Genomic DNA, 144,179 nt, shown 5'->3' with positions numbered 1-144,179 from the left:
TACCCAGGAACACAGACACACACTTACACCAAGTAACAAAGACAGACACTGATACCCAGTAACACAGACACACACTTACACCAAGTAACAAAGACAGACACTGATACCCAGTAACACAGACACACACTTACACCAAGTCACAAAGACATACACTGACCCCCAGTAACAAAGACATACACAGACACCCAGCAATAAAGACACACACTGACACGAAGTAACAAAGACATACACTGACACCAAGTAACTAAGACATACACTGATACCCAGTAACACAGACACACACTTACACCAAGTAACAAAGACATACACTGACACCAAGTAACAAAGACATACACTGATTCCCAGTAACACAGACACACACTTACACCAAGTAGCAAAGACATACACTTACACCAAGTAACACAGACATACAATGATGCCCAGTAACAAAGACATACACTTACACCAAGTAACACAGACATGCACTGACACCAAGTAACAAAGACATCCACTTACACCAAGTACAAATACATACACTGACACCAAGTTACAAATAAATACACTTACACCAAGTAACAAAGACATACACTGATACCCAGTAACACAGACACGCTCTGACACCCAGCAACAAAGTCATACACTGATACCCAGTAACAGACACACACTGACACCCAGTAACACAAACAAACACACACTGACACCCAGTAACACAGAAAACCACTGATACACAGTAACAAAGACATACACTGACACGAAGTAACACAGACGCACACTGACACCCAGTAATAAAGACATACACTGACACCAAGTCACAAAGACATACACTGATACCAAGTCGCAAAGACAGACACTGATACCCAGTAACACAGACACACACTTGCACCAAGTAACAAGGACATACACTGATACCCATTAACAAAGACATACACTTACACCAATTATCAAAGACACACAATTACACCATGTAACAAAGACTTACACTGACACCAAGTAACAAAGACTTACACTTACACCAAGTAACAAAGACATACACTGATACCCATTAACACAGCCACACTCTTACACCAAGTAACACAGACAGACACTGACATCAAGTAACGAAGACATACACTGACACCAAGTAACAAAGACATACACTGACACCAAGTAACAAAGACATACACTTACACCATGAAACAAAGACATACACTGACACCATGTAAGAAAGTCATACACTGATACCCATTAACACAGCCACACACTTACACCAAGTAACAAAGACAGATACTGATACCAAGTAACACAGACAGACACTGACATCAAGGAACGAAGACATACACTGACACCAAGTAACAAAGACATACACTGACACCAAGTAACAAAGACATACACTGACACCAAGTAACAAAGACATACACTTACACCATGAAACAAAGACATACACTGACACCAAGTAAGAAAGTCATACACTGATACCCAGTAACACAGACACACACTGACACCCAGTAAAAAAGACATACACTGACACCAAGTCACAAAGACATACAACTGAAACCAAGTAACAAAGACATCCACTTACACCAAGTAACAAAGACATACATTGATACCCAGTAACAAAGACATATAATTGATACCCAGTAACACAGACACGCACTGACACTCAGTAACAATGACATACACTGATACCCAGTAACACAGAGACGCACTGACACCCAGTAACAAAGACATACACTTACACCAAGTCACAAAGACATACACTGACACCAAGCAACAAAGACATACACTGATACCCAGTAACACAGCCACGCACTGACACCCAGTAACAAAGACATACACTGACAGCAAGTCACAAAGACATACACTGACACCAAGTAACAAAGACAGACACTGATACCCAGTAACACAGACACACACTTACACCAAGTAAAAAAGACATACACTGATACCCAGTAACACAGACACGCACTGACACCCAGTAACAAAGACATACACTTACACCAAGTCACAAAGTCATACACTGACACCAAGTAACAAAGACAGACACTGATACCCATTAACACAGACACACACTTACACCAAGTAACAAAGACATACACTGATAGTCAGTAACACAGACACACACTTCCACCAAGTAACAAAGACATACACTGATACCCAGGAACACAGACACACACTTACACCAAGTAACAAAGACAGACACTGATACCCAGTAACACAGACACACACTTACACCAAGTCACAAAGACATACACTGACACCCAGTAACAAAGACATACACTGACACCCAGTAATAAAGACACACACTGACACGAAGTAACAAAGACATACACTGACACCAAGTAACACAGACATACAATGATACCCAGTAACAAAGACATACACTTACACCAAGTAACACAGACATGCACTGACACCAAGTAACAAAGACATCCACTTACACCAAGTACAAAGACATACACTGACACCAAGTTACAAATAAATACACTTACACCAAGTAACAAAGACATACACTGATACCCAGTAACACAGACACGCTCTGACACCCAGCAACAAAGTCATACACTGATACCCAGTAACACAGACACGCACTGACACCCAGTAACACAAACAAACACACACTGACACCCAGTAACACAGAAAACCACTGATACACAGTAACAAGGACATGCACTGACACGAAGTAACACAGACACACACTGACACCCAGTAATAAAGACATACACTGACACCAAATCACAAAGACATACACTGATACCAAGTCGCAAAGACAGTCACTGATACCCAGTAACACAGACACACACTTGCACCAAGTAACAAGGACATACACTGATACCCATTAACAAAGACATACACTTACACCAATTAACAAAGACACAGAATTACAACAAGTAACAAAGACTTACACTTACACCAAGTAACAAAGACATACACTGATACCCATTAACACAGACACACTCTTACACCAAGTAACAAAGACAGATACTGATACCAAGTAACACAGACATACACTGACATCAAGTAACAAAGACATACACTGACACCAAGTAAGAAAGTCATACACTGATACCCAGTAACACAGACACGCACTTACACCAAGTAACACAGACACACACTGACACACAGTAACAAAGACATACACTGACACGAAGTCACAAAGACATACAACTGAAACCAAGTAACAAAGACATCCACTTACACCAAGTAACAAAGACATACATTGATACCCTGTAACAAAGACATACATTGATACCCAGTAACACAGCCTCGCACTGACACCCAGTAACAATGACATACATTGATACCCAGTCACACAGAGACGCACTGACACCCAGTAACAAAGCCATACACTGACACCAAGTCACAAAGACATACACTGACACCAAGCAACAAAGACATGCACTGATACCCAGTAACGCAAACACACTCTTGCACGAAGTAACAAAGACATACACTGATACCCAGTAACACAGACACGCACTGACACCCAGTAACAAAGACATACACTGACACCAAGGCACAAAGACATACACTGACAACAAGTAACAAAGACAGACACTGATACCCAGTAACACAGACACACATTTCCACCAAGTAACAAAGACAGACACTGATACCCAGAAACACAGACACACACTTACACCAAGTCACAAAGACATACACTGACACCCAGTAACAAAGACATACACTGACACCCAGTAATAAAGACACACACTGACACGAAGTAACAAAGACATACACTGACACCAAGTAACTAAGACATACACTGATACCCAGTAATACAGACACACACTTACACCAAGTAACAAAGACAGACACTGATACCCAGTAACAAAGACACACACCGACACCCAGTAACAAAGACATACACTGACACCAAGTAACACAGACATACACTGATACCAAGTAACAAAGACATACACTGATACCGAGTAACACCGACAAAAACTGACACCCAGTAACAAAGACATACACTAACACCAAGTAACAAAGACATACACTGATACCCAGTAACACAGACTCACACTTACAAAAATTAACAATGACATAGACTGATACCCAGTAACACAGACATACACTGACACCAAGTAACAAAGACATACTCTTACACCAAGTGACAAAGACACACACTTACACGAAGTAACACTGACAGACACTGACACCAAGTAAAAAGACATAGACTGATACGCAGCAACACAGACACACACTTACAAAAGTAACAAAGACAGACACTGATACCCAGTAACACAGACACACACTTACACCAAGTAACACAGACACACACTTACACCAAGTAACAAAGACTTACACTTACACCAAGTAACAAAGACATACACTTACACCAAGTAACAAAGACATACACTGATACCCAGTAACACAGACATACACTGACACCAAGTAACAAAGACATACACTGTAACCAGGTAACACTGACACACACTTACACCAAGTAAGACAGACACACACTTACACCCAGTAACAAAGACATACACTGACACCAAGTAACAAAGAGATACACTTACACCAAGTAACACACACAAACACTGACACCATTTAACAAAGACATACAATTAGACCAAGTAACAAAGACACACATTTACACCAAGTGACACAGACATACACTGACACCATGTAACAAAGACATATACTGAAACACAGTAACACAGACATACACTGACACCAAGTAACAAAGACATACACTGACACCAACAAACAAAGACATACACTGATACCCAGTAACACAGACACACACTTACACCAAGTCACAAAGACATACACTGATACCCAGTAACACAGACACACACTTACACCAAGTAACAAAGACAAACACTTACACCAAGTAACAAAGACATGCACTGACACCAAGAAGCAAAGACATACTCTTACACCAAGTAACACAGACACACACTGACACCCAGTAACACAAACAAACACACACTGACCTCCAGGAACATAGAGAAACACAGACACACAGTAACAAAGACATACACAGACACACACTGACACCAAGTCACAAAGACATACACTGATACCCAAAAACACAGACACACACTTCCACCAAGTAACAAAGCAAACACTGACACCAAGTAACAAAGACATACACTTACACCAAGTAACACAGACATACACTGACACCAAGTAACAAAGACATACACTGATACCCAGTAACACAGATACACACTTACACCAAGTAACAAAGACATACACTGACACCCAATAACAAAGACACACACTTAGACCAAGTAACAAAGACATACACTGACACCAAGTAACAAAGACATACACTGATACCCAGTAACACAGACACACACTTACACCAAGTAACAAAGACACACACTTGCACCAGGTAACACAGACATACACTGACACCAAGAAACAAAGACACAAACTGACACACAGTAGCAAAGACATACACTGACACCAAGTCACAAAGACATGCACTGACACCCAGTAACAAAGACATACACTGATACCCAGTAACACAGACACACACTTACACCAAGTAACAAAGAAATACACTGATACCCAGGAACACAGATACACACTTACACCAAGTAACAAAGACAGACACTGATACCCAGTAACACAGACACACCCTTACACCAAGTCACAGAGACATACTCTGACACCCAGTAACAAAGACATACACTGATACCCAGTAACACAGACACGCACTGACACCCAGTAACAAAGACATACACTGACACCAAGTCACAAAGACATACACTGACACCAAATAACAAAGACATACACTGATACCCATTAACACAGACACACACTTACACCAAGTAACAAAGACGTACACTGATACCCATTAACAAAGACATACACTTACACCAAGTAACAAAGACATACACTGACACCATGTAACAAAGACATACACTGATACCCAGTAACACAGACACACACTTACACCAAGTAACACAGACATACACTGACACCAAGTAACAAAGACAGACAATTGCACCAAGTAACAAAGACATACACTGACACCAAGTCACAAAGACACACACTGACAACCAGTAACAAAGACATAGAACATAGAACATAGAAAAATACAGCACAGAACAGGCCCTTCGGCCCAAGATGTTGTGCCGATCCTTTGTCCTCTGTCAAGGACAATTTAATCTATACCCCATCATTCTCCTTTATCCATATACCTATCTATAGAACATAGAAAACATACTCTGACACCATGTCACAAAGACATACACTGATACCAAGTAACACAGACACACACTTACACCAGGTAACACAAACACACGCTTTCACCAAGTAACAAAGACATACACTGACACCAAGTAACAAAGACATACAATTACAACAAGTAACAAAGACGCACACTTACACCAAGTAACACAGACATACACTGACTCCAAGTAACAAAGAAATACACTGTAACCAGGTAACACTGACACACACTTACACCAAGTAAGACAGACACACACTTACACCCAGTAACAAAGACGTACACTGACACCAAGTAACAAAGAGATACACTTACACCAAGTAACACACACAAACACTGACACCAAGTAACAAAGACATACAATTAGACCAAGTAACAAAGACACACATTTACACCAAGTGACACAGACATACACTGACACCATGTAACAAAGACATACACTGAAACACAGTAACACAGACATACACTGACACCAAGTAACAAAGACATACACTGACACCAGCAAACAAAGACATACACTGATACCCAGTAACACAGGCACACACTTACACCAAGTCACAAAGACATACACTGATACCCAGTAACACAGACACACACTTACACCAAGTAACAAAGACAAACACTTACACCAAGTAACAAAGACATACACTGACACCAAGAAGCAAAGACATACACTTACACCAAGTAACACAGACACACACTGACACCAAGTAACAAAGACATACACTGACACCAAGAAACAAAGACACAAACTGACACACAGTAGCAAAGACATACACTGACACCAAGTCACAAAGACATACACTGACACCCAGTAACAAAGACACACACTGACACCAAGTAACAAAGAAATACACTGATACCCAGGAACACAGACACACACTTACACCAAGTAACAAAGACAGACACTGATACCCAGTAACACAGACACACCCTTACACCAAGTCACAGAGACATACTCTGACACCCAGTAACAAAGACATACAGTGACACCAAGTCACAAAGACATACACTGACACCAAATAACAAAGACATACACTGATATCCATTAACACAGACACACACTTACATTAAGTAATAAAGACATACACTGACACAAAGTAACAAAGACATACACTCACACCAAGTAACAAAGATATACACTGCCACCAAGTAACAAAGACATACACTGATACCCAGTAACACAGACACACACTTACACCAAGTAACAAAGACATACACTGATACCCAGTAACACAGACACACGCTGACAGCCAGTAACAAAGACATACACTGACACCAAGTCACAAAGACATACACTGACACCAAGTAACACAGAAATACACTGACACCAAGTAACAAATACGTCCACTTACACCAAGTAACAAAGACATACTTTGATACCCATTTACAAAGACATACATTGATACCCAGTAACACAGACACGCACTGACACCCAGAAACAATGACATACACTGACACCCAGTAACTCAGACACGCGCTGACACCCTGTAACAAAGACATACACTGACACCAAGTCACAAAGACATACACTGATACCCAGTAACACAGACATACACTGACACCAAGTAACAAAGACAGACACTGATACCCAGTAACACAGACACACACTGGGCTGCACATTGGCGCAGTGGTTAGCACCGCAACCTCGCAGCTCCAGGGACACGGGTTCGATTCTGGGTACTGCCTGTGCGGAGTTTGCAAGTTCTGCCTGTGTCTGCGTGGGTTTCCTCCAGGTGCTCCGGTTTCCTCCCAAATGCCAAAGACTTGCAGGTTGATAGGTTAATTGACCATTATAAATTGCCCCTATTATAGGTAGGTGGTAGGAAAAATATAGGGACAGGTGGGGATGTGATAGGATTATGGGATTGGTGTCGGATTAGTATAAATGGGTGGTTGATGGTCGGCACACAATCGGTGGGCCGAAGGGCCTGTTTCAGTGCTGTATCTCTAAACTAAACTAAATACTGACACCTAGTGTCACAGACACACACTGACATCCAGGAATACAGATACACACTGACACCCAGGAACAGATTGAAACACTGACACCAAGTAGCAAAGACATAAACTGATACCCAGTAACCAAGACATATACTTACACCAAGTAACACAGACATACACTGACACCAAGTAACAAAGACATTCATTGATACCCAGTAACACAGCCACGCACTGACACCCAGTAACAAAGACATACACTGACGCAAAGTCTCAAAGACATACACTGACACCCAGTAACAAAGACATACACTGATACCCAGTAACACAGACACACACTTACACCAAGTAACAAAGACATACACTGATCACCAGTAACATAGACACACACTTACACTAAGTAATAAAGACATACACTGACACCAAGTCACAAAGACAAACACTGACACCAAGGAGCAAAGACATACGCTGATACCCAGTAACCAAGAAATACACTTACACCAACTAACACAGACATACACTGACACCAAGTAACAAAGACATACACTGACACCAAGTAACAAAGACATACGCTGACACCAAGTAACAAAGACATACACTTACACCAAGTAACAAAGACACACACTTATACCAAGTAACACAGACATACACTGACACCAAGTAACAAAGACAGGCAATTACACCAAGTAACAAGGACATACACTTACACCAAGTATTTTGACATACACTGACTCCAAGTAACAAAGACAGACACTGATACCCAGGAACACAGACACACACTTACACCAAGTAACAAAGATTACACTGACACCAAGTCACAAAGACACACACTGACACCCAGTAACAAAGACATACACTGACACCATGTCACAAAGACATACACTGATACCCAGTAACACAGACACACACTTACACCAAGTAACACAGACATACAATGATACCCAGTAACAAAGACATACACTTACACCAAGTAACACAGACATCCACTTACACCAAGTACAAAGCCATACAACACTGACACCAAGTAACAAAGACATACACTGATACCCAGTAACACAGACACACACTCACACCAAGTAACAAAGACATGCACTGATACCCAGTAACACAGACACACACTTACACCAAGTAACAAAGAAATACACTGATACCCAGGAACACAGACACACACTTACACCAAGTAACAAAGACAGACACTGATACCCAGTAACACAGACACACCCTTACACCAAGTCACAGAGACATACTCTGACACCCAGTAACAAAGACACACACTGACACCCAGTAACAAAGACATACTCTGACACCATGTCACAAAGACATACACTGATACCAAGTAACACAGACACACACTTACACCAAGTATCACAAACACACGCTTTCACCAAGTAACAAAGACATACACTGACACCAAGTAACAAAGACATACAATTACACCAAGTAACAAAGACACACACTTACACCAAATAACAAAGACAACACTGATACCCATTAACACAGACACACACTTACACCAAGTAACAAAGACATACACTGATACCCATTAACAAAGACATACACTTACACCAATTAACAAAGACACACAATTACACCAAGTAACAAAGACATACACTGACACCAAGTAACAAAGACTGACACTTACACCAAGTAACAAAGACTTACACTGATTCCCAGTAACACAGACACACTCTTACACCAAGTAACAAAGACAGATACTGATACCACGTAACACAGACATACACTGACATCAAGTAACGAAGACATACACTGACACCAAGTAACAAAGACATACACTGATACCCAGAAACACAGACAGACACTCACAACAAATAACAAAGACATACACTGATACCCAGTAACACAGACACACACTTACACCAAGTAACACAGACATACTCTGACACCAAGTAACAAAGACATACACGGATACCCAGTAACAAAGACACACACTTACACCAAGTAACACAGACATACACTGACACCAAGTAACAAAGACATACACTGTAACCAGGTAACACTGACACACACTTACACCAAGTAACAAAGACATACACTGACACCAACAAACAAAGACATACACTGATACCCAGTAACACAGACACACACTTACACCAAGTCACAAAGACATACACTGATACCCAGTAACACAGACACACACTTACACCAAGTAACAAAGACATACACTGACACCAAGTCACAAAGACACACACTGACACCCAGTAACAAAGACATACTCTGACACCATGTCACAAAGACATACACTGATACCAAGTAACACAGACACACACTTACACCAAGTATCACAAACACACGCTTTCACCAAGTAACAAAGACATACACTGACACCAAGTAACAAAGACATACACTGACACCAAGTAACAAAGACATACAATTACACCAAGTAACAAAGACACACACTTACACCAAGTAACACAGACATACACTGACACCAAGTAACAAAGACATACACTGTAACCAGGTAACACTGACACACACTTACACCAAGTAAGACAGACACACACTTACACCCAGTAACAAAGACATACACTGACACCAACAAACAAAGAAATACACTGATACCCAGTAACACAGACACACACTTACACCAAGTCACAAAGACATACACGGATACCCAGTAACACAGACACACACTTACACCAAGTAACAAAGACAAACACTTACACCAAGAAACACAGACACACACTGACACCAAGTAACAAAGACATACACTGACACCAAGAAACAAAGACACAAACTGACACACAGTAGCAAAGACATACACTGACACCAAGTCACAAAGACATACACTGACACCAAGTAACAAAGACATACACTGATACCCAGTAACACAGACACACACTTACACCAAGTAACAAAGAAATACACTGATACCCAGGAACACAGACACACACATACACCAAGTAACAAAGACAGACACTGATACCCAGTAACACAGACACACCCTTACACCAAGTCACAGAGACATACTCTGACACCCAGTAACAAAGACATACACTGACACCAAATAACAAAGACATACACTGAAACCCAGTAACACAGACACACTCTTACACCAAGTAACAAAGACAGATACAGATACCACGTAACACAGACATACACTGACATCAAGTAACGAAGACATACACTGACACCAAGTAACAAAGACATACACTTACACCAAGTAACAAAGACATACACTGACACCATGTAACAAAGACATACACTGATACCCAGTAACACAGACACACACTCACAACAAATAACAAAGACATACACTGATACCCAGTAACACAGACACACACTTCCACCAAGTAACACAGACATACACTGACACCAAGTAACAAAGACATACACTGATACCCAGTAACAAAGACACACACTTACACCAAGTAACACAGACATACACTGACACCAAGTAACAAAGACATACACTGTAACCAGGTAACACTGACACACACTTACACCAAGTAAGACAGACACACACTTACACCCAGTAACAAAGACATACACTGACACCAACAAACAAAGACATACACTGATACCCAGTAACACAGACACACACTTACACCAAGTCACAAAGACATACACTGATACCCAGTAACACAGACACACACTTTCACCAAGTAACAAAGACATACACTGACACCAGGTCACAAAGACACACACTGACTCCCAGAAACAAAGACATACTCTGACACCATGTCACAAAGACATACACTGATACCAAGTAACACAGACACACACTTACACCAAGTAACACAAACACACGCTTTCACCAAGTAACTAAGACATACACTGACACCAAGTAACAAAGACATACAATTACACCAAGTAACAAAGACACACACTTACACCAAGTAACACAGACATACACTGACACCAAGTAACAAAGACATACACTGTAACCAGGTAACACTGACACACACTTACACCAAGTAAGACAGACACACACTTACACCCAGTAACAAAGACATACACTGGCACCAACAAACAAAGACATACACTGATACCCAGTACACAGACACACACTTACACCAAGTAACAAAGACAAACACTTACACCAAGTAACACAGACACACACTGACACCAAGTAACAAAGACATACACTGACACCAAGAAACAAAGACACAAACTGACACACAGTAGCAAAGACATACACTGACTCCAAGTCACAAAGACATACACTGACACCCAGTAACAAAGACACACACTGACACCAAGTAACAAAGACAATCACTGATACCCAGTAACGCAGACACACACTTACACCAAGTAACAAAGAAATACACTGTACCCAGGAACACAGGCACACACTTACACCAAGTAACAAAGACAGACACTGATACCCAGTAACACAGACACACCCTTACACCAAGTCACAGAGACATACTCTGACACCCAGTCACAGAGACATACTCTGACACCCAGTCACAAAGACATACACTGACACCAAGTCACAAAGACATACACTGACACCAAATAACAAAGACATACACTGATACCCATTAACACAGACACACACTTACACCAAGTAACAAAGACATACACTGATACCCAGTATCACAGACGCACACTTACATTAAGTAATAAAGACTTACACTGACACCAAGTAACACAGACTTACACTGACACCAAGTAACAAAGACATACACTGACACCAAGTAACAAAGACATACACGTACACCAAGTAACAAAGACATACACGTACACCAAGTAACAAAGACATACACTGTTACCCAGTAACACAGACACACACTTACACCAAGTAACAAAGACACACAATTACACCAAGTAAAAAAGACATACAATGACACCAAGTAACAAAGACATACAATTACACCAAGTAACACAGACATTCACTGACACCACGTAACAAAGACATACAATTACACCAAGTAACAAAGACACACACTTACACCAAGTAACACAGACATACACTGACACCAAGTAACAAAGACATACACTGTTACCCAGTAACACAGACACACACTTACACCAAGTAACAAAGTCATACACTGTTACCAATTAACACAGACACACAATTACAACAAGTAACACAAACACACACTTACACCAAGTAACAAAGACATCCACTGATACCCAGTAACACAGACATACACTGACACCAAGTAACAAAGACAGACACTGATACCCAGTAACACAGACACACACTGGGCTGCACATTGGCGCAGTGGTTAGCACCGCAGCCTCGCAGCTCCAGGGACCCGGGTTCGATTCTGGGTACTGCCTGTGCGGAGTTTGCAAGTTCTGCCTGTGTCTGCGTGGGTTTCCTCCGGGTGCTCCGGTTTCCTCCCACATGCCAAAGACTTGCAGGTTGATAGGTTAATTGGCCATTATAAATTGCCCCTATTATAGGTAGGTGGTAGGAAAAATATAGGGACAGGTGGGGATGTGATAGGATTATGGGATTGGTGTCGGATTAGTATAAATGGGTGGTTGATGGTCGGCACACAATCGGTGGGCCTAAGGGCCTGTTTCAGTTCTGTATCTCTAAACTAAACTAAATACTGAGACCTAGTGTCACAGACACACACTGACATCCAGGAATACAGATACACACTGACACCCAGGAACAGAGAGAAACACTGACACCAAGTAGCAAAGACATACACTGATACCCAGTAACCAAGACATATACTTACACCAAGTAACACAGACATACACTGACACCAAGTAACAAAGACATACATTGATACCCAGTAACACAGACACGCACTGATACCCAGTAACACAGACACGCACTGACACCCAGTAACAAAGACATACACTGACGCAAAGTCTCAAAGACATACACTGACACCAAGTAACAAAGACATACACTGATACCCAGTAACACAGACACACACTTACACCAAGTAACAAAGACATACACTGATACCCAGTAACACAGACACACACTGACACCCAGTAACAAAGACATGCACTGACACCAAGTCACAAAGACATACACTGACACCAAGTAACAAATATATACACTGATACCCAGTAACACAGACACACACTTACACCTAGTAACAAAGACATACACTTACACCAAGTAACACAGACATACAATGATACCCAGTAACAAAGACATACACTTACACCAAGTAACACAGACATCCACTTACACCAAGTACAAAGACATACACAGAAACCAAGTAACAACTAAATACACTTACACCAAGTACCAAAGACATACACTGATACCCAGTAACACAGACGCACTGACACCCAGCAACAAAGTCATACACTGATACCCAGTAACACAGACACACACTGACACCCAGTAACACAAAAAAACACACACGGACACCCAGTAACACAGAGAACCACTGATACACAGTCACAAAGACATACACTGATACCAATTCGCAAAGACATACACTGATACCCTGTAACACAGACACACACTCACACCAAGTAACAAAGTGATACACTGATACCAAGTAACAAAAGCATACGCTTACACCAAGTAACAAAGACAGATACAGATACCACGTAACACAGACATACACTGACATCAAGTAACGAAGACATACACTGACACCAAGTAACAAAGACATACACTTACACCAAGTAACAAAGACATACACTGACACCATGTAACAAAGACATACACTGATACCCAGTAACACAGACACACACTTACACCAAGTAACAAAGAAATACACTGTACCCAGGAACACAGGCACACACTTACACCAAGTAACAAAGACAGACACTGATACCCAGTAACACAGACACACCCTTACACCAAGTCACAGAGACATACTCTGACACCCAGTCACAAAGACATACACTGACACCAAGTCACAAAGACATACACTGACACCAAATAACAAAGACATACACTGATACCCATTAACACAGACACACACTTACACCAAGTAACAAAGACATACACTGATACCCAGTATCACAGACGCACACTTACATTAAGTAATAAAGACATACACTGACACAAAGTAACAAAGACATACACTCACACCAATTAACAAAGATATACACTGCCACCAAGTAACAAAGACATACACTGATACCCAGTAACACAGACACACACTTACACCAAGTAAAAAAGACACACAATTACACCAAGTAACACAGACTTACACTGACACCAAGTAACAAAGACATACACTGACACCAAGTAACAAAGACATACACGTACACCAAGTAACAAAGACATACACTGTTACCCAGTAACACAGACACACACTTACACCAAGTAACAAAGACACACAATTACACCAAGTAAAAAAGACATACAATGACACCAAGTAACAAAGACATACAATTACACCAAGTAACACAGACATTCACTGACACCACGTAACAAAGACATACAATTACACCAAGTAACAAAGACACACACTTACACCAAGTAACACAGACATACACTGACACCAAGTAACAAAGACATACACTGTTACCCAGTAACACAGACACACACTTACACCAAGTAACAAAGTCATACACTGTTACCAATTAACACAGACACACAATTACAACAAGTAACACAAACACACACTTACACCAAGTAACAAAGACATCCACTGATACCCAGTAACACAGACATACACTGACACCAAGTAACAAAGACAGACACTGATACCCAGTAACACAGACACACACTGGGCTGCACATTGGCGCAGTGGTTAGCACCGCAGCCTCGCAGCTCCAGGGACCCGGGTTCGATTCTGGGTACTGCCTGTGCGGAGTTTGCAAGTTCTGCCTGTGTCTGCGTGGGTTTCCTCCGGGTGCTCCGGTTTCCTCCCACATGCCAAAGACTTGCAGGTTGATAGGTTAATTGGCCATTATAAATTGCCCCTATTATAGGTAGGTGGTAGGAAAAATATAGGGACAGGTGGGGATGTGATAGGATTATGGGATTGGTGTCGGATTAGTATAAATGGGTGGTTGATGGTCGGCACACAATCGGTGGGCCTAAGGGCCTGTTTCAGTTCTGTATCTCTAAACTAAACTAAATACTGAGACCTAGTGTCACAGACACACACTGACATCCAGGAATACAGATACACACTGACACCCAGGAACAGAGAGAAACACTGACACCAAGTAGCAAAGACATACACTGATACCCAGTAACCAAGACATATACTTACACCAAGTAACACAGACATACACTGACACCAAGTAACAAAGACATACATTGATACCCAGTAACACAGACACGCACTGATACCCAGTAACACAGACACGCACTGACACCCAGTAACAAAGACATACACTGACGCAAAGTCTCAAAGACATACACTGACACCAAGTAACAAAGACATACACTGATACCCAGTAACACAGACACACACTTACACCAAGTAACAAAGACATACACTGATACCCAGTAACACAGACACACACTGACACCCAGTAACAAAGACATGCACTGACACCAAGTCACAAAGACATACACTGACACCAAGTAACAAATATATACACTGATACCCAGTAACACAGACACACACTTACACCTAGTAACAAAGACATACACTTACACCAAGTAACACAGACATACAATGATACCCAGTAACAACTAAATACACTTACACCAAGTACCAAAGACATACACTGATACCCAGTAACACAGACGCACTGACACCCAGCAACAAAGTCATACACTGATACCCAGTAACACAGACACACACTGACACCCAGTAACACAAAAAAACACACACGGACACCCAGTAACACAGAGAACCACTGATACACAGTCACAAAGACATACACTGATACCAATTCGCAAAGACATACACTGATACCCTGTAACACAGACACACACTCACACCAAGTAACAAAGTGATACACTGATACCAAGTAACAAAAGCATACGCTTACACCAAGTAACAAAGACATACACTTACACCAAGTATTTTGACATACACTGACTCCAAATAACAAAGACATACACTGATACCCAGTAACACAGACATACACTGACACCAAGTAACAAAGACATACACTGACACCAAGTAACAAAGACATACACTGATACCCAGTAACACAGACACACTCTCACACCAAGTAACAAAGACATACACTGATACCCAGTAACACAGACACACAGTTACACAAAGTAACACAGACATAGACTGACACCAAGTAACAAAGACATACACTGATACCCAGTTACACACGCACACACTCACACCAAGTAACAAAGACATACGCTGACACCAAGTCACAAAGACATACACTTACACCAAGTAACAAAGACACACACTTATACCAAGTAACACAGACATACACTGACACCAAGTAACAAAGACAGACAATTACACCAAGTAACAAGGACATACACTTACACCAAGTATTTTGACATACACTGACTCCAAGTAACAAAGACAGATACTGATACCCAGGAACACAGACACACACTTACACCAAGTAACAAAGATTACACTGACACCAAGTCACAAAGACACACACTGACACCCAGTAACAAAGACATACACTGACACCATGTCACAAAGACATACACTGATACCAAGTAACAAAGACATACACTGATACCCAGTAACACAGACACACACTTACACCAAGTAACACAGACATACAATGATACCCAGTAACAAAGACATACACTTACACCAAGTAACACAGACATCCACTTACACCAAGTACAAAGACATACACAGACACCAAGTAACAACTAAATACACTTACACCAAGTAACAAAGACATACACTGATTCCCAGTAACACAGACACGCACTGACACCCAGCAACGAAGTCATACACTGATACCCAGTAACACAGACACACACTGACACCCAGTAACACAAAAAAACACACACGGACACCCAGTAACACAGAGAACCACTGATACACAGTAACAAAGACATACACTGACACCAAGTAACACAGACACACACTGACACCCAGTAATAAAGACATACACTGACACCAAGTCACAAAGACATATACTGATACCAATTCGCAAAGACATACACTGATACCCTGTAACACAGACACACACTCACACCAAGTAACAAAGAGATACACTGACACCAAGTAACAAAAGCATACGCTTACACCAAGTAACAATGACACACACTTACACCAAGTTAGACAGACATACACTGACACCAAGTAACAAAGACATACACTGACACCAAGTAACAAAGACATACACTGATACCCAGTAACACAGACACACACTCACACCAAGTAACAAAGACATACACTGATACCCAGTAACACAGACACACACTTACACCAAGTAACACAGACATACACTGACACCAAGTAACAAAGGCATACACTGACACCCAGTAACACACGCACACACTGACACCAAGTAACAAAGACATACGCTGACACCAAGTAACAACGACATACACTTACACCAAGTAACAAAGACACACACTTCCACCAAGTAAAACAGACATACACTGACACCAAGTAACAAAGACAGACAATTACACCAAGTAACAAAGACATACACTTACACCAAGTATTTTGACATACACTGACACCAAGTCACAAAGACACACACTGACACCCAGTAACGAAGACATACTCTGACACCATGTCACAAAGACATACACTGATACCAAGTAACACAGACACACACTTACACCAAGTAACACAAACACACGCTTTCACCAAGTAACAAAGACATACACTGACACCAAGTAACAAAGACATACAATTACACCAAGTAACAAAGACACACACTTACATCAAGTAACACAGACATACACTGACACCAAGTAACAAAGACATACACTGTAACCAGTTAACACAGACACACACTTACAACGAGTAACAAAGACATACACTGAAACAAAGTAACACTGACACACACTTACATCAAGTAAGACAGACACACACTTACACCAAGTAACAAAGACATACACTGACACCAAGTAACAAAGACATACACTTACACCAAGTAACACAGACAAACACTGACACAAAGTAACAAAGACAGACAATTACACCAAGTAACAAAGACACACATTTGCACCAAGTGACACAGACATACACTGACACCACGTAACAAAGACATGCACTGAAACACAGTAACACAGACATACACTGACACCAAGTAACAAAGACATAAACTGACACCAAGTAACAAAGACATAAACTGACACCCAGTAACAAAGACATATACTGACACCAAGTCACAAAGACATACACTGATACCCAGTAACACAGACACACTCTTACACCAAGTAACAAAGACAAACACTTACACCAAGTAACATAGACATACACTGACACAAAGAAACAAAGACATACACTTACACCAAGTAACACAGACACACACTTCCACCAAGTAACAAAGACTAACACAGACACCAAGTAACAATGACATACACTTACACCAAGTAACACAGACATACACTGAAACCAAGTAACAAAGACATACACTTACACCAAGTAACAAAGACACACACTTACACGAAGTAACACAGACATACACTGACACCAAGTAACAAAGACATACACTGATACCCAGTAACACAGACACACACTTACACCAAGTAACAAAGACATACACTGACACCCAGTAACAAAGACATACACTGATACCCAGTAACACAGACACACACTTACACCAAGTAACAAAGACATACACTGACACCCAGTAACAAAGACACACACTGACACCATGTAACACAGACATACACTGACACCAAGTAACAAAGACATACACTGACACCCAGTAACAAAGACAAACACTTACACCAAGTAACACAGACATGCACTGACACCAAGTAACAATGACTTACACTGACACAAAGTAACAAAGACATAAACTGACACACAGTAGCAAAGACATACACTGACACCAAGTCACAAAGAAATGCACTGACACCCAGTAAAACAGACATACACTGACACCAATCCACAAAGACATACACTGACACCAAGTAACAAAGACATACTCTGACACCAAGTAACACAGACATACAATTACACCACGTAACACAGACATACACTGACACCAAGTAAAAGAGACATACAATTACACCAAGTAACAAAGACACACACATACACCAAGTAACAAAGACATACACTGTTACCCAGTAACACAGACACACACTTACACCAAGTAACAAAGACATACACTGATACCAAGTAACACAGACACACAATTACAACAAGTAACACAAACACACACTTACACCAAGTAACAAAGACATATACTGACACCAAGTAACAAAGACATACAATTACACCAAGTAACAAAGACACACACTTACATCAAGTAACACAGACATACACTGACACCAAGTAACAAAGACATACACTGTTATCCAGTAACACAGACACACACTTACACCAAGTAACAAAGACATACACTGATACCAAATAACACAGACACACACTTGCACCAAGTGACACAGACGCAAACTTACACCATGTAACACAGACATACACTGACACCAAGTAACAAAGACATACAATTACACCAAGTAACAAAGACACACACTTACACCAAGTAACACAGACATACACTGACACCAAGTAACAAAGACATACACTGTTACCCAGTAACACAGACACACGCTTACACCAAGTAACAAAGACATACACTGATACCAAGTAACACAGAGACACACTTACACCAAGTAACACAGACGCAAACTTACACCAAGTAACACAGACATACACTGACACCAAGTAACAAAGACATACACTGATACCAAGTAACACAGACACACACTTACACCAAGTAACAAAGACAGACACTGACTCCCAGTAACAAAGACACTCACTGACACCATGTAACACAGACATACACTGACACCAAGTAACAAAGACATACACTGATACCCAGTAACACAGACACACACTTACACCAAGTAAAAAAGACACACAATTACACCAAGTAACACAGACTTACACTGACACCAAGTAACAAAGACATACACTGACACCAAGTAACAAAGACATAAACTGACACACAGTAGCAAAGACATACACTGACACCAAGTCACAAAGACATACACGTACACCAAGTAACAAAGACATACACTGATACCCGGTAGCACTGACACACACTTACATCAAGTAACAAAGACATACAATGACACCAAGTAACAAAGACATACAATTACACCAAGTAACACAGACATTCACTGACACCACGTAACAAAGACATACAATTACACCAAGTAACAAAGACACACACTTACACCAAGTAACACAGACATACACTGACACCAAGTAACAAAGACATACACTGTTACCCAGTAACACAGACACACACTTACACCAAGTAACAAAGTCATACACTGTTACCAATTAACACAGACACACAATTACAACAAGTAACACAAACACACACTTACACCAAGTAACAAAGACATACACTGACACCAAGTAACAAAGACACACACTTACACCAAGTAACACAGACATACACTGACACCAAGTAACAAAGACATACACTGTTACCCAGTAACACAGACACACAGTTACACCAAGTAACAAAGACATACACTGATACCCAGTAACACAGACACACACTTACACCAAGTAACACAGACATACACTGACACCAAGTAACAAAGGCATACACTGACACCCAGTAACACACGCACACACTGACACCAAGTAACAAAGACATACGCTGACACCAAGTAACAACGACATACACTTACACCAAGTAACAAAGACACACACTTCCACCAAGTAAAACAGACATACACTGACACCAAGTAACAAAGACAGACAATTACACCAAGTAACAAAGACATACACTTACACCAAGTATTTTGACATACACTGACTCCAAGTAACAAAGACATACACTGATACCCAGTAACACAGACACACACTTACACCAAGTAACAAAGACTTACACTGACACCAAGTCACAAAGACACACACTGACACCCAGTAACGAAGACATACTCTGACACCATGTCACAAAGACATACACTGATACCAAGTAACACAGACACACACTTACACCAAGTAACACAAACACACGCTTTCACCAAGTAACAAAGACATACACTGACACCAAGTAACAAAGACATACAATTACACCAAGTAACAAAGACACACACTTACATCAAGTAACACAGACATACACTGACACCAAGTAACAAAGACATACACTGTAACCAGTTAACACAGACACACACTTACAACGAGTAACAAAGACATACACTGAAACAAAGTAACACTGACACACACTTACATCAAGTAAGACAGACACACACTTACACCAAGTAACAAAGACATACACTGACACCAAGTAACAAAGACATACACTTACACCAAGTAACACAGACAAACACTGACACAAAGTAACAAAGACAGACAATTACACCAAGTAACAAAGACACACATTTGCACCAAGTGACACAGACATACACTGACACCACGTAACAAAGACATGCACTGAAACACAGTAACACAGACATACACTGACACCAAGTAACAAAGACATAAACTGACACCCAGTAACAAAGACATATACTGACACCAAGTCACAAAGACATACACTGATACCCAGTAACACAGACACACTCTTACACCAAGTAACAAAGACAAACACTTACACCAAGTAACATAGACATACACTGACACAAAGAAACAAAGACATACACTTACACCAAGTAACACAGACACACACTTCCACCAAGTAACAAAGACTAACACAGACACGCACTGTCACCAAGTAACAAAGAAATAACACTGACACCCAGTAACAAAGACATACACTGACACCAATTCACAAAGATATACACTGATACTCAGTAACACAGACACACACTTCCACCAAGTAACAAAGCAAACACTGACACCAAGTAACAATGACATACACTTACACCAAGTAACACAGACATACACTGAAACCAAGTAACAAAGACATACACTTACACCAAGTAACAAAGACACACACTTACACGAAGTAACACAGACATACACTGACACCAAGTAACAAAGACATACACTGATACCCAGTAACACAGGCACACACTTACACCAAGTAACAAAGACATACACTGACACCCAGTAACAAAGACACACACTGACACCATGTAACACAGACATACACTTACACCAAGTAACACAGACATGCACTGACACCAAGTAACAATGACTTACACTGACACAAAGTAACAAAGACATAAACTGACACACAGTAGCAAAGACATACACTGACACCAAGTCACAAAGAAATGCACTGACACCCAGTAAAACAGACATACACTGACACCAATCCACAAAGACATACACTGACACCAAGTAACAAAGACATACACTGATACCCAGTAGCACAGACACACGCCTACACCAAGTAACAAAGACATACTCTGACACCAAGTAACACAGACATACAATTACACCACGTAACACAGACATACACTGACACCAAGTAAAAGAGACATACAATTACACCAAGTAACAAAGACACACACATACACCAAGTAACAAAGACATACACTGTTACCCAGTAACACAGACACACACTTACACCAAGTAACAAAGACATACACTGATACCAAGTAACACAGACACACAATTACAACAAGTAACACAAACACACACTTACACCAAGTAACAAAGACATATACTGACACCAAGTAACAAAGACATACAATTACACCAAGTAACAAAGACACACACTTACATCAAGTAACACAGACATACACTGACACCAAGTAACAAAGACATACACTGTTATCCAGTAACACAGACACACACTTACACCAAGTAACAAAGACATACACTGATACCAAATAACACAGACACACACTTGCACCAAGTGACACAGACGCAAACTTACACCATGTAACACAGACATACACTGACACCAAGTAACAAAGACATACAATTACACCAAGTAACAAAGACACACACTTACACCAAGTAACACAGACATACACTGACACCAAGTAACAAAGACATACACTGTTACCCAGTAACACAGACACACGCTTACACCAAGTAACAAAGACATACACTGATACCAAGTAACACAGAGACACACTTACACCAAGTAACACAGACGCAAACTTACACCAAGTAACACAGACATACACTGACACCAAGTAACAAAGACATACACTGATACCAAGTAACACAGACACACACTTACACCAAGTAACAAAGACAGACACTGACTCCCAGTAACAAAGACACTCACTGACACCATGTAACACAGACATACACTGACACCAAGTAACAAAGACATACACTGATACCCAGTAACACAGACACACACTTACACCAAGTAAAAAAGACACACAATTACACCAAGTAACACAGACTTACACTGACACCAAGTAACAAAGACATACACTGACACCAAGTAACAAAGACATAAACTGACACACAGTAGCAAAGACATACACTGACACCAAGTAACAAAGACATACACTGACACCAAGTAACAAAGACATACACTGATACCCGGTAGCACTGACACACACTTACATCAAGTAACAAAGACATACAATGACACCAAGTAACAAAGACATACAATTACACCAAGTAACACAGACATTCACTGACACCACGTAACAAAGACATACAATTACACCAAGTAACAAAGACACACACTTACACCAAGTAACACAGACATACACTGACACCAAGTAACAAAGACATACACTGTTACCCAGTAACACAGACACACACTTACACCAAGTAACAAAGTCATACACTGTTACCAATTAACACAGACACACAATTACAACAAGTAACACAAACACACACTTACACCAAGTAACAAAGACATACACTGACACCAAGTAACAAAGACACACACTTACACCAAGTAACACAGACATACACTGACACCAAGTAACAAAGACATACACTGTTACCCAGTAACACAGACACACACTTACACCAAGTAACAAAGACATACACTGATACCAAGTTACACACACACACTTACACCAAGTAACACAGTCACAAACTTACACCAATGAACAAAGTCATACACTGACACCAAGTAACAAAGTCATACACTTACACCAAGTAACACAGAAATACACTGACACCAAGTAACAAAGACATACAATTACACCAAGTAACAAAGACACACACTTACACCAAGTAACACAGAAATACATTGACACCATGTAACAAAGACATGCACTGATACCCAGTAACACAGACACATACCTACACCAAGTAACAAAGATATACACTGATACCCAGTAAAACAGACACACACTTACACCAAGTAACAGAGACATACACTGACACCAAGTAACAAAGACATACACTGACACCCAGTAACAAAGACAAACACTGACACGAAGTAACAAAGACATACACTGACACCCAGTAACACAGACACACACTTACACCAAGTAACAAAGACATACACTGACACCAAGTAACAAAGACATACACTGATACCCAGTAACACAGACACACAATTACACCAAGTAACAAAGACACACACTTACACCATATAACACAGACATACACTGACACCAAGTAACAAAGACATACACTGACACCAAGTCACAAAGACATACACTGACACCCAGTAAAAAAGACATACACTGACTCCAAGTCACAAAGACATACACTGATACCAAGTAACAAAGACATACAATTACACCAAGTAACAAAGACACACACTTACACCAAGTAACACAGACATACACTGACACCATGTAACAAAGACATGCACTGATACACAGTAAAACAGACACACACTTACACCAAGTAACAAAGACATAAGCTAACACCAAGTAACAAAGACATGCACTGAAACCCAGTAGAAGAGACACACACTTACACCAAGTAACCAAGACATAAGCTAACACCAAGTAACAAAGACATGCACTGAAACCCAGTAGAAGAGACACACACTTACACCAAGTAACCAAGACATAAGCTAACACCAAGTAACAAAGACATACAATTACACCAAGTAACAAAGACATACACTTACACCTAGTGACACAGACATACACTGACACCAAGTAACAAAGACATGCACTGAAACCCAGTAGCACAGACACTCACTTACACCAAGTAACCAAGACATAAGCTAACACCAAGTAACAAAGACATACACTTACACCTAGTGACACAGACATACACTGACACCAAGTAACAAAGACATACAATTGCACCAAGTAACAAAGACACACACTTACACTAAGTAGCACAGTCATACACTGACACCCAGTAACAAAGACATGCACTGACATCCAGTAACAAAGACAAACACTGATACCAAGAAACAAAGACATACACTGATACCCAGTAACAAAGACATACAATTGCACCAAGTAAAAAATACATACACTGACACCAAGTAACAAAGACATACACTGATACCAAGTAACACAGACACACACTTACAACAAGTAACACAAACACACACTTACATCAAGTAACAAAGAAATACACTTACACCAAGAAACAAAGACACACGCTTACACGAAGTAACACAGACATACACTGACACCAAGTAACAAAGACATACACTGATACCCAGTAACACAGACACACACTTACACCAAGTAACAAAGACATACACTGACACCCAGTAACAAAGACACACACTGACACCATGTAACACAGACATACACTGACACCAAGTAACAAAGACATACACTGACACCCAGCAACAAAGACACACACTTACACCAAGTAACACATACATGCACTGACACCAAGTAACAAAGACATACACTGACACCAAGTAACAAAGACATAAACTGACACACAGTAGCAAAGACATACACTGACACCAAGTCACAAAGAAATACACTGACACCCAGTAAAGCAGACATACACTGACACCAATCCACAAAGACATACACTGACACCAAGTAACAAAGACATACACTGATACCCAGTAGCACAGACACACGCCTACACCAAGTAACAAAGACATACTCTGACACCAAGTAACAAAGACATACAATTACACCAAGTAACACAGACATACACTGACACCAAGTAAAAAAGACATACAATTACACCAAGTAACAAAGACACACACATACACCGAGTAACACAGACATACACTGACACCAAGTAACAAAGACATACACTGTTACCCAGTAACACAGACACACACTTACACCAAGTAACAAAGACATACACTGATACCAAGTAACACAGACACACAATTACAACAAGTAACACAAACACACTCTTACACCAAGTAACAAAGACATACACTGACACCAAGTAACAAAGACATACAATTACACCAAGTAACAAAGACATACAATTACACCAAGTAACAAAGACACACACTTACACCAAGTAACACAGACATACACTGACACCAAGTAACAAAGACATACACTGCTATCCAGTAACATAGACACACACTTACACCAAGTAACAAAGACATACACTGATACCAAGTAACACAGACACACACTTACACCAAGTAACACAGACGCAAACTTACACCATGTAACACAGACATACACTGACACCAAGTAACAAAGACATACAATTACACCAAGTAACAAAGACACACACTTACACCAAGTAACACAGACATACACTTACACCAAGTAACAAAGACATACACTGTTACCCAGTAACACAGACACACACTTACACCAAGTAACACAGACACACACTTACACCAAGTAACACAGACGCAAACTTACACCATGTAACACAGACATACACTGACACCAAGTAACAAAGATATACACTGATACCAAGTAACACAGACACACACTTACACCAAGTAACAAAGACATACACTGACTCCCAGTAACACAGACACACACTGACACCATGTAACACAGACATACACTGACACCAAGTAACACAGACATACACTGACACCAAGTAACAAAGACATACACTGATACCCAGTAACACAGACACACACTTACACCAAGTAAAAAAGACACACAATTACACCAAGTAACACAGACTTACACTGACACCAAGTAACAAAGACATACACTGACACCAAGTAACAAAGACATACACTGACACCAAGTCACAAAGACACACACTGACACCCAGTAAAAAAGACATACACTGACACCAAGTCACAAAGACATACACGGACACCAAGTAACAAAGACATACACTGATACCCGGTAGCACTGACACACACTTACATCAAGTAACAAAGACATACACTGACACCAAGTAACAAAGACATACAATTACACCAAGTAACACAGACATTCACTGACACCAAGTAACAAAGACATACAATTACACCAAGTAACAAAGACACACACTTACACCAAGTAACACAGACATACACTGACACCAAGTAACAAAGACATACACTGTTACCCAGTAACACAGACACACACTTACACCAAGTAACAAAGACATACACTGATACCAAGTTACACACACACACACTTACACCAAGTAACACAGAAATACATTGACACCATGTAACAAAGACATACACTGATACCCAGTAATACAGACACACACTTACACCAAGTAACACAGACGCAAACTTACACCAAGTAACACAGACATACACTGACACCAAGTAACAAAGACATACACTGATACCAAGTAACACAGACACACACTTACACCAAGTAACAAAGACATACACTGACTCCCAGTAACAAAGACACACACTGACACCATGTAACACAGACATACACTGACACCATGTAACAAAGACATACACTGACACCAAGTAACGAAGAATCACACTTGCACCAAGTAAAAAAGACACACAATTACACCAAGTAACAGACATACACTGACACCAAGTAACAAAGACATACACTGACACCAAGTAACAAAGACATAAACTGACACTCAGTAGCAAAGACATACACTGACACCAAGTCACAAAGACACACACTGACACCCAGTAAAAAAGACATACACTGACACCAAGTCACAAAGACATACACGGACACCAAGTAACAAAGACATACACTGATACCAGGTAGCACTGACACACACTTACATCAAGTAACAAAGACATACACTGACACCAAGTAACAAAGACATACAATTACACCAAGTAACACAGACATTCACTGACACCAAGTAACAAAGACATACAATTACACCAAGTAACGAAGAATCACACTTGCACCAAGTAACACAGACATACACTGACACCAAGTAACAAAGACATACACTGTTACCCAGTAACACAGACACACACTTACACCAAGTAACAAAGTCATACACTGTTACCAATTAACACAGACACACAATTACAACAAGTAACAAAGACATACACTGACACCAAGTAACAAAGACATACACTGACACCAAGTAACAAAGACACACACTTACACCAAGTAACACAGACATACACTGACACCAAGTAACAAAGACATACACTGTTACCCAGTAACACAGACACACACTTACACCAAGTAACAAAGACATACACTGATACCAAGTTACACACACACACACTTACACCAAGTAACACAGTCACAAACTTACACCAATGAACAAAGTCATACACTGACACCAAGTAACAAAGACATACAATTACACCAAGTAACAAAGACACACACTTACACCAAGTAACACAGAAATACATTGACACCATGTAACAAAGACATGCACTAATACCCAGTAATACAGACACATACCTACACCAAGTAACAAATATATACACTGATACCCAGTAAAACAGACACACACTTACACCAAGTAACAAAGACATACACTGACACCAAGTCACAAAGACAGACACTGACACCCAGTAACAAAGACAAACACTGACACCAAGTAACAAAGACATACACTGACACCCAGTAACACAGACACACACTTACACCAAGTAACAAAGACATACACTGACGCCCAGTAACAAAGACACACACTGACTCCAAGTAACAAAGACATACACTGATACCAAGTAACACAGACACACACTTACACCAAGTAACAAAGACATACACTGACACCAAGTAACAAAGACATATACTGATACCAAGTAACACAGACACACACTTACACCAAGTAACACAAACACACACTTACATCAAGTAACAAAAACATACACAGACACCAAGTAACAAGGACATACAATTACACCAGGTAACAAAGACACACTGGGCGGCACATTGGCAAAGTCGTTAGCAGCCTCAAGCTCCAGGGACCCGGGCTCGATTCTGGGTAATGCCTGTGCGGGGTTTGCAAGTTCTCCCTGTGTCTGCGTGTGTTTCCTCCGGGTGCTCCGGTTTCCTCCCACATGCCAAAGACTTGCAGATTGATAGGTTAATTGGCCATTATAAATTGCCCCTAGTATAGGTAGGTGGGAGGGAAATATATAGGGACAGGTGGGGATGTGATAGGAATACGGGTTAAGTGTAGGATTGTATAAATGGGTGGCTGATGGTCGGCACAGACCCGGTTGGCCGAAGGGCCTGTTTCAGTGCTGTATCACGAAACTAAATACTGACACCCAGCAACACAAACAAACACACGCTGACACCCAGTAACATAGAGAAAGACTGATACACAGTAACAAAGACATACACTGACACACAGACACACACTGTCACCAAGTTACAAAGACATACACTGACACTCAGTAACAAAGACATACACTTACGCCAAGTCACAAAAACATACACTGATTACCAGTAACATAGACACACACTTACTCCAAGTAACAAAGACGTACACAGACATCAAGTAACAAAGACATACACTCACACCAAGTAACAAAGACATACACTGATACCCAGTAACACAGACACACACTAATACCAAGTAACAAAGACATACACTGATATCCAGTAACACAGACACACACTTACACCAAGTAACACAGAAAAACACTTACACCAAGTAACAAAGACAGACACTGACACCAAATAACAAAGACAGACACTGATACCCAGTAACACAGACACACACTTACACCAAGTAAAAAGAAATACACTTACACCAAGTAACACAAACACACAAGTACACCAAGTTACAAAGACGGAAACTGACACCAAGTAACAAAGACATACAATTACACCAAGTAACAAAGACACACACGTACACCAATTAACACAGCCACACACTGACACCAAGTAACAAAGACACACACTGACACCCAGTAACAAAGACATACACTGACACCAAGTCACAAAGACATACACTGATACCAAGTAACAAAGACATACAATTACACCAAGTAACAAAGACACACTTACACCAAGTAACACAGACATACACTGACACCATGTAACAAAGACATGCACTGATACACAGTTAAACAGACACACACTTACACCTAGTAACAAAGACATACACTGACACCAAGTCACAAAGACACACACTGACACCCAGTAACAAAGACATACACTGACACCAAGTCACAAAGACATACACTGATACCAAGTAACAAAGACATGCAATTACACCAAGTAACAAAGACACACACTTACACCAAGTAACACAGACATACACTGACAACAAGTAACAAAGACATACACTGATACCAAGTAACACAGACACACACTTACACCAAGTAACACAGAAAAATACTTACACCAAGTAACAAAGACAGACACTGACACTAAATAACAAAGACAGACACTGATACCCAGTAACACAGACACACACTTACACCAAGTAAAAGACATACACTTACACCAAGTAACACAAACACACAAGTACACCAAGTTACAAAGACGGAAACTGACACCAAGTAACAAAGACATACAATTACACCAAGTAACAAAGACACACACGTACACCAATTAACACAGCCACACACTGACACCAAGTCACAAAGACACACACTGACACCCAGTAACAAAGACATACACTGACACCAAGTAACAAGGACATGCACTGTTACCCAGTAACGCAGACACACACTTACACCAAGTAACAAAGACATGCACTGATACCAAGTAACACAGACACACACTTACACCAATAATACAGAAAAACACTTACACCAAGTAACAAAGACAGACACTGACACCAAGTAACAAAGACAGACACTGATACCCAGTAACACAGACACACACTTACACCAAGTAAAAAGACATACACTTACACCAAGTAACACAAACACACAAGTACACCAAGTTACAAAGACGGAAACTGACGCCAAGTAACAAAGACATACAATTACACCAAGTAACAAAGACACACACTTACACCAATTAACACAGCAGCACACTGACACCAAGTAACAAAGACATACACTGACACCAAGTCACAAAGACATACACTGACACCCAGTAACAAAGACATGCACTGTTACCCAGTAACACAGACACACACTTACACCAAGTAACAAAGACATACACTGATATCCAGTAACACAGACACACACTTACACCAAGCAACACAGACATACACTGACACCAAGTCACAAAGACACACACTGACACCCAATAACAAAGACATACACTGACACCAAGTCACAAAGACATACACTGATACCCAGTAACAAAGACATACACTGACACCAAGTCACAAAGACACACACTGACACCCAGTAACACAGACGCACACTTACACCAAGTTACACAGACATACACTGACACCAAGTAACAAAGACATACACTGATACCCAGTAACACAGACACACACTTACACCAAGTAACAAAGACATACACTTACACCAAGTAACACAAACACACACTTACACCAAGTTACAAAGACATACACTGGCACCAAGTAACAAAGACATACACTGACACCAAGTAACAAAGACATACACTGACACCAAGTAACAAAGACATACACTTACACCAAGTAACACAGACATACACTGACACCAAGTAACAAAGACACACTTACACCAAGTAACACAGACATACACTGACACCATGTAACAAAGACATGCACTGATACACAGTAAAACAGACACACACTTACACCAAGTAACAAAGACATACACTGACACCAAGTCACAAAGACACACAATGACACCTAGTAACAAAGACATACACTGTTACCAAGTAACAAAGACATGCAATTACACCAAGTAACAAAGACACACACTTACACCAAGTAACACAGACATACACTGACACCAAGTAACACAGACATACACTGACACCAAGTAACAAAGACATACACTGATACCAAGTAACACAGACACACACTTACACCAAGTAACACAGAAAAACACTTACACCAAGTAACAAAGACAGACACTGACACCAAATAACAAAGACAGACACTGATACCCAGTAACACAGACACACACTTACACCAAGTAAAAAGACATACACTTAGACCAAGTAACACAAACACACAAGTACACCAAGTTACAAAGACGGAAACTGACACCAAGTAACAAAGACATACAATTACACCAAGTAACAAAGACACACACGTACACCAATTAACACAGCCACACACTGACACCAAGTAACAAAGACATACACTGACACCAAGTCACAAAGACATACACTGACACCCAGTAACAAAGACATGCACTGTTACCCAGTAACACAGACACACACTTACACCAAGTAACAAAGACTTACACTGATATCCAGTAACACAGACATACACTGACACCAAGTAACAAAGACATACACAGACACCAAGTAACAAAGGCATACACTGACACCAAGTAACAAAGACATACACAGACACCAAGTAACAAAGACACACACTTACACCAAGTAACACAGACAGACAATTACACCAAGTAACAAAGACGTACACTTACACCAAGTATTTTGACATCCACTGACACCAAGTAACAAAGAAATACACTGATACCCAGTAACACAGACACACAATTACACCAAGTAACAAAGACATACACTGACACCAAGTCACAAAGACACACACTGACACCCAATAACAAAGACATACACTGACACCAAGTCACAAAGACATACACTGATACACAGTAACACAGACATACACTCACACCAAGTTACACAGACATACACTGACACCAAGTAACAAAGACATACACTGATACCCAGTAACACAGACACACAATTACACCAAGTAACAAAGACATACACTGACACCAAGTCACAAAGACACACACTGACACCCAATAACAAAGACATACACTGACACCAAGTCACAAAGACATACACTGATACACAGTAACACAGACATACACTCACACCAAGTTACACAGACATACACTGACACCAAGTAACAAAGACATACACTGATACCCAGTAACACAGACACACACTGACACCAAGTAACAAAGACATACATTTACACCAAGTAACAAAGACACACACTTCCACCAAGTAACACAGCCATCCACTGACACCAAGTAACAAAGACATACACTGTTACCCAGTAACACAGACAGACACTTACACCAAGTAACACAGACACACACTTACACCAAGTAACAAAGACATACACTGACACCAAGTAACAAAGACATACACTTACACCAAGTAACACAGACATACACTGACACCAAGTAACAAAGACACACACTGACACCCAGTAACAAAAACATACACTGACACCAAGTCACAAAGACATACACTGATACCAAGTAACAAAGACATACAATTAAACCAAGTAATAAAGACATACACTTACACCAAGTATTTTGACATACACTGACACCAAGTAACAAAGACATACACTGATACCCAGTAACACAGAAACACAATTACACGAAGTAACAAAGACATACACTGACACCAAGTCACAAAGACACACACTGACACCCAATAGCAAAGACATACACTGATACCCAGTAACACAGACGCACACTTACACCAAGTTACACAGACATACACTGACACCAAGTAACAAAGACATCCACTGATACCCAGTAACACAGACACACACTTACACCAAGCAACAAAGACATGCACTTACACCAAGTAACACAAACACACACTTACACCAAGTTACAAAGACGGAAACTGACACCACGTAACAAAGACATACAATTACACCAAGTAACAAAGACACACACTGACACCAAGTCACAAAGACATACACTGACACCCAGTAACAAAGACATACACTGACACCAAGTCTCAAAGACATACACTGACACCAAGTAACAAAGACATACACTGATACCCAGTAGCACAGACACACACTTACACCAAGTAACCAAGACATAAGCGAACACCAAGTAACAAAGACATACACTTACACCTAGTGACACAGACATACACTGACACCAAGTAACAAAGACATACAATTACACCAAGTAACAAAGACACACACTTACACCAAGTAGCACAGACATACACTGACACCCAGTAACAAAGACATGCACTGACATCCAGTAACAAAGACAAACACTGATACCAAGAAACAAAGACATACAATGATACCCAGTAACACAAACACACACTTGCATCAAGTAACAAAGACATACACAGACACCAAGTCACAAAGACACACACTGACACCCAGTAACAAAGACATACACTGACACCAAGTCACAAAGACATACACTGATACCACGTAACAAAGACATGCAATTACTCCAAGTAACAAAGACACACACTTACACCAAGTAACACAGACATACACTGACACCAAGTAACAAGGACATACACTGTTACCCAGTAACGCAGACACACACTTACACCAAGTAACAAAGACATACACTGATACCAAGTAACACAGACACACACTTACACCAAGTAACACAGAAAAACACTTACACCAAGTAACAAAGGCATACACTGACACCAAGTAACAAAGACATACACTGATACCCAGTAACACAGAAACACAATTACACCAAGTCACAAAGACATACACTGACACCACGTCACAAAGACACACACTGACACCCAGTAGCAAAGACATACACTGACACCAAGTAACAAAGACATACACTGATACCCAGTAACACAGACGCACACTTACACCAAGTTACACAGACATACACTGACACCAAGTAACAAAGACATACACTGATACCCAGTAACACAGACACACACTTACACCAAGCAACAAAGACATGCACTTACACCAAGTAACACAAACACACACTTACACCAAGTTACAAAGACGGAAACTGACACCACGAAACAAAGACATACAATTACACCAAGTAACAAAGACACACACTTACACCAATTAACACAGCCATACACTGACACCAAGTCACAAAGACATACACTGACACCAAGTCACAAAGACATACACTGACACCCAGTAACAAAGACATACACTGACACCAAGTCTCAAAGACATACACTGACACCAAGTAACAAAGACATACACTGATACCCAGTAGCACAGACACACACTTACACCAAGTAACCAAGACATAAGCGAACACCAAGTAACAAAGACATACACTTACACCTAGTGACACAGACATACACTGACACCAAGTAACAAAGACATACAATTACACCAAGTAACAAAGACACACACTTACACCAAGTAGCACAGACATACACTGACACCCAGTAACAAAGACATGCACTGACATCCAGTAACAAAGACAAACACTGATACCAAGAAACAAAGACATACAATGATACCCAGTAACACAGACATACAATTGCACCAAGTAAAAAAGACATACACTGACACCAAGTAACAAAGACATACACTGATACCAAGTAACAAAGACATACACTGATACCCAGTAGCACAGACACACACTTACACCAAGTAACCAAGACATAAGCGAACACCAAGTAACAAAGACATACACTTACACCTAGTGACACAGACATACACTGACACCAAGTAACAAAGACACACACTTACACGAAGTAACACAAACACACACTTACATCAAGTAACAAAGACATACACAGACACCAAGTAACAAAGACATACAATTACACCAGCTAACAAAGACACACTGGGCGGCACATTGGCACAGTCGTTTGCAGCCTCAAGCTGCAGGGACCCGGGCTCGATTCTGGGTAATGCCTGTGCGGAGTTTGCAAGTTCTCCCTGTGTCTGCGTGGGTTTCCTACGGGTGCTCCGGTTTCCTCCCACATGCCAAAGACTTGCAGATTGATAGGTTAATTGGCCATTATAAATTGCCCCGAGTATAGGTAGGTGGTAGGGAAATATATAGGGACAGGTGGGGATGTGATAGGAATACGGGATTAGTGTAGGATTGTATAAATGGGTGGTTGATGGTCGGCACAGACCCGGTTGGCCGAAGGGCCTGTTTCAGTGCTGTATCACTAAACTAAATACTGACACACAGCAACACAAACAAACACACGCTGACACCCAGTAACATAGAGAAACACTGATACACAGTAACAAAGGCATACACTGACACACAGACACACACTGTCACCAAGTTACAAAGACATACACTGACACCCAGTAACAAAGACATACACTTACGCCAAGTCACAAAGACATACACTGATAACAGTAACATAGACACGCACTTACTCCAAGTAACAAAGACGTACACAGACATCAAGTAACAAAGACATACACTCACACCAAGTAACAAAGACATACACAGACACCAAGTAACAAAGACATACACTGATACCCAGTAACACAGACACACACTTACACCAAGTAACAAAGACATACACTGATATCCAGTAACACAGACACACACTTACACCAATTAACACAGACATACACTGACACCAAGTAACAAAGACATACACAGACACCAAGTAACAAAGGCATACACTGACACCAAGTAACAAAGACATACACAGACACCAAGTAACAAAGACACACACTTACACCAAGTAACACAGACAGACAATTACACCAAGTAACAAAGACATACACTTACACCAAGTATTTTGAAATCCACTGACACCAAGTAACAAAGACATACACTGATACACAGTAACACAGACACACAATTACACCAAGTAACAAAGACATACACTGACACCAAGTCACAAAGACACACACTGACACCCAATAACAAAGACATACACTGACACCAAGTCACAAAGACATACACTGATACACAGTAACACAGACGCACACTTACACCAAGTTACACAGACATACACTGACACCAAGTAACAAAGACATACACTGATACCCAGTAACACAGACACACACTTACACCAAGTAGCAAAGACATACACTTACATCAAGTAACACAAACACACACTTACACCAAGTAACAAAGACACACACTTCCACCAAGTAACACAGCGATCCACTGACACCAAGTAACAAAGACATACACTGTTACCCAGTAACACAGACAGACACTTACACTAAGTAACAAAGACATACACTGATACCAAGTAACACAGACACACACTTACACCAAGTAACACAGACACACACTTACACCAAGTAACAAAGACATACACTGACACCAAGTAACACAGACATACACTTACACCAAGTAACACAGACATACACTGACACCAAGTAACAAAGACACACACTGACACCCAGTAACAAAAACATACACTGACACCAAGTCACAAAGACATACACTGATACCAAGTAACAAAGACATACAATTACACCAAGTAACAAAGACACACACTTACACCAAGTAACACAGACATACACTGACACCATGTAACAAAGACATGCAGTGATACACAGTGAGACAGACACACACTTACACCAAGTAACAAAGACATACACTGATACCCAGTAACACAGACACACACTTGCACCAAGTAACAAAGACATACACTGACACCAAGTCACAAAGACACACACTGACACCCAGTAACAAAGACATACACTGACACCAAGTCACAAAGACATACACTGACACCAAGTCACAAAGACATACACTGAAACCAAGTAACAAAGACATGCAATTACACCAAGTAACAAAGACACACACTTACACCAAGTAACACAGACATACACTGACACCAAGTAACAAGGACATACACTGTTACCCAGTAACGCAGACACACACTTACACCAAGTAACAAAGACATACACTGATACCAAGTAACACAGACACACACTTACACCAAGTAACACAGAAAAACACTTACACCAAGTAACACAGAAAAACACTTACACCAAGTAACAAAGACAGACACTGACACCAGGTAACAAAGACAGACACTGATACCCAGTAACACAGACACACACTTACACCAAGTAAAAAGACATGCACTTACACCAAGTAACACAAACACACACTTACACCAAGTTACAAAGACGGAAACTGACACCAAGTAACAAAGACATACAATTACACCAAGTAACAAAGACACACACTTACACCAATTAACACAGCCACACACTGACACCAAGTAACAAAGACATACACTGACACCAAGTCACAAAGACATACACTGACACCCAGTAACAAAGACATGCACTGTTACTCAGTAACACAGACACACACTTACACCAAGTAACAAAGACATACACTGACATCCAGTAACACAGACACACATTTACACCAAGTAACACAGACATACACTGACACCAAGTAACAAAGGCATACACTGACACCAAGTAACAAAGACATACACAGACACCAAGTAACAAAGACATACACAGACACCAAGTAACACAGACACACACTTACACCAAGTAACACAGACACACACTTACACCAAGTAACACAGACAGACAATTACAACAAGTAACAAAGACATACACTTACACCAAGTAACAAAGACATACACTGATACCCAGTAACGCAGACACACAATTACACCAAGTAACAAAGACATACACTGACACCAAGTCACAAAGACATACACTGACACCCAATAACACATACGCACACTTACACCAAGTAAGACAGACATACACTGACACCAAGTAACAAAGACATACACAGACACCAAGTAACAAAGGCAAACAGTGACACCAAGTAACAAAGACATACACAGACACCAAGTGACAAAGGCACACACTTACACCACGTAACACAGACGGACAATTACACCATGTGACAAAGACATACACTTACACCAAGTATTTTGACATCCACTGACACCAAGTAGCAAAGCCATACACTGATACCCAGTAACACAGACACACAATTACACCAAGTAACAAAGACATACACTGACACCAAGTCACAAAGACACACACTGACACCCAATAACAAAGACATACACTGACACCAAGTCACAAAGACATACACTGATACACAGTAACACAGACGCACACTTACACCAAGTTACACAGACATACACTGACACCAAGTAACAAAGACATACACTGATACCCAGTAACACAGACACACACCTACACCAAGTAACAAAGACATACACTTACACCAAGTAACACAAACACACACTTACACCAAGTTACAAAGACATACAATTACACCAAGTAACAAAGACACACACTTCCACCAAGTAACACAGCCATCCACTGACACCAACTAACAAAGACATACACTGTTACCCAGTAACACAGACAGACACTTACACCAAGTAACAAAGACATACACTGATACCAAGTAACACAGACACACACTTACACCAAGTAACACAGACACACACTTACAACAAGTAACAAAGACATACACTGACACCAAGTAACAAAGACATACACTTACACCAAGTAACACAGACTAACACTGACACCAAGTAACAAAGACACACACTGACACCCAGTAACAAAGACATACACTGACACCAAGTCACAAAGACATACACTGATACACAGTAACACAGACGCACACTTACACCAAGTTACACAGACATACACTGACACCAAGTAACAAAGACATACACTGATACCCAGTAACACAGACACACACTTACACCAAGTAACAAAGACATACACTTACACCAAGTAACACAAACACACACTTACACCAAGTTACAAAGACATACACTGACACCAAGTAACAAAGACATACAATTACACCAAGTAACAAAGAAACACACATCCACCAAGTAACACAGCCATCCACTGACACCAAGTAACAAAGACATACACTGTTACCCAGTAACACAGACACACACTTACACCAAGTAACAAAGACATACACTGACACCAAGTGACAAAGACATACACTTACACCAAGTAACACAGAAATACAATGACACCAAGTAACAAAGACACACACTGACACCCAGTAACAAAAACATACACTGACACCAATTCACAAAGACATACACTGATACCAAGTAACAAAGACATACAATTACACCAAGTAACAAAGACACACACTTACACCAAGTAACACAGACATACACTGACACCATGTAACAAAGACATACACTGATACACAGTAACACAGACACACAATTACACCAAGTAACAAAGACATACACTTACACCAAGTATTTTGACATCCACTGACACCAAGTAACAAAGACATACACTGATACACAGTAACACAGACACACAATTACACCAAGTAACAAAGACATACACTGACAGCAAGTCACAAAGACACACACTGACACCCAATAACAAAGAAATACACTGACACCAAGTCACAAAGACATACACTGATACACAGTAACACAGACGCACACTTACACCAAGTTACACAGACATACACTGACACCAAGTAACAAAGACATACACTGATACCCAGTAACACAGACACACACTTACACCAAGTAGCAAAGACATACACTTACATCAAGTAACACAAACACACACTTACACCAAGTTACAAAGACATACACTGACACCAAGTAACAAAGACATACAATTACACCAAGTAACAAAGACACACACTTCCACCAAGTAACACAGCCATCCGCTGACACCAAGTAACAAAGACATACAATGTTACCCAGTAACACAGACAGACACTTACACTAAGTAACAAAGACATACACTGATACCAAGTAACACAGACACACACTTACACCAAGTAACACAGACACACACTTACACCAAGTAACAAAGACATACACTGACACCAAGTAACAAAGACATACACTTACACCAAGTAACACAGACATACACTGACACCAAGTAACAAAGACACACACTGACACCCAGTAACAAAAACATACACTGACACCAAGTCACAAAGACATACACTGATACCAAGTAACAAAGACATACAATTACACCAAGTAACAAAGACACACACTTACACCAAGTAACACAGACATACACTGACACCATGTAACAAAGACATGCAGTGATACACACTGAAACAGACACACACTTACACCAATTAACAAAGACATACACTGATACCCAGTAACACAGACACACACTTGCACCAAGTAACAAAGACATACACTGACACCAAGTCACAAAGACACACACTGACACGCAGTAACAAAGACATACACTGACACCAAGTCACAAAGACATACACTGAAACCAAGTAACAAAGACATGCAATTACACCAAGTAACAAAGACACACACTTACACCAAGTAACACAGACATACACTGACACCAAGTAACAAGGACATACACTGTTACCCAGTAACGCAGACACACACTTACACCAAGTAACAAAGACATACACTGATACCAAGTAACACAGACACACACTTACTCCAAGTAACACAGAAAAACACTTACACCAAGTAACAAAGACAGACACTGACACCAAGTAACAAAGACAGACACTGATACCCAGTAACACAGACACACACTTACACCAAGTAAAAAGACATGCACTTACACCAAGTAACACAATCACACACTTACACCAAGTTACAAAGACGGAAACTGACACCAAGTAACAAAGACATACAATTACACCAAGTAACAAAGACACACACTTACACCAATTAACACAGCCACACACTGACACCAAGTAACAAAGACATACACTGACACCAAGTCACAAAGACATACACTGACACCCAGTAACAAAGACATACACTGACACCAAGTAACAAAGACATACACTGATATCCAGTAACACAGACACACACTTACACCAAGTAACACAGACATACACTGACACCAAGTAACAAAGACATAGACAGACACCAAGTAACAAAGGCATACACTGACACCAAGTAACAAAGACATACACTGACACCAAGTAACAAAGACATACACAGACACCAAGTAACACAGACACACACTTACACCAAGTAACACAGACAGACAATTACAACAAGTAACAAAGACATACACTTACACCAAGTATTTTGACATACACTGACACCAAGTAACAAAGACATACACGGATACCCAGTAACGCAGACACACAATTACACCAAGTAACAAAGACATACACTGACACCAAGTCACAAAGACACACACTGACACCCAATAACAAATACATACACTGACCCCAAGTCACAAAGACATACACTGATACCCAGTAACACATACGCACACTTACACCAAGTAACACAGACATACACTGACACCAAGTAACAAAGACATACACAGACACCAAGTAACAAAGGCAAACAGTGACACCAAGTAACAAAGACATACACAGACACCAAGTGACAAAGGCACACACTTACACCACGTAACACAGACAGACAATTACACCAAGTAACAAAGACATACACTTACACCAAGTATTTTGACATCCACTGACACCAAGTAGCAAAGCCATACACTGATACCCAGTAACACAGACACACAATTACACCAAGTAACAAAGACATACACTGACACCAAGTCACAAAGACACACACTGACACCCAATAACAAAGACATACACTGACACCAAGTCACAAAGACATACACTGATACACAGTAACACAGACGCACACTTACACCAAGTTACACAGACATACACTGACACCAAGTAACAAAGACATACACTGATACCCAGTAACACAGACACACACCTACACCAAGTAACAAAGACATACACTTACACCAAGTAACACAAACACACACTTACACCAAGTTACAAAGACATACAATTACACCAAGTAACAAAGACACACACTTCCACCAAGTAACACTGCCATCCACTGACACCAACTAACAAAGACATACACTGTTACCCAGTAACACAGACAGACACTTACACCAAGTAACAAAGACATACACTGATACCAAGTAACACAGACACACACTTACACCAAGTAACACAGACACACACTTACACCAAGTAACAAAGACATACACTGACACCAAGTAACAAAGACATACACTGACACCAAGTAACAAAGACATACACTTACACCAAGTAACACAGACTAACACTGACACCAAGTAACACAGACTAACACTGACACCAAGTAACAAAGACACACACTGACACCCAGTAACAAAGACATACACTGACACCAAGTCACAAAGACATACACTGATACACAGTAACACACACGCACACTTACACCAAGTTACACAGACATACACTGACACCAAGTAACAAAGACATACACTGATACCCAGTAACACAGACACACACTTACACCAAGTAACAAAGACATACACTTACACCAAGTAACACAAACACTCACTTACACCAAGTAACAAAGACATACACTGACACCAAGTAACAAAGACATACAATTACACCAAGTAACAAAGACACACACATCCACCAAGTAACACAGCCATCCACTGACACCAAGTAACACAGACACACACTTACACCAAGTAACAAAGACATACACTGACACCAAGTGACAAAGACATACACTTACACCAAGTAACACAGAAATACACTGACACCAAGTAACAAAGACACACACTGAAACCCAGTAACAAAGACATACACTGACACCAAGTCACAAAGACATACACTGATACCAAGTAACAAAGACATACAATTACACCAAGTAACAAAGACACACACTTACACCAAGTAACACAGACATACACTGACACCATGTAACAAAGACATGCACTGATACACAGTAAAACAGGCACACACTTACACCAAGTAACAAAGACATACACTGACACCAAGTAACACAGACACACACTTACATCAAGTAACAAAGAAAGACACTGATACCAAGTAACACAGACACACACTTACATCAAGTAACAAAGACATACTCTTACACCAAGTAACACCAGCACACACTTACACCAAGTTCCAAAGACGGAAACTGACACCAAGTAACAAAGACATACAATTACACCAAGTAACAAAGACACACAGTTACACCAATTAACACAGTCATACACTGACACCAAGTAACAAAGACATACACTGTTACCCAGTAACACAGACACACACTTACACCAAGTATCAAAGAGATACACTGATACCAAGTAACATAGACACACACTTACACCAAGTAACATAGACACACACTTACACCAAGTAACAATGACATGCACTGACACCAAGTAACAAAGACATACACTTACACCAACTAACACAGACATACACTGACAACAAGTAACAAAGACATACAATTACACCAAGTAACAAAGACACACACTTACACCAAGTAACACAGACATACACTGACACCATGTAACAAAGACATGCACTGATACCCAGTAACACAGACACACACTTACACCAAGTAACAAAGACATACACTGACACCAAGTCACAAAGAAACACACTGACACCATGTAACAAAGACATGCACTGATACCCAGTAACAAAGACATACACTGACACCAAGAAACAAAGACATACACTGATACCCAGTAACACAGACACACACTTACACAAAGTAAAAAAGACATACACTGACACCCAGTAACAAAGACATACACTGACACCAAGTCACAAAGACATACACTGATACCCAGTAACACAGACACATACTTACACCAAGTAACAAAGACAAACACTGACACCAAGTAACAAAGACATCCACTGACACCAAGTAACAAAGACATACAATTAGAAAAAGTAACACAGACACACACTGACACCCAGTAACTCAAACAAACACACACTGACACCCTGTAACATAGAGAAACACTGACACACAGTATCAAAGACATACACAGACAGACACTGACACCAAGTAACAAAGACTAACAGAGACACACACTGACACCAAGTCACAAAGACATACACTGACACCCAAAAACAAAGACATACACTGACACCAAGTCACAAAGACATACACTGATACCCAGTAACACAGACACACACTTACACCAAGTCACAAAGACATACACTGATATCCAGTAGCACAGACACACACTTACACCAAGTAACACAGACATACACTGACACCAAGTAACAAAGACATACACTGATACCCAGTAACACAGACACACACTTACACCAAGTAACAAAGACATACAATTACACCATATAACACAGACATCCACTGACACCAAGTAACAAAGACATACACTGACACCAAGTCACAAAGACATACACTGACACCCAGTAACAAAGACATACACTGACACCAAGTCACAAAGACATACACTGACACCAAGTAACAAAGACATACACTGACACCAAGTAACAAAGACATACACTGATACCAAGTAACACGGACACACACTTACACCAAGTAACCAAGACATAAGCTAACACCAAGTAACAAAGTCATACACTTACACCTAGTGACACAGACATACACTGACACCAAGTAACAAAGACAGACAATTACACCAAGTAGCACAGACATGCACTGACACCCAGTAACACAGACATGCACTGACATCCAGTAACAAAGACAAACACTGATACCAAGAAACAAAGACAGACACTGATACCCAGTAACAAAGACATACAATTGCACCAAGTAAAAAAGACATACACTGACACCAAGTAACAAAGACATACACTGATACCAAGTAACACGGACACACACTTACACCAAGTAACACAAACACACACTGACATCAAGTAACAAAGACATACACAGACACCAAGTAACACAGAAAAACACTTACACCAAGTAACAAAGACAGACACTGACACCAAGTAACAAAGACAGACACTGATACCCAGTATCACAGACACACACTTACACCAAGTAACAAAGACATACACTTACACCAAGTAACACCAGCACACACTTACACCAAGTTCCAAAGACGGAAACTGACACCAAGTAACAAAGACATACAATTACACCAAGTAACAAAGACACACACTTACACCAATTAACACAGCCATACTCTGACACCAAGTAACAAAGACATACACTGTTACCCAGTAACACAGACACACACTTACAACAAGTATCAAAGAGATACACTGATACCAAGTAACACAGACACACACTTACACCAAGTAACATAGACACACACTTACACCAAGAAACAATGACATGCACTGACACCAAGTAACAAAGACATACACTTACACCAAGTAACACAGACATACACTGACAACAAGTAACAAAGACATACAATTACACCAAGTAACAAAGACACACACTTACACCAGGTAACACAGACATACACTGACACCATGTAACAAAGACATGCACTGATACCCAGTAACACAGACACACACTTACACCAAGGAACAAAGACATACACTGATACCTAGTAACACAGACACACACTTACACCAAGTAACAAAGACATACACTGACACCAAGTCACAAAGAAACACACTGACACCATGTAACAAAGACATGCACTGATACCCAGTAACAAAGACATACACTGACACCAAGAAACAAAGACATACACTGATACCCAGTAACACAGACACACACTTACACAAAGTAAAAAAGACATACACTGACACCCAGTAACAAAGACATACACTGACACCAAGTCACAAAGACATACACTGATACACAGTAACACAGACACATACTTACACCAAGTAACAAAGACAAACACTGACACCAAGTAACAAAGACATCCACTGACACCAAGTAACAAAGACATACAATTAGAAAAAGTAACACAGACACACACTGACACCCAGTAACACAAACAAACACACACTGACACCCTGTAACATAGAGAAACACTGACACACAGTAACAAAGACATACACAGACAGACACTGACACCAAGTAACAAAGACTAACAGAGACACACACTGACACCAAGTCACAAAGACATACACTGACACCCAGTAACAAAGACATACACTGACACCAAGTCACAAAGACATACACTGATACCCAGTAACACAGACACACACTTACACCAAGTCACAAAGACATACACTGATATCCAGTAATACAGACACACACTTACACCAAGTAACACAGACATACACTGACACCAAGTAACAAAGACATACACTGATACCCAGTAACACAGACACACACTTACACCAAGTAACAAAGACATACAATTACACCATATAACACAGACATCCACTGACACCAGGTAACAAAGACATACACTGACACCAAGTCACAATGACATACACTGACACCAAGTAACAAAGACATACACTGGCACCAAGTAACAAAGACATACACTGATACCAAGTAACACGGACACACACTTACACCAAGTAACCAAGACATAAGCTAACACCAAGTAACAAAGTCATACACTTACACCTAGTGACACAGACATACACTGACACCAAGTAACAAAGACATACAATTACACCAAGTAGCACAGACATGCACTGACACCCAGTAACAAAGACATGCACTGATACCAAGAAACAAAGACATACACTGACACCCAGTAACACAGACACACACTTACACCAAGTAACAAAGACATACACTGATATCCAGTAACACAGACACACACTTCCACCAAGTAACAAAGACATACACAGACACCAAGTAACAAAGGCATACACTGACACCAAGTAACAAAGACATACACAGACACCAAGTAACAAGGACACACACTTACACCAAGTAAAACAGACAGACAATTACACCAAGTCACAAAGACATACACTGACACCAAGTCACAAAGACACACACTGACACCCAATAACAAAGACATACACTGACACCAAGTCACAAAGACATACACTGATACCCAGTAACACAGACGCACACTTACACCAAGTTACACAGACAAACACTTACACCAAGTAACACAAACACACACTTACACCAAGTTACAAAGACATACACGGACACCAAGTAACACAGACAAACACAGACACCGAGTAACAAAGACATACACTGTTACCCAGTAACACAGACAGACACTTACACCAAGTAACAAAGACATACACTGATACCAAGTAACACAGACACACACTTACACCAAGTAACACAGACACACACTTACACCAAGTAACAAAGACATACACTGACACCTAGTAACAAAGACATACACTTACACCAAGTAACACAGACATACACTGACACCAAGTAACAAAGACACACAATGACACCCAGTAACAAAGACACACACTTACACCAAGTAACACAGACATACACTGACACCAAGTCACAAAGACATACACTGATACCAAGTAACAAAGACATACAATTACACCAAGTAACAAAGCCACACACTTACACCAAGTAACACAGACATACACTTACACCAAGTAACAAAGACATACACTGATACCCAGTAACACAGACACACGCTTACACCAAGTAACAAAGACATACACTGACACCAATTCACAAAGACACACACTGACACCCAGTAACAAAGACATACAGTGACACCAAGTCACAAAGACATACACTGATACCAAGTCACAAAGACATGCAATTACACCAAGTAACAAAGCCACACGCTTACACCAAGTAACACAGACATACACTGACACCAAGTAACAAGGACATACACTGTTACCCAGTAACGCAGACACACACTTACACCAAGTAACAAAGACATACACTGATACCAAGTAACACAGACACACACTTACACCAAGTAACACAGAAAAACACTTACAACAAGTAACAAAGACAGACACTGACACCAAGTAACAAAGACAGACACTGATACCCAGTAACACAGACACACACTTACACCAAGTAACAAAGACGGAAACTGACACCAAGTAACAAAGACATACAATTACACCAAGTAACAAAGACACACACTTACACCAATTAACACAGCCATACACTGACACCAAGTAACAAAGACATACACTGTTACCCAGTAACACAGACACACACTTACACCAAGTAACAAAGACATACACTGATACCAAGTAACACAGACACACACTTACACCAAGTAACACAGAAAAACACTTACAACAAGTAACAAAGACAGACACTGACACCAAGTAACAAAGACAGACACTGATACCCAGTAACACAGACACACACTTACACCAAGTAACAAAGACGGAAACTGACACCAAGTAACAAAGACATACAATTACACCAAGTAACAAAGACACACACTTACACCAATTAACACAGCCATACACTGACACCAAGTAACAAAGACATACACTGTTACCCAGTAACACAGACACACACTTACACCAAGTAACAAAGACATACACTGACACCAAGTCACAAAGAAACACACTGACACCATGTAACAAAGACATGCACTGATACCCAGTAACAAAGACATACACTGACACCAAGAAACAAAGACATACACTGATACCCAGTAACACAGACACACACTTACACAAAGTAAAAAAGACATACACTGACACCCAGTAACAAAGACATACACTGACACCAAGTCACAAAGACATACACTGATACCCAGTAACACAGACACATACTTACACCAAGTAACAAAGACAAACACTGACACCAAGTAACAAAGACATCCACTGACACCAAGTAACAAAGACATACAATTAGAAAAAGTAACACAGACACACACTGACACCCAGTAACACAAACAAACACACACTGACACCCTGTAACATAGAGAAACACTGACACACAGTAACAAAGACATACACAGACAGACACTGACACCAAGTAACAAAGACTAACAGAGACACACACTGACACCAAGTCACAAAGACATACACTGACACCCAGTAACAAAGACATACACTGACACCAAGTCACAAAGACATACACTGATACCCAGTAACACAGACACACACTTACACCAAGTCACAAAGACATACACTGATATCCAGTAATACAGACACACACTTACACCAAGTAACACAGACATACACTGACACCAAGTAACAAAGACATACACTGATACCCAGTAACACAGACACACACTTACACCAAGTAACAAAGACATACAATTACACCATATAACACAGACATCCACTGACACCAGGTAACAAAGACATACACTGACACCAAGTCACAATGACATACACTGACACCAAGTAACAAAGACATACACTGGCACCAAGTAACAAAGACATACACTGATACCAAGTAACACGGACACACACTTACACCAAGTAACCAAGACATAAGCTAACACCAAGTAACAAAGTCATACACTTACACCTAGTGACACAGACATACACTGACACCAAGTAACAAAGACATACAATTACACCAAGTAGCACAGACATGCACTGACACCCAGTAACAAAGACATACACTGTTACCCAGTAACACAGACACACACTTACACCAAGTAACAAAGACATACACTGATACCAAGTAACACAGACACACACTTACACCAAGTAACATAGACACACACTTACACCAAGTAACAAAGACATGCACTGACACAAAGTAACAAAGACATACACTGATACCCAGTAACAAAGACATACAATTGCACCAAGTAAAAAAGACATACACTGACACCAAGTAACAAAGACATACACTGATACGAAGTAACACGGACACACACTTACACCAAGTAACACAAACACACACTGACATCAAGTAACAAAGACATACAATTACACCAGGTAACAAAGACATACACAGACACCAAGTAACAAAGACATACAATTACACCAGGTAACAAAGACACACTGGGCGGCACATTGGCACTGTGGTTAGCAGCCTCAAGCTCCAGGGACCCGGGCTCGATTCTGGGTAATGCCTGTGCGGAGTTTGCAAGTTCTCCCTGTGTCTGCGTGGGTTTCCTCCGGGTGCTCCGGTTTCCTCCCACATGCCAAAGACTTGCAGCTTGATAGGTTAATAGGCCATTATAAATTGCCCCCAGTATAGGTCGGTGGTAGGGAAACATATAGGGACAGGTGGGGATGTGATAGGAATACGGGATTAGTGTAGGATTAGTATAAATGGGTGGTTGATGGTCGGCACAGACCCGGTTGGCCGAAGGGCCTGTTTCAGTGCTGTATCACTAAACTAAATACTGACACCCAGTAACACAAACAAACACACGCTGACACCCAGTAACATAGAGAAACACTGATACACAGTAACAAAGACATACACTGACACACAGACACACACTGTCACCAAGTTACAAAGACATACACTGACACCCAGTAAAAAAGACATACACTTACGCCAAGGAACAAAGACATACACTGAGAACCAGTAACATAGACACACACTTACTCCATGTAACAAAGACATACACTTACACCAAGTAACAAAGACATACACAGACACCAAGTAACAAAGACATACACTGACACCCAGTAACACAGACACACACTTACACCAAGTAACAAAGACATACACTGATATCCAGTAACACAGACACACACTTCCACCAAGTAACAAAGACATACACAGACACCAAGTAACAAAGGCATACACTGACACCAAGTAACAAAGACATACACAGACACCAAGTAACAAGGACACACACTTACACCAAGTAAAACAGACAGACAATTACACCAAGTCACAAAGACATACACTGACACCAAGTCACAAAGACATACACTGACACCAAGTCACAAAGACACACACTGACACCCAATAACAAAGACATACACTGACACCAAGTAACACAGACATACACTGACACCAAGTAACAAAGACACACAATGACACCCAGTAACAAAGACACACACTTACACCAAGTAACACAGACATACACTGACACCAAGTCACAAAGACATACACTGATACCAAGTAACAAAGACATACAATTACACCAAGTAACAAAGCCACACACTTACACCAAGTAACACAGACATACACTGACACCATGTAACAAAGACATGCACTGATACACAGTAACACAGACACACACTTACACCAAGTAACAAAGACATACACTGATACCCAGTAACACAGACACACGCTTACACCAAGTAACAAAGACATACACTGACACCAATTCACAAAGACACACACTGACACCCAGTAACAAAGACATACAGTGACACCAAGTCACAAAGACATACACTGATACCAAGTCACAAAGACATGCAATTACACCAAGTAACAAAGCCACACGCTTACACCAAGTAACACAGACATACACTGACACCAAGTAACAAGGACATACACTGTTACCCAGTAACGCAGACACACACTTACACCAAGTAACAAAGACATACACTGATACCAAGTAACACAGACACACACTTACACCAAGTAACACAGAAAAACACTTACAACAAGTAACAAAGACAACACTGACACCAAGTAACAAAGACAGACACTGATACCCAGTAACACAGACACACACTTACACCAAGTAACAAAGACGGAAACTGACACCAAGTAACAAAGACATACAATTACACCAAGTAACAAAGACACACACTTACACCAATTAACACAGCCATACACTGACACCAAGTAACAAAGACATACACTGTTACCCAGTAACACAGACACACACTTACACCAAGTAACAAAGACATACACTGATACCAAGTAACACAGACACACACTTACACCAAGTAACATAGACACACACTTACACCAAGTAACAAAGACATGCACTGACACAAAGTAACAAAGACATACACTTACACCAAGTAACACAGACATACACTGACAACAAGTAACTAAGACATACAATTACAGCAAGTAACAAAGACACACACTTACACCTAGTAACACAGACATACACTGGCACCATGTAACAAAGACATGCACTGATACACAGTAAAACAGACACACACTGACATCAAGTAACAAAGACATACACTGATACCTAGTAACACAGACGCACACTTGCACCAAGTAACAAAGGCATACACTGACACCAAGTCACAAAGACACACACTGACACCATGGAACAAAGACATGCACTGATACCCAGTAACAAAGACATACACTGACACCAAGAAACAAAGGCATACACTGATACCCAGTAACACAGACACACACTTACAACAAGTAACAAAGACATACACTGACACCCAGTAACAAAGACATACACTGACACCAAGTCACAAAGACATACACTGATACCCAGTAACACAGACACATACTTACACCAAGTAACAAAGACATACACTGACACCAAGTAACATAGACATCCACTGACACCAAGTAACAAAGACATACAATTAGAAAAAGTAACACAGACACACACTGACACCCAGTAACACAAACAAACACACACTGACACCCTGTAACATAGAGAAACACTGACACACAGTGACAAAGACATACACAGACAGACACTGACACCAAGTAACAAAGACTAACACAGACACACACTTACACCAAGTAACACAGACATACACAGACACCAAGTAACAAAGACATACACTGACACCAAGTCACAAAGACAGACACTGACACCCAGTAACAATGACAAACACTGACACCAAGAAACAAAGACATATACTGACACCCAGTAACACAGACACACACTTACACCAACTAACAAAGACATACACTGACACCAAGTAACAAAGACATACACTGATCCCCAGTAACACAGACACACACTTACACCTAGTAACACAGACATACACTGGCACCATGTAACAAAGACATGCACTGATACACAGTAAAACAGACACACACTGACATCAAGTAACAAAGACATACACTGATACCTAGTAACACAGACGCACACTTGCACCAAGTAACAAAGGCATACACTGACACCAAGTCACAAAGACACACACTGACACCATGGAACAAAGACATGCACTGATACCCAGTAACAAAGACATACACTGACACCAAGAAACAAAGGCATACACTGATACCCAGTAACACAGACACACACTTACAACAAGTAACAAAGACATACACTGACACCCAGTAACAAAGACATACACTGACACCAAGTCACAAAGACATACACTGATACCCAGTAACACAGACACATACTTACACCAAGTAACAAAGACATACACTGACACCAAGTAACATAGACATCCACTGACACCAAGTAACAAAGACATAGAATTAGAAAAAGTAACACAGACACACACTGACACCCAGTAACACAAACAAACACACACTGACACCCTGTAACATAGAGAAACACTGACACACAGTGACAAAGACATACACAGACAGACACTGACACCAAGTAACAAAGACTAACAGAGACACACACTGACACCAAGTCACAAAGACATACACTGACACCCAGTAACAAAGACATACACTGACACCAAGTCACAAAGACATACACTGATACCCAGTAACACAGACACACACTTACCCCAAGTAACAAAGACATACACTGATATCCAGTAACACAGACACACACTTACACCAAGTAACACAGACATACACAGACACCAAGTAACAAAGACATACACTGACACCAAGTCACAAAGACAGACACTGACACCCAGTCACAAAGACAGACACTGACACCCAGTAACAATGACAAACACTGACACCAAGAAACAAAGACATATACTGACACCCAGTAACACAGACACACACTTACACCAACTAACAAAGACATACACTGACACCAAGTAACAAAGACATACACTGATCCCCAGTAACACAGACACACACTTACACCAAGTAACACAGACATACACTGACACCAAGTAACACAGACATACACTGACACCAAGTAACAAAGACAGACAATTACACCAAGTAACAAAGACATACACTGATACCCAGTAACACAGACACACAATTACACCAAGTAACAAAGACATACACTGACACCAAGTAACAAAGACACACACTGACACCCAGTGACAAAGACATACACTGACACCAAGTCACAAAGACATACACTGATACCAAGTAACAAAGACATACAATTACACCAATTAACAAAGACACACTCTTACACCAAGTAACACAGACATACACTGACACCATGTAACAAAGACATGCACTGATACCCAGTAACACAGACGCACACCTACACCAAGTAACAAAGACATACACTGATACCCAGTAACACAGACACACACTTACACCAAGTAACAAAGACATACACTGACAAACAAGTCAGAAAGACACACACTGACACCCAGTAACAAAGACATACACTGACACCAAGTAACAAAGACATGCACTGATACCAAGTAACAAAGACATACAATTACACCAAGTAACAAAGACACTCAATTACACCAAGTAACACAGACATACACTGACACCAAGTAACAAAGACATACACTGTTACCCAGTAACACAGACACACACTTACACCAAGTAACAAAGACAGACATAGACACCAAGTAACAAAGACAGACACTGATACCCAGTAACACAGACACACACTTACACCAAGTAACAAAGACATACACTTACACCAAGTAACACAAACACACACTTACACCAAGTTACAAAGACATAAACTGACACCAAGTAACAAAGACATACAATTACACCAAGTAACAAAGACAGACATAGACACCAAGTAACAAAGACAGACACTGATACCCAGTAACACAGACACACACTTACACCAATTAACACAGCCATACACTGACACCAAGTAACAAAGACATACACTGACACCCAGTAACAAAGACATACACTGACACCAAGTCACAAAGACATACACTGATACCCAGTAACACAGTCACACACTTACACCAAGTAACAAAGACATACACAGATACCAAGTAACACAGACACACACTTACACCAAGAAACACAGACACACACTTACACCAAGTTACAAAGACATACACTGACACCAAGTAACAAAGACATACACTGACACCAAGACACAAAGACATGCAATTACATAAAGTAACACAGACACACACTGACACCCAGTAACACAAACAAACACACACTGACACCCAGTAACATAGAGAAACACTGACACACAGTAACAAAGTCATACACAGACAGACACTGACACCAAGTAACAAAGACTAACAGAGACACACACTGACACCAAGTCACAAAAACATACACTGACACCCAGTAACAAAGACATACACTGACACCAAGTCACAAAGACATACACTGATACCCAGTAACACAGACGCAGACCTACACCAAGTAACAAAGACATACACTGAAACCCAGAAACACAGGCACACACTTACACCAAGTAACAAAGACATACACTTACACCAAGTAACAAAGACACACACTTACACGAAGTAACACAGACATACACTGACACCAAGTAACAAAGACAGACAATTACACCAAGTAACTAAGACATACACTTACACCAAGTATTTTGACATACACTGACACCAAGTAACAAAGACATACACTGATACCCAGTAACACAGACACACAATTACACCAAGTAACAAAGACATACACTGACACCCAGTAACAAAGACATACACTGACACCAAGTCACAAAGACATACACTGATACCAAGTAACAAAGGCATACAATTACACCAAGTAACAAAGACACACACTTACACCAAGTAACACAGACATATACTGACACCATGTAACAAAGACATGCACTGATACCCAGTAACACAGACGCACAGCTACACCAAGTAACAAAGGCATACACTGATACCCAGTAACACAGACACACACTTACACCAAGTAACAAAGACATACACTGACACCAAGTCACAAAGACACACACTGACACCCAGTAACAAAGACATACACTGACACCAAGTCACAAAGACATGCACTGATACCAAGCAACAAAGACATACAATTACACGAAGTAACAAAGACACACACTTACACCAAGTAACACAGACATACACTGACACCAAGTAACAAAGACATACACTGTCACCCAGTAACACAGACACACACTTACACCAAGTAACAAAGAAAGACCTAGAAACCAAGTAACAAAGACAGACACTGATACCAAGTAACACAGACACACGCTTACACCAAGTAACAAAGACATACACTTACACCAAGATACACAAACACACACTTACACCAAGTTACAAAGACATAAACTGACACCAAGTAACAAAGACATACAATTACACCAAGTAACAAAGACAGACATAGACACCAAATAACAAAGACAGACACTGATACCCAGTAACACAGACACACACTTACACCAATTAACACAGCCATACACTGACACCAAGTAACAAAGACATACACTGACACCAAGTCACAAAGACATACACTGATACCCAGTAACAAAGTCACACACTTACACCAAGTAACAAAGACATACACAGATACCAAGTAACACAGACACACACTTACACCAAGAAACACAGACACACACTGACACCAAGTAACAAAGACAGACACTTACACCAAGTAACACAGACATACACTGACAGCAAGTAACAAAGACATACAATTACAACAAGTAACAAAGACACACACTTACACCAAGTAACACAGACATACACTGACACCAAGAAACAAAGACATACAATTACATAAAGTAACACAGACACACACTGACACCCAGTAACACAAACAAACACACACTGACATCCAGGAACATAGAGAAACACTGACACACAGTAACAAAGTCTTACACAGAGAGACACTGACACCAAGTAACAAAGACTAACAGAGACACACACTGACACCAAGTCACAAAGACATACACTGACACCCAGTAACAAAGACATACACTGACACCAAGTCACAAAGACATACACTGATACCCAGTAACACAGACGCAGACCTACACCAAGTAACAAAGACATACACTGATACCCAGTAACACAGGCACACATTTACACCAAGTAACAAAGACATACACTTACACCAAGTATTTTGACATACTCTGACACCAAGTAACAAAGACATACACTGACACCAAGTAACAAAGACACACACTGACACCCAGTAACAAAGACAGACACTGACACCAAGTCACAAAGACATACACTGATACCAAGTAACAAAGACATACAATTACACCAAGTAACAAAGACACACACTTACACCAAGTAACACAGACATACACTGACACCATGTAACTAAGACATGCACTGATACCCAGTAACACAGACGCACACCTACACCAAGTAACAAAGACATACACTGATACCCAGTAACACAGACACACACTTACACCAAGTAACAAAGACATACACTGACACCAAGTCACAAAGACACACACTGACACCCAGTAACAAAGACATACACTGACACCAAGTCACAAAGGCATGCACTGATACCAAGTAACAAAGACATACAATTACACCAAGTAACAAAGACATACACTTTCACCAAGTAACACAGAGATACACTGACACCAAGTAACAAAGACATACACTGTCACCCAGTAACACAGACACACACTTACACCAAGTAACAAAGACAGACATAGACACCAAGTAACAAAGACAGACACTGATACCCAGTAACACAGAGAAACACTTACACCAAGTAACAAAGACATACACTTACACCAAGTAACACAAACACACACTTACACCAAGTCACAAAGACATACACTGACACCCAGTAACAAAGACATACACTGACACCAAGTCACAAAGACATACACTGATACCCAGTAACACAGACGCAGACCTACACCAAGTAACAAAGACATACAAATACACCAAGTATTTTGACATACTCTGACACCAAGTAACAAAGACATACACTGATACCCAGTAACACAGACACACAATTACACCAAGTAACAAAGACATACACTGACACCAAGTAACAAAGACATACACTGACACCCAGTAACAAAGACAGACACTGACACCAAGTCACAAAGACATGCACTGATACCAAGTAACAAAGACATACAATTACACCAAGTAACAACGACACACACTTTCACCAAGTAACACAGACATACACTGACACCAAGTAACAAAGACATACACTGTCACCCAGTAACACAGGCACACACTTACACCAGATAACAAAGACAGACATAGGCACCAAGTAACAAAGACAGACACTGATACCCAGTAACACAGAGACACACTTACACCAAGTCACAAAGACATACACTGACACCCAGTAACAAAGACATACACTGACACCAGGTCACAAAGACATACACTGATACCCAGTAACACAGACGCAGACCTACACCAAGTAACAAAGACATACAAATACACCAAGTATTTTGACATACTCTGACACCAAGTAACAAAGACATACACTGACACCAGGTCACAAAGACATACACTGATACCCAGTAACACAGACGCAGACCTACACCAAGTAACAAAGACATACAAATACACCAAGTATTTTGACATACTCTGACACCAAGTAACAAAGACATACACTGACACCCAGTAACAAAGACATACACTGACACCAAGTCACAAAGACATACACTGATACCAAGTAACAAAGACATACAATTACACCAAGTAACAAAGACACACACTTACACCAAGTAACATAGACATACACTGACACCATGTAACAAAGACATGCACTGATACCCAGTAACACAGACGCACACCTACACCAAGTAACAAAGACATACACTGATACCCAGTAACACAGACACACACATACACCAAGTAACAAAGACATACACTGACACCAAGTCACATTGACACACACTGACACCCAGTAACAAAGACATACACTGACACCAAGTCACAAAGACATGCACTGATACCAAGTAACGAAGACATACAATTACACCAAGTAACAAAGACACACACTTACACCAAGTAACACAGACATACACTGACACCAAGTAACAAAGACATACACTGTCACCCAGTAACACAGACATACACTGACACCAAGTAACAAAGACATACACTGATACCCAGTAACACAGACACACACTTACACCAATTTACACAGCCATACACTGACACCAAGTAACAAAGACATACACTGACACTCAGTAACAAAGACATACACTGACACCAAGTCACAAAGACATACACTGATACCCAGTCACAAAGTCACACACTTGCACCAAATAACAAAGACATACACAGATACCAAGTAACACAGACACACACTTACACCAAGAAACACAGACACACACTTACACCAAGTAACAAAGACATACAATTACACCAAGTAACAAAGACACACACTTACACCAAGTAACACAGTCATACACTGACACCAAGAAACAAAGACATACAATTACATAAAGTAACACAGACACACACTGACACCCAGTAACACAAACAAACACACACTGACACCCAGTAACATAGAGAAACACTGACACACAGTAACAAAGTCATACACAGACAGACACTGACACCAAGTAACAAAGACATACACTGACACCCAGTAACAAAGACATACACTGACACCAAGTAACAAAGACATACACTGATACCTAGTAAAACAGACACACACTTACACCAAGTAACAAAGACATACACTGACACCAAGTCACAAAGACACACACTGACACCATGTAACAAAGACATGCACTGATACCCAGTAACAAAGACATACACTGACACCAAGTAACAAAGACATACACTGACACCAAGAAACAAAGACGTAAACTGATACTCAGTAACACATACACACAATTACACCAAGTAACAAAGACATACACTGACACCCAGTAACACAGCCATACACTGACACCAAGTAACAAAGACATACACTGACACCCAGTAACGAAGACATACACTGACACCAAGTCACAAAGACATACAGTGATACCCAGTAACAAAGACATACACTGATACCCAGTAACAAAGACATACACTGACACCAAGAAACAAAGACATACAATTACATAAAGTAACACAGACACACACTGAGACCCAGTAACAATAACAAACACACACTGACACCCACTAACATAGAGAAACACTGACACACAGTAACAAACTCATACACAGACAGACACTGACACCAAGTCACAAAGACATACACTGATACCCAGTCACAAAGTCACACACTTGCACCAAGTAACAAAGACATACACAGATACCAAGTAACACAGACACACACTTACACCAAGAAACACAGACACACACTGACAGCAAGTAACAGAGACATACACTTACACCAAGTAACACAGACATACACTGACAGCAAGTAACAGAGACATACAATTACACCAAGTAACAAAGACACACACTGACACCATGTAACAAAGACTAACAGAGACACACACTGACAACAAGTCACAAAGACATACACTGACACCCAGTAACAAAGACATACACTGACACCAAGTAACAAAGACATACACTGATACCTAGTAAAAGAGACACACACTTACACCAAGTAACAAAGACATACACTGACACCAAGTCACAAAGACACACACTGACACCATGTAACAAAGACATGCACTGATACCCAGTAACAAAGACATACACTGACACCAAGACACAAAGACGTACACTGATACTCAGTAACACAGACACACAATTACACCAAGTAACAAAGACATACACTGACACCCAGTAACAAAGACATACACTGACAACAAGTCACAAAGACATACACTGATACCCAGTAACACAGACACACACTTACACCAAGTAAGAAAGACAAACACTGACACCAAGTAACAAAGACATGCAATTATAAAAAGTAACACAGACACAGACTGACACCCAGTAACACAAACAAACACACACTGACTCCCAGTAACATAGAGAAACACTGACACACAGTAACAAAGACATACACAGACAGACACTGACACCAAGTAACAAAGACTAACAGAGACACACACTGACACCAAGTCACAAAGACATACACTGACACCCAGTAACAAAGGCAGACACTGACACCAAGTCACAAAGACATACACTGATACCCAGTAACGCAGACACACACTTCCACAATGTAACAAAGACAAACACTGACACCAAGTAACAAAGACATATACTTACACAAAGTAACACAGACATACACTGACACCAAGTAACAAAGACATACAATTACACCATGTAACAAAGACACAAACTTACACCAAGCAACACAGACATACACTGACACCAAGTAACAAAGACATGCACTGACACCCAGTAACACAGACACACACATACGCCAAGTAACGGCGACATACACTGACACCAAGTAACAAAGACATACACTGTTACCCAGTAACACAGACACACACTTACACCAAGTAACAAAGACATCCACAGATAACAAGCAACACAGGCACATACTTACACCAAGTAACAAAGACATACACTTACACCAAGTAACAAAGACACACACTTACAACAAGTAACACAGACATACACTGACACCAAGTAACAAAGACAGACAATTACACCAAGTAACAAAGACATACACTTACACCAAGTATTTTGACATACACTGACACCAAGTAACAAAGACATACACTGATACCCAGTAACATAGACACACACTGACACCCAGTAACAAAAACATACACTGACACCAAGTCACAAAGACATACACTGATACCAAGTAACAAAGACATACAATTACACCAAGTAACAAAGACACACACTTACACAAAGTAACACAGACATACACTGACACCATGTAACAAAGACATGCACTGATACCCAGCAACACAGACGCACACCTACACCAAGTAACAAAGACATACACTGATACCCAGTAACACAGACACACACTTACACCAAGTAACAAAGACATGCACTGACACCAAGTCACAAAGACACACACTGACACCCAGTAACAAAGACATACACTGACACCAAGTCACAAAGACATGCACTGATACCAAGTAACAAAGACATACACTGACACCAAGTAACACAGACATACACTGACACCAAGAAACAAAGACATACAATTACATAAAGTAACACAGACGCACACTTACACCAAGTAACAAAGACATACACTGACACCCAGTAACAAAGACATACACTGACACCAAGTCACAAAGACATCCACTGATACCCAGTAGCACAGACACACACTTGCACCAAGTAAGAAAGACAAACACTGACACCAAGTAACAAAGACATCCACTGACACCAAGAAACAACGACATACAATTACAAAAAGTAACACAGACACACACTGACACCCAGTAACACAAACAAACACACACTGACTCCCAGTAACATAGAGAAACACTGACACACTGTAACAAAGACATACACAGACATACAATGACACCAAGTAACAAAGACAAACAGAGACACACACTGACACCAAGTCACAAAGACATACACTGACACCCACTAACAAAGACATACACTGACACCAAGTCACAAAGACATACACTGACACCCAGTAACGCAGACACACACTTCCACAATGTAACAAAGACAAACACTGACACCAAGTAACAAAGACATATGCTTCCACAAAGTAACACAGACATACACTTACACCATGTAACAAAGACACACACTTACACCAAGCAACACAGACATACACTGACACCAAGTAACAAAGACATACACTGCCACCCAGTAACACAGACACACACATACACCAAGTAACGACGACATACACTGACACCAAGTAACAAAGACATACACTGCCACCCAGTAACACAGACACACACTTACACCAAGTAACAAAGACATACACAGATAACAAGTAACACAGGCACACACTTACACCAAGTAACACAGACACACACTTACACCAAGTAACAAAGACATACACTTACACCAAGTAACACAGACATACACTGACACCAAGTAACAAAGACATACAATTACACCAAGTAACAAAGACATACACTTACACCAAGTATTTTGACATACACTGACACCAAGTAACAAAGACATACACTGATACCCAGTAACACAGACACACAATTACACCAAGTAACAAAGACATACACTGACACCAATTAACAAAGATACACACTGACACCCAGTAACAAAGACATACACTGACACCAAGTCACAAAGACATACACTGATACCAAGTAACAAAGACATACAATTACACCAAGTAACAAAGACACACACACACCAAGTATCACAGACATACACTGACACCATGTAACAAAGACATGCACTGATACCCAGTAACACAGACGCACACCTACACCAAGTAACAAAGACATACACTGATACCCAGTAACACAGACACACACTTGCACCAAGTAACAAAGACATACACTGACACCAAGTAACAAGGACATACACTGACACCAAGTAACAAAGACAGACACTGATACCCAGTAACAAAGACATATACTTACACAAAGTAACACAGACATACACTGACACCAAGTAACAAAGGCATACACTTACACCATGTAACAAAACACACACTTACACCAAGCAACACAGACATACACTGACACCAAGTAACAAAGACATACACTGACACACAGTAACACAGACATTCACTTACACCAAGTATTTTGACATACACTGACACCAAGTAACAAAGACATACACTGATACCCAGTAACACAGACACACAATTACACCAGGTAACAAAGACATACACTGACACCAAGTAACAAAGACACACACTGACACCCAGTAACAAAGACATACACTGACACCAAGTCACTAAGACATACACTGATACCAAGTAACAAAGACATACAATTACACCAAGTAACAAAGACACACACTTACACCAAGTAACACAGACATACACTGACACCAAGTAACAACGACATACACTGTCACCCAGTAACACAGACACACACTTACACCAAGTAACAAAGACATACACTTACACCAAGTAACACAAACACTCACTTACACCAAGTTACAAAGACATAAACTGACACCAAGTAACAAGGACATACAATTACACCAAGAAACAAAGACAGACATAGACACCAAGTAACAAAGTCAGACACTGACACCCAGTAACAAAGACATACACTGACACCAAGTCACTAAGACATACACTGATACCAAGTAACAAAGACATACAATTACACCAAGTAACAAAGACACACACTTATACCAAGTAACACAGACATACACTGACACCATGTAACAAAGACATGCACTGATACCCAGTAACACAGACGCACACCTACACCAAGTAACAAAGACATGCACTGATAACCAGTAACACAGACGCACACCTACACCAAGTAACAAAGACATACACTGACACCCAGTAACACAGACACACACTTACACCAAGTAACAAAGACATACACTGACACCAAGTCACAAAAACACACACTGACACCCAGTAACAAAGAGATACACTGACACCAAGTCACAAAGACATGCACTGATACCAAGTAACAAAGACATACAATTACACCAAGTAACAAAGACACACACTTATACCAAGTAACACAGACATACACTGACACCATGTAACAAAGACATGCACTGATACCCAGTAACACAGACGCACACCTACACCAAGTAACAAAGACATGGACTGATAACCAGTAACACAGACGCACACCTACACCAAGTAACAAAGACATACACTGACACCCAGTAACACAGACACACACTTACACCAAGTCTCAAGGACTGACATAGACACCAAGTAACAAAGACAGACACTGATACCCAGTAACACAGACACACACTTACACCAAGTAACAAAGACATACACTTACACCAAGTAACACAAACACACACTTACACCAAGTTACAAAGACAGAAACTGACACCAAGTAACAAGGACATACACTTACACCAAGTAACAAAGACAGACATAGACAACAAGTAACAAAGACAGACACTGATACCCAGTAACACAGACACACACTTACACCAATTAACACAGCCATACACTGACACCAAGTAACAAAGACATACACTGACACCCAGTAACAAAGACATACACTGACACCAAGTAACAAAGACATACACTGATACCCAGTAACACAGTCACACACTTACACCAAGTAACAAAGACATACACAGATACCAAGTAACACAGACACACAGCTACACCCAGAAACACAGACACACACTTACACCAAGTAACAAAGACATACACTGACACCAAGTAACAAAGACATACACTTACACCAAGTAACACAGACATACACTGACACCAAGTAACAAAGACATTTACTTACACAAAGTAACACAGACATACACTGACACCAAGTGACAAAGACATACACTTACACCATGTAACAAAGACACACACTTACACCAAGCAACACAGACATACACTGACACCAAGTAACAAAGACATACACTGACACCCAGTAACACAGACACACACATACACCAAGTAACGACGACATACACTGACACCAAGTAACAAAGACATACACTGTTACCCAGTAACACAGACACACACTTACACCAAGTAACAAAGACATACACAGATAACAAGTAACACAGGCACACACTTACACCAAGTAACACAGACACACACTTGCACCATGTAACAAAGACATACACTGACACCAAATAACAAAGACATACACTTACACCAAGTAACACAGACATACACTGACAACAAGTAACACAGACATACACTGACACCATGTAACAAAGACATGCACTGATACCCAGTAACACAGACACACACTTACACCAAGTAACAAAGACATACACTGATACCTAGTAACACAGACACACACTTACACCAAGTAACAAAGACATACACTGACACCAAGAAACAAAGACATACACTGATACCCAGCAACACAGACACACACTTACACCAAGTAACAAAGACATACACTGACACCAAGTCACAAAGACATACACTGCTTCCCAGTAACACAGACACACACTTACACCAAGCAAGAAAGACAAAGTCTGACACCAAGTAACAAAGACATCCACTGACACCAAGTAACAAAGACACACACTTACACCAAGCAACACAGACACACACTGACACCTAGTAACACAGACACACACATACACCAAGTAACGACGACATACACTGACTCCAAGTAACAAAGACATTCACTGATACCCAGTAACACAGACACACACTTACACCAAGTAACAAAGACACACACTTGCACCAAGTAACACAGACATACACTGACACCAAGTCACAAAGACATACACTGACACCAGTAACAAAGACATAAGCTGACACCCAGTAACCAAGACATACACTGACACAAATTCACAAAGATATAAAGTGACACCCAGTAACAAAGACATACACTGACAACCAGTAACAAAGACATACACTGACACCAAGTAACAAAGACATACACTGATACCCAGTAACACAGTCACACACTTACACCAAGTAACAAAGACATCCACAGATACCAAGTAACACAGACACACACCTACACCCAGAAACAAAGACACACACTTACACCAAGTAACAAAGACATACACTGACACCAAGTAACAAAGACATACACTTACACCAAGTAACACAGACATACACTGACACCAAGTAACAAAGACATTTACTTACACAAAGTAACACAGACATACACTGACACCAAGTAACAAAGACATACACTTACACCATGGAACAAAGACACACACTTACACCAAGCAACACAGACATACACTGACACCAAGTAACAAAGACATACACTGACACCCAGTAACACAGACACACACATACACCAAGTAACGACGACATACACTGACACCAAGTAACAAAGACATACACCGTTACCCAGTAACACAGCCACACACTTACACCAAGTAACAAAGACATACACAGATAACAAGTAACACAGGCACACACTTACACCAAGTAACACAGACACACACTTGCACCAAGTAACAAAGACATGCACTGACACCAAATAACAAAGACATACACTTACACCAAGTAACACAGACATACACTGACAACAAGTAACAAAGACATACAATTACACCAAGTAACAAAGACACACACTTACACCAAGTAACACAGACATAAACTGACACCATGTAACAAAGACATGCACTGATACCCAGTAACACAGACACACACTTACACCAACTAACAAAGACATACACTGATACCTAGTAACACAGACACACACTTACACCAAGTAACAAAGACATGCATTGATACCCAGTCACAAAGACATACACTGAAACCAAGTAACAAAGACATACACTGAAACCAAGTAACAAAGACATACACTGACACCAAGAAACAAAGACATACACTGATACCCAGCAACACAGACACACACTTACACCAAGTAACAAAGACATACACTGACACCAAGTCACAAAGACATACACTGCTTCCCAGTAACACAGACGCACACTTACACCAATCAAGAAAGACAAAGTCTGACACCAAGTAACAAAGACATCCACTGACACCAAGTAACAAAGACACACACTTACACCAAGCAACACAGAAATACACTGACACCAAGTAACACTGACACACACTGACACCTAGTAACACAGACACACACATACACCAAGTAACGACGACATACACTGACTCCAAGTAACAAAGACATACACTGATACCCAGTAACACAGACACACACTTACACCAAGTAACAAAGACACACACTTGCACCAAGTAACACAGACATACACTGACGCCAAGTCACAAAGACATACACTGACACCAAGTAACAAAGACATAAGCTGACACCCAGTAACCAAGACATACACTGACACAAAGTCACAAAGATATAAAGTGACACCCAGTAACAAAGACATACACTGACACCAAGTCGCAAAGACATACACTGACACCAAGTGACAAAGACATAAACTGACACCCAGTAACCAAGACATACACTGACACCAAGTCCCAAAGACATACAGTGACACCCAGAAACAAAGACATACACTGACATCAAGTCACAAAGACATACACTGACATCAAGTCACAAAGACATACACTGACACCAAGTCACAAAGACTTATACTGATACCCAGTAACAATGTCACACACTTACACCAAGTAACAAAGACATACACAGATACCAAGTAACACAGACACACACTTACACCCAGTAACAAAGACATACACTGACACCAAGTCACAAAGACATACACTGATACCCAGTAACACAGACACACACTTACACCAAGTAAGAAAGACAAACACTGACACCAAGTAACAAAGACATACAATTACAAAAAGTAACACAGACACACACTGACACCCAGTAACACAAACAAACACACACTGACTCCCAGTAACATCGAGAAACACTGACACACAGTAACAAAGACATACACTGACACCAAGTAACAATGACAGACAATTACACCAAGTAACAAAGACATACACTTACACCAAGTATTTTGACATACACTGACACCAAGTAACAAGACATACACTGACACCAAGTAACAAAGACAGACAATTACACCAAGCAACAAAGACTTACACTTACATCAAGTATTTTGACATACACTGACACCAAGTAACAAAGACATACACTGATACCCAGTAACACAGACACACAATTACACCAAGTAACAAAGGCATACACTGACACCAAGTAACAAAGACACACACTGACACCCAGTAACAAAGACATACACTGACAACAAGTCACAAAGACATACACTGATACCAAGAAACAAAGACATACAATTACACCAAGTAACAAAGACACACACTTACACCAAGTAACACAGACATACACTGACACCATGTAACAAAGACATGCACTGATACCCAGTAACACAGACGCACACCTACACCAAGTAACAAAGACATACACTGATACCCAGTAACACAGACACACACTTACACCAAGTAACAAAGACATACACTGACACCAAGTCACAAAGACACACACTGACACCATGTAACAAAGACATGCACTGATACCCAGTAACAAAGACATACACTGACACCAAGTAACAAAGACATACACTGACACCAAGAAACAAAGACATACACTGATACCCAGTAACACAGACACACACTTGCACCCAGTAACAAAGACATACACTGACGCCAAGTCACAAAGACATACACTGATACCCAGTAACACAGACACACACTTACACCAAGTAAGAAAGACAAACACTGACACCAAGTAACAAAGACATACAATTACAAAAAGTAACACAGACACACACTGACACCCAGTAACACAAACAAACACACACTGACTCCCAGTAACATAGAGAAACAATGACACACAGTAACAAAGACATACACAGACAGACACTGACACCAAGTAACAAAGACTAACAGAGACACACACTGACACCAAGTCACAAAGACATACACTGACACCCAGTAACAAAGACATACACTGACACCAAGTCACAAAGACATACACTGATACCCAGTAACGAAGACACACACTTCCACAATGTAACAAAGACAAACACTGACACCAAGTAACAAAGACATATACTTACACAAAGTAACACAGACATACACTGACACCAAGTAACAAAGACATACAATTACACCATGTAACACAGACACACACTTACACCAAGTAACAAAGACATACACTGACACCAAGTAACAAAGACATACACTTACACCAAGTAACACAGACATACACTGACAGCAAGTAACAAAGACCTACAATTACACCAAGTAACAAAGACACACACTTACACCAAGTAACGCAGACATACACTGACACCAAGAAACAAAGACATACAATTACATAAAGTAACACAGACACACACTGACACCCAGTAACACAAACAAACACACACTGACACCCAGTAACATAGAGAAACACTGACACACAGTAACAAAGTCATACACAGACAGACACTGACACCAAGTAACAAAGACTAACAGAGACATACACTGACAACAAGTCACAAAGACATACACTGACACCCAGTAACAAAGACATACACTGACACCAAGTAACAAAGACATACACTGATACCTAGTAAAACAGACACACACTTACACCAAGTAACAAAGACATACACTGACACCAAGTCACAAAGACACACACTGACACCATGTAACAAAGACATGCAATGATACCCAGTAACAAAGACACACACTTGCAACCAGTAACAAAGACATACACTGACACCAAGTCACAAAGACATACACTGACACCAAGTAACAATGACAGACAATTACACCAAGTAACAAAGACATACACTTACACCAAGTATTTTGACATACACTGACACCAAGTAACAAAGACATACACTGACACCAAGTAACAAAGACAGACAATTACACCAAGTAACAAAGACATACACTTACACCAAGTATTTTGACATACACTGACACCAAGTAACAAAGACATACACTGATACCCAGTAACACAGACACACAATTACACCAAGTAACAAAGGCATACACTGACACCAAGTAACAAAGACACACACTGACACCCAGTAACAAAGACATACACTGACACCAAGTCACAAAGACATGCACTGATACCAAGTAACAAAGACATACAATTACACCAAGTAACAAAGACACACACTTACACCAAGTAACTAAGACACACACTGACACCCAGTCACACAAACAAACACACACTGACTCCCAGTAACATAGAGAAACACTGACACACAGTAACAAAGACATACACAGACAGACACTGACACCAAGTAACAAAGACTAACACAGAGACACACTGACACCAAGTCACAAAGACTTACACTGACACCCAGTAACAAAGACATACACTGACACCAAGTCACAAAGACATACACTGATACCCAGTAACGCAGACACACACTTCCACAATGTAACCAAGACAAACACAGACACCAAGTAACAAAGACATATACTTAAACCATGTAACAAAGACACACACTTACACCAAGCAACACAGACATACACTGACACCAAGTAACCAAGACATACACTGGCACCCAGTAACACAGACACACACATACACCAAGTAACGACGACATACACTGACACCAAGTAACAAAGACATACACTGTTACCCAGTAACACAGACACACAGTTACACCAAGTAACAAAGACTTACACAGATAACAAGTAACACAGGCACACACTTACACCAAGTAACACAGACACACACTTACACCAAGTAACAAAGACATACACTTACACCAAGTAACAAAGACACACACTTACACCAAGTAAAACAGACATACACTGACACCAAGTAACAAATACAGGCAATTACACCAAGTAACAAAGACATACACTTGCACCAAGTATTTTGACATACACTGACACCAAGTAACAAAGACATACACTGATACCCAGTAACACAGACACACAATTACACCAAGTAACAAAGACATACACTGACACCAAGTAACAAAGACACACACTGACACCCAGTAACAAAGACATACACTGACACCAAGTCACAAAGACATACACTTATACCAAGTAACAAAGACATACAATTACACCAAGTAACAAAGACACACACTTACACCAAGTAACACAGACATACACTGACACCATGTAACAAAGACATGCACTGATACCCAGTAACACAGACGCACACCTGCACCAAGTAACAAAGACATACACTGATACCCAGTAACACAGACACACACTTACACCAAGTAACAAAGACATACACTGACACCAAGTCACAAAGACACACACTGACACCCAGTAACAAAGACATACACTGACACCAAATCACAAAGACATGCACTGATACCAAGTAACAAAGACATACAATTACACCAAGTAACAAAGACACACACTTACACCAAGTAACTCAGACATTCACTGACACCAAGTAACAAAGACATACAATTACAAAAAGTAACACAGACACACACTGACACCCAGTCACACAAACAAACACACACTGACTCCCAGTAACATAGAGAAACACTGACACACAGTAACAAAGACATACACAGACAGACACTGACACCAAGTAACAAAGACTAACACAGAGACACACTGACACCAAGTCACAAAGACTTACACTGACACCCAGTAACAAAGACATACACTGACACCAAGTCACAAAGACATACACTGATACCCAGTAACGCAGACACACACTTCCACAATGTAACAAAGACAAACACAGACACCAAGTAACAAAGACATATACTTACACCATGTAACAAAGACACACACTTACACCAAGCAACACAGACATACACTGACACCAAGTAACCAAGACATACACTGGCACCCAGTAACACAGACACACACATACACCAAGTAACGACGACATACACTGACACCAAGTAACAAAGACATACACTGTTACCCAGTAACACAGACACACAGTTACACCAAGTAACAAAGACTTACACAGATAACAAGTAACACAGGCACACACTTACACCAAGTAACACAGACACACACTTACACCAAGTAACAAAGACATACACTTACACCAAGTAACAAAGACACACACTTACACCAAGTAAAACAGACATACACTGACACCAAGTAACAAATACAGACAATTACACCAAGTAACAAAGACATACACTTGCACCAAGTATTTTGACATACACTGACACCAAGTAACAAAGACAGACATAGACACCAAGTAACAAAGACAGACACTGATACCCAGTAACCCAGACACACACTTACACCAAGTAACAAAGACATACACTTACACCAAGTAACACAAAAACACACTTACACCAAGTTACAAAGACATAAACTGACACCAAGTAACAAGGACATACAATTACACCAAGAAACAAAGACAGACATAGACACCAAGTAACAAAGTCAGACACTGATACCCAGTAACACAGACACACACTTACACCAATTAACACAGCCATACACTGACACCAAGTAACAAAGACATACACTGACACCCAGAAACAAGGACAGACACTGACACCAAGTCACAAAGACATACACTGATACCCAGTAACACAGTCACACACTTACACCAAGTAACAAAGACATACACAGATACCAAGTAACACAGACACACACTTACACCAAGAAACACCGACACACACTTACACCAAGTAACAAAGACATACACTTACACCAAGTAACACAGACATACACTGACAGCAAGTAACAAAGACATACAATTACACCAAGTAACAAAGACACACACTTACACCAAGTAACACAGACATACACTGACACCAAGAAACAAAGACATACAATTACATAAAGTAACACAGAAACACACTGACACCCAGTAACACAAACAAACAACCACTGACACCCAGTAACATAGAGAAACACTGATACACAGTAACAAAGTCATACACAGACAGACACTGACACCAAGTAACAAAGACTAACAGAGACACACAATGACACCCAGTCACAAAGACATACACTGACACCCAGTAACAAAGACATACACTGACACCAAGTAACAAAGACATACACTGATACCTAGTAAAACAGACACACACTTACAACAAGTAACAAAGACATACACTGACACCAAGTCATGAAGACACACACTGACACCATGTAACAAAGACATGCACTGATACCCAGTAACAAAGACATACACTGACACCAAGTAACAAAGACATACACTGACACCAAGAAACAAAGACATACACTGATACCCAGTAACACAGACACACACTTACACCAAGTAACAAAGACATACACTGACACCCAGTAACACAGACACACACTTACACCAAGTAAGAAAGACAAACACTGACACCAAGTAACAAAGACATCCACTGACACCAAGAAACAAAGACATACAATTACAAAAAGTAACACAGACACACACTGACACAAAGTAACACAGACACATACTTATACAAAGTAACAAATACATACACTGACACCAAGTAACAAAGACATACACTTACACCAAGTAACAAAGACACACACTTACACCAAGTAACACAGACATACACTGACACCAAGAAACAAAGACATACAATTACATAAAGTAACACAGACACACACTGCCACCCAGTAACACAAACAAACACACACTGACACCCAGTAACATAGGGAAACACTGACACACAGTAACAAAGTCATACACAGACAGACACTGACACCAAGTAACAAAGACATACACTGACACCCAGTAACAAAGACATACACTGCTTCCCAGTAACACAGACACACACTTACACCAAGTAAGAAAGACAAACTCTGACACCAAGCAACAAAGACATCCACTGACACCAAGTAACAAAGACACACACTTACACCAAGCAACACAGACATACACTGACACCAAGTAACACTGACACACACTGACATCTAGTAACACAGACAAACACATACACCAAGTAACGACGACATACACTGACTCCAAGTAACAAAGACATACACTGATACCCAGTAACACAGACACACACTTACACCAAGTAACAAAGACACACACTGACACCAAGTCACAAAGACATACAGTGACACCCAGTAACAAAGACATACACTGACACCAAGTCACAAAGACATACACTGATACCCAGTAACACAGACACACACGTACACCAAGTAACAAATACATACACTGACACAAAGTAACAAAGACATAAACTTACACCAAGTAACAAAGACACACACTTACACCAAGTAACAAAGACATACAATTACATAAAGTAACACAGACACACACTGACACCCAGTAACGCAAACAAACACACACTGACACACAGTAACAAAGTCATACACAGACAGACACTGACACCAAGTAACAAAGACTAACAGAGACACACACTGACACCAAGTCACAAAGACATACACTGACACCCAGTAACAAAGACATACACTGACACCAAGTAACAAAGACATACACTGATACCTAGTAAAACAGACACACACTTACACCAAGTAACAAAGACATACACTGACACCATGTATCAAAGACATGCACTGATACCCAGTAACAAATGCATACACTGATACCCGGTAACAAAGACATACACTGACACCAAGAAACAAAGACATACACTGATACCCAGTAACACAGACACGCACGTACACCAAGTAACAAAGACATACACTTACACCAAGGAACACAGACATACACTGACACCAAGTAACAAAGACATACAATTACTCCAAGTAACAAAGACACACACTTACACCAAGTAACGCAGACATACACTGACACCAAGTAACAAAGACATACATTGTTTCCCAGGATCACAGACACACACTTACAATAAATAACAAAGACATACACTGATACCAAGTAACACAGACACACAGTTACACCAAGTAACACAGACATACACTGACTCCAAGAAACAAAGACATACAATTACACCAACTAACAAAGACAAACACTGACACCAAGTAACACAAACAAAAACGCACTGACACCCAGTAACATGGAGAAATACTGACACACAGTAACAAAGACATAGTGACACCCAGTAACAAAGACATACACTGACACCAAGTCACAAAGACATACACTGACACCAAGTAACAAAGACATAAACTGACACCCAGTAACAAAGACATACACTGACACAAAGTCACAAAGACATACAGTGACACCCAGTAACAAAGACATACACTGACACCAAGTCACAAAGACATACACTAATACCCAGTAACACAGACACACACTTACACCAAGTAACAAATACATACACTGACACCAAGTAACAAAGACATACACTTACACCAAGTAACATAGACACACACTTACACCAAGTAACACAGACATACACTGACACCAAGAAACAAAGACATACAATTACATAAAGTAACACAGACACACACTGCCACCCAGTAACACAAACAAACACACACTGACACCCAGTAACATAGGGAAACACTGACACACAGTAACAAAGTCATACACAGACAGACACTGACACCAAGTAACAAAGACTAACAGAGACACACACTGACACGACTTCACAAAGACATACGCTGACGCCCAGTAACACAGACATACACTGACACCAAGTAACACTGACACACACTGACATCTAGTAACACAGACAAACACATACACCAAGTAACGACGACATACACTGACTCCAAGTAACCAAGACATACACTGATACCCAGTAACACAGACACACACTTACACCAAGTAACAAAGACACACACTGACACCAAGTCACAAAGACATACAGTGACACCCAGTAACAAAGACATACACTGACACCAAGTCACAAAGACATACACTGATACCCAGTAACACAGACACACACTTAGACCAAGTAACAAATACATACACTGACACAAAGTAACAAAGACATAAACTTACACCAAGTAACAAAGACACACACTTACACCAAGTAACAAAGACATACACTGACACCAAGAAACAAAGACATACAATTACATAAAGTAACACAGACACACACTGACACCCAGTAACACAAACAAACACACACTGACACCCAGTAACATAGAGAAACACTGACACACAGTAACAAAGTCATACACAGACAGTCACTGACACCAAGTAACAAAGACTAACAGAGACACACACTGACACCCAGTAACATAGAGAAACACTGACACCAAGTCACAAAGACATACACTGACACCAAGTAACAAAGACATAAACTGACACCCAGTAACAAACACATACACTGACACAAAGTCACAAAGACATACAGTGACACCCAGTAACAAAGACATACACTGACACCAAGTCACAAAGACATACACTGATCCCCAGTAACACAGACACACACTTACACCAAGTAACAAATACATACACTGACACCAAGTAACAAAGACATACACTTACACCAAGTAACATAGACACACACTTACACCAAGTAACACAGACATACACTGACACCAAGAAACAAAGACATACAATTACATAAAGTAACACAGACACACACTGACACCCAGTAACACAAACAAACACACACTGACACCCAGTAACATAGGGAAACACTGACACACAGTAACAAAGTCATACACAGACAGACACTGACACCAAGTAACAAAGACTAACAGAGACACACACTGACACCACTTCACAAAGACATACGCTGACACCCAGTAACAAAGACATACACTGACACCAAGTAACAAAGACATAGACTGATACCTAGTAAAACAGACACACACTTACACCAAGTAACAAAGACATACACTGGCACCTAGTCACAAAGACACACACTGACACCATGTAACAAAGACATGCACTGATACCCAGTAACAAAGACATACACTGACACCAAGTAACAAAGACATACACTGACACCAAGAAACAAAGACATACACTGATACCCAGTAACACAGACACACACTTACACCAAGTAACAAAGACATAAACTGACACCCAGTAACAAACACATACACTGACACAAAGTCACAAAGACATACAGTGACACCCAGTAACAAAGACATACACTGACACCAAGTCACAAAGACATACACTGATCCCCAGTAACACAGACACACACTTACACCAAGTAACAAATACATACACTGACACCAAGTAACAAAGACATACACTTACACCAAGTAACATGGACACACACTTACACCAAGTAACACAGACATACACTGACACCAAGAAACAAAGACATACAATTACATAAAGTAACACAGACACACACTGACACCCAGTAACACAAACAAACACACACTGACACCCAGTAACAAAGACATACACTGACACCAAGTAACAAAGACATACACTGATACCTAGTAAAACAGACACACACTTACACCAAGTAACAAAGACATACACTGGCACCAAGTCACAAAGACACACACTGACACCATGTAACAAAGACATGCACTGATACCCAGTAACAAAGACATACACTGACACCAAGTAACAAAGACATACACTGACACCAAGAAACAAAGACATACACTGATACCCAGTAACACAGACACACACTTACACCAAGTAACAAAGACATACACTGACACCCAGTAACAAAGACATACACTGACACCAAGTCACAAAGACATACACTGATACCCAGTAACACAGACACACACTTACACCAAGTAAGAAAGACAAACACTGACACCAAGTAACAAAGACATCCAATAACACAAAGAAACAAAGACATACAATTACACAAAGTAACACAGACACACATTGACACCCAGTAACACAAACAAACACACACTGACTCCCAGTAACATAGAGAAACACTGACACACAGTAACAAAGACACACACAGACAGACACTGACACCAAGTAACAAAGACAAACAGAGACACACACTGACACCAAGTCACAAAGACATACACTGACACCCAGTGACCAAGACATACACTGACACCAAGTCACAAAGACATACACTGATACCCAGTAACGCAGACACACACTTCCACAATGTAACAAAGACAAACACTGACACCAAGTAACAAAGACATATACTTACACAAAGTAACACAGACATACACTGACACCAAGTAACAAAGACATACACTTACACCATGTAACAAAGACACACACTTACACCAAGCAACACAGACATACATTGACACCAAGTAACAAAGACATACACTGACACCCAGTAACACAGACACACACATACACCAAGTAACGACGACATACACTGTCACCAAGTAACAAAGACATACACTGTTACCCAGTAACACAGACACACACTTACACCAAGTAACAAAGACATACACAGATAACAAGTAACACAGGCACACACTTACACCAAGTAACACAGACACACACCTACACCAAGTAACAAAGACATACACTGACACCAAGTAACAAAGACATACACTTACACCAAGTAACACAGACATACACTGACAACAAGTAACAAAGACATACAATTACACCAAGTAACAAAGACACACACTTACACCAAGTAACACAGATATACACTGACACCATGTAACAAAGACATGCACTGATACCCAGTTACACAGACACACACTTACAACAAGTAACAAAGACATACACTGATACCTAGCAACACAGACACACACTTACACCAAGTAACAAAGACATGCATTGATACCCAGTAACAAAGACATACACTGACACCAAGTAACAAAGACATACACTGACACCAAGAATCAAAGACATACACTGATACCCAGCAACACAGACACACACTTACACCAAGTAACAAAGACATACACTGACACCCAGTAACAAAGACATAAACTGACACCAAGTCACAAAGACATACACTGCTTCCCAGTAACACAGACACACACTTACACCAAGTAAGAAAGACAAACTCTGACACCAAGTAACAAAGACATCCACTGACACCAAGTAACAAAGACACACACTTACACCAAGCAACACAGACATACACTGACACCAAGTAACACTGACACACACTGACATCTAGTAACACAGACACACACATACACCAAGTAACGACGACATACACTGACTCCAAGTAACAAAGACATACACTGATACCCAGTAACACAGACACACACTTACACCAAGTAACAAAGACACACACTTACACCAAGTAACACAGACATGCACTGACACCAAGTCACAAAGACATACACTGACACCAAGTAACAAAGACATAAGCTGACACCCAGTAACCAAGACATACACTGACACAAAGTCACAAAGACATACAGTGACAGCCAGTAACAAAGACATACACTGACACCAATTCACAAAGACATACACTGACACCAAGTAACAAAGACATAAACTGATACCCAGTAACACAGACACACACTTACACCAAGTAACAAATACATACACTGACACCAAGTAACAAATACATACACTGACACCAAGTAACAAAGACATACACTTACACCAAGTAACACTGACATACACTGACACCAAGTAACAAAGACATACAATTACTCCAAGTAACAAAGACACACACTTACACCAAGTAACGCAGACATACACTGACACCAAGTAACAAAGACATGCACTGATACCCAGTAACACAGACACACACTTACACCAAGTAAAAAAGACAAACCCTGATACCCAGTAACACAGACACACACTAACACCAAGTAACAAAGACATACACTGACACCAAGTCACAAAGACACACACTGACACCCAGTATCAAAGACATACACTGACAACAAGTCACCAAAACATACACTGATACCAAGTAACAAAGACATGCACTTACACCAAGAAACACAGACATACAATGACACCAAGTAACAAAGACATACAATTACACCAAGTATCAAAAACACACACTTGCCCCAAGTAACACAGACACACACTTACACCAAGTAATACAGACACACACTTACACCAAGTAACAAAGACATACACTGACACCAAGTAACAAAGACATACACTGACACCAAGTAACAAAGACATACAATTACACCAAGTAACACAGACATACACTGACACCAAGTAACAAAGACGTACACTGACACCCAGTAACAAATACATACACTGACACCAAGTCACAAAGACATACACTGATACCCAGTAACACAGACACACACTTACACCAAGTAACAAAGACAAACACTGACACCAAGTAACAAAGACATCCACTGACACACAGTAACAAAGACATACACAGACAGACACTGACACCAAGTAACAAAGACTAACAGAGACACACACTGACACCAAGTCACAAAGACATACACTGACACCAAGTCACAAAGACATGCACTTACACCAAGTAACACAGACATACACTGACACAAAGTAACAAAGACATACAATTACTCCAAGTAACAAAGACACACACTTACACCAAGTAACGCAGACATACACTGACACCAAGTAACAAAGACATACATTGTTACCCAGTAACACAGAAACACCCTTACACCAAGTAACAAAGACATACACTGATACCCAGTAACACAGACACACACTTACACCAAGTAACAAAGACAAACACTGGCACCAAGTAACAAAGACATCCACTGACACAAAGAAACAAAGACATAAACTTACACCAAGTAACACAGACACACACTGACACCCAGTAACACAAACAAACACGCACTGACACCCAGTAACATGGAGAAACACTGACACACAGTAACAAAGACATACAGTGACACCCAGTAAGAAAGACATACACTGACACCAAGTCACAAAGACATACACTGACACCAAGTCACAAAGACATACACTGACACCAAGTAACAAAGACATAAACTGACACCCAGTAACCAAGACATACACTGACACAAAGTCACAAAGACATACAGTGACACCCAGTAACAAAGACATACACTGACACCAAGTCACAAAGACATACACTGATACCCAGTAACACAGACACACACTTACACCGCGAAACAAATACATACAGTGACACCAACTAACAAAGACATACACTTACACCAAGTAACACAGACATACACTGACACCAAGTAACAAAGACATACAATTACTCCAAGTAACAAAGACACACACTTACACCAAGTAACGCAGACATACACTGACACCAAGTAACAAAGACATACACTGTTACCCAGTAACACAGACGCACACTTACACCAAGTAACAAAGACATACACTGATACCAAGTAACACAGACACACACTTACACCAAGTAACACAGACATACACTGACACCAAGAAACAAAGACATTCAATTACACCAAGTAACAAAGACACACACTTACACCAAGTAAAACAGACATACACTGACACCATGTAACAAAGACATGCACTGATACCCAGTAACACAGACACACACTTACACCAAGTAAAAAAGACATACCCTGATACCCAGTAACACAGACACACACTTACACCAAGTAACAAAGACATGCACTGACACCAAGTCACGAAGACACACACTGACACCCAGTATCAAAGACATACACTGACACCAAGTAACAAAGACATACACTTACACCACGTAACACAGACATACACTGACACCAAGTAACAAAGACATACAATTACACCAAGTAAAAAAGACACACACTTACACCAAGTAACGCAGACATACACTGACACCAAGTAACAAAGACGTACACTGACACCCAGTAACAAATACATACACTGACACCAAGTCACAAAGACATACACTGATACCCAGTAAACCAGACACACACTTACACCAAGTAACAAAGACAAACACTGACACCAAATAACAAAGACATCCACTGACACAAAGAAACAAAGACATAAACATACACCAAGTAACACAGACAAACACTGACACCCAGTAACACAAACAAACACGCACTGACACCCAGTAACATGGGGAAACACTGACACACAGTAACAAAGATATACACAGACAGACACTGACACCAAGTAACAAAGACTAACAGAGATACACACTGACACCAAGTCACAAAGACATACACTGACACCAAGTCACAAAGACATACACTGATACCCAGGAACACAGACACACACTTCCACAAAGAAACAAAGACAAACACTGACACCAAGTAACTAAGACATACACTTACACAAAGTAACACAGACATACACTAACACCAAGTATCAAAGACATACACTTACACCAAGTAACAAAGACACAGACTTACACCAAGCAACACAGACATACACTGACACCAAGTAACAAAGACATACACTGATACCCAGTAACACAGACACGCACTTACACCAAGTAACAAAGACACACACTTACACGAAGTAACACAGACATACACTGACACCAAGTAACAAAGACATAAACTGACACCCAGTAACAAAGACATACACTGACACAAAGTCACAAAGACATACAGTGACACCCAGTAACAAAGACATACACTGACACCAAGTCACAAAGACATATACTGACACGAAGTAACAAAGACATACACTGATACCCAGTAACACAGACACACACTTACACCAAGTAACAAAGACATACACTGACACCAAGTAACAAAGACATACACTTACACCAAGTAACACAGACATACACTGACACCAAGTAACACAGACATACACTGACACCAAGTAACAAAGACATGCAATTGCACCAAGTAACAAAGACACACACTTACACCAAGTAACACAGACATACACTGACACAAAGTAACAAAGACATGCACTGTTACCCAGTAACGCAGACACACACTTACACCAAGTAACAAAGACATACACTGATATCAAGTAACACAGACAAACACTTAAACCAAGTAACACAAACACTCACTGACACTAAGTAACAAAGACATACACTGACACCAAGTAACAAAGACATACAATTACACCAAGTAACAAAGACACACACTTGCACCAATTAACACAGACATACACTGACACCAAGTAACAAAGACATACACTTTTACCCAGTAACACAGACACACACTTACACCAAGTAACAAAGACATACACTGATACCAAGTAACACAAACACACACTTACACCAAGTAACACAGACACACACTTACACCAAGTAACACAGACACACACTTACACCAAGTAACAAAGACATACACTTACACCAAGTAACACAGACATACACTGACACCAAGTAACAAAGACATACAATTACACCAAGTAACAAAGACACACACTTGCACCAAGTAACACAGACATACACTGTCACCATGTAGCAAAGACATTCACTGATACCCAGTAACACAGACACAATCTTACACCAAGTAACAAAGATATACACTGATACCCAGTAACACAGACACACACTTACACCAAGTAACAAAGACATACACTGACACCAAGTAACAAAGACATACACTGACACCAAGTCACAAAGACAGACACTGACACACGGTAACAAAGACAAACACTGATACCCAGTAACACAGACACACACTTACACCAAGTAACAAAGACATACACTGACACCAAGTAACACAGACATACACTGACACCAAGTAACACAGACACACACTTACACCAAGTAACACAGACATACACTGACACCCAGTAACACAGACACACACTTACACCAAGTAACAAAGACATACACTGACACCCAGTAACAAAGACATACACTTACACCAAGTAACAAAGACATACACAGATACCCAGTAACATAGACACACACTTACACCCAGCAACACAGACATACACTGATACCCAGGAACACAGACACACACTTACACCAAGTAACAAAGACATACACTGACACCAAGTAACAAAGACATACACTTACACCAATTAACACAGACATACACTGACACCAAGTAACAAAGACATACACTTACACCAATTAACACAGACATACACTGACACCAAGTAACAAAGACATACAATTACAACAAGTAACAAAGACACACACTTACACCAAGTAACACAGACATACACTGATACCCAGGAACACAGACACACACTTACACCAAGTAACAAAGACATACACTGACACCAAGTAACAAAGACATACACTTACACCAATTAACACAGACATACACTGACACCAAGTAACAAAGACATACAATTACAACAAGTAACAAAGACACACACTTACACCAAGTAACACAGACATACACTGACACCAAGTAAGAAAGTCATACACTGATACCCAGTAACACAGACACACACTTACACCAAGTAACAAAGACTAGTATAAATGGGTGGTTGATGGTCGGCACAGACTCGGTGGGCCGAAGGGCCTGTTTAAGTGCTGTGTCTCGAAACTAATCTAAATACTGACACCTAGTGTCACAGACACACACTGACACCCAGTAACACAAACAAACACACACTGATACCCAGTAACACAGAGAAACACTGGTACACTGTAACAAAGACATACACTGACACCAAGTAACACAGACACACACTTACACCAAGTAACACAGACATACACTGACACCCAGGAACACAGACATACAGTTACACCAAGTAACAAAGACAGACACTGACACCCAGTAACAAAGACATATACTGACACCAAGTATTTTGACATACACTGACACCAAGTAACAAAGGCATACACTGATACCCAGTAACACAGACACACACTTACACCAAGTAACAAAGACATACACTGACACCAAGTCACAAAGACACACACTGACACCCAGTCACAAAGACATATACTGACACCAAGTATTTTGACATACACTGACACCAAGTAACAAAGACAGACACTGATACCCAGTAACAGAGACACACACTTACACCAAGTAACAAAGACATACACTGACACCCAGTAACAAAGACACATACTTCCACCCAGTAACACAGACACACACTTGCACCAAATAACACAGACATACACTGACACCAAGTAACAGAGACATACAATGACACCCAATAACACAGACCACACACTGGGCGGCACAGTGGTGCAGTGGTTAGCACTGCAGCCTCACAGCTCCAGGGACCCGTGTTCGATTCTGGGTAATGCCTGTGCGGAGTTTGCAAGTTCTCCCTGTGTCTGCGTGGGTTTCCACCGGGTGCTCCGGTTTCCTCCCACATGCCAAAGACTTGCAGGTTGATAGGTTAATTGGCCATCATAAAATGCCCCTAGTATAGGTAGGTGGTAGGGAAATATATAGGGACAGGTGGGGATGTGATAGGAATACGGGATTTGTGGATGATTAGTATGAATGTGTGGTTGATGGTCGGCACAGACTCGGTGGGCCGAAGGGCCTGTAAAAGTGCTGCAGCTCTAAACTAAACTAAATACTGACACCTAGTGTCACAGATACACACTGACACGCAGTTGCACAAACAAACACACACTGACACCCAGTAACAAAGACATACACTGACACCAAGTCTCAAAGACATACACTGATACCAAGTCACAAAGACAGACACTGATACCCAGTGAAACAGACACACACTGACACCAAGTAACAAAGACATACACTGACACCAAGTAACAAAGACATACACTTGCACCAAGTATTTCGACATTCACTGACACCAAGTAACAAAGACATGCACTGATACCCAGTAACACAGACTCACACGGACACCAAGTAACAAAGACACAGTCTTACACCAAGTAACACAGGCACACACTTACACCAAGTAACAAAGACATGCACTGACACCAAGTCACAAAGACACACACTGACACCCAGTAACAAAGACATACACTGACACCAAGTCACAAAGACATACACTGATACCAAGTAACTAAGACATATAATTACACCAAGTAACAAAGACAGACAATTACACCAAGAAACAAAGACATACACTTACACAATGTGTTTTGACATACACTGACACCAAGTAACAAAGACATACACTGATACCCAGTAACACAGACACACACTTACACCAAGTAACAATGACACACACTGACACCCAGTAACACAGCCACACACTTACACCAAGTAACAAAGACATACACTGACACCAAGTCACAAAGACACACACTGACACCCAGTAACACAGACAAACACTTACACCAAGTAACAAAGACATACACTGACACCATGTATTTTGACATACACTGACACCAAGTAACAAAGACACACACTCACAACCAGTAACACAGGCACACACTTACAACAAGGAACACAGACAGACACTGACACCAAGTCACAAAGACACACACTGACACCCAGTAACAAAGACATACACTGACACCCAGTAACACAGACACACACGGACACCAAGTAACAAAGACACAGACTTACACCAATTAACACAGACACACACTGACACCCAGTAACACAACCAAACACACACTGACACCCAGTAACACAGAGAAACACTGATAAACAGTAACAAAGACATAAACTGATACCCAGTAACGCAGACACACACTTACACCAAGTAACAAAGACAGACACTGACACCAAGTCACAAAGACATACACTGATACCCAGTAACACAGACACACACTTACACCAAGTAACACAGACAGACACTGACACCCAGTAACAAAGACATACACTGACACCAAGTAAAACAGACACACACTGACACCCAGTAACACAGACACACACTTACACCAAGTAACTCAGACATACACTGACACCAAGTAACAAAGACATACACTGACACCAAGTATTTTGACATACACTGACACCAAGTAACAAAGACATACACTGATAACCAGTAACACAGACACACACTTACACCAAGTAACAAAGACATACACTGACACCCTGTAACAAAGACACACACTGACACCCAGTAACAAAGACATACACTGACACCAAGTCACAAAGACACACACTGACACCCAGTAACAAAGACATACACTGACACCCAGTAACACAGACGCACACGGACACCAAGTAACAAAGACACAGACTTACACCAATTAACACAGACACACACTGACACCCAGTAACACAGAGAAACACTGATAAACAGTAACAAAGACATAAACTGATACCCAGTAACGCAGACACACACTTACACCAAGTAACAAAGACAGACACTGACACCAAGTCACAAAGACATACACTGATACCCAGTAACACAGACACACACTTACACCAAGTAACACAGACAGACACTGACACCCAGTAACACAGACACAAACTTACACCAAGTAACTCAGACATACACTGACACCAAGTAACAAAGACATACACTGACACCAAGTATTTTGACATACACTGACACCAAGTAACAAAGACATACACTGATAACCAGTAACACAGACACACACTTACACCAAGTAACAAAGACATAAACTGACACCAAGTCACAAAGACACACACTGACACCCAGTAACAAAGACACACACTTACATAAAGTAACAAGGACAGACACTGACACCCAGTAACAAAGACATACACTGACACCAAGTATTTTGACATACACTGACAACAAGTAACAAAGACATACACTGATACCCAGTAACACAGACACACACTTACACCAAGTAACAAAGACATACACTGACACCAAGTCACAAAGACACACACAGACACCCAGTCACAAAGACATACACTGATACCAAGTCACAAAGACATACACTGATACCCAGTAACACAGACACACACAGACACCAAGTAACAAAGACAAACACTTACACCAAGTAACAAAGACACACACTTACACCAAGTAACAAAGACAGACAATTACACCAACTAACAAAGACTTGCACTTACACCAATTATTTTGACATACACTGACACCAAGTAACAAAGACAGACACAGATACTCAGTAACACAGACACACACTTACACCAAGTAACAAAGACATACACTTACACCCAGTAACAAAGACATACACTGACAGCCAGAAACACAGACGCACACTGACACGAAGTAACAAAGATACACACTTACACCAAGTAACATAGACATACACTGACACCCAGTAACACAGACAGAAACTTACACCAAGTAACAAAGACATGCACTGACACCAAGTCACAAAGACATACACTGATACCCAGTAACACACACACACACTTACACCAAGTAACACAGACAGACACTGACACCCAGTAAAACAGACACGCACTTACACAAAGTAACACAGGCACACACTTACACCAAGTAACACAGGCACACACTTACACCAAGTAACAAAGACATACACTGACAGCAAGTCACAAAGACACACACTGACACGCAGTAACAAAGACAGACACTGACACCAAGTCACAAAGACATACACTGACACCCAGTAACAAAGGCATACACTGGCACCCAGTAACACAGACACACACGGACACCAAGTAACAAAGACACACACTTACACCAAGTTACACAGACATACACTGACACCAAGTAACAAAGACATACACTGATACCCAGTACCACAGAGACACATTGACACCAAGTAACAAAGACATACACTGACACCCAGTAACAAAGACAGACAATTACACCAAGTAACAAAGACATACACTTGCACAAGTATTTTGACATACAATGACACCAAGTAACAAAGGCATGCACTGATACCCAGTAACACAGACACACACTTACACCAAGTAACAAAGACATACACTGACACCAAGTCACAAAGACACAGACTGACACCCAGTAACAAAGGGACACACTGACACCAAGTCACAAAGACATACCCTGATACCCAGTAACACAGACATACACTTACACCAAGTAACACAGACATACACTGACACCCAGTAACACAGACACACACTTACACCAATTAACAAAGACATACACTGACACCCAGTAACAAAGACACACACTGACACCAAGTATTTTGACATACACTGACACCACGTAACAAAGACATACACTGACACCCAGTAACACAGACTCACACGGACACCAAGTAACACAGGCACACACTTACACCAAGTAACACAGACATACACTGACTCCAAGTATTTTGACATACACTGACACCCAGTAACACAGACTCACACGGACACCAAGTAACACAGGCACACACTTACACCAAGTAACACAGACATACACTGACACCAAGTATTTTGACATACACTGACACCCAGTAACACAGGCACACACTGACACCCAGTAACACAGGCACACACTTACACCAAGTAACACAGGCACACACTTACACCAAGTAACAAAGACATACACTGACAGCAAGTCACAAAGACACACACTGACACGCAGTAACAAAGACAGACACTGACACCAAGTCACAAAGACATACACTGATACCAAGTAACTAAGACATACAATTACACCAAGTAACAAAGACAGACAATTACACCAAGAAACAAAGACATACACTTACACAAGGTATTTTGGCATACACTGACACCAAGTAACAAAGACACACACTGACACCCAGTCACAAAGACATGCACTGACACCAAGTCACAAAGACATACACTGATACCCAGTAACACAGACACACACTTACACCAAGTAACACAGACAGACACTGACACCCAGTATCACAGACACACACGGACACCAAGTAACAAAGACACAGACTTACACCAAGTAACACAGACACACAGTGACACCAAGTAACAAAGACATACACTGACACCCAGTAACAAAGACATGCACTAACACCCAGTAACACAGACACACACGGACACCAAGTAACAAAGACACACACTTACACCAAGTAACACAGACACACACTGACAGCCAGTACGACAAACAAACACACTGACACCCAGTGACACAGAGACACACTGACACCAAGTAACAAAGACATACACTGACACCCAGTAACACAGATACACACTGGGCGGCACAGTGGTGAGCACTGCAGCCTCACAGCTCCAGGGACCCGGGTTCCATTCTGGGTACTGCCTGTGCGGAGTTTGCAAGTGCTCCCTGTGTCTGCGTGGGTTTCCTCCGGGTGCTCCGGTTTCCTCCCACATGCCAAAGACTTGCAGGTTGGTAGGTTAATTGGCCATTATAAATTGCCCCTAGTATAGGTAGGTCGTAGGGAAATATATAGAGACCAGTGGGGATGTTATTGGAATATGGGATTCGTGTAGGATTAGTATAAATGGTTGGTTGATGGTCGGCACAGACACGGTGGGCCGAAGGGCCTGTTTCAGTGCTGCAACACTAAACTAAACTAAATACTGACACCTAGTGTCACAGACACACACCTTAACCCAGCAACACGCACTGAAACACACTAACACAGACATACACTGACACCCAGTAACACAGACACACACTGACACCAAGTAACAAAGACATACAATTACACCAAGTAACAAAGACACATACTTACACCGAGTAACACAGACATACACTGACACCAAGTAACAAAGACAGACAATTAGACCAAGTAACAAAGACATAAACTTACACCAAGTATTTTGACATACACTGACACCAAGTAACAAAGACGTACACTGACACCAAGTCACAAAGACACACACTCACACCCAGTAACAAAGACATACACTGACACCAAGTAACAAAGACAGACACTGACACCAAGTTACAAAGACACACACTGACACCCAGTAACAAAGGCATACACTGACACCAAGTCACAAAGACATACACTGATACCCAGTAACAAAGACATACAAGTCACAAAGACACACACTCACACCCAGTAACAAAGACATACACTGACACCAAGTAACAAAGACATACACTGATACCCAGTAACACAGACACACACTTACACCAAGTAACAAAGACAGACACTGACACCAAGTTACACAGACACACACTTACACCAAGTAACAAAGACATACACTGATACCCAGTAACACAGACACACACTCACACCCAGTAACAAAGACGTACACTGACACCAAGTAACAAAGACAGACACTGACACCAAGTCACAAAGACATACACTGACACCCAGTAACAATGACATACACTGACACCAACTCACAAAGACATACACTGATACCCAGAAACAAAGACATACACTGATAACCGGAAACACAGACGCACACTTACACCAAGTAACAAAGATATACACTTACACCAAGTAACACAGACATACACTTGCACCAAGTATTTTGACATGCACTTACACCATTTAACACAGACATACACTGACACCCAGTGACAAAGACATCCACTGACAACAAGTCACAAACACATACATTGACACCAAGTAACAACGACATACAGTTACACCAAGTAACAAAGACATACACTGACACCAAGTCACAAAGACAGAAACTGATACCCAGTAACACAGACACACACTTACACCAAGTAACAAAGAAATACACTGACACCAAGTCACAAAGACACACACTGACACCCAGTAACAAAGACATACACTGACACCGTGTCACAAAGACCTACACTGATACCCAGTAACAAAGACATACACTGATACCCAGTAACACAGACACACACTTACACCAAGTAACAAAGACACACACTGATACACAGTAACACAGACACACACTTACACCAAGTAACAAAGACATACACTGATACCCAGGAACACAGACACACACTGACACCCAGTAACACATACACACACGGACACCAAGTAACAAAGACACACACTTACACCAAGTAACACAGACACACACAGACAGCCAGTAAGACAAACAAACACACTGACACCCAGTAACACAGATACACACTGGGTGGCACAGTGGCGCAGTGGTTAGCACTCCAGCCTCACAGCTCCAAGGACCCGGGTTCGATTCTGGGTACTGCCTGTGCGGAGTTTGCAAGTTCTCCCTGTGTCTGCGTGGGTTTCCTCCGGGTTCACCGGCTTCCTCCCACATGCCAAAGACTTGCAGTTTGATAGGTTAATTGGCCATTATAAATTGCCCCAAGTATAGGTAGGTGGTAGGGAAATATTTAGGGACCGGTGGGGATGTGATAGGAATACGAGATTAGTGTAGGATTATTGTAAATGGGTGGTTGATGGTCGGCTCAGACTCGGTGGGCCGAAGGGCCTGTTAAAGTGCTGTATCTCTAAACTAAAGTAAATACTGAGACCTAGTGTCACAGTTACACACTGACACCCAGTAACACAAACAAACACACACTGACACCAAGTAACACAGAGAAACACTGATAAACAGTAACAAAGACATAAACTGATACCCAGTAACGCAGACACACACTTACACCAATTAACAAAGACATACGCTTACACCAAGTAACAAAGACACACACTTACAACAAGGGACACAGACAGACACTGACACCAAGTCACAAAGACACGCACTGACACCCAGGAACACAGACACACACTTACACCAAGTAACAAAGACATACACTGACACGCAGGAACACAGAGAAACACTGATAAACATCTAACAAAGACATAAACTGATACCCAGTAACGCAGACACACACTTACACCAAGTAACAAAGACAGACACTGACACCCAGTAACAAAGACATACACTGACACTCAGTAACACAGACACACACGGACACCAAGTAACAAAGACACAGACTGACACCAAGTAACTCAGACAGACACTGACACCAAGTAACAAAGACATACACTGACACCAAGTATTTTGACATACACTGACACCAAGTAACAAAGACATACACTGATAACCAGTAACACAGACACACACTTACTCCAAGTAACAAAGACATACACTGACACCAAGTCACAATGACACACACTGACACCCAGTAACAAAGACATACACTGACACCAAGTCACAAAGACATACACTGATACCCAGTAACACAGACACACACTTACACCAAGTAACACAGACATACACTGACACCCAGTAACACAGACACACACTTACACCAAGTAACAAGGACATACACTGACACCCAGTAACAAAGACATACACTGACACCAAGTCACAAAGACACACACAGACACCCAGTCACAAAGACATACACTGATACCAAGTCACAAAGACATACACTGATACCCAGTAACACAGACACACACTGACACCAAGTAACAAAGACATACACTGATACCCTGTAACAAAGACATACACTGATACCCAGTAACACAGACACACACTTACACCAAGTAACACAGACAAACACTTACACCAAGTCACAAAGACACACACTTACACCAAGTAACAAAGACAGACTATAACACCAACTAACAAAGACATACACTTACACCATTTATTTTGACATACACTGACACCAAGTAACAAAGACAGACACAGATACTCAGTAACACAGACACACACTTACACCAAGTAACAAAGACATACACTTACAAAAAGTAACAAAGACATACACTGACAGCCAGTAACACAGACACACACAGACAGCCAGTAAGACAAACAAACACACTGACACCCAGTAACACAGATACACACTGGGTGGCACAGTGGCGCTGTGGTTAGCACTCCAGCCTCACAGCTCCAAGGACCCGGGTTCGATTCTGGGTACTGCCTGTGCGGAGTTTGCAAGTTCTCCCTGTGTCTGCGTGGGTTTCCTCCGGGTTCACCGGCTTCCTCCCACATGCCAAAGACTTGCAGTTTGATAGGTTAATTGGCCATTATAAATTGCCCCAAGTATAGGTAGGTGGTAGGGAAATATTTAGGGACCGGTGGGGATGTGATAGGAATACGAGATTAGTGTAGGATTATTGTAAATGGGTGGTTGATGGTCGGCTCAGACTCGGTGGGCCGAAGGGCCTGTTAAAGTGCTGTATCTCTAAACTAAACTAAATACTGAGACCTAGTGTCACAGTTACACACTGACACCCAGTAACACAAACAAACACACACTGACACCAAGTAACACAGAGAAACACTGATAAACAGTAACAAAGACATAAACTGATACCCAGTAACGCAGACACACACTTACACCAATTAACAAAGACATACGCTTACACCAAGTAACAAAGACACACACTTACAACAAGTAACACAGACACACACTGACACCAAGTAACAAAGACATTCACTGATACCCAGTAACAAAGACATACACTGATACCCAGTAACACAGACACACACTAACACCAAGTAACACAGACAAACACTTACACCAAGTAACAAAGACACACACTTACACCAAGTAACAAAGACAGACTATTACACCAACTAACAAAGACATACACTTACACCAATTATTTTGACATACACTGACACCAAGAAACAAAGACAGACACAGATACTCAGTAACACAGACACACACTTACACCAAGTAACAAAGACATACACAGATACCCAGTAACAAAGACATACACTGACAGCCAGGAACACAGACGCACACTGACACCAAGTAACAAAGACACAAACTTACACCAAGTAACACAGACATACACTGACACCCAGTAACACAGACAGACACTTACACCAATTAACAAAGACATACACTGACACCAAGTCACAAAGACATACACTGATACCCAGTAACACACACATACACTTACACCAAGTAACACAGACAGACACTGACACCCAGTAACACAGACACACACTTACACAAAGTAACAAAGACATACACTGACACCCAGTAACAAAGACATACACTGGCACCCAGTAACACAGACACACAAGGACACCAAGTAACAAAGACACACACTTACACCAAGTAACACAGACATACACTGACACCCAGTAACACAGACACACACTTACACCAAGTAACAAGGACATACACTGACACCCAGTAACAAAGACATACACTGACACCAAGTATTTTGTCATACACTGACAACAAGTAACAAAGACATACACTGATACCCAGTAACATAGACACACACTTACACCAAGTAACAAAGACATACACTGACACCAAGTCACAAAGACACACACAGACACCCAGTCACAAAGACGTACACTGATACCAAGTCACAAAGACATACACTGATACCCAGTAACACAGACACACACTGACACCAAGTAACAAAGACATACACTGACTCCAAGTAACAAAGACAAACACTTACACCAAGTAACGAAGACACACACTTACACCAAGTAACAAAGACAGACAATTACACCAACTAACAAAGACATACACTTACACCAATTATTTTGACATACACTGACACCAAGTAACAAAGACAGAAACAGATCCTCAGTAACACAGACACACACTTACACCAAGTAACAAAGACACACACTGACACCCAGTAACACAGACACACACTTACACCAAGTAACAAAGACACACACTGACACCCAGTAACAAAGACATACACTGATAACCAGTAACACAGACACACACTTACACCAAGTAACAAAGACATACACTGACACCAAGTCACAAAGACGCACACTGACACCCAGTAACAAAGACATACACTGACACCAAGTCACAAAGACATACACTGATACCCAGTAACACAGACACACACTTACACCAAGTAACACAGACATACACTGACACCCAGTAACACAGACACACACTTACACCAAGTAACAAGGACATACACTGACACCCAGTAACAAAGACATACACTGACACCAAGTATTTTGACATACACTGACAACAGGTAACAAAGACATACACTGATACCCAGTAACACAGACACACACTTACACCAAGTCACAAAGACACACACAGACACCCAGTCACAAAGACAGACACTGATACCAAGTCACAAAGACATACACTGATACCCAGTAACACAGACACACACTGACACCAAGTAACAAAGACATTCACTGATACCCAGTAACAAAGACATACACTGATACCCATTAACACAGACACACACTTACACCAAGTAACACAGACAAACACTTACACCAAGTAACAAAGACACACACTTACACCAAGTAACAAAGACAGACTATTACACCAACTAACAAAGACATACACTTTCACCAATTATTTTGACATACACTGACACCAAGTAACAAAGACAGACACAGATACTCAGTAACACAGACACACACTTACACCAAGTAACAAAGACATACACTTACACCCAGTAACAAAGACATACACTGACAGCCAGGAACACAGACGCACACTGACACCAAGTAACAAAGACACAAACTTACACCAAGTAACACAGACATAAACTGACACCCAGTAACACAGACAGACACTTAGACAAGTAACAAAGACATACACTGACACCAAGTCACAAAGACATACACTGATACCCAGTAACACACACATACACTTCCACCAAGTAACACAGACAGACACTGACACCCAGTAACACAGACACACACAGACAGCCAGTAAGACAAACAAACACACTGACACCCAGTAACACAGATACACACTGGGTGGCACAGTGGCGCTGTGGTTAGCACTCCAGCCTCACAGCTCCAAGGACCCGGGTTCGATTCTGGGTACTGCCTGTGCGGAGTTTGCAAGTTCTCCCTGTGTCTGCGTGGGTTTCCTCCGGGTTCACCGGCTTCCTCCCACATGCCAAAGACTTGCAGTTTGATAGGTTAATTGGCCATTATAAATTGCCCCAAGTATAGGTAGGTGGTAGGGAAATATTTAGGGACCGGTGGGGATGTGATAGGAATACGAGATTAGTGTAGGATTATTGTAAATGGGTGGTTGATGGTCGGCTCAGACTCGGTGGGCCGAAGGGCCTGTTAAAGTGCTGTATCTCTAAACTAAACTAAATACTGAGACCTAGTGTCACAGTTACACACTGACACCCAGTAACACAAACAAACACACACTGACACCAAGTAACACAGAGAAACACTGATAAACAGTAACAAAGACATAAACTGATACCCAGTAACGCAGACACACACTTACACCAATTAACAAAGACATACGCTTACACCAAGTAACAAAGACACACACTTACAACAAGGGACACAGACAGACACTGACACCAAGTCACAAAGACACGCACTGACACCCAGGAACACAGACACACACTTACACCAAGTAACAAAGACATACACTGACACCCAGTAACAAAGACATACACTGACACCCAGCAACACAGAGACACACGGACACCAAGTAACAAAGACACAGACTTACACCAATTAACACAGACACACACTGACACGCAGGAACACAGAGAAACACTGATAAACATCTAACAAAGACATAAACTGATACCCAGTAACGCAGACACACACTTACACCAAGTAACAAAGACAGACACTGACACCCAGTAACAAAGACATACACTGACACTCAGTAACACAGACACACACGGACACCAAGTAACAAAGACACAGACTGACACCAAGTAAAACAGACACACACTGACACCCAGTAACACAGACACACACTAACACCAAGTAACTCAGACAGACACTGACACCAAGTAACAAAGACATACACTGACACCAAGTATTTTGACATACACTGACACCAAGTAACAAAGACATACACTGATAACCAGTAACACAGACACACACTTACTCCAAGTAACAAAGACATACACTGACACCAAGTCACAATGACACACACTGACACCCAGTAACAAAGACATACACTGACACCAAGTCACAAAGACATACACTGATACCCAGTAACACAGACACACACTTACACCAAGTAACACAGACATACACTGACACCCAGTAACACAGACACACACTTACACCAAGTAACAAGGGCATACACTGACACCCAGTAACAAAGACATACACTGACACCAAGTCACAAAGACACACACAGACACCCAGTCACAAAGACATACACTGATACCAAGTCACAAAGACATACACTGATACCCAGTAACACAGACACACACTGACACCAAGTAACAAAGACATACACTGATACCCTGTAACAAAGACATACACTGATACCCAGTAACACAGACACACACTTCCACCAAGTAACACAGACAAACACTTACACCAAGTCACAAAGACACACACTTACACCAAGTAACAAAGACAGACTATAACACCAACTAACAAAGACATACACTTACACCAATTATTTTGACATACACTGACACCAAGTAACAAAGACAGACACAGATACTCAGTAACACAGACACACACTTACACCAAGTAACAAAGACATACACTTACAAAAAGTAACAAAGACATACACTGACAGCCAGGAACACAGACGCACACTGACACCAAGTAACAAAGACACAAACTTACACCAAGTAACACAGACACACACTGACACCAAGTAACAAAGACATTCACTGATACCCAGTAACAAAGACATACACTGATACCCAGTAACACAGACACACACTTACACCAAGTAACACAGACAAACACTTACACCAAGTAACAAAGACACACACTTACACCAAGTAACAAAGACAGACTATTACACCAACTAACAAAGACATACACTTACACCAATTATTTTGACATACACTGACACCAAGAAACAAAGACAGACACAGATACTCAGTAACACAGACACACACTTACACCAAGTAACAAAGACATACACAGATACCCAGTAACAAAGACATACACTGACAGCCAGGAACACAGACGCACACTGACACCAAGTAACAAAGACACAAACTTACACCAAGTAACACAGACATACACTGACACCCAGTAACACAGACAGACACTTACACCAATTAACAAAGACATACACTGACACCAAGTCACAAAGACATACACTGATACCCAGTAACACACACATACACTTACACCAAGTAACACAGACAGACACTGACACCCAGTAACACAGACACACACTTACACAAAGTAACAAAGACATACACTGACACCCAGTAACAAAGACATACACTGGCACCCAGTAACACAGACACACAAGGACACCAAGTAACAAAGACACACACTTACACCAAGTAACACAGACATACACTGACACCCAGTAACACAGACACACACTTACACCAAGTAACAAGGACATACACTGACACCCAGTAACAAAGACATACACTGACACCAAGTATTTTGTCATACACTGACAACAAGTAACAAAGACATACACTGATACCCAGTAACATAGACACACACTTACACCAAGTAACAAAGCCATACACTGACACCAAGTCACAAAGACACACACAGACACCCAGTCACAAAGACGTACACTGATACCAAGTCACAAAGACATACACTGATACCCAGTAACACAGACACACACTGACACCAAGTAACAAAGACATACACTGACTCCAAGTAACAAAGACAAACACTTACACCAAGTAACGAAGACACACACTTACACCAAGTAACAAAGACAGACAATTACACCAACTAACAAAGACATACACTTACACCAATTATTTTGACATACACTGACACCAAGTAACAAAGACAGAAACAGATCCTCAGTAACACAGACACACACTTACACCAAGTAACAAAGACACACACTGACACCCAGTAACACAGACACACACTAACACCAAGTAACTCAGACAGACACTGACACCAAGTAACAAAGACATACACTGACACCAAGTATTTTGACATACACTGACACCCAGTAACAAAGACATACACTGATAACCAGTAACACAGACACACACTTACACCAAGTAACAAAGACATACTCTGACACCAAGTCACAAAGACGCACACTGACACCCAGTAACAAAGACATACACTGACACCAAGTCACAAAGACATACACTGATACCCAGTAACACAGACACACACTTACACCAAGTAACACAGACATACACTGACACCCAGTAACACAGACACACACTTACACCAAGTAACAAGGACATACACTGACACCCAGTAACAAAGACATACACTGACACCAAGTATTTTGACATACACTGACAACAAGTAACAAAGACATACACTGATACCCAGTAACACAGACACACACTTACACCAAGTCACAAAGACACACACAGACACCCAGTCACAAAGACAGACACTGATACCAAGTCACAAAGACATACACTGATACCCAGTAACACAGACACACACTGACACCAAGTAACAAAGACATTCACTGATACCCAGTAACAAAGACATACACTGATACCCATTAACACAGACACACACTTACACCAAGTAACACAGACAAACACTTACACCAAGTAACAAAGACACACACTTACACCAAGTAACAAAGACAGACTATTACACCAACTAACAAAGACATACACTTTCACCAATTATTTTGACATACACTGACACCAAGTAACAAAGACAGACACAGATACTCAGTAACACAGACACACACTTACACCAAGTAACAAAGACATACACTTACACCCAGTAACAAAGACATACACTGACAGCCAGGAACACAGACGCACACTGACACCAAGTAACACACACATACACTTCCACCAAGTAACACAGACAGACACTGACACCCAGTAACACAGACAGACACTTACACAAAGTAACAAAGACATACACTGACACCCAGTAACAAAGACATACACTGGCACCCAGTAACACAGACACACAAGGACACCAAGTAACAAAGACACACACTTACACCAAGTAACACAGACACACACTGACACCCAGTAACACAGACAAACACTTACACCAAGTAATTCAGACATACACTGACACCAAGTAACAAAGACATACACTGATACCCAGTACCACAGAGACACACTGACACCAAGTAACAAAGACATACACTGACACCCAGTAACAAAGACAGACAATTACACCAAGTAACAAAGACATACACTTGCACAAGTATTTTGACATACACTGACACCAAGTCACAAAGACACACACTGACACCCAGTAACAAAGGCACACACTGACACCAAGTCACAAAGACATACACTGATAGCCAGTAACAAAGACACACACTTACACCAAGTAACACAGACATACACTGACACCCAGTAACACAGACACACACTTACACCAAGTAACAAGGACATACACTGACACCCAGTAACGAAGACATACACTGACACCAAGTATTTTGACATACACTGACAACAAGTAACAAAGACATACACTGATACCCATTAACACAGACACACACTTACACCAAGTAACAAAGACATACACTGACTCCAAGTCACAAAGACACACACAGACACCCAGTCACAAAGACGTACACTGATACCAAGTCACAAAGACATACACTGATACCCAGTAACACAGACACACACTGACACCAAGTAACAAAGACATACACTGACTCCAAGTAACAAAGACAAACACTTACACCAAGTAACAAAGACACACACTTACACCAAGTAACAAAGACAGACAATTACACCAACTAACAAAGACATACACTTACACCAATTATTTTGACATACAGTGACACCAAGTAACAAAGACAGAAACAGATACTCAGTAACACAGACACACACTTACACCAAGTAACAAAGACATACACTTACACCCAGTAACAAAGACATACACTGACAGCCAGGAACACAGACGCACACTGACACCAAGTAACAAAGACACACACTTACACCAAGTAACACAGACATACACTGACACCCAGTAACACAGACAGACACTTACACCAAGTAACAAAGACATACACTGACACCAAGTCACAATGACAGACACTGATACCCAGTAACACACACACACACTTACACCAAGTAACATAGACAGACACTGACACCCAGTAACACAGACACACACTTACATAAAGTAACAAAGACATACACTGACACCCAGTAACAAAGACATACACTGGCACCCAGTAACACAGACACACACGGACACCAAGTAACAAAGACACACACTTACACCAAGTAATACAGACACACACTGACACCCAGTAACACAGACACACACTTACACCAAGTAACTCAGACATACACTGACACCAAGTAACAAAGACATACACTGATACCCAGTACCACAGAGACACATTGACACCAAGTGACAAAGACATACACTGACACCCAGTAACAAAGACAGACACTTACACCAAGTAACAAAGACATACACTTGCACAAGTATTTTGACATACACTGACACCAAGTAACAAAGACATGCACTGATACCCAGTAACACAGACACACACTTACACCAAGTAACAAAGACATACGCTGACACCAAGTCACAAAGACACAGACTGACACCCAGCAACAAAAGCACACACTGACACCAAGTCACAAAGACATACACTGATACCCAGTAACACAGACACACACTTGCACCAAGTAACACAGACATACACTGGCACCCAGTAACACAGACACACACTTACACCAAGTAACAAAGACATACACTGACCCCCAGTAACAAAGACACACACTGACACCAAGTATTTTGACATACACTGACACCAAGTAACAAAGACATACACTGATACCCAGTAACACAGACACACACTTACACCAAGTAACAAAGACATACACTGACACCAAGTCACAAAGACACACACTGACACCCAGTCACAAAGACATACACTGATACCCAGTAACACAGACATACACTGACAACAAGTCACAAAGACACACACTTACACCAAGTAACAAAGACAGACAATTACACCAAGTAACAAAGACATACACTTACACCGAGGAACAAAGACATGCACTGACACCCAGGAACACAGACACACACTGACACCAAGTAACAAAGACAAACACTTACACCAAGTAACACAGACATACACTGACACCCAGCAACACAGAGACACACTGACACCCAGTAACAAAGACATACACTGACACCCAGTAACAAAGACATACACTTACACGAAGTAACAAAGACATACACTGATACCCAGTAACACAGACACACACTTACACCCAGCAACACACACACTGACACCCAGTTAGAAACGCACACTGACCCCCAGTAACACAGACACACACTGACCCCCAGTAACACAGACATACACTGATACCCAGTAACACAGACACACACTTACACCAAGTAACAAAGACATACACTGACACCAAGTAACAAAGACATACACTTACACCAATTAACACAGACATACACTGACACCAAGTAACAAAGACATACAATTACAACAAGTAACAAAGACACGCACTTACACCAAGTAACACAGACATACACTGACACCAAGTAAGAAAGTCATACACTGATACCCAGTAACACAGACACACACTTAAACCAAGTAACAAAGACTAGTATAAATGGGTGGTTGATGGTCGGCACAGACTCGGTGGGCCGAAGGGCCTGTTTAAGTGCTGTATCTCGAAACAAATCTAAATACTGACACCTAGTGTCACAGACACACACTGACACCCAGTAACACAAACAAACACACACTGATACCCAGGAACACAGAGAAACACTGGTACACTGTAACAAAGACATACACTGACACCAAGTAACACAAACACACACTTACACCAAGTAACACAGACATACACTGACACCCAGGAACACAGACAAGCAGTTACACCAAGTAACAAAGACAGACACTGACACCCAGTAACAAAGACATATACTGACACCAAGTATTTTGACATACACTGACACCAAGTAACAAAGGCATACACTGATACCCAGTAACACAGACACACAGTTACACCAAGTAACAAAGACATACACTGACACCAAGTCACAAAGACACACACTGACACCCAGTCACAAAGACATATAGTGACACCAAGTATTTTGACATACACTGACACCAAGTAACAAAGACAGGCACTGATACCCAGTAAAAGAGACACACACTTACACCAAGTAACAAAGACATACACTGACACCCAGTAACAAAGACATACACTGACACCCAGTAACACAGACTCAGACGGACACCAAGTAACAAAGACACATACTTACACCCAGTAACACAGACACACACTTACACCAAGTAACACAGACATACACTGACACCAAGTAACAAAGACATACACTGACACCCAATAACACAGACATACACTGACACCAAGTAACAAAGACATACACTGACACCCAGTAACAAAGACATACACTTACACCAAGTAACAAAGACATACACTGATACCCAGTAACACAGACACACACTTACACCCAGCAACACACACACTGACACCCAGTTAGAAACGCACACTGACCCCCAGTAACACAGACACACACTGACCCCCATTAACACAGACATACACTGATACCCAGTAACACAGACACACACTTACACCAAGTAACAAAGACATAAACTGACACCAAGTAACAAAGACATACACTTACACCAATTAACACAGACATACACTGACACCATGTAACAAAGACATACAATTACAACAAGTAACAAAGACACACACTTACACCAAGTAACACAGACACACACTGACACCAAGTAACAAAGACATTCACTGATACCCAGTAACAAAGACATACACTGATACCCAGTAACACAGACACACACTAACACCAAGTAACAAAGACACACACTTACACCAAGTAACAAAGACAGACTATTACACCAACTAACAAAGACATACACTTACACCAATTATTTTGACATACACTGACACCAAGTAACAAAGACAGACACAGATACTCAGTAACACAGACACACACTTACACCAAGTAACAAAGACATACACAGATACCCAGTAACAAAGACATACACTGACAGCCAGGAACACAGACGCACACTGACACCAAGTAACAAAGACACAAACTTACACCAAGTAACACAGACATACACTGACACCCAGTAACACAGACAGACACTGATACCCAGTAACACACACATACACTTACACCAAGTAACACAGACAGACACTGACACCCAGTAACACAGACACACACTTACACAAAGTAACAAAGACATACACTGACACCCAGTAACAAAGACATACACTGGCACCCAGTAACACAGACACACACTTACACCAAGTAACAAGGACATACACTGACACCCAGTAACAAAGACATACACTGACACCAAGTATTTTGTCATACACTGACAACAAGTAACAAAGACATACACTGATACCCAGTAACACAGACACACACTTACACCAAGTAACAAAGACATACACTGACACCAAGTCACAAAGACACACACAGACACCCAGTCACAAAGACGTACACTGATACCAAGTCACAAAGACATACACTGATACCCAGTAACACAGACACACACTGACACCAAGTAACAAAGACATACACTTACACCAATTATTTTGACATACACTGACACCAAGTAACAAAGGCAGAAACAGATCCTCAGTAACACAGACACACACTTACACCAAGTAACAAAGACACACACTGACACCCAGTCACAAAGACAGACACTGATACCAAGTCACAAAGACATACACTGATACCCAGTAACACAGACACACACTGACACCAAGTAACAAAGACATTCACTGATACCAAGTAACAAAGACATACACTGATACCCATTAACACAGACACACACTTACACCAAGTAACACAGACAAACACTTACACCAAGTAACAAAGACACTCACTTACACCAAGTAACAAAGACAGACTATTACACCAACTAACAAAGACATACACTTTCACCAATTATTTTGACATACACTGACACCAAGTAACAAAGACAGACACAGATACTCAGTAACACAGACACACACTTACACCAAGTAACAAAGACATACACTTACACCCAGTAACAAAGACATACACTGACAGCCAGGAACACAGACGCACACTGACACCAAGTAACAAAGACACAAACTTACACCAAGTAACACAGACATAAACTGACACCCAGTAACACAGACACACACTTACACCAAGTAACAAAGACATACACTGACACCAAGTCACAAAGACATACACTGATACCCAGTAACACACATATACACTTACACCAAGTAACACAGACAGACACTGACACCCAGTAACACAGACACACACTTACACAAAGTAACAAAGACATACACTGACACCCAGTAACAAAGACATACACTGGCACCCAGTAACACAGACACACAAGGACACCAAGTAACAAAGACACACACTTACACCAAGTAACACAGACACACACTGACACCCAGTAACACAGACAAACACTTACACCAAGTAATTCAGACATACACTGACACCAAGTAACAAAGACATACACTGACACCCAGTAACAAAGACAGACAATTACACCAAGTAACAAAGACATACACTTGCACAAGTATTTTGACATACACTGACACCAAGTAACAAAGACATGCACTGATACCCAGTAACACAGACACACACTTACACCAAGTAACAAAGACATACACTGACACCAAGTCACAAAGACACACACTGACACCCAGTAACAAAGGCACACACTGACACCAAGTCACAAAGACATACACTGATAGCCAGTAACAAAGACACACACTTACACCAAGTAACACAGACATACACTGACACCCAGTAACACAGACACACACTTACACCAAGTAACAAGGACATACACTGACACCCAGTAACGAAGACATACACTGACACCAAGTATTTTGACATACACTGACAACAAGTAACAAAGACATACACTGATACCCATTAACACAGACACACACTTACACCAAGTAACAAAGACATACACTGACTCCAAGTCACAAAGACACACACAGAGACCCAGTCACAAAGACGTACACTGATACCAAGTCACAAAGACATACACTGATACCCAGTAACACAGACACACACTGACACCAAGTAACAAAGACATACACTGACTCCAAGTAACAAAGACAAACACTTACACCAAGTAACAAAGACACACACTTACACCAAGTAACAAAGACAGACAATTACACCAACTAACAAAGACATACACTTACACCAATTATTTTGACATACAGTGACACCAAGTAACAAAGACAGAAACAGATACTCAGTAACACAGACACACACTTAGACCAAGTAACAAAGACATACACTTACACCCAGTAACAAAGACATACACTGACAGCCAGGAACACAGACGCACACTGACACCAAGTAACAAAGACACACACTTACACCAAGTAACACAGACATACACTGACACCCAGTAACACAGACAGACACTTACACCAAGTAACAAAGACATACACTGACACCAAGTCACAAAGACATACACTGATACCCAGTAACACACACACACACTTACACCAAGTAACACAGACAGACACTGACACCCAGTAACACAGACACACACTTACATAAAGTAACAAAGACATACACTGACACCCAGTAACAAAGACATACACTGGCACCCAGTAACACAGACACACACGGACACCAAGTAACAAAGACACACACTTACACCAAGTAATACAGACACACACTGACTCCCAGTAACACAGACACACACTTACACCAAGTAACTCAGACATACACTGACACCAAGTAACAAAGACATACACTGATACCCAGTACCACAGAGACACATTGACACCAAGTGACAAAGACATACACTGACACCCAGTAACAAAGACAGACAATTACACCAAGTAACAAAGACATACACTTGCACAAGTATTTTGACATACACTGACACCAAGTAACAAAGACATGCACTGATACCCAGTAACACAGACACACACTTACACCAAGTAACAAAGACATACGCTGACACCAAGTCACAAAGACACAGACTGACACCCAGCAACAAAAGCACACACTGACACCAAGTCACAAAGACATACACTGATACCCAGTAACACAGACACACACTTGCACCAAGTAACACAGACATACACTGGCACCCAGTAACACAGACACACACTTACACCAAGTAACAAAGACATACACTGACCCCCAGTAACAAAGACACACACTGACACCAAGTATTTTGACATACACTGACACCAAGTAACAAAGACATACACTGATACCCAGTAACACAGACACACACTTACACCAAGTAACAAAGACATACACTGACACCAAGTCACAAAGACACACACTGACACCCAGTCACTAAGACATACACTGATACCCAGTAACAGAGACATACACTGACAACAAGTCACAAAGACACACACTTACACCAAGTAACAAAGACAGACAATTACACCAAGTAACAAAGACATACACTTACACCGAGTAACAAAGACATGCACTGACACCCAGGAACACAGACACACACTGACACCAAGTAACAAAGACAAACACACACTGATACCCAGTAACACAGAGAAACACTGGTACACTGTAACAAAGACATACACTGACACCAAGTAACACAAACACACACTTACACCAAGTAACACAGACATACACTGACACCCAGGAACACAGACAAGCAGTTACACCAAGTAACAAAGACAGACACTGACACCCAGTAACAAAGACATATACTGACACCAAGTATTTTGACATACACTGACACCAAGTAACAAAGGCATACACTGATACCCAGTAACACAGACACACAGTTACACCAAGTAACAAAGACATACACTGACACCAAGTCACAAAGACACACACTGACACCCAGTCACAAAGACATCTCGTGACACCAAGTATTTTGACATACACTGACACCAAGTAACAAAGACAGGCACTGATACCCAGTAAAAGAGACACACACTTACACCAAGTAACAAAGACATACACTGACACCCAGTAACAAAGACATACACTGACACCCAGTAACACAGACTCAGACGGACACCAAGTAACAAAGACACATACTTACACCCAGTAACACAGACACACACTTACACCAAGTAACACAGACATACACTGACACCAAGTAACAAAGACATACACTGACACCCAATAACACAGACATACACTGACACCAAGTAACAAAGACATACACTGACACCCAGTAACAAAGACATACACTTACACCAAGTAACAAAGACATACACTGATACCCAGTAACACAGACACACACTTACACCCAGCAACACACACACTGACACCCAGTTAGAAACGCACAGTGACCCCCAGTAACACAGACACACACTGACCCCCAGTAACACAGACATACACTGATACCCAGTAACACAGACACACACTTACACCAAGTAACAAAGACATACACTGACACCAAGTAACAAAGACATAGACTAACACCAATTAACACAGACATACACTGACACCATGTAACAAAGACATACAATAACAACAAGTAACAAAGACACACACTTACACCAAGTAACACAGACATACACTGACACCAAGTAAGAAAGTCATACACTGATACCCAGTAACACAGACACACACTTACACCAAGTAACAAAGACCAGTATAAATGGGTGGTTGATGGTCGGCACAGAATCGGTGGGCCGAAGGGCCTGTTTAAGTGCTGTATCTCGAAACTAATCTAAATACTGACACCTAGTGTCACAGACACACACTGACACCCAGTAACAAAGACATACACTGACACCCAGTAACAAAGACATACACTGACACCCAGTAACACAGACACACACGGACACCAAGTAGCAAAGACACACACTTACACCAAGTAACACAGACACACACTGACACCCAGTAACACAGACACACACTTACACCAAGCAACACAGACAGACAATGACACCAAGTAACAAAGACATACACTGATATCCAGCAACACAGACACACACGTACACCAAGTAACACAGACATACACTGGCACCAAGTAACAAAGACGTACACTGATACCCAGGAACACAGACACACACTTACACCAAGTAACACAGACACACACTTACACCAAGTAGCAAAGACATGCATTGACACCCAGTAACACAGACACACACGGACACCAAGTAACAAAGACACACACGTACACCAAGTAACACAGACACACAGTGACACCCAATAACACAGACACACACTTACACCAAGTAACACAGACATACACTGACACCAAGTAACAAAGACATACACTGATACCCAGTAACACTGAAACACACTTGCACCAACTAACACAGACATACACTGACACCAAGTAACAAATACATACACTGATACCCAGGAACACAGACACACACTGACATCAAGTAACACAGACACACACATACACCAAGTAACAAAGACATACACTTGCACAAGTATTTTGACATACACTGACACCAAGTAACAAAGACATGCACTGATACCCAGTAACACAGACACACACTTACACCAAGTAACAAAGACATACGCTGACACCAAGTCACAAAGACACAGACTGACACCCAGCAACAAAAGCACACACTGACACCAAGTCACAAAGACATACACTGATACCCAGTAACACAGACACACACTTACACCAAGTAACACAGACAGACACTGACACCCAGTAACACAGACACACACTTACACCAAGTAACAAAGACAGACACTGACACCCAGTAACAAAGACATACACTGACACCCAGTAACACAGACACACACGGACACCAAGTAACAAAGACACAGACTGACACCAAGTAAAACAGACACACACTGACACCCAGTGACACAGACACACACTAACACCAAGTAACTCAGACAGACACTGACACCAAGTAACAAAGACATACACTGACACCAAGTATTTTGACATACACTGACACCAAGTAACAAAGACATACACTGATAACCAGTAACACAGACACACACTTACTCCAAGTAACAAAGACATACACTGACACCAAGTCACAATGACACACACTGACACCCAGTAACAAAGACATACACTGACACCAAGTCACAAAGACATACACTGATACCCAGTAACACAGACACACACTTACACCAAGTAACATAGACATACACTGACACCCAGTAACACAGACACACACTTACACCAAGTAACAAGGACATACACTGACACCCAGTAACAAAGACATACACTGACACCAAGTATTTTGACATACACTGACAACATGTAACAAAGACATACACTGATACCCAGTAACACAGACACACACTTACACCAAGTAACAAAGACATACACTGACACCAAGTCACAAAGACACACACAGACACCCAGTCACAAAGACATACACTGATACCAAGTAACAAAGACATACACTGATACCCTGTAACAAAGACATACATTGATACCCAGTAACACAGCCACACGCTTACACCAAGTAACACAGACAAACACTTACACCAAGTAACAAAGACAGACTATAACACCAACTAACAAAGACATACACTTACACCAATTATTTTGACATACACTGACACCAAGTAACAAAGACAGACACAGATACTCAGTAACACAGACACACACTTACACCAAGTAACAAAGACATACACTTACAAAAAGTAACAAAGACATACACTGACAGCCAGGAACACAGACGCACACTGACACCAAGTAACACAGACACACACTGACACCAAGTAACACAGACACACACTGACACCAAGTAACAAAGACATTCACTGATACCCAGTAACAAAGACATACACTGATACCCAGTAACACAGACACACACTAACACCAAGTAACACAGACAAACACTTACACCAAGTAACAACGACACACACTTACACCAAGTAACAAAGACAGACTATTACACCAACTAACAAAGACATACACTTGCACCAATTATTTTGACATACACTGACACCAAGTAACAAAGACAAACACAGATACTCAGTAACACAGACACACACTTACACCAAGTAACAAAGACATACACAGATACCCAGTAACAAAGACATACACTGACAGCCAGGAACACAGACGCACACTGACACCAAGTAACAAAGACACAAACTTACACCAAGTAACACAGACATACACTGACACCCAGTAACACAGACAGACACTTACACCAATTAACAAAGACATACACTGACACCAAGTCACAAAGACATACACTGATACCCAGTAACACACACATACACTTACACCAAGTAACACAGACATACACTGATACCCAGTAACACAGACACACACTTACACCCAGCAACACACACACTGACACCCAGTTAGAAACGCACAGTGACCCCCAGTAACACAGACACACACTGACCCCCAGTAACACAGACATACACTGATACCCAGTAACACAGACACACACTTACACCAAGTAACAAAGACATACACTGACACCAAGTAACAAAGACATACACTTACACCAATTAACACAGACGTACACTGACACCATGTAACAAAGACATACAATTACAACAAGTAACAAAGACACACACCTACACCAAGTAACACAGACATACACTGACACCAAGTAAGAAAGTCATACACTGATACCCAGTAACACAGACACACACTTACACCAAGTAACAAAGACCAGTATAAATGGGTGGTTGATGGTCGGCACAGAATCGGTGGGCCGAAGGGCCTGTTTAAGTGCTGTATCTCGAAACTAATCTAAATACTGACACCTAGTGTCACAGACACACACTGACACCCAGTAACAAAGACATACACTGACACCCAGTAACAAAGACATACACTGACACCCAGTAACACAGACACACACGGACACCAAGTAGCAAAGACACACACTTACACCAAGTAACACAGACACACACTGACACCCAGTAACACAGACACACACTTACACCAAGCAACACAGACAGACAATGACACCAAGTAACAAAGACATACACTGATATCCAGCAACACAGACACACACTTACACCAAGTAACACAGACATACACTGACACCAAGTAACAAAGACGTACACTGATACCCAGGAACACAGACACACACTTACACCAAGTAACACAGACACACACTTACACCAAGTAACAAATACATACACTGACACCAAGTAACACAGACACACACTGACACCAAGTAACAAAGACATACAATTACACCAAGTAACAAAGACACACACTTACACCAAGTAACACAGATATACACTGACACCAAGTAGCAAAGACATGCATTGACACCCAGTAACACAGACACACACGGACACCAAGTAACAAAGACACACACGTACACCAAGTAACACAGACACACAGTGACACCCAATAACACAGACACACACTTACACCAAGTAACACAGACATACACTGACACCAAGTAACAAATACATACACTGATACCCAGGAACACAGACACACACTGACATCAAGTAACACAGACACACACATACACCAAGTAACAAAGACATACGCTGACACCAAGTCACAAAGACACAGACTGACACCCAGCAACAAAAGCACACACTGACACCAAGTCACAAAGACATACACTGATACCCAGTAACACAGACACAGACTGACACCAAGTAAAACAGACACACACTGACACCCAGTGACACAGACACACACTAACACCAAGTAACTCATACAGACACTGACACCAAGTAACAAAGACATACACTGACACCAAGTATTTTGACATACACTGACACCAAGTAACAAAGACATACACTGATAACCAGTAACACAGACACACACTTACTCCAAGTAACAAAGACATACACTGACACCAAGTCACAATGACACACACTGACACCCAGTAACAAAGACATACACTGACACCAAGTCACAAAGACATACACTGATACCCAGTAACACAGACACACACTTACACCAAGTAACACAGACATACACTGACACCCAGTAACACAGACACACACTTACACCAAGTAACAAGGACATACACTGACACCCAGTAACAAAGACATACACTGACACCCAGTAACACAGACACACGCTTACACCAAGTAACACAGACAAACACTTACACCAAGTCACAAAGACACACACTTACACCAAGTAACAAAGACAGACTATAACACCAACTAACAAAGACATACACTTACACCAATTATTTTGACATACACTGACACCAAGTAACAAAGACAGACACAGATACTCAGTAACACAGACACACACTTACACCAAGTAACAAAGACATACACTTACAAAAAGTAACAAAGACATACACTGACAGCCAGGAACACAGACGCACACTGACACCAAGTAACAAAGACACAAACTTACACCAAGTAACACAGACACACACTGACACCAAGTAACAAAGACATTCACTGATACCCAGTAACAAAGACATACACTGATACCCAGTAACACAGACACACACTAACACCAAGTAACACAGACAAACACTTACACCAAGTAACAACGACACACACTTACACCAAGTAACAAAGACAGACTATTACACCAACTAACAAAGACATACACTTACACCAATTATTTTGACATACACTGACACCAAGTAACAAAGACAGACACAGATACTCAGTAACACAGACACACACTTACACCAAGTAACAAAGACATACACAGATACCCAGTAACAAAGACATACACTGACAGCCAGGAACACAGACGCACACTGACACCAAGTAACAAAGACACAAACTTACACCAAGTAACACAGACATACACTGACACCCAGTAACACAGACAGACACTTACACCAATTAACAAAGACATACACTGACACCAAGTCACAAAGACATACACTGATACCCAGTAACACACACATACACTTACACCAAGTAACACAGACACACACTTACACCAATTAACAAAGACATACGCTGACACCCAGTAACAAAGACATACACTGGCACCCAGTAACGCAGACACACAAGGACACCAAGTAACAAAGACACACACTTCACCAAGTAACACAGACATACACTGACACCCAGTAACACAGACACACACTTACACCAAGTAACAAGGACATACACTGACACCCAGTAACAAAGACATACACTGACACCAAGTATTTTGTCATACACTGACAACAAGTAACAAAGACATACACTGATACCCAGTAACACAGACACACACTTACACCAAGTAACAAAGACATACACTGACACCAAGTCACAAAGACACACACAGACACCCAGTCACAAAGACGTACACTGATACCAAGTCACAAAGACATACACTGATACCCAGTAACACAGACACACACTGACACCAAGTAACAAAGACATACACTGACTCCAAGTAACAAAGACAAACACTTACACCAAGTAACGAAGACACACACTTACACCAAGTAACAAAGACAGACAATTACACCAACTAACAAAGACATACACTTACACCAATTATTTTGACATACACTGACACCAAGTAACAAAGACAGAAACAGATCCTCAGTAACACAGACACACACTTACACCAAGTAACAAAGACACACACTGACACCCAGTAACACAGACACACACGAACACCAAGTAACTCAGACAGACACTGACACCAAGTAACAAAGACATACACTGACACCAAGTATTTTGACATACACTGACAACAAGTAACAAAGACATACACTGATACCCAGTAACACAGACACACACTTACACCAAGTCACAAAGACACACACGGACACCCAGTCACAAAGACAGACACTGATACCAAGTCACAAAGACATACACTGACACCAAGTCACAAAGACATACACTGACACCCAGTAACAAAGACATTCACTGATACCCAGTAACAAAGACATACACTGATACCCATTAACACAGACACACACTTACACCAAGTAACACAGACAAACACTTACAAAAAGTAACAAAGACACACACTTACACCAAGTAACAAAGACAGACTATTACACCAACTAACAAAGACATACACTTTCACCAATTATTTTGACATACACTGACACCAAGTAACAAAGACAGACACAGATACTCAGTAACACAGACACACACTTACACCAAGTAACAAAGACACAAACTTACACCAAGTAACACAGACATAAACTGACACCCAGTAACACAGACAGACACTTACACCAAGTAACAAAGACATACACTGACACCAAGTCACAAAGACATACACTGATACCCAGTAACACACACATACACTTACACCAAGTAACATAGACAGACACTGACACCCAGTAACACAGACACACACTTACACAAAGTAACAAAGACATAAACTGACACCCAGTAACAAAGACATACACTGGCACCCAGTAACACAGACACACAAGTACACCAAGTAACAAAGACACACACTTACACCAAGTAACACAGACACACACTGACACCCAGTAACACAGACAAACACTTACACCAAGTAATTCAGACATACACTGACACCAAGTAACAAAGACATACACTGATACCCAGTACCACAGAGACACACTGACACCAAGTAACAAAGACATACACTGACACCCAGTAACAAAGACAGACAATTACACCAAGTAACAAAGACATACACTTGCACAAGTATTTTGACATACACTGACACCAAGTAACAAAGACATGCACTGATACCCAGTAACACAGACACACACTTACACCAAGTAACAAAGACATACACTGACACCAAGTCACAAAGACACTCACTGACACCCAGTAACAAAGGCACACACTGACACCAAGTCACAAAGACATACACTGATAGCCAGTAACAAAGACACACACTTACACCAAGTAACACAGACATAGACTGACACCCAGTAAAACAGACACACACTTACACCAAGTAACAAGGACATACACTGACACCCAGTAACGAAGACAAACACTGACACCAAGTATTTTGACATACACTGACAACAAGTAACAAAGACATACACTGATACCCATTAACACAGACACACACTTACACCAAGTAACAAAGACATACACTGACTCCAAGTCACAAAGACACACACAGACACCCAGTCACAAAGACGTACACTGATACCAAGTCACAAAGACTAACACTGATACCCAGTAACACAGACACACACTGACACCAAGTAACAAAGACATACACTGACACCAAGTAACAAAGACAAACACTTACACCAAGTAACAAAGACACACACTTACACCAAGTAACAAAGACAGACAATTACACCAACTAACAAAGACATACACTTACACCAATTATTTTGACATACAGTGACACCAAGTAACAAAGACAGAAACAGATACTCAGTAACACAGACACACACTTACACCAAGTAACAAAGACATACACTTACACCCAGTAACAAAGACATACACTGACAGCCAGGAACACAGACGCACACTGACACCAAGTAACAAAGACACACACTTACACCAAGTAACACAGACATACACTGACACCCAGTAACACAGACAGACACTTACACCAAGTAACAAAGACATACACTGACACCAAGTCACAAAGACATACACTGATACCCAGTAACACACACACACACACTTACACCAAGTAACACAGACAGACACTGACACCCAGTAACACAGACACACACTTACATAAAGTAACAAAGACATACACTGACACCCAGTAACAAAGACATACACTGGCACCCAGTAACACAGACACACACGGACACCAAGTAACAAAGACACACACTTACACCAAGTAACACAGACACACACTGACACCCAGTAACACAGACAAACACTTACACCAAGTAATTCAGACATACACTGACACCAAGTTACAAAGACATCCACTGATACCCAGTACCACAGAGACACACTGACACCAAGTAACAAAGACATACACTGACACCCAGTAACAAAGACAGACAATTACACCAAGTAACAAAGACATACACTTGCACAAGTATTTTGACATACACTGACACCAAGTAACAAAGACATGCACTGATACCCAGTAACACAGACACACACTTACACCAAGTAACAAAGACATACACTGACACCAAGTCACAAAGACACTCACTGACACCCAGTAACAAAGGCACACACTGACACCAAGTCACAAAGACATACACTGATAGCCAGTAACAAAGACACACACTTACACCAAGTAACACAGACATAGACTGACACCCAGTAAAACAGACACACACTTACACCAAGTAACAAGGACATACACTGACACCCAGTAACGAAGACAAACACTGACACCAAGTATTTTGACATACACTGACAACAAGTAACAAAGACATACACTGATACCCATTAACACAGACACACACTTACACCAAGTAACAAAGACATACACTGACTCCAAGTCACAAAGACACACACAGACACCCAGTCACAAAGACGTACACTGATACCAAGTCACAAAGACTAACACTGATACCCAGTAACACAGACACACACTGACACCAAGTAACAAAGACATACACTGACTCCAAGTAACAAAGACAAACACTTACACCAAGTAACAAAGACACACACTTACACCAAGTAACAAAGACAGACAATTACACCAACTAACAAAGACATACACTTACACCAATTATTTTGACATACAGTGACACCAAGTAACAAAGACAGAAACAGATACTCAGTAACACAGACACACACTTACACCAAGTAACAAAGACATACACTTACACCCAGTAACAAAGACATACACTGACAGCCAGGAACACAGACGCACACTGACACCAAGTAACAAAGACACACACTTACACCAAGTAACACAGACATACACTGACACCCAGTAACACAGACAGACACTTACACCAAGTAACAAAGACATACACTGACACCAAGTCACAAAGACATACACTGATACCCAGTAACACACACACACACTTACACCAAGTAACACAGACAGACACTGACACCCAGTAACACAGACACACACTTACATAAAGTACAAAGACATACACTGACACCCAGTAACAAAGACATACACTGGCACCCAGTAACACAGACACACACGGACACCAAGTAACAAAGACACACACTTACACCAAGTAATACAGACACACACTGACACCCAGTAACACAGACACACACTTACACCAAGTAACTCAGACATACACTGACACCAAGTAACAAAGACATACACTGATACCCAGTACCACAGAGACACATTGACACCAAGTAACAAAGACATACACTGACACCCAGTAACAAAGACAGACAATTACACCAAGTAACAAAGACATACACTTGCACCCAGTAACAAAGACATACACTGATACCCAGTAACACAGACACACACTTACAACAAGTAACAAAGACATACGCTGACACCAAGTCACAAAGACACAGACTGACACCCAGCAACAAAAGCACACACTGACACCAAGTCACAAAGACATACACTGACACCAAGTAACACAAACACACACTTACACCAAGTAACACAGACATACACTGACACCCAGGAACACAGACAAGCAGTTACACCAAGTAACAAAGACAGACACTGACACCCAGTAACAAAGACATATACTGACACCAAGTATTTTGACATACACTGACTCTTTGGGCCTCCTTATCTCGAGAGACAATGGATACGCGCCTGGAGGTGGTCAGTGGTTTGTGAAGCAGCGCCTGGAGTGGCTATAAAGGCCAATTCTGGAGTAACAGGCTCTTCCACAGGTGCTGCAGAGAAATTTGTTTGTTGGGGCTGTTGCACAGTTGGCTCTCCCCTTGCGCCTCTGTCTTTTTTCCTGCCAACTACTAAGTCTCTTCGACTCGCCACAATTTAGCCCTGTCTTTATGGCTGCCCGCCAGCTCTGGCGAATGCTGGCAACGATTTCATGTCGCGTTTCATGTCATTTCATGTCGCTAATACACTGACACCAAGTAACAAAGGCATACACTGATACCCAGTAACACAGACACACAGTTACACCAAGTAACAAAGACATACACTGACACCAAGTCACAAAGACACACACTGACATCCAGTCACAAAGACATATAGTGACACCAAGTATTTTGACATACACTGACACCAAGTAACAAAGACAGGCACTGATACCCAGTAACACAGACTCACACGGACACCAAGTAACAAAGACACATACTTACACCCAGTAACACAGACACACACTTACACCAAGTAACACAGACATACACTGACACCAAGTAACAAAGACATACACTGACACCCAATAACACAGACTCACACGGACACCAAGTAACAAAGACACATACTTACACCCAGTAACACAGACACACACTTACACCAAGTAACACAGACATACACTGACACCAAGTAACAAAGACATACACTGACACCCAATAACACAGACATACACTGACACCAAGTAACAAAGACATACACTGACACCCAGTAACAAAGACATACACTTACACCAAGTAACAAAGACATACACTGATACCCAGTAACACAGACACACACTTACACCCAGCAACACACACACTGACACCCAGTTAGAAACGCACACTGACCCCCAGTAACACAGACACACACTGACCCCCAGTAACACAGACATACACTGATACCCAGTAACACAGACACACACTTACACCAAGTAACAAAGACATACACTGACACCAAGTAACAAAGACATACACTTACACCAATTAACACAGACATACACTGACACCATGTAACAAAGACATACAATTACAACAAGTAACAAAGACACACACTTACACCAAGTAACACAGACATACACTGACACCAAGTAACAAAGACATACACTGACACCCAGTAACACAGACACACACGGACGCCAAGTAGCAAACACACACACTTACACCAAGTAACACAGACACACACTGACACCCAGTAACAAAGACATACACTGACACCCAGTAACAAAGACATACACTGACACCCAGTAACACAGACACACACGGACGCCAAGTAGCAAACACACACACTTACACCAAGTAACACAGACACACACTGACACCCAGTAACACAGACACACACTTACACCAAGCAACACAGACAGACAACGACACCAAGTAACAAAGACATACACTGATATCCAGCAACACAGACACACACTTACACCAAGTAACACAGACATACACTGACACCAAGTAACAAAGACGTACACTGATACCCAGGAACACAGACACACACTTACACCAAGTAACACAGACACACACTTACACCAAGTAACAAATACATACACTGACACCAAGTAACACAGACACACACTGACACCAAGTAACAAAGACATACAATTACACCAAGTAACAAAGACACACACTTACACCAAGTAACACAGATATACACTGACACCAAGTAGCAAAGACATGCATTGACACCCAGTAACACAGACACACACGGACACCAAGTAACAAAGACACACACGTACACCAAGTAACACAGACACACAGTGACACCCAATAACACAGACACACACTTACACCAAGTAACACAGACATACACTGACACCAAGTAACAAAGACATACACTGATACCCAGTAACACTGAAACACACTTGCACCAACTAACACAGACATACACTGACACCAAGTAACAAATACATACACTGATACCCAGGAACACAGACACACACATACACCAAGTAACAAAGACATACACTTACACCAAGTAACAAATAAAAACACTGATACCCAGTAACACAGACACACACTTACACCAAGTAACAAAGACATACATTGACACCCAGTAAAACAAACAAACACACACTGACACCCAGTAACACAGAGAAACACTAATAAACAGTAACAAAGACATACACTGACACCAAGTCACAAAGACATACACTGATACCCAGTAACACAGACACACACTGACACCAAGTTAAAAGACATACACTGACACCAAGTAACAAAGACATACACTTACACCAAGTAAAAAGACAGACAATTACACCAAGTAACAAAGACATCGACTTACACAAAATATTTTGACATACACTGACACCAAGTAACAAAGACATACACTGATACCCAGTAACACAGACACACACTTACACCAAGTAACAAAGACATACACTGACACCAAGTCACAAAGACACACATTGACACCCAGTAACAAAGACATACACTGACACCAAGTCACAAAGACATACACTGATACCCAGGAACACAGCCACACACTTCCACCAAGTATCAATGACATAAACTGACACCCAGAAACGAAGACATACATTGACTCCTAGTAACACAGACACACACGGACACCAAGTAACAAAGACACAGACTTACACCAAGTAACACATACACACACTGACAACCAGTAACACAGACACACACTTACACAAAGTAACAAAGACATACAATTACACCAAGTAACAAAGACATACACTTCCACCAAGTATTTTGACATACACTGACACCAAGTAACAAAGACATACACAGATACCCAGTAACACAGACACACACTTACAACAAGTAACAAAGACATACACTGACACCAATTCACAAAGACACACACTGACACCCAGGAGCAAAGACATACACTGACACCAAGTCACAAAGACATACACTGACACCCAGTAACACAGACACACACTTACACCAAGTAACAAAGACATACACTGACACCAAGTAACAAAGACATGCACTGATACCGTGCAACACAGAGACACACTTACACCAAGTAACAAAGACAGACACTGATACGCAGTAACACAGACACACACTTACACCAAGTAACAAAGACATACACTGACACCCTGTAACAAAGACAGACACTGACACCCAGTAACACAGACACACACGGACACCAAGTAACAAAGACACATATTTACACCAAGTAACACAGACACACAATGACACCCAGTAACACTGACACACACTTACACCAAGCAACACAGACATACAATGACACGAAGTAACAAAGACATACACTGATACCCAGTAACACAGACACACACTTACACCAAGTAACACAGACATACAATGACACCAAGTAACAAAGACGTACACTGATACCCAGGAACACAGACACACACTTACACCAAGTAACACAGACACACACTGACACCAAGTAACAAAGACATACACTGACACCAAGTAACACAGACACACACTGACACCAAGTAACAAAGACATACAAATACACCAAGTAACAAAGACACACACTTACACCAAGTAACACAGATATACCCTGACACCAAGTAACAAAGACATGCACTGACACCCAGTAACACAGACACACACGGACACCAAGGAACAAAGACACACACGAACACCAAGTAACACAGACACACACTGACACCCAGTTACACAGATACACAGTGACACCCAGTAACAAAGACATACACTGACACCAAGTAACAAAGACATACACTTACACCAAGTAAAAAAGACAGACAAATACACCAAGTAACAAAGACACACACTTACACCAAGTCACAAAGACATACACTGATACCCAGTTACACAGACACACAGTGACACCCAGTAACAAAGACATACACTGACACCAAGTAACAAAGACATGCACTTACACCAAGTAAAAAAGACAGACAAATACACCAAGTAACAAAGACACACACTGACACCAAGTAACAAAGACATACACTTACACCAAGTAAAAAAGACAGACAAATACACCAAGTAACAAAGACATCGACTTACACCAAATATTTTGACATACACTGACACCAAGTAACAAAGACATACACTGATACCCAGTAACACAGACACACACTTACAACAAGTAACAAAGACATACACTGACACCAAGTCACAAAGACACACATTGACACCCGGTAACAAAGACATACACTGACAGCAAGTCACAAAGACATAGACAGATACCCAGGAACACAGTCACACACTTACACCAAGTAACAAAGACATAAACAGACACCCAGAAACGAAGACATACATTGACTCCTAGTAACACAGACACACACGGACACCATGTGACAAAGACACAGACTTACACCAAGTAACACAGACGCACACTGACACCCAGTAACACAGACACACACTTACACAAAGTAACAAAGACATACACTGACACCAAGTAACAAAGACATACACAGATACCCAGTAACACAGACACACACTTACAACAAGTAACAAAGACATACATTGACAACAAGTCACAAAGACACCCACTGACACCCAGTAGCCAAGACATACACTGACACCAAGTCACAAAGACATACACTGACACCCAGTAACACAGACACACACTTACACCAAGTAACAAAGACATACACTGACACCAAGTTACAATTACATACATTGATACCCTGTAACACAGACACACACTTACACCAAGTAACAAAGACAGACACTGATACCCAGTAGCACAGACACACACTTACACCAAGTAACAAAGACATACACTGACACCCAGTAACAAAGACATACACTGACACCCAGTAACACAGACACACACGGACACCAAGTAACACAGACACACACTGACACCCAGTAACACAGACACACACTTACACCAAGCAACACAGACAGACAATGACACCAAGTAACAAAGACATACACTGATATCCAGCAACACAGACACACACTTACACCAAGTAACACAGACATACACTGACACCAAGTAACAAAGACGTACACTGATACCCAGGAACACAGACACACACTTACACCAAGTAACACAGACACACACTTACACCAAGTAACAAATACATACACTGACACCAAGTAACACAGACACACACTGACACCAAGTAACAAAGACATACAATTACACCAAGTAACAAAGACACACACTTACACCAAGTAACACAGATATGCACTGACACCAAGTAGCAAAGACATGCATTGACACCCAGTAACTCAGACACACACGGACACCAAGTAACAAAGACACACACGTACACCAAGTAACACAGACACACAGTGACACCCAATAACACAGACAGACACTTACACCAAGTAACACAGACATACACTGACACCAAGTAACAAAGACATACACTGATACCCAGTAACACTGAAACACACTTGCACCAACTAACACAGACATACACTGACACCAAGTAACAAATACATACACTGATACCCAGGAACACACACACACACTGACACCAAGTAACACAGACACACACTTACACCAAGTAACAAAGACATACACTTACATCAAGTAACTAACAAAGACACTGATACCCAGTAACACAGACACACACTTACACCAAGTAACAAAGACATACATTGACACCCAGTAAAACAAACAAACACACACTGACACCCAGTAACACAGAGAAACACTAATAAACAGTAACAAAGACATACACTGACACCAAGTAACACAGTCACACACTGACATCCAGTAACAAAGACATACACTGATACCAAGTCACAAAGACATACACTGATACCAAGTCACAAAGACATACACTGATACCCAGTAACACAGACACACACTGACACCAAGTTCCAAAGATATACACTGACACCAAGTAACAAAGACATACACTTACACCAAGTAAAAAAGACAGACAATTACACCAATTAACAAAGACATCGACTTACACAAAATATTTTGACATACACTGACACCAAGTAACAAAGACATACACTGATACCCAGTAACACAGACACACACTTACACCAAGTAACAAAGACATACACTGACACCAAGTCACAAAGACACACATTGACACCCAGTAACAAAGACATACACTGACACAAAGTCACAAAGACATACACTGATACCCAGGAACACAGCCACACACATACACCAAGTAAGACAGACATACACTGACACCCAGTAACACAGTCACACACTTACACCAAGTAACAATGACATAAACTGACACCCAGAAACGAAGACATACATTGACTCCTAGTAACACAGACACACACGGACACCAAGTAACAAAGACACAGACAGACACCAAGTAACACAGACACACACTGACAACCAGTAACACAGACACACACTTACACAAAGTAACAAAGACATACAATTACACCAAGTAACAAAGACATACACTTACACCAAGTATTTTGACATACACTGACACCAAGTAACAAAGACATACACAGATACCCAGTAACACAGACACACACTTACAACAAGTAACAAAGACATACACTGACACCAATTCACAAAGCCACACACTGACACCCAGGAGCAAAGACATGCACTGACACCAAGTCACAAAGACATACACTGACACCCAGTAACACAGACACACACTTACACCAAGTAACAAAGACATACACTGACACCAAGTAACAAAGACATGCACTGATACCGTGCAACACAGACACACACTTACACCAAGTAACAAAGACAGACACTGATACGCAGTAACACAGACACACACTTACACCAAGTAACAAAGACATACACTGACACCCAGTAACATAGACATACACTGACACCCAGTAACACAGACACACACGGACACCAAGTAACAATGACACATATTTACACCAAGTAACACAGACACACTATGACACCCAGTAACACTGACATACACTTACACCAAGCAACACAGACATACAATGACACCAAGTAACAAAGACATACACTGATACCCAGTAACACAGACACGCACTTACACCAAGTAACACAGACATACACTGACACCAAGTAACAAAGTCGTACACTGATACCCAGGAACACAGACACACACTTACACCAAGTAACACAGACACACACTTACAGCAAGTAACAAGGACATACACTGACACCAAGTAACACAGACACACACTGACACCAAGTAACAAAGACATACAATTACACCAAGTAACAAAGACACACACTTACACCAAGTAACACAGATATACACTGACACCAAGGAACAAAGACACACACGTACACCAAGTAACACAGGCACACACTGACACCCAGATACACAGATACACAGTGACACCCAGTAACAAAGACATACACTGACACCAAGTAACAAAGACATACACATACACCAAGTAAAAAAGACAGACAAATACACCAAGTAACAAAGACACACACTTACACCAAGTAACAAAGACATACACTGATACCCAGTTACACAGACACACAGTGACACCCAGTAACAAAGACATACACTGACACCAAGTAACAAAGACATACACTTACACCAAGTAAAAAAGACAGACAAATACACCAAGTAACAAAGACATCGACTTACACCAAATATTTTGACATACACTGACACCAAGTAACAAAGACATACTCTGATACCCAGTAACACAGACACACACTTACACCAAGTAACAAAGACATACACTGACACCAAGTCACAAAGACACACATTGACACCCAGTAACAAAGACATACACTGACACCAAGTCACAAAGACATACACAGATACCCAAGAACACAGTCACACACTTACACCAAGTAACAAAGACATAAACAGACACCCAGAAACGAAGACATACATTGACTCCTAGTAACACAGACACACACGGACACCATGTTGCAAAGACACAGACTTACACCAAGTAACACAGACACACACTGACACCCAGTAACACAGACACACACTTACACAAAGTAACAAAGACAGACAATTACACCAAGTAACAAAGACATACACTTACACCAAGTATGTTGACATACACTGACACCAAGTAACAAAGACATACACAGATACCCAGTAACACAGACACACACTTACAACAAGTAACAAAGACATACATTGACACCAAGTCACAAAGACACTCACTGACACCCAGTAGCAAAGACATACACTGACACCAGGTCACAAAGACATACACTGACACCCAGTAACACAGACACACACTTACACCAAGTAACAAAGTCATACACTGACACAAAGGTACAATGACATACATTGATACCCTGTAACACAGACACACACTGACACCAAGTAACAAAGACAGACACTGATACCCAGTAACACAGACACACACTTACACCAAGTAACAAAGACATACACTGACACCAAGTAACAAAGACATACACTGACACCCAGTAACACAGACACACACGGACACCAAGTAGCAAAGACACACACTTACACCAAGTAACACAGACACACTATGACACCCAGTAACACTGACATACACTTACACCAAGCAACACAGACAGACAATGACACCAAGTAACAAAGACATACACTGATACCCAGCAACACAGACACACGCTTACACCAAGTAACACAGACATACACTGACACCAAGTAACAAAGACGTACACTGATACCCAGGAACACAGACACACACTTACACCAAGTAACACAGACACACACTTACACCAAGTAACAAAGACATACACTGACACCAAGTAACACAGACACACACTGACACCAAGTAACAAAGACATACACTGACACCAAGGAACGAAGACATACACTGATACCCAGTAACACTGAAACACACTTACACCAACTAACACAGACATACACTGACACCAAGTAACAAATAAAGACACTGATACCCAGCAACACAGACACACACTTACACCAAGTAACAAAGACATACATTGACACCCAGTAAAACAAACAAACACAAACTGACACCCAGTAACACAGAGAAACACTAATAAACAGTAACAAAGAAATACACTGACACCAAGTCACACAGTCACACACTGACACCCAGTAACAAAGACATACACTGACACCAAGTCACAAAGACATACACTGATAGCAAGTCACAAAGACATACACTGATACCCAGTAACACAGACACACACTGACACCAAGTTACAAAGACATACACTGACACCAAGTAACAAAGACATACACTTACACCAAGTAAAAAAGACAGACAATTACACCAAGTAACAAAGACATCGACTTACACAAAATATTTTGACATACACTGACACCAAGTAACAAAGACATACACTGATACCCAGTAACACAGACACACACTTACACCAAGTAACAAAGACATACACTGACACCAAGTCACAAAGACACACATTGACACCCAGTAACAAAGACATACACTGACACCAAGTCACAAAGACATACACTGATACCCAGGAACACAGACACACACTTACACCAAGTAAAACAGACATACACTGACACCCAGTAACACAGTCACACACTTACACCAAGTAACAATGACATAAACTGACACCCAGAAACGAAGAAATACATTGACTCCTAGTAACACAGACACACACGGACACCAAGTAACAAAGACACAGACTTACACCAAGTAACACAGACACACACTGACACCCAGTAACACAGACACACACTTACACAAAGTAACAAAGAAATACAATTACACCAAGTAACAAAGACATACACTTACACCAAGTATTTTGACATACACTGACACCAAGTAACAAAGACATACACAGATACCCAGTAACACAGACAAACACTTACAACAAGTAACAAAGACATACACTGACACCAATTCACAAAGACACACACTGACACCCAGGAGCAAAGACATACATTGACACCAAGTCACAAAGACATACACTAACACCCAGTAACACAGACACACACTTACACAAAGTAACAAAGACATACACTGACACCAAGTAACAAAGATATGCACTGATACCATGTAACACAGACACACACTTACACCAAGTAACAAAGACATACACTGACACCCAGTAACAAAGACATACACTGACACCCAGTAACACAGACACACACGGACATCAAGTAACAAAGACACATACTTACACCAAGTAACACAGACACACAATGACACCCAGTAACACTGACACACACTTACACCAAGCAACACAGACATACAATGGCACCAAGTAACAAAGACATACACTGATACCCAGTAACACAGACACACACTTACACCAAGTAACACAGACATACACTGACACCAAGTAACAAAGACGTACACTGATACCCAGGAACACAGACACGCACTTACACCAAGTAATACAGACACACACTTACACCAAGTTACAACGACATACACTGACACCAAGTAACACAGACACACACTGACACCAAGTAACAAAGACATACAATTACACCAAGTAACAAAGACACACACTTACACCAAGTAATACAGATATACACTGACACCAAGTAACAAAGACATGCACTGACATCCAGTAACAAAGACACACACGGACACCAAGCAACAAAGACACACACGTACACCAAGTAACACAGACACACAGTGACACCCAGTAACACAGACACACACTTACACCAAGTAACACAGACATACACTGACACCAAGTAACAAAGACATACACTGATACCCAGTAACACTGAAACACATTGACACCCACTAACACAGACATGCACTGACACCAAGTAACAAATACATACACTGATACCCAGGAACACAGACACACACTGACACCAAGTAACACAGACACACACTTACACCAAGTAACAAAGACATACACTTGCACCACGTAACACAGACATACACTGACACCAAGTAACAAGGACATACAATTACAACAAGGAACAAAGACACACACTTACACCAAGTAACAAAGACATACACTGATACCCAGTTACACAGACACACAGTGACACCCAGTAACAAAGACATACACTGATACCCAGTAACACAGACACACACTGACACCAAGTAACAAAGACATCCACTGACACCAAGTAACAAAGACATACACTAACACCAAGTAACAAAGACAGACAATTACACCAAGGAACAAAGACATACACTTACACCAAGTATTTTGACATACACTGACACCAAGTAACAAAGACAGACACTGATACCCAGTAACACAGACATACACTGACACCAAGTAACAAATACATACACTGTTACCCAGTAACACAGATACACTCTTACACCAAGTAACAAAGACATACACTGATACCAAGTCACACAGACACACACTTACACCAAGTAACACAAACACTCACTTACAGCAAGTAACAAAGACATACATTGACGCCAATTAACAAAGACATACAATTACACCAAGTAACAAAGACACACTCTTACACCAAGTAACACAGACAGACACTGACACCAAGTAACAAAGACGTTCACTGTTACCCAGTAACACAGACACACACTTACACCAAGTAACAAAGACAACCACTGACACCAAGTAACAAAGACATCCACTGACACCAACAAACAAAGACATACACTTACACCAAGTAACACAGACACACACTGACACCCAGTAACAGAAACAAACACACACTGACACCCAGTAACATCGAGAAACACTGACACACAGTAACAAAGACATACACAGAGAGACACTGACACCAAGTAACAACTTCTAACAGAGACACACTGACACCAAGTCACAAAGACAAACACTGACAACCAGAAACAAAGACACAAACTGACAACAAGTCACAAAGACATACACTGATACCCAGTAACACAGACACAAACTTCCACAAAGTAACAAAGTCAAACACTGACACCAAGTAACATATGCATACACTTACACAAAGTAACACAGACATACACAGACACCAAGTAACAAAGACATACACTGACACCCAGTAACACTGACACAAACATACACCAAGTAACAACGACATACACTGACACCAACTAACAAAGACATGCACTGATACCCAGTAACACAGACACACACTTCCACCAAGTAACAAAGACACACACTTACACCAAGTAACACAGACATACACTGACACCAAGTAACAAAGACATACACTGACACCAAGTAACAAAGACGTAAAGGGACACCCAGTAACAAAGACATACACTGACACAAAGTCACAAAGACATACAGTGACACCCAGTCACAAAGACATACACTGACACCAAGTCACAAAGACATACACTGACACAAAGTAGCAAAGATATACACTGATACCCAGTAACACAGACACACACTTACACCAAGTAACAAAGACATACACTGACACCAAGTAACAAAGACATACACTGACACCAAGTAACAAAGACATACAATTACAACAAGTAACAAAGGTACACACTTACACCAAGTAACACAGACATACACTGACACCAAGTAACAAAGACATACACTGTTACCCAGTAACACAGACACACACTTACTCCAAGTAACAAAGACATCCACTGATACCAAGTAACACAGACACACACTTACACCAAGTAACACAAACACTCACTTACACCAAGTAACAAAGACATACACTGACACCAAGTAACAAAGACAAACACTTACACCAAGTTACAAAGACATACACTGACACCAAGTAACACAGACACACCCTGACAGCAAGTAACAAAGACATACAATTACACCAAGTAACAAAGACACACACTTACACCAAGTAACACAGATATACACTGACACCAAGTAACAAAGACATGCACTGACACCCAGTAAAACAGACACACACTTACACCAAGTAACACAGACATACACTGACACCAAGTAACAAAGACATACACTGATACCCATTAACACAGAAACACATTTACACCCACTAACACGGACACACACTTACACCAAGTAACAAAGACATACACTTGCACCACGTAACACAGACATACACTGACACCAAGTAACAAGGACATACAATTACACCAAGGAACAAAGCCACACACTTACACCAAGTAACAAAGACATACAATTACACTAAGTAACAAAGACACACACTTACACCAAGTAACACAGACATACACTGACACCAAGTAACAAAGACATACACTGTTACCCAGTAACACAGACACACACTTACACCAAGTAACAAAGACATACACTGATACCAAGTAACACAGACACACACTTACACCAAGTAACACAGACACACACTTACACCAAGTAACAAAGACATACAATTACACCAAGTAACAAAGACACACATTTACACCAAGTAACACAGACACACTCTTACACCAAGTAACACAGACACAAACTGACACCAAGTAACAAAGACATACACTGTTACCCAGTAACACAGACACACACTTACACCAAGTAACAAAAACATACACTGATACCAAGTAACACAGACACACACTTACACCAAGTAACACAAACACTCACTTACAGCAAGTAACAATGACATACACTGACTTCAAGTAACAAAGACATACAATTACACCAAGTAACAAAGACACACTCTTACACCAAGTAACACAGACAGACATTGGCACCAAGTAACTAAGACGTACACTGTTACCCAGTAACACAGACACACACTTACACCAAGTAACAAAGACAAACACTGACACCAAGTAACAAAGACATCCACTGACACCAACAAACAGAGACATACACTTACACCAAGTAACACAGACACACACTAACACCCAGTAACAGAAACAAACACACACTGACACACAGTAACATAGAGAAACACTGACACACAGTAACAAAGACAGACACTGACACCAAGTAACAAAGTCTAACAGACACACACTGACACCAAGTCACAAAGACAAACACTGACACCCAGAAACAAAGACATACACTGACACCAAGTCACAAAGACATACACTGATACCCAGTAACACAGACACACACTTCCACAAAGTAACAAAGTCAAACACTGACACCAAGTAACATATTCATACACTTACACAACGTAACAGAGACATACACGGACACCAAGTAACAAAGACACACACTGACACCAAGCAACACAGACATACACTGACACCAAGTAACAAAGACATACACTGACACCCAGTAACACTGACACAAACATACACCAAGTAACAACGACATACACTGACACCAACTAACAAAGACATGCACTGATACCCAGTAACACAGACACACACTTCCACCAAGTAACAAAGACACACACTTAGACCAAGTAACACAGACATGCACTGACACCAAGTAACAAAGACATACACTGACACCAAGTAACAAAGACGTAAAGGGACACCCAATAAAAAAGACATACACTGAAACAAAGTCATAAAGACATACAGTGACACCCAGTCACAAAGACATACACTGACATCAAGTCACAAAGACATACACTGACACAAAGTAACAAAGATATACACTGATACCCAGTAACACAGACACACACTTACACCAAGTAACAAAGACATACACTGACACCAAGTAACAAAGACATACACTTACACAAAGTAACACAGACATACACTGACACCAAGTAACAAAGACATACACTGACACCAAGTAACAAAGACATACAATTACAACAAGTAACAAAGACACACACTTCCACCTCCTACTTGCCAAAGACTTGCAGGTTGATAGGTTAATTGGCCATCATAAATTGCCCCTAGTATAGGTAGGTGGGAGGGAAATATATAGGGATAGGTGGGGATGTGATATGAATACGGGATTAGTGTAGGATTAGTATAAATGGGTGGTTGATGGTCGGCACAGCCTCGGTGGGCCGAAGGGCCTGTTGAAGTGCTGTATCTCGAGACTAAACAAAATACTGACACCCAGTAACACAAACAAACACACACTGACACCCAGTAACACAGAGAAACACTGATACACAGTAACAATGACATACACTGACACCAAGTAACACAGACACACACTTACACCCAGTAAAAAAGACATACACTGACACCAAGTCACAAAGACATAAACTGATACCAAGTCGCAAAGACATACACTGCTACCCAGTAACACAGACACACACTGACACCAAGTAACAAAGACATACACTGACACCAAGGAACAAAGACATACACTGACAAACAAGTCACAAAGACAGACACTGACACACAGTAACAAAGACAAACACACAATGACACCCAGTAACACAGAGAAACACAAATACACAGTAACAAAGACATACACTGACACCAAGTCACACAGACACACACTGACACCAAGACAAAAAGACATACACTGATGCCCAGTAACACAGACACACACTGACACCAAGTAACAAAGACATACACTGACACCAAGTAACAAAGACATACACTTACACCAAGTAACAGAGACACAAACTTCCACCAAGTATCACAGACATAAACTGACACCAAGTAACAAAGACAGACAATTACACCAAGTAACAAAGACATACACTTGCACCAAGTATTCTGACATACACTGACACCAAGTAACAAAGACATACACTGATTCCCAGTAACATAGACACACACTTACACCGAGTAACAAAGACATACACTGACACCAAGTCACAAAGACACACACTGACACCTAGTAACAAAAACATTCACTGAGACCAAGTCACAAAGACATACACTGATAGCCAGTAACACAGACACACACTTCCACCAAGCAAAACAGACATGCACTGACACCAAGTCACAAAGACATGCACTGATACCCAGTAACACAGACACACACTTACACCAAGTAACAAAGACAGACACTGCTACCCAGTAAGACAGACACACACGGACACCAAGTAACAAAGACACACACTTACACCAAGTAACACAGACACACACTGTCACCCAGTAACACAGACATACACTGACACCAAGTAACACAGACACACACTGACACCCAGTAAAAAAGACATACACTGACACCAAGTCACAAAGACATTCACTGACACCAAGTCAAAAATACATACACTGATGCCCAGTAACACAGACACACAATGACACCAAGTAAGAAAGACATACACTGACACCAAGTAACAAAGACATACACTTACACCAAGTAACAAAGACATACACTGACACCAAGTCACAAAGACACACACTGACACCCAGTAACAAAGACATACACTGACACCAAGTCACAAAGACATACACTGATACCCAGTAACACAGACACACAATTACACCAAGTAACAAAGATATACACTCACACCAAGTATTTTGAAACACACAGACACCAAGTAACAAAGACATACACTGATACCCAGTAACATAGACAGACACTTACACCAAGTAAAAAAGACATACACTGACACCAAGTCACAAAGACACACGCTGACACCCAGTAACAAAGACATACACTGACACCAAGTCACAAAGACATACACTGATACCCAGTAACACAGACACACACTTACACCAAGTAACACAGACATACACTGACACCAAGTAACAAAGACATGCACTGATACCCAGTAACACAGACACACACTGACACCAAGTAACGAAGACATACACTGACACCAAGTAACAAAGACATACACTTACACCAAGTAACACAGACATACAGTGACACCAAGTAACAAAGACCCACACTTGCACCAAGTAACACAAACATGCACTGACACCAAGTAACAAAGACATACACTGTTACCCAGTAACACAGACACACACTTACACCAAGTAACAAAGACATACAGTGATACCAAGTAACACAGACACACACTTACACCAAGTAACACAGACATACACTGACACCAAGTAACAAAGACATACACTGATACCCCGTAACACAGACACACACTGGGCGGCACATTGGCACAGTGGTTAGCAGCCTCACAGCTGCAGGGACCCGGGCTCGATTCTGGGTACCGCCTGTGCGGAGTTTGCAAGTTCTACCTGTGTCAGCGTGGGTTTCCTCCGGGTGCTCCGGTTTCCTCCCACATGCCAAAGACTTGCAGGTTGATAGATTAATTGGCCATTATCAATTGCCCCTAGTATAGGTAGGTGGTAGGGAAATATATAGGGACAGGTGGGGATGTGATAGGAATACGGGATTAGCGTAGGATTAGTATAAATGGGTGATTGGTGGTCGGCACAGACTCGGTGGGCCGAAGGGCCTGTGAAAGTGCTGTATCTCTAAACTAAACTATATACTGACACCTAGTGTCACAGATACACACTGACACCCAGTAACAAAGACATACACTGACACCAAGTCACAAAGACGTACACTGATACCAAGTCACAAAGACATACACTGATACCCAGTAACACAGACACACACTGACACCAAGTAACAAAGACATACAATGACACCAAGTATTTTGTCAAACACTGACACCAAGTAACAAAGACATACACTGAAAGCTAGTCACAAAGACACATACTTACACCAAGTAACAAAGACATACACTGCCACCCAGTAACAAAGACATACATTGACACACAGGAACACAGACACACACGGACACCAAGTAACAAAGACACACACTTGCAAAAAGTAACACAGACACACACTGACACCCAGTAACACAGACACATACTTACACCAAGTAACACAGACATACACTGACACCAAGTAACAAAGTCATACACTGATACCCAGTCACAAAGACGTACACTGACACCAAGTCACAAAGACATACACTGACACCAAGTAACACAGACACACACTGACACCCAGTAACAAAGACATACACTGACACCAAGTCACAAAGACGTACACTGATACCAAGTCACAAAGACATACACTGATACCCAGTAACACAGACACACACTGACACCAAGTAACAAAGACATACAATGACACCAAGTCACAAAGACATACACTTACACCAAGTATTTTGACATACACTGACACCAAGTAACAAAGACATACACTGAAAGCTAGTCACAAAGACACACACTTACACCAAGTAACAAAGACAGACAATTACACCAAGTAACAAAGACATACACTTACACCCAGTAACAAAGACATACACTGATACCAAGTCGTAAAGACTTACACTGATACCCAGTAACACAGACACACACTGACACCAAGTAACAAAGACATACACTGACACCAAGTAACAAAGACATACACTGATACCCAGTAACAGAGACACACACGTACACCAAGTAACAAAGACATACGCTGACACCAAGTCACAAAGACACACACTGACGCCCAGTAACAAAGACATACACTGATACCAAGTCGCAAAGACGGACACTGAAACCCAGTAACACAGACACACACTGACACCAAGTAACAGAGACATACACTGACACCAAGTAACAAAGACCTGCACTGACACCAAGTAACAAAGACAGACAATTACACCAAGTAACAAAGATATACACTGACACCAAGTAACAAAGACATACACTGACACCAAGCAACAAAGACAGACAATTACACCAAGTAACAAAGACATACACTGATACCCAGTAACACAGACACACACTGACACCAAGTAACAAAGACATACACTGACACCAAGAAACAAAGACATACACTTACACCAAGTAACACAGACATACACTGACACCAAGTAACAAAGGCATATAATTACACCAAGTAACAAAGACACACACTTACACCAAGTAACACAGACATACACTGTCGCCATGTAGCAAAGACATTCAATGATACCCAGTAACACAGACACACACTTACACCAAGTCACAAAGACATACACAGATACCCAGTAACACAGACACACACTTACACCAAGTCACGAAGACAGACACTGACACCCAGTACCAAAGACAGACACTGACACCCAGTAACAAAGACAGACACTGACACCAAGTCACAAAGACAAACACTGACACCAAGTAACAAAGACATACACTTACTCCAAGTGACACAGACATACAATGACACAAAGTAACAAAGACATACAATTACACCAAGTAACAAAGACACACACTTGCACCAAGTAACACAAACATACACTGACACCAAGTAACAAAGACATACACTGTTACCCAGTAACACAGACACACACTTACACCAAGTAACAAAGACATACGATGATACCAAGTAACACAGACACACACTTACACCAAGTAACACAGAGATACACTGACACCAAGTAACAAAGACATACACTGATACCCAGGAACGCAGACACACACTGGGCGGCACATTGGCACAGTGGTTAGCAGCCTCACAGCTCCAGGGACACGGGCTCGATTCTGGGTACCTCCTGTGCGGAGTTTGCAAGTTCTCCCTGTGTCGGCGTGGGTTTCCTCCGGATGCTCCGGTTTCCTCCCACATGCCAAAGACTTGCAGGCTGATAGGTTAATTGGCCATTATGAATTGCCCCTAGTCTAGGTAGGAGGTAGGGAAATATATAGGGACAGGTGGGGATGTGATAGGAATACGGGAATAGTGTAGGATTAGTATAAATGGGTGGTTGATGGTCGGCACAGACTCGGTGGGCCGAAGGGCCTGTCAAAGTGCTGTCTCTCTAAACGAAACTATATACTGACACCTAGTGCCACAGATACACACTGACACCCAGTGACACAAACAAACACACACTGACACCAAGTCACACAGAGAAACACTGATAAAAAGTAACAAAGACATACACTGACTCCAAGTAACACAGACACACACTGACACCCAGTAACAAAGACATACACTGACACCAAGTCACAAAGACGTACACTGATACCCAGTAACACAGACACACACTTACACCAAGTAACACAGACATACACTGACACCAAGTAACAAAGTCATCCACTGACACCCGGTAACACAGGCACACACTGGGGTGGGGGCACATGGGCGCAGTGGTTGGCACCGCAGCCTCACAGTTCCAGGGACCCGTGTTCGATTCTGGGTGCTGCCTGTGCGGAGTTAGTAAGTTCTCCATGTGTCTGCGTGGGTTTCCTCCGGGTGCTCCGGTTTCCCCCTACATGCCAAAGACTTGCAGGTTGATAGGTTAATTGGCCATCATAAATTGCCCCTAGTATAGGTAGGTGGCAGGGAAATATATAGCGATAGGTGGGGATGTGATAGGAATACGGGATTAGTGTAGGATTAGTGTAAATGGGTGGTTGATGGTCGGCACAGCCTCATTGGGCCGAAGGGCCTGTTGAATTGCTGTATCTCTAAACTAAACAAAATACTGACACCTAGTGTCACTGACACCCAGTAACACAAACAAACACACACTGACACCCAGTCACACAGAGAAACACTGATACACTGACACCAAGTAACACAGACACACACTGACACCCAGTAACACAAACAAACACACACTGACACCCAGTAACACAGAGAAACACTGATGCACAGTAACAATGACATACACTGACACCAAGTAACACAGACACACACTGACACCCAGTAAAAAAGACATACACTGACACCAAGTCACAAAGACATACACTGATACCAAGTCGCTAAGACATACACTGATACCCAGTAACACAGACACACACTGACACCAAGTAACAAAGACATACACTGACACCAAGTAACAAAGACAAACACTGACTACAAGTCACAAAGACAGACACCGACACACAGTAACAAAGACAAACACACACTGACACCCAGTAACACAGAGAAACACTGATACACAGTAACAAAGACATACACTGACACCAAGTCACACAGACACACACTGACACACAGTAAAAATGACATTCACTGACACCAAGTCACAAAGACATACACTGACACCAAGACAAAAAGACATACACTGATGCCCAGTAACACAGACACACACTGACACCAAGTAACAAAGACATACACCGACACCAAGTAACAAAGACTTACACTTACACCAAGTAACAAAGACACAAACTTACACCAAGTAACACAGACATAAACTGACACCAAGTAACAAAGACAGAGCATTACACCAAGTAACAAAGACATACTCTTGCACCAAGTATTCTGACACACACTTACACCAAGTAACACAGACAGACACTGACACCCAGTAAGACAGGCACACACTGGGGGGGGGGGGGTGGCACATTGGCGCAGTGGTTGGCACCGCAGCCTCACAGCTCCAGGGACCCGTGTTCGATTCTGGGTGCTGCCTGTGCGGAGTTTGAAAGTTCTCCATGTGTCTGCGTGGGTTTCCTCCGGGTGCTCCGGTTTCCTCCTACATGCTAAAGACTTGCAGGTTGATAGGTTAATTGGCCATCATAAATTGCCCCTAGTATAGGTAGGTGGTGGGGAAATATATAGGGATTGGTGGGGATGTGATAGGAATACTGGATTAGTGTAGGATTAGTACAAATGGGTGGTTGATGGTCGGCACAGCCTCGGTGGGCCGAAGGGCCTGTTGAAGTTCTGTATCTCAAAACTAAACAAAATACTGACACCTAGTGTCACTGACACCCAGTAACACAAACAAACACACACTGACACCAAGTCACACAGAGAAACACTGATACACTGACACCAAGTAACACAGACATACACTGACACCCACTAATACAAACAAACACAGACAGACACCCAGTAACACAGAGAAACACTGATACACAGTAACAAAGACATACACTGACACGAAGTAACACAGACACACACTGACACCCAGTAACAAAGACATACACAGATACCAAGTCACAAAGACATACACTGATACCCAGTAACACAGGCACACTATTACACCAAGTAACAAAGACATACACTGACACCTAGTAACAAAGACACACACTTACACCATGTAACACAGACATACACTGACACCCAGTAACAAAGACATACATTGATACCCAGTGACACAGACACACACTGACACCAAGTAACAAAGACATACACAGACACCAAGTCACAAAGACACACACTGACACCCAGTAACAAAGACATTCACTGACACCAAGTCACAAAGACATACACTGATACCCAGTAACACAGACACACACTTACACCAAGTAACACAGACATACACTGACACCAAGTAACAAAGACATACACTGATACCCAGTCACACAGACACACACTTACACCAAGTCACAAAGACATACAATGATACCCAGTAACACAGACACACACTTGCACCAAGTAACACAGACATACAATGACACCAAGTAATAAAGACATACACTGACGCCCAGTAACACAGACACACACGGACAAAAAGTAACAAAGACACACACTTACACCAAGTAACACAGACACACACTTACACCAAGTATCACAGACATACACTGACACCAAGAAACAAAGACATACACTGATACCCAGTAACACAGTCACACACTTACACCAAGTAACAAAGACAGACACTGATACCCACTAACACAGACACACACTTACACCAAGTAACAAAGTCATACACTGACACCAAGTAACAAAGACATACACTGATACCCAGTAACACAGACATACACTGACACCCAGTAACACAGACACACACGGACACCAAGTAACAAAGACAAACACTTACACCAAGTAACACAGACACACACTGACACCCAGTAACACAGACACAAACTTACACCAAGCAACACAGACATACACTGACACCAAGTAACAAAGACAGACACTGATACCCAGGAACACAGACACACACTTACACCAAGTAACACAGACACACACTTACACCAAGTAACAAAGACATACACTGACACCAAGTAACAAAGACATCCACCATACCCAGTAACACAGACACGCACTTACACCAAGTAACGCAGACACACACTTACACCAAGTAACAAAGACATACACTGATACCCAGGAACACAGACACACACTTACACCAAGTAACACAGACACACACCGACACCAAGTAACAAAGACATACACTGATACCCAGTAACACTGAAACGCACTTACACCATCTAACACAGACATACACTGACACCAAGTAACAAAGACATACACTGATACCCAGGAACACAGACACACACTGACACCAAGTAACACAGACACACACTTACACCAAGTAACAAAGACATACACTGATACCCAGGTACACAGACACACACTTACACCAAGTAACACAGACACACACTTACACCAAGTAACAAATACATACACTGACACCAAGTAACAAAGACACACACTTACACCAAGTAACACAGATATTCACTGAAACCAGGTAACAAAGACATGCACTGACACCCAGTAACACAGACACACACGGACACCAAGTAACAAAGACATACACTGTCGCCATGTAGCAAAGACATTCAATGATACCCAGTAACACAGACACACACTTACACCAAGTAACAAAGGCATATAATTACACCAAGTAACAAAGACACACACTTACACCAAGTAACACAGACATACACTGTCGCCATGTAGCAAAGACATTCAATGATACCCAGTAACACAGACACACACTTACACCAAGTCACAAAGACATACACAGATACCCAGTAACACAGACACACACTTACACCAAGTAACAAAGACAAACACTGAAACCAAGTAACAAAGACATACACTGACACCAAGTCACAAAGACAGACACTGACACACAGTAACAAAGACAAACACTGACACCAAGTCACGAAGACAGACACTGACACCCAGTACCAAAGACAGACACTGACACCCAGTAACAAAGACAGACACTGACACCAAGTCACAAAGACAAACACTGACACCAAGTAACAAAGACATACACTTACTCCAAGTGACACAGACATACAATGACACAAAGTAACAAAGACATACAATTACACCAAGTAACAAAGACACACACTTGCACCAAGTAAAACAAACATACACTGACACCAAGTAACAAAGACATACACTGTTACCCAGTAACACAGACACACACTTACACCAAGTAACAAAGACATACGATGATACCAAGTAACACAGACACACACTTACACCATGTAACACAGAGATACACTGACACCAAGTAACAAAGACATACACTGATACCCAGGAACGCAGACACACACTGGGCGGCACATTGGCACAGTGGTTAGCAGCCTCACAGCTCC

The sequence above is a fragment of the Heterodontus francisci genome, unplaced genomic scaffold, assembly GCF_036365525.1.
Source record: "Heterodontus francisci isolate sHetFra1 unplaced genomic scaffold, sHetFra1.hap1 HAP1_SCAFFOLD_53, whole genome shotgun sequence".
NCBI lineage: Eukaryota > Metazoa > Chordata > Chondrichthyes > Heterodontiformes > Heterodontidae > Heterodontus > Heterodontus francisci.
Note: the sequence above shows the minus strand (reverse complement) of the source record.